Genomic DNA, 144,179 nt, shown 5'->3' on the forward strand with positions numbered 1-144,179 from the left:
AGGTCATAGAAAAATAAAAGCACGTTCAAAAAACGATGCAAACATAAAAGTAGACATATGGGAAATGTTAACTAGTAACTATTTTGTGTGGTATTACTATCTGTTTTACAAGTAGATACATTTAAAATTTAGAAAAATGCTAATTTTTGCAAATTTTCTCCAAATCTTGGTGTTTTTTACAAATAAATATTGAATTTATCAACCAAATTTTTTCACTAACATAAAGTACAATATGTCACGAGAACACAATCTCAGAATCACTAGGATAGGTAAAAGCATTCCGGAGTTATTACCACATAAAGTGACATGTCAGATTTGAAAAATCTGCTTCGTCCTGAAGGCTAAAACAGGCTCAGTCCTGAAGGGGTTAAAGGTTGCAAAGAGAACTAAAATGGTAATGTGTTGAATTTGCAGCATCAGGAGGTCATAGTTACAGAAATCAAAAGCTCTTTCAATAAAAAAAAAACGTAACAGGCCAAGTTACATGTTAACATAGGACCCCTTCTTTGATATCACCTTCACAATTCTTGCATCCATTGAATTTGTGAGTATTTGGACAGTTTCTGCTTGAATATCTTGGCAGGATGTCAGAATAACCTCCCAGAGCTTCTGTTTTGATGTGAACTGTCTCCCACCCTCATAGATATTTTGCTTGAGGATGCGCCAAAGGTTCTCAATAGGGTTAAGGTCAGGGGAACATGGGGGCCACACCATGAGTTTCTCTCCTTTTATGCCCATAGCAGCCAATGACACAGAGGTATTCTTTGCAGCATGAGATGGTGCATTGTCATGCATTAAGATAATTTTGCTACGGAAGGCAAGGTTCTTCTTTTTGTACCACGGAAGAGAGTGGCGAGTCAAACTCTACGTACTTTGCAGAGGTCATTTTCACACCGTCAGTGACCCTAAAGGGGCCTACCAGCTCTCTCCCCATGATACCGGCCCAAAACATCACTCCGTCACCTCCTTGCGGACGTCGCAGCCTTGTTGGGACATGGTGGCCATTCACTACTCCATCCATCTTGACTATCCAGGGTTGCACGGCACTCATCAGTAAACAACACGGTTTGAAAATTAGTCTTCATGTATTTCTGAGCCCACTGCAACAGTTTCTGCTTGTGAGCATTGTTTAGGGGTGGCCGAATAATAGCTTTATGCACACTTGCAAACCTCTGGAGGATCCTACACCTTGAGGTTCGCAGGAATCCAGAGGCACCAGCGGCTTCAAATACCTGTTTGCGGTTTTGCAATGGCATTTTAGCAGCTGCTCTCCTAACCCTTTTAATTTGTCTGGCAGAAACCTTCCTTATTATGCCTTTATCTGAACGAACCCGTCTGTGCTCTGAATCAGCCACAAATCTTTTCACAGTACGATGATCACGCTTAAGTTTTCTTGAAATATCCAATGTTTTCATACCTCGTCCAAGGTATTGCATTATTTCTCGCTTTTCGGCAGAGAGATCCTTTTTGTTTCACATATTGCTTGAAACCTGTGGCCTGCTTAATAATGTGGAACGTCCTTAAGTAGTTTTCCTTTGATTGGGCACACCTGGCAAACTAATTATCACAGGTGTCTGAGATTGATTACAATGATTCAAAGAGCCCTAAGACACAATACCATCCATGAGTTTAATTGAAAAACTAATAATTAAATGTTTATGACACTTAAATCCAATGTGCATAATAATTTGTAACACGGTGTATTTGGTATCGTCGCGTCCGTAACTGCCTGAAGTATAAATTTAATTTTTTATCCCGCGTGGTGACCGCCATAAAAAAAAAAACAAAACCTAAAAAAACAAACAATGCCAGAATTGCGTTTTTTTGGTCACATTGCCTTCAAAGAATTGGAATAAAAAGCGATAAAAAGAAAATATATAATAAAAAAAAATAAATAAAAAAAAAACGTATCCAAAAATGGTACCTATTAAAACTATAGCGCATCTCGCAAAAAAACAAGCCACCCTACAGCTCAATGAAAAAATGTAAATGTTATTGTCCTCACAACATTTTACAAAAGTTTTATGGTGCAAAAAAAGTTATAAAACCTAATATAGCGCTATAAATTTGGTATCGCCTGAATCTTACTGACCCACATAAGTTAACATGTAATTTCTAAAGCATGGTGAACGCTGCATAAAAAATAAATAAATCTTCAAATCAAAAACTATGCCAGAATTTCTTGCTTTTGGTCACCTTGCCTCCCAAAAATACGATTAAAAAAAAAAACAAAAAAAAAACAGCCCTCATACCACCAAGTCTATGAAAAAATTAAATAAAGTTAAGTCAGGAAAGAACAAATATGCAGTTGTGCCGGCCCGAGGGGAACATTTCTTCTGTTTCAAGAGGCAACTTATCAAGAACCTAAAATTAGGGAACCAGGAAGGGGAGGGCCCAAACATATCTGCTGGAAGAGAGGGTGCCCGTATTACACCAGGACAACGCTTTTCCAGCAAAATTGCCCAAACTGCAAAGGTGCGGAGTGTGGAACAAAAGGGGGATAAGAAAGGACACCATTTATCAGTGCGACACGGTCATGTGCAGAAGGGATTGCTTCACAACGTACCACACATCTATGGATTATTTTTTATTTATTTTTTTACCCCATTATTATTACTACCCGATTATGCCCGGATATACTTTGCCCAGCTTACCTATGCCCGTTGACGCAATCCTGTGCAAAATCAAAATGTATATAGAAGGTTTTAGATGGGTGTGTCAATTGACACCCTTCAGTTACTTGCCCAGATCCATTAGTTATATCAATATATTGGAGAGAAGTAAGAGAGACACACAGACATGCCTTGTATACCCCAAAAAACTTCTCTGGTTTATTGTAAGGGTATGTTCACACAACCTATTTTCAGCAGTTTTTCGGGCCTAAACATCCCGAAAAACAGCTAAAGATGCGGGGGCTGAATGCCTACAAACATTGGCCCATTGATTTAAAAAAAGAAAAACGGTGTTCCGTTCCCACGGGGAGTTTTTTTTACGCGGCCGTTTTTAAAAGATGCGGTGTAAAAAAAAAAAACTCGTAAAAAGTGCATGCGACTTCTTGAGCCGTTTTACATTGACTATAGAAAAGCAGCTCCAAAGATAGCCGTAAAAAACGCAGCAAAAATGCTAGTCGCTTAAAAAACGTCTGAAAATCAGGAGCGGTTTTCCTTTGAAAACAGCTCCGTATTTACAGCAGTTTTTTGTTAGGGTATGAGCACACACAAACTCAAAAACTTCTGAAAATAAGTTTAAGCCACTCACAATTTTCACTGTGTTTTTGGAGCGGTTTTCTATAGTCTATGAAAAACGGCTCCAAAAACAGCTGAAGTAGTGCCAGTCACTTCTTTTTCACGGCCGTTTTTTTTTTTACGCAGCCATTTTTCATAACGGCCACGTAAAAAAACAGCCAATCTGAACATAACGCAGATGTTTGGAGGCGTTCTGCTCTCGATTTTTCAGCCGTTTACGGCCCGATAAACGGCTGAAAATAAGCCGTGTAAACATACCCTTAAGGCCTTATTTACACGAGCGTATTTAACGTCTGTGATACGCGCGTGGACCTATGTTAGGCAATGGGGACGTTCAGACTGTCCGTGATTTTCACTCAGCGTGTCCGCTGCGTAAAACTCACAAAATGTCCTATACTTGGCCGTTTTTCGCACATCATGCACCCATTGAAGTCAATGGGTGCGTGAAAATTACGCGCAGAACACGTAAGCACTTCCGTCTGTCGCGCGTGTTTCGCGCTACAGTTGTAAAATAAATGAATGAAAACATAAAAGCACCTCCTGCTTTTAGGTTTGTAAACATAAAAACAGAGTGTCATAACGATGCCATATGCGCGAAAATCACGATGCCACACGGAACTGCTAAGCGCGCAAAACGCAGCGTTTTTTTGTGCGCGCAAAACGCACACTCTCGTGTGAATCCCGCCTAAGCGTGTGAACATACAATTGTAACTGCATACTAAGGGTATCTCACAAATGGGGAGTTGGCTCGAGCTCAGCCAATCACGTACAATCTGGTCACTTCTCAGGGGTTTCTTTTATTATATCACATCAGAGCTTCTGCAATTGTGGACCAATGCTTTTTAAATCGCCAAATTACGCCTCAATTGCGCATGGTACTCTCCCTCCTGAGCCATTGCATGACCAAGCAAAAGATCAGGGCCACATGTAGAGTGTTTCTAAAACCGGGAAACACAGCATAATTGACACAATATTGACTCATAGTGACACAAGCTGGGCACCGCATATTGGACACGGAAATAGCATATATATATATATATATATATGGAAAAATTTGCATTCTCACTCTGCAACATCGAGTGCACACTAATTTCTGGAAAACACCTGTGGGGTTAAACATGCTCGCTACACTCCTAGATGCATTGGGAAATTTTTTGTGGGGGTGGAATAGGAAAAAAACTGCGATTCCCGAATCTTGAGAGGGATTTCGTTTGTACGGCTTTCACCGTACGGTAAAAATGGCATGTTAACATTATTCTACCAGTCAATACGATTACGGCGATACCTCATTTATATAGTTTTTTTTTATGTTTTACTACTTTTACAAGGAAGAAACTAATCGTTAAAAATAATTAGCGTTTTGTCGAATATATTCTGAGAGCCATAACTTTTTTTATTTTTTCATCAATTGAGAAGTATGAGGGCTTATTTTTTTTTTTGCTGGGCGAGCTGTAGTTTCTATTGGTACCATTTTGGGCCACGAGACTCTGATCACTTTTTTTGGTGGGATATGAAGTGACCAAATAAAAAACCCCCAAAAAAAAACTGCGATTCTGGGGTTTTAATTTTTTACGTGGTTTACCGTGCAGGTTAAATAAGGCTATATTGTAATATTTTCTGACTTTTACGGATGTGGCAAAACCAATTTTGATTATTTTTTACATTACTTTAAATAAAAAATAAATACGTTTACCCATTTTTCCTCTAAACACTACTAAAACTTTTTTTTTACACAGTTTATTAGTCCTCCTAGGGGACTTAAACCAGCAAACATTAGATCACTGGCACAATACACTACAATACTATTGTATTGCAGTATATTGTAATTTTTAGAGGCTCCTGTTAAGCCAGAGGCAGAGTTTAACAGGAGATTAATAAAGGCAGTCCTGGGGGCCTTCATTAGGCCCCTGGGCTGCCATAACAACCATCTGCACCCCACGATCGCGTCACGAAAGGGGCCGATGAGATGTTGGAGGTGGGCACCCTCTCTTTCCAACGTCTTAGATGCTGCGATCGTAACATTTAAGCAGTTAAACGGCCAAGAACAGTGCGATCGCGGTTCCTGGCCATTAGTCCCGGGTGCCACTTGTGACACAGAGCTGACACCCGCAGCATACGGAGCGGGCTTAGCGGGTGAGCCTGCTCCTTACATCACCCACACCACGGCGTGCTATTATGTCGTGGTGCAGGAACAGGTTAAGGAAGATTGCTTTGCAGCAGAGCTTCTTCTTTGGACCATGTGCCCTGAACCGTGTGAAGGCCGAACACCATCTTTCCCAACACCCACAAGCAGTAGCAGACGGAAGAGAGCGTTTCAGTGAAAGAAAGCCATCCAGGCTTAGAAAGCAGTGATCTTGTCAAATGGGAGGAGAACCCTGGGATGGAAAATCATTCTCAGAATTCTATGCGCTGGGCTGGCACCAGAGACTACTTTTCTCTGTTGATGATCTATCCAAATCTTTGGAATGTGTCCAGGGTGATCCGGTGACAGGATAGTGTCCCATCTCTGGAACGAGCCTTCACCAAGAAGTCATCAAGGTAAGTGATAATGGCATCTCGCCTGGCACGGAGAAGCGCCATGGGTGTTGCAAGGACCTTGAAGACCCAGGAGCAGTAGCGAGCCCGAACAGGTGGGCAAACTGTAAATGTTGGGAACAGACAGCAAAGGAAACGCTGATGGGCCCTTGCGATAGGTATGTGGAGGTAGGCTTTGTGGATGTCAATGGCAACTATGCAACCACAGGGATTCCATCTGGAACCTTCAAGCTCGTACGAACATTCAAATTCTTCAGGTCCAAGATGGGCCTGACTGGCCCATTCTTCTCAGGGACCGTGAAGTGGTTTCAACGGAATCCTTGGAAAGGTTATGTCTGTGAAACGGTAAACTACCACTTCCTGAAGGAGAAGAGAGCAAATCACAGCATAGAAAAAAGTAGACTTGCACTCGGAGGTGCGCTTGACAGAAAGAACCGAACTAGAGGAAGGGTCAGGAACTACGATCTTATATCCTGTTGACACCAACCTCTTCAACCCAGGTATCGTTGACAGTAATATAGCCAGATAGGAAAAAGAAAAAAAAGTAGGTTGCCCCACAGGAAGAGAAGACTCAAGTGGGGAGACACATTGTGGCGGTAGATAATTTCTAAGTAAAGCGCTTCTGGGGCAGCCATGCACTGAGGCTTGAAGGATGGACAACCTTATTCTGCAGGCTGGTTAGTCCTCTTCTCTAAGAGAAGTTATGAAAGGACTGAAACCTCTAAGAACATTGGGAAAGGAGTCGACGTCGAAGGCGGTTCGGCAGTAAAAGGGAACTCGTGGCCTCAGAGAGAAGTTCATCCAGATGTTTAACAAAGTCTCCTCCCAGCAAATAGGCCAGTGAGAGTCTTCTTAAAAGAAGGATCTGCCGTCCAGGATTTAAGCCAAACTGAGCAGCATATCGCCAACAAAACTAGCTTTCGCTCTGGCAGCAAAAATGGTCGACACAAGAGAGGCTTTGTATAAGGACTCGGCGGCATGGATAAGCGGAGAAGGAAGATCGGTCAGGTCTTTTTGCGAAGCCACGTCTGAAATACCCTGGTGGAGCTAGTTAGCCTAGATGGAGCAGGCTTTGCTAACCCAGGAAGAGGCAAATGCTGGACGCAGGGGAGATCCTGCATCCACAAAGCGATTTCTCTTGAGAACAATTTGGTTAAATCTGCCTAAGAGACGACATATCGGACAGTAGTAGGGTGGTGCTTTTTGACAGTTGGGACACAAGTGGATTCACCAAAGAGACAGCCCATTTGGAGACCAAATCCTCATAAAAAGGAGAAGAGCATATTCGTCCTCTTGGAGGTGGCCAAGCAACGGTCAGGCTGCATCTATTCCTCAGAGAACAGTTCCTCAAAGTCGCTGTAGTTTGGGAAAATTAGGGGCTGGCACCGTTGACGGCGGAGAGACACCTGTCCCTGGGACGGGGAGTCATCCTTCACATGTAAGATATCCCTGCATTGAAGCTGCCAATTTAGTGTCTTGTTCTGAGTCTGAATCAGAGTATTCCCGAGGAGACGGACGGATCCTGCAGAAAGGCAGCTCCTCAAGTGCTGGTCCTAACTGTGGACGCTTGCGACAAACCCAAGAAGTGGGATCTGTCCCTGTCACTTCTTGGCCTCTTATGTGGCCTACCACTATAGAAGGGTAACCTGCCCCTAAGGAAGATGCTAGTGGAAGAGTATTGATCTGGGCCACTATTTGGAATGGCAGGTATTCCAGAGATTCAGCTGTGGTCTGGGAGCCTGAAAAAGTCCTCTGGGCATTGTTCTCCGAAGCTACAGTCAGGCAGGTCTACATTCTGTGAGGGTGCATTGTTCTAGGTGGGTGGGGGAATTTCTAGCAGTGAACCCTACATACTCACCCTCCAACGTAGTCGGGTGTGCGCTCACCTCTCACATACAGAAGGGTTACCGGTATCCAGTGTGTGGAAGCAGATAAGGTTAGGTGGCCAGAGGACTGCATAGTTTTCTGGCCCATCGACCACCATGAAGCTACTGAAAACAAATCAAGCTAAAATAAAAAAAAAAAAAAAAAAAAGGAGGGCAACAGGGTTGAGAAACTAGGCTAAAACTGATTAGCTCCGAGTCAGAGCTTCTTTCAACCATACTATGTAACTATATGTACACCAAGATAATATTTTCCTCTACTACTAGATAATTGCGTGCATGCAGAGACTTTTTGAAAATATTCCTTGTGATTTAGATACCAGGATTTGAGAAAACAAAAAAAACTTCACTGATTATTTCCCTTCTGATCTGCTAATGGAATGCTAAATCTAGAAATTAATAATAAAATAGATCATTTTTAAGTTAGCAGGATCTTCTGAATGTTTCCAAAACAGTCTTGCAGAAATCCTGCAGAGAACAGGGGTTAATATTCTGCTGATCGGTTAAATTTTTGGCTGCTGGGCGGGGCTTAAGAATCTGGATATAGATTCGACTGGGTAGAAGCTCCAAGTCCCACCTATACTGGCTTTCTATTTCTTCTTCCTCACGGAATGTTCTCATTCACCTAAAAATATGACATGAGCTAATGTTTGCTTAAAAGTTTATCTATTTGTACCACTATATAACAAAGACAAAAACATATACAATACAAATAAGCCATTTTATTTTTTGACCAAATAATTATTTTAAAAAAAAACAAAAAACAAAACAAAAACGCATTACAAAATAATTGAAACCCATCAGACCTAAATTGGTATTATTTTGGGGAAACATTTATACTGTTCTTATTCAAGGTGATCCCAGTAGCCAACAGATAAAGGTTAACAATACAAACTCAACCTCAGATTGTTGCATTTCATACTTCACACCATACTACATCCCTATAAACTATATATTTATTTTTTACTTAACGAGGGGGGAGGGGAGGCAAAACTGCAAAGTCCTATACAACTACTTGGAAATTAACAAAAATTATAGTCGACTATGCCAACACTAAACAAGGCCATTTTGCTCACCACCCTCTTAAACCTCAACAGCGATAAGATGAAAAGCATATTATTCAGACAGGGGCTTAAGGGGTTCCCCTGATTTTTAACTTTTTTTTGTTTGTTACTTAGCCCTCTTGTTCCTGGGCTTTAAAATGTGTGATATAAAACAAATTCGATATCCCTTCCCTCACTACAGCACCCACTTAGCTCAATGCCGCTACGGGGGAAAGCCTCTCTGTACAGTGTCACTGTTGCAGTGGAGAACACCTCGGCTGCAACAAGAAGCATCTCTATGCAAACTACTGGACACCTGTACGTTACATAGAGTGGTAGAGAGTCCTACGTAGGGAGTTCAGCACCGTAGCAATGATCACATGCAGCGCTCAGTTCAGTGGGCACCGCAGGGAACCTTTAGGTCCCCTGCGCACATAGGTTTCTTGCACATTTTCTATCCAGATTTACAGGCGGAAAACCTACATCAGGAGACGGTTGCAGGCAATTGGATAAGATTTAAAAAGCTCATCCACATGCTGCTGAACATTTTCTGCACAATCATCCGTGCATTTTCAAATCCGCAGCATGCTCATTCGGTTGTGGATTTCACCCTCTTCAATGTAGAAAAAGCGACATGTGCAGATATTGCTGCAGAAAATCCGCTACATGTGTGGGTACCCATAGCCTGGAGTCACATGGTAAGGAAATGCTGCAGATGTTCTGTGTGGAAATTCCAAGCGGAAAATGTGCAGTGGATTACAGTCCCAGCCACGTGAGTGTGATTTAAACAAATCTCATCCTTATGCTGAACATTTTTTGAATGGAAAGTCAGGACATTTCACAGAATTCTCATTTTGTTCTGGATGTTCAGTGTTCAATATAGAAAAGGTGAAATTCACAGCAAAATCCGCAACAAACAGAATTTCTGTCCCGTGTGAATCCTTTTCCTCCTATTACCTGAGGTAGTTATTGCTACCCATAGTCAAATGTGAGGTCTTCCTCAATACATATACAGTTTAATGCAGTACCCTTTTTGAAAACCGAACAGCAGCCAATTCGAAAACACGCGCACACACACGCGCACACACACACACACACACACACACACACACACACACAGACACACACAGACACACACAGACACACACAGACACACACACACAACCAGATGGCATACCATCATAGTAACCTCCAAAATCCTGCAGTACCATGGTGGATGCCTCTTGATTTTGAAGTCTTTATTTCAGTGTAAGAGAGTATGTTTAATATTCATTCCATATGTACACAGATTGCACAAGCCATCTACGTGTATCAGTATTTACATATTCTACAGTTCCAACCCCCCAACAGATCATACTCAGATACTTAAGATGTTTGTGGAGGAGAAATCTCTACACCGCACACTAGGGGGAGAAAAAAATAAAATAAAGAAGTACAAAATCCAAGTTTAAAATAGTGAAAGAGCACCAACCATAGATTAGGCATTAGCATTGCCTTGCAAAAGTATTCACCCACCGTCACCTCATTCATGGCAGCCAGGGTGCCTGGCTGCTTATCTCCGCTTGGGGAAGCTACGTCACTTGAGCTTCCTTGGGGTAGCCCCAGTAAAGTAACTGTACGTTCATGGACAGTAACATCACTGGAACTACCTCAGGGAAGCTCCAGTGATGTAGCTTCCCTGGACAAAGATAAGCAGCCAGGGACACCATCTGCTCTGAAGGTCTTGCGGTCACAGGAGATAGTTGGGCCACCGTGCGGGGTGGGCATGTGTGGGAATCTTTGCAAAGGGGCTCTAGTAAAAATATCCCATTTGCACTCTGCATATAGTTACATCACTGGAGCTTCCCGACATATACATTTAACTAAGGCAAGTGACGGATTCCATGCAGTGGTATCCGTCACCCATAGGATATTATGGCATCCGTTAAACGTATACTTTTTTTTTTTTTTACTGGATGCCTTTGGATAGAATAGTGAAGTCAACTATACTACTTTATCTAGAAGAAAAAAATAAAATAAAAAAGTATAATTTTAGGGCCTGTCCAAACTGCGTTTCACTTATATGTTTGACGTTTGCGTCAGGAAAGTCGCGGGTGCATTTGTCAAACGTACCCATAGGCTCTCATTATACCAGTGGAGGTCAAGAGTGTCCTTTTGACCTCAGTCAGGTGGTATATGTTGGGTATACCTTTTTATGGCTATCATGGAAAACGCTATGTAAGACGCAAACTCAAAATTCCCCATCACCCTAAGGATACCTTTCCCACAGTGAAGCTTGGTGGTGGCAGCATTATCATATTGTACTTTTCATCGGCAAGAACTGGAAAACCGGTCAATATTGAGGGACAGATGGATAAATTGAAACAGGTTTTCCTCAAGAATTGCCCTGTATTTCCATCTGCCAGAGATTTGAGACTGGGACGGAGGTTCACCTTCCAGAAGGACAACGACCGTAAACGTACTGCTAAAGCTACAATGGAGTGGTTTAAAGGGAAAACATTTAAAATATCTTGGAATGGCCTAGTCAAAGCCGGGACCTCAATCCAATTGAGAATCTGTGGTATGACTTGACCAATGCAACCCATTGAACTTGGAGTCTGAACACTTTTCCCTGGAAAAATCGGTAAAAATCCCAATGTCTAGAGGTGTAAGCTAATAGAGACATACCCCAGAGATCTGCATCTGTAATTGCAGCAATAAGTGGCTTCACAAAGTATTGACGTTCAGGGGGTGAATACTTATGCACATTAAAGTTTTCTGTTTTTTGTCTTAATTATGGTTTGAAGGTGCAAAATATTTTTTCCCACTGTTACACAAAGTGGTAGGAATGTTGTGTACATAAAGAGTAGCCGATTCAGGATACGGTCACCCAGTCAATCAGCAGAGTACAAATGGGAAGAGTCAGTAAAAGATCTGTACAAGAAGTCAGACGAAATTCAAATCTTTACGTAAAGCTGAGCTTTTACCTGTGAAGGGAAAAGGAGAGAGTTGTATAAAATACTGCCACCAAAAAATAGTCTAAGCCTAACTTCACTCAAAACATTAAAAGAAAATGCAGTCAAAATTCCTCTTCCATCAAGTTCACATAGGTCTAGAAAACCGAGATATGTTAGCATCGTTCGATGGTACCCTCACAAAAGTAGAGCTATTGAAGCCATCCTTGCCTTTGACATTAAAAGAGATGGGAAAAAATAAAAAAAAATTTAAAAATAAAAAGGGGGGGGGGGGGGGGTGTTCGTTTTGAACCACTATATGGTTAGTCAGGCAAACAAAGTCACTGGTGACCAATCTGTACCCTTCATGTCAGTCGACAGCACAAGTCTGAGTGACTGCATCACAGAAGAAAAATAACAAATCCTTTATCTTAGTTATATGGACACGTGTGTGTATGAATTGGACAGAACCAGTTAAAGGGGTTTACCATCAGGGAAATTTATAGCATAACCACAGGATTTGCCATAAATGTTAGACAGATGCAGGTCCCACCTCTGGGACCCTCACCTATCTCTAGAATGGGGCCCCATAGACTCTGTTCTACCTCTATGTGTTCCCGCTGACTCTTGTGATTCCCGACCATGTAAGAAGAAAATAACGTAGCTCGCGTGCTACGCTGCTTCCGTAACTGCCATTCACTTCTTTGGGAGTTACGGAAACAGCGTAGCTCAGCAAGCTACGCTGTTTTCTGATTACATGGTCGGAAATTGCAAGTCACAGCAGGAACAGAGAAAAGGTAGAACGGGGTTTAAAGGGCCCCGTTCTATAGATAGATGCAGGTCCCAGAGGTGGGACCTGCATCTATCGAACATTTATGACGTACCCTGTGGCTATGCCATAAATGTCAGAGATTGGGAAACCCCTTTAACGTAAAAACACATACATCTATTCCAAATGGTCAAACAACAAAATACGCCAGACACACTCACATAGTTTGTAGGTTGAAGAGGTGTAAAAGCTCAAAGCACTGTGGGGAGATGGATTCCGTTTCCAAGTTGAGAGCTGGGTTGAATGCTTCAAAGAGATAAAACATTACTTATTTTAACACGCAGGATTTATAAACAAGCTTGAAGAATATGTATAGTGGTATTTTACCTGAAAGGACAGGGTCCAGAGCAGTGCCTGGAATGGCTTCATTTAGTTGAAGAGCAGGCGGTGCAGCAAAAGGCATTTGCATACCCGGGTCTGATGAAAACAGAAAAATCATCACATTTTTCGGGAGCCGGATAATATTAGCTGCTAGCAGACAGCCAGTGCTGTGACTGCCGACAAGAAATATTAATAACCTTTCAACAGAAAAGAGAGCTACATCCCATTACTAAAAGAATGTGGTTTTAACCCCTTCAGGACTGAGCCTGTTTTGGCCTTCAGGACGAAGCAGATTTTTCAAATCTGACATGTGTCACTTTATGTGGTAATAACTCCGGAATGCTTTTACCTATCCAAGCGATTCTCAGATTGTTTTCTCGTGACACATTGCACTTTATGCTAGTGAAAAAATTTGGTCGATAAATCCAATATTCATTTGTGAAAAACACCTAAATTGAGAAAATGTGCAAAAATTACCATTTTTCAAAATTTAAATCTATCTGCTAGGAAGACAGATAGTTATACCACACAAAATACTTACTAGTTTATATTTCACATATATGTCTACTAGAAAAATAAAAGAATGTTCCAAAAACGATGCAAATATAAAAAGGACGTTACAAGGCTTAGAACTTTAGCAGCAATTTCTCATATTTTCAAGAAAATTTCAAAAGGCTATTTTTTCAGGGACCAGTTCAGTTCTGAAGTTAGTTTAGGGGCCTTATATATTAGAAAGTCCACATAAATCACCCCATTTTGAAAACTGCACCCCTCAGAGTATTCAAAACAGCATTCACAAAGTGTTTTACCTTTCACTCTTTCAGAGGAATTAAAGCAAACTACAGGTGAAATTTACAAATTTCATTTTTTTTGCCAAAATTCATATGTAATCCATTTTTTTTCTGTAACACAGAAGTTTTTTCCCAAGAAATGCAACGGATTTATTGCCCAGATTCTGCAGTTTTTAGAAATATCCCACATGTGGCCGTAGTGTGCCAACGGACTGAAGCACCGGCCTCAGAAGCAACGGAACACCTAGGGGATTTTGGGGCCTCCTTTTTTTAGAATATATTTTAGACACCATGTTAGGTTTGAAGAGTTCTTGTGCTGCCGATACAGTAAAAACAGAGGAAAAGTGACCCTATTTTGGAAACTGCACCCCTCAAGGAAACTTTCTAGGGGCATAGTTAGCATTTTGACCCCACAGTTGTTTTGCAAAATTTATTTGAATTAGTGTGTGAATATGAAAATCTACTTTTTTTCTGGAAAAAGATAGAAATTAAATTTTTACAAGGAATAAAGGAGAAAAAGCACCACTACATTTGTAAAGCAATTTCTCCTGATTACGGCAATACCACATATGTGGTAATCCACTGCTGTTTGGACACACAGCAGGGCTCAGAAGAGAAGGAGCGTCATTTGGATTTTGGAGCACGGATTTTGCTGGAATAGCTTTCAGTGCCATGTCGCTTTTGCCCCCCAAAGTGAACCCATTTTGGAAACTGGACTCCTCAAGGAATTTTTTTCTAGGGGTGTGATGAATTTTTTAACCCCATATTTTTTTTTTGCAGAATCTGTTGGATATCTGGCGTGAAAAAGAACATTTAAATTTTTTTCACAACTGCTTCATTCATAGGACAGATTTTTCAGACACACGGCATGCCAGTGAAGAAAAGCACCTTAACATTTATTGGCCCATTTGTACAGCGTTCAGAGATACCACCAAAGTGGTCCAAATATGTTGTGTGGACACAAGGCAGTGCATGGAAGTGAAGCAGAAACCTTAGTTTTTCAGGACTCAAGTTTTGCATGAGACTCTGAGCCCCTATGATGGGAAACCCCCAGAAATGGCCCCATTTTGATGACTGCACCCCTCTAAGAATTTTTCTCGGTGTGCGATCACATTTTTGACCACACTTTTTTTGCAGAATCTTGTTGAAATCTGGCGTGAAAAAAATTATTTTCAATTTATTCAACAATGTTTCATTTATAGGACAGATTGTTCAGAGCATGCAAGTGAAGAAAAACAGCAACATTTATTGGCTCATTTGTATCGAGTTCAGAGATACCCCCAAAATGGTCCAAATATGTTGCGTGGACACATGGCAGTGCCTGGAAGTGAAGGAGCAGCCTTAGATTTTCAGGGCCCAAGTTTTCCATGATTGGTTCTACGGCTCCATTTGATCTTTGAAGAGACTCTGAGCCCACATAATGATGGAAAACACACAGAAATTACCCCATTTCGAATACTACACCCCTCAAGGAATTTATCTAGGGGTGTCATCACTTTTTTGACCGCACAGTTTTTTTGCAGAATCTTGTGGAAATGTGGCGTGAAAAAGAACATTTTCAATTTTTTTCACAAATGCTTAATTTATAGGACAGATTTTTCAGACACAGAGCATGTAATGAAAAAAAGCACCTCAATATTTATCAGGCTATTTCGAGTTTAGAAATACCCCCAAACTTGGCCCTAATCTGCTGTTGCTGGACATATGGCAGGGCCAGAAAGTATTGGACCACCACAAGGATTTTGACACCTTATTTTACTTGGATGATTTTTGGGCACATGTTATGTTTGCATAGGCCTAAAAAATTGTGCAGATACTACACGGTATTACAAATCCTAGGTATTCATCTAGGGGTATAATGGGTATTTTTAGTTTTGTTATGAAGGGGATGTTCAATTTTTAAATGGTGAAATGGTTATGGTAAAGCGCTGTAATTGTAAATGAAAGGGACGATAATTATAATTGAAAGGGGCAGATACAAATTTAATTTAGAACTCCAGAGAGGTGTGATTATTTGGAAGAATTCCTTTATGCATAGTCCAGGGTGGGTGGGACAGGTGTTACACTGGTATGTCGTGTCTCTTATTATGCCTCTTTTGGGGGCGCTTTTTTTTTTTCTGTGGACGGCACTTCACCAGGAAAGTGCTGTCCCGGAACTATCCTGGGGACATCCGTACTTGCAGAGGCAGAACTTTCTACCTCTGCCACATTCCCAAAGAGAAGGGATTTGATCACCTTCTCCTGGTACTCCAGGTATGTCCCCTCCTGACCAGTGCTCCTGTATATTATAAAGGAGTTGTACAATGTCATTTGGACAAAGTGCACCGCCAATTTTTTGATTTCTGCATGGCATTGTACGGCTTGAGCATCTGGTCAGAAAGGTCCACTCCCCCATGAACTTATAGGCCTGGATGCAGACAGGCCGTGACGTGGTGGTAGGTGTTGCACCACGCACAGGGACAAGAGAGAAGGTGGTGTCATGAATGGATGTCAGCATTAGGACATCCTTCTTGTCCCTACGCTGCAGGGGTTGACTGAGAAGGGTTTTTGGGAGCCGTCTGTTTTTTGCGGACCGTCCCACACGCCACTGTTTTTTGCGCCGCCAGGCATTTGAACAGGGGTACACTTGTGTACCAGTTGTCTATATACAAGTGGTACCCCTGATTAAACAGTGGGTACAGGAGGTCCCAGACAATCTTCCCAGTTGTCAGGACAGGTGGACAGTTTGGGGGCTCAATCGGACTGTCCCTTCTCTCATATATTCTAAAAGTATGTGTGTAGCCAGACTCAGACTCACACAACTTATAGATCTTGATGCCATACCTGGCACGTTTGTTGGGCAAATACTGCCTGAACTTCACCCTTCCCTTGAAATGCACCAGGGACTCTTCAATGGCAATTTCTCTTTCTGGGGTATAGGACGATGCAAATGTTTGGGCCAAATGGGAAATAAGGGGTCTAATTTTATAGAGTTGATCGAAATTTGGGTCATTCTGGGGGGGGGGGCACTGGGAATTATCATTGAAATGTAAGAATTTTTGGATTGCCTCAAAACGAGCCCTGGGCATTGTGGTGCGGTATAAGGGGCAGTGGTACAAAATACCCGTGGACCAAGAGGCCCTCACCGATGGCTTCTTCGTTAGGCCCATATTCAGTACCAATCCCCAGTACTGCAGCATTTCTGCTTTGTCGGTGGGATGCCACCTGTATGGCCGGGCATAAAAACTACCAGGGTTGACAGCAATAAATTGTTGAGCACGGAGATTAGTTTGCTCAACAATATTTTCCACAAGGCTGTCCGAAAAAAAGAGCTGGAAAAACTATTTCGTACAGTCCTGATGTCTGGACTTGGACCCCTGCAGCAGCAGTAAAGTCCGGTACTTGGGGGTGTAGGAGGTTGGGGGCAACCAATTGGGTTCAGTTGCAGGTGTAACCTGAACACTAACCCTCCTGCGACTGCGAGGAGGTTCTTCGGTGTCGCTTGAGGAGGACAGAACAAAAGCGGACCCAGCATCACTCGCAGAATCGGTTTCCGATGCCAGCATCTCATACACCTCCTCTGCAGTAAAGGTTTTGCGGGCCATTTTTACAAACTGTATATGTGGACTTGTATACTAAAGTGCTGTATACAACAAATGTATAATATAACTTATTTTTTTTACATAAAACACTAAATACACTAATATGTTTTTTTTATCTTCTGACACAGAAAAAGACTGACTGACGCGCTAAATTTACACTGACTAACACTGATTAAAGTACACTGACAAAAAGACGACGTCTGACGCTGACTGACAATCACACACTGACTGATGCTAACTGACGCTGATTGGCTGATGCACTGATCTAACACGAACGTACGCTAATTTTTTTTTATTTTCCGACACTAAAACTGGCTAACGGTGACTAAACTACACTGAAAAAAAGACGATCACTGACGCTGATTGATTGACAAACAGACGGTCTGACACTGACTAACTCACTAAACTGTTGTTTTTTTTTTTAGAGTTTTATGATTTTTTTTTTTTTTTAAAAAAGAACAGAAAAAATCTCCCTTATAGACTGGGATCGAAAGGGAGGGGGTGATCACAGTTAAAGGCTGTGATGAAGGGGTTAATGGGTGTTTTTTTTTTCACTGCTTCTTCTCTCGACGTCCACAGGCTCCGATCTCCTTAACTTCCTGACTCCAACCGGAAATCGGAGCCTGTGACGTTTTTCTTCTGAGGTACGAAGCTCTGATTGGAAAGTCTGAACAGACTAACCAATCAGAGCGATCTCCAGCAAGGGACCCTTGTAGTCTGCCCGGACATCAGGGCAGACTGTAAAGTTAACCGCCGCTGCGGTGTTGCGCCGCGCGGCGGTTAACTTATAAAGTGCAGACGTTACTGCACGTCAAGGTGCGCGAACGTACTGCACACATTGACGTGCATTAACGTCAAGGTGCGGGAAGGAGTTAAAGGGTGCTAAACAATGGCTTTGAGGATAGGCACAATACAAACAGCGGAAACTTATGCAAGACCACATAGATCGCAGCATACGTGTGCTAATCACTATTCACCTACCGTCTGCTAATTTAGACGTAACGATTTGGGGACAACTGGACGATTGCAGCTTAAGACGTTGCTCAAGGTCATCCTTATTAGGGACATCAGTTCTGCCGTCCACTTTGTCTGTCAAATGACCAACCTTCATGGGTCGACCAGCCAGTTCAAATCCATTCAACTGATCCAGAGCCCAACGAGCGCACTCTGCATCTGCAAACTGGAGGAGAAACAAAATCAGTTTTCCTTTTATCCTTCTGTTGCAGCTAGATCATGTGTGGTTCAGTTTAAATTTAAGCTCAAAGAGGGAAAAAATAAAATAAATAAAAACTACGTTAGGCGACAGATATATTCCTAGGCTTGTATAAATTTTGCCCTCGTATTGCTTTTTCTAATGGGCAGAATTAAATATGTGAGATTCAATTTACACCAGCACCCAAAAAACGTTAGCTTTGTTTTGTGATGCTTTTTTTAGCTGGTCACAAATGCAATAATATTCGTCATCGATCCTACTCATCTTGTGATTGGCTGAAATTACAACATTTAACAAGTACTGAACTTCCTCGGATGTGGTCTGAATTAAGGCCAGCATCACACAGTTTTGATGCAGTTTTTGGCTCAGTTTTTTGAACCGAAGCCAAAAGGTGGGTCCAAAAGAAAGTAAAGGTATAAAGAAAAGACTTGACACATCTCCTTTATTTGGTGTCCACTCATGTGTTTGGCAAAACAAAAAAACTGAGCCAAAACTTTGAGTGTGATCCTGGCCTTAAAGGGAACCCGTTACCAGCATTTCACCTATTGAACTTTACTTATCCCTCACTGGCCGCTGCTTTCAAAAGTTCATTGCCGTTATCCCCTCTCCTAAACTCCTCCTCCAACTTTTATCGTAATAATCCGGTATCCTTTTGTGCGCACACACCAGAAGAGGACATCAATGCACAAGCGCAGGATTTTGTGTGCGGGGGGAAGGCGAGGAGCTGTCAATCAAAAGTAAGGAGGCGGGGCTAACTTGGAAAGACTTGAGGAATGAAGTTATGACTCTTTTCAAATGAAGATTTGACTCTTTTCTGCTCATTTGCATACGGTGTGGGAACACTAAAAAGCTAAATACTAAAGCTACAGAGCCGACTAAGAAGACAATTATAGGTTATATAGAAATGACTTTTCACCCACTACCACCTGATATTGCTGGTTTAATAGGTGAAATGCTGGTGACAGATTCCCTTTAAGGGAATGTTTCACCTATGTTTATTTAACTAATTAAAACCAGATAAAGAAATATATATATATTTTTCCCAGTCTATTATTTTATTGTAGATTTCTTTATTTTAATTTTCTATACATGATTAGAAGTGCAGACATTTTGCCTGAGCTGCTGTTAACAGCATTTTGCGATTAGCTTTAGGGTATGTTCACACGGCATATTTTCGGCCGTTTTTCGGGCCGTAAAATCGGAAGCAGAACGCCTATGAACATCTGCCCATTGATTTCAATGGGAAAAACGGGTTTCTGTTCCGATGGGCCGTTTTTTAGGCGGCCGTTTTAAAAAATGGCCGCGTAAAAAAATGGCCGCGAAGAAGTGCAGGACACGTCTTGGGATGTTTTAGGAGCGTTTTCTAATTGACTATTGAAAAAAGCCACAAAAACGGCCGTAAAAAAAAAACGCAGAGAAAAATCGTAAGTGGCTTAAAGAACATCTGAAAATCAGGGAGCTGTTTTCCCTTGAAAACAGCTCCGTATTTTCAGACGTTTTTGAGTTTGTGTGTGAACATACCCTTACAGCAGCCACATGGACAATAGGTAGACTGGAGATGTTCACGGCCTTATTGGAGAGTTTTCTGGGCATGAAAGGATAGGAGGGGAGTTGTGTCCATCATCTATTGTCAATGGTGGATCCTGTGTTATCTTTATAGAGGTGTTACCTTTCATTGTCATCCTGCCTGTGATGATAATGAGATGACTGCTGATCAGTGATCTCTACAGAACAGGAAGTGTCAGTCTATTGTGGGGCTCACAGGCCAGAGTAAAAACTGCAAGTTTTTTTTTTTCAAATATAGGATAGTGACATGGAAAATTTATAAAAAATAAATAAATATTCTTAAAAAAGATATGTTTAACAAAAACTTGATTTAACCCCTTAATGACCGCCTATACATGTTTTCCAAGCGGCCATTAAGGGTACTTCTGTCAGAGCACCGCCTTTTCACGGCGGCGCTTTGGCATAAGATAGCTACGGAGGTAGCGGAGGCCTCGGAGCACAGACCGAGGACCGTTTTGTATGGTCACGTGATTGCCATTATTCACGAATAACGGTGCTCACTGTAAAAACAGCGGCGGTTAGTTCGCTCTCTTCTCTCACAGAAATATATATATATATATATTATATAAAAAAATATAAAAAAACATTGTCAGAATTGATTGTTTTTGGTCACCTTACTTGCCCAAAAAAATGAATAAAAAGTGCTAAAAAAAAACACATGTACCCCAAAATGGTACCAATGAAAACTACAGATTGTCCCGCTACAAATAAGCCCACACAGCTCCGGTGGAGAAAAAATAAAAAAGTTCTGGCTCTCAGAATATGGTGATGCAAAATGTGCAATGTGTTGCAAAAGTGTTTAGATCGGGCACCATTTATCAGTGTGATACTGTCCACATATCTGTGGATTATTATTATTATTATACCCACATGTTCTCCGCACAGATTACATATGCCCCCACATTCTAAACTGAAATACCAGCAAACCGCCAAACAGAACTATTACCAAGCAAAATCTGCACTCCAAAAACCAGATGCCGCTCACTACCTTCGGAGTCCTACAGCGTGCCCAAACAGCAGTTTACGTCCACAGATATGGCATCTCCATAGCCGGGAGAACCCAGTTACTATTTTATGAGGTATTGGCACAAACTGGGCATAACATATAGCGCACTAAAATGGCATATCAGTGGAAAATTGCAATTTTCACTCTGCACCATCCGCTGTGCATTAACCCCTTCGCACACCACGACCTAATAGCATGTCGTGGTCTGGGAGGTGATGTATGGAGCGGGCTCACGCACTGAGCCCGCGCCATACGCTGCGGGTGTTAGCTGTGTATTACAGCTGACACCCGGGACTAACGGACAGGTACAGCGATCGCGCTGTTACAGGAGCCTGTAAAAATTACAATATACTGCAATAAATTAGTATTGCAGTGTATTGTACCAGCTATCTACTGATTGCTGGTTCAAGTCTCCTATGGGTACTAATAAAATGTGTAAGAACAAAAGTAAATAGTTATTAATGAAAATAATGTAATATTTAAAAGTAAAAAAAAAAACAAAAAAACAGTTATACATTATTTCTCTAAAGTATTGTAAAAAAAAAAAATAGTCCAAACTATTACAATATACCATTATTTAACCCGCATAGTGAACGCTGTGAAAAATAAAGAATTTAAAAATGTCAAAAATCCCTGTTTATTCGTCAACTTGGCTCTACCAAAAAAAAATAAAAAATTAATAAAAAGAGTGCTCAGAAGGTTGTATGTACTAAAAACCGGTCCAATTAAAACGACAGCTCGTTCCGCAAAAAATAAGCCCTCACACCACTCTATTGACAGAAAAATAAAGAAGTTATGGCTCTTGGAAAGCAGGGAGGAAGAGAGAAAAAAAAATTGATCAGTCCGGAAAGGGTTAATTACTTGCTAATGAAAAAACATTTATGACCACATGTGGGATATTGCCGTACTCGGTAGAAAATGTTGGGGTGCTTTTTGCTCCTTTATGAAATTGAAAAAAATTCAACTTTTTAGTGGAAATAATGTTGATATTCACTTTCACGGCCAAATTCTAATAAATTCTGCAAAAGACCTGTGGGGTCTAAATGCTCACTATACCCCTTGATCGATTCCTTAAGTGGTGTAGTTTCCCAAATGGAGTCACTTGTGTGTGGTTTCCACTGTTTTGGCCTCTCAGGGGCTTTGCAAATGCCAAAAAACATTTCAGCTAAAAAAGCCAAATAGCGCTCCTTCCCTTCTACGCCCCGCTGTGGGTCCATACAGCAGTTTATTACCACATTTGGCATATTTACGTAATGGGGAGAAATTGTTTTACAAATGTTGGGGTGCTTTTTCTCCTTTATTCCTTGTAAAAACTTCTAAGTTTTTTCAGGAAAAAAAAAAAGTAGATTTTTACCTTTACAGACTAATTCCAATGAATTCAGTAAAACAACTGTGGGGTCAAAATGCTAACTTTACCCCTAAAAAAATTCCTTGAGGGGTGTAGTTTTTAAAATGGGGTCACTTTTGGGGGGTCTTTACTGTTTTGGCACAAGACCTCTTCAAACCGGGCATGGTGCCTAAAATATATTCTGAAAAAAATAAAAGGAGGCCCCAAAATCCCCTAGGTGGTACTTTGCTTCTGAGGCCTGTGTTTCAGTCCATTGGCACGCTAGGGCCACATGTGGGATATTTCTAAAAACTGCCGAATCTGGGCAATATATATTGTAAAACGTAAACATTGCTATGTTTTTTTTTTCAGAAAAAAAAATTCATTTTCACTATCTAATTCCACTAAATTCAGCAAAAAACCTGTGGGGTCAAAATGCTAATTATACCCCTAGAGAAATTCCTTGGAGTGTAGTTTCCAAAATGGGGTCACTTTTGGGGGGTTTCCACTGTTTTGGTCCCTCCAGGGCGTTGCAAACGCGACATAGCACTGAAAACCAATCCAGCAAAACCTGCGCTCCAAAATCGAAATGGCGCTCCTTCCCTTCTGAGCCAAGCCATGGGTCCAAACAGCAGTTTATTAACACATATGGGGTATTGCCGTAATCGGCAGAAATAGATTAACAGGTTTTGGGGTGCTTTTTATTCTTCACTCCTTCTAAAAATTAACAATTTCTATATTTTTTCAGACTAACTACAATAAATTTAGCGAAAGACCTGTGGGGTCAAGATGCTAACTATACCTTAGATAAACTCCTTGAGGTGTGTAGCTTCCAAAACAGTGTCACTTTTGGAGAGTTTCCACTATTTTGGCACCACTAGACCTCTTCAAACCTGACATGGTGCCTAAAAAAATAGGAGGCCCCAAAATCCTCTGGGTGCTCCTTTTGCTTCTGAGGCCTTTGTTTCAGTCCATTAGCACACTAGGTCTACATGTCGCATATTTCTAAAAACTGCAGAATCTGGGCAGTAAATATTAAGTTGTATTTCTCTGGTAAAACCTTCTGCGGTACAGAAAAAAAAAATGTATTGCAAATAAATTTTGGAAAAAATAAAATAAAAATGAAATTTATGAATTTCACCTCTACTTTGCTTTAGGTAGGTAGTGCAATGTATTAGAATAAAAAAAATCTGACCGTTGGACCTTCAAGTCCCCTAGCGGGACTTGAGAAAAAAAAAGTATAAAAAAAAAAGTTTAAAAAGTGCAAAAAATAAAAGTTTGAAAACAATAAAAGTTTCAAGAAATTGCTTTACAAATGTTGGGTTCTTTTTTTCCTTTATTTGTTGAGAAAATAAAAAAATTTGAGCTAAAGCTACGTCTTATTGAAGAAAAAGGATTGTTTTTATTTTCACTGCCCAATTTGAATAAATTCTATGAAACATCCGTGGGGTCAAAACGCTCACTACACCCCTAGATGAATTCCTCAAGAGGTGAAGTTTCCTAAATGGAGTCACTTTTTGGGTGTTTTCATTGTTTTGTCCCCTCAGGGGCTTTGCAAATGTGACCTGGCCTCCGCAAACCGTTCCTGCTAAATGTGATCTCCAAAAGCCAAATGGCGCTCTTTCCCTTCTAAGCCCCGCCGTGTGTTCAAACAGCCGATTACCACCACATGTGGGGTAATGTTTTAGTCGGGAGAAATTGCTTTGCAAATTTTACGGTGCTTTTTCTCCTTCAGTCCTTGTGGAAATGAGAAAAAATTAGCTAAACCTACATTTTCTTTGAAAAAATTTAGATTGTCATTTTCAGGGCCTACTTGCAATAATTTATGCAAAAAACCTGTGTGGTCAAAACACTCACTATACCTCTAGAGAATTTCCCCAATGGGTGTAGTTTCCAAAATGGGGTCACTTGTGGGGGGGGGGGGGGTTTCCACTCTTTTGTTACATCAGGGGCTTTGTAAATGTGACATGGCCTCCGAAAACCATTCCTGCTAGATTTGAGCTCCAAAAGCCAAATAGCGCTCTTTCCCTTCCAAGCCCTGCCGTGTGTCCAAACAGCCGTTTAGGACCACACGTGGGGTATTGTTTTACTCGGGAGAAATTGCTTTACAAATTTTGCGGTTTCCTTGTGGAAATGAGAAAAAAAAAACAAAAAAAAAAAACGCTAAACCTACATTTTCTTTGAAAAATGTAGATATTAATTTTCAGGGCCTACTTCCAATAATTTCTGGTAAAACCTGTGCGGTCAAAATGCTCACTATACCCCTAGATAATTTCCTTGAGGTGTGTAGTTTCCCAGATGGGGTCACTTTTGGGGGATTTTCAGAGTTTTGGCACCGCAAGAGCCCTTCAAACCTGACATGGTGCCTAAAATATATTCTAACAAAAATAAGGCCCCAAAATCCACTAGGTACTCCTTTGCTTCTGTAGCCTGTGCTTCAGTCCAGTAGCAGGCTAGGGCCACATGTGGGATATTTCCTAAAACTGCAGAAACTGGGCAACAAATATTGGGTTGCATTTCTCTGGTAAAACCTTCTGTGTTATAAAAAAAAAATTTTATTAAATTTATTTCTGCAAAAAAATATGAAATTTGTAAATTTCAACTCTACTTTGCTTTAATTCCTGTGAAATGTGTAAAGGGTTAAGACATTTTCTAAATGCTGTTTTGAATACTTTGAGGGGTGAAGTTTTTAAAATGGGGTGACTTTTTGTGGGTTTCTAATATATAAGGCCCTCAAAGCCACTTCACAACTGAACTGGCCCCTGTAAAAATAGCCTTTTGAAATTTTCTTGAAAATGTGAGAAATTGCTGCTAAAGTTCTAAGCCTTGTGAGGTCATAGAAAAATAAAAGGATGTTCAAAAAACGATGCCAATCTAAAGTAGACACATGGGGGATGTTAATTAGCAACAATTTTGTGTGGTATAACTGCCTGTCTTACAAGCAGATACATTTAAATTGAGAAAAATGCTACTTTCTCCAATTTTTCGCTAAATTTTGGTGTTTTTCACAATTAAATAGTGAACATATCGAGCAAATTTTGGCAGTAACTTAAAGTGCAATGTGTCACGAGAAAACACTCTCAGAATCGCTTGGATAGGTGAAAGCATTCCAGAGTTATTACCACATAAAGTGACACATGTCAGATTTGAAAAATGAGGCTCTGTCAGGAAGGTTAAAAGTGGCTAAAGCGGGAAGGGGTTAATAGACAACTGTGCCTGTTTTTACTTTTTTACCAACTAGGCGTTGTACAGAGGAGTGTATGACGCTGACCAATCAGCGTCAAACACTTCTCATTGTTCCAGCCCATTGTTACAGTGTGATTGTGCAGTGAAAGAAGCTGGGCTGGAACAATGAGAAGTGTTTGACGCTGATTGGTCACTGATTGGTCAGCGTCATACACTCCTCTGTACAACGCCCCCTACACTCCTCTGTACAACGCCCAGTTGGTAAAAAGTAAAACACACACCCAGTTGTCTATTAAGAAACTAATTAGCACAAGTCTAAAATGGTTTATAACTTGCTCAAAAATGATCGTTTTTTTTTTTTTTAAAAAGCCACTGTTATCTGCATTATAGCGCCGATCACATTATGTAGGAGATAGGGCACTTATAATCTGGTGACGGAGCCGCTTTAAAGTAGTAAAACATAAAAAAAAAAATACATATTAATTTGGTATCACGGTAATCGTATTGACCCGCAGAATAAAGTTAACATGCCGTTTTTACTGCACGCTGAACGTCGTAGAAACAAAACCACCCAAAAGATTGAGAAAAATTGCTGTTTTTTTCCTATTCCCCCCCACAAATATTTTCTTACCAGTTCCCCACTACATTATATGGTACAATAAACGGTTCTATAAAAATCTGTAACTCGTCCTGCAAAAAAACAAGCCCTCATATGGCAATATTGATGGAAAAATAAAAATATAGTCACAGCTTTTGGAAGGTGGGGAGAAAAAAAACTAAAAATGGCTGCGATGGGAAGGGGTTAATGACCAAGCAATTTTTGTGTTTTTCCATTGTCGCAGCTATAGCTTTTTTTTTTTTCCCCCATCGACATAGCTGTATAAGGACTTGTATTTTTAATAGCACAATTGCAGTGCACATAATTTATTTATTAAGGCCTCTTGCACACGAACGTAAAAACGGCCATAATTACGGGCCCATAGACTTCTATGGGAAGGTGCCCGTGCCGTTGAAAAATATGGAACATGTCCTATTTCAGGCCGTGATTACGGCACGGGCAGGCCCATAGAAGTCTATGGGGCTCCCGTAATTACGGGTGGCTACGTGTGTGCACCCGTAATTACGGGAGCGTTGCTAGGCAATGTCAAGGGATAGTCACTGTCCAGGGTGCTGAAAGAGTTAACTGATCGGCAGTAACTCTTTCAGCACCCGGGAGAGTGACTTCCGGTGGAGTTAATAGTATTAAAAGTTAACTTACCCAGAACTCCCTGCTTCTTCCTCCAGTCCGGTCTCCCGGGATGACGTTTCATCCCATGTGACCGCTGCAGCGGTCACATAGACTGCCGCATCATCCAGGGAGGTCGGACTGGATGTCAAAAGAGGGACTAGGGATGTCACGATACCAGAATTTGGACTTCGATACCGATACTTCGTTTAGTATTGCGATTTCGATACCAATTCTATACTTTGCCAACAGTAAAAAAAAAAAAAAAAGTTCTACCATTTTCTGATGAGGCGCGAGGTGTGATGATGAATTTAACCTCCACGTGCCTCACATTAATAGTAATTAACCCCATCATGTTTCTCAGTCATAATGGGCTAATGTGTAAGGTACATGATGGGGTTAATTACTATTAAGGTGAGGCACATGGAGGTTAAATTCATCACACCTCGTGCCCCACAATAAGGGATAGAAAGCAGTTTTTATTTTATTCTTTTACAGAGTACACATCATAAATGATGCAAAAAAGTTGTGCAGGTTATTACGGCCGCGCCAATACCAAGTGTGTATATTTTATGTATTGAGACTTATTTTAATGTTTATTGCAAAAAAGGTGTGTGTTTTGTTTTTGTTTTGAAATTTTTTTTTTATTTTTTTTTTTAATTCTTTATTTTCGTGGCAACAGCCACATATTTACATAATACACGATACAGCGAGTACATGTGGGAAAATATAACAACTTACAGAAATAAAGATGTATGTATTTGAACTTCACACTGTTAGGCCCCATGCACACGACCGTGCCCGCAATCACGGCCCGCGATTGCGGGCACGGCCGGCCGCTGACTGACAGCCGCATTTTCGGGCCGTGCTCCCATACGAAGTATGGGAGCACGACCCGCAAAATGCGAAAGAACGGACATGTTCCATAATTCCCGGAACATTTCCACGGCACTGACACCCTTCCGTAGTGCTACGGAAAGGTGTCAGTGTTCAATGAAAGTGAATGGCTCAGTTTTTTACGGTCGTGTGCATGGGGCCTAAAACCTTCCACGAGGTAACATTATATGTCATCTTTAAAGTATAAACATGAACTTCCCCACTATGCATAAGAAAGACATATTTAGGCAAAAGTACAGAAGGAAGTAAAAGAGCAAGAAGGGGAGGAAGGAATAGTCACTCCCACCGAGGAGCCCCCCGCCACTCCCGAACAGGGCCCCACGAGTTATCCATCAGTGTCCACACTTCCAAGAATGTCAGTGTAGAAGTCAGGAGTCCTGAAACACAATCCACGGGGCCCACGTGCGGCAGAACCTAGCGTGTGCGTCGTGAATGGAGGAGGTCAGGTCCTCCATATGCATAAGGTCATTGACCTTCGAGACCCAGAGGGACAATGTCGGCGGAGAGGATTTCTTCCAGCGTAAGGGGATACAATGTCGTGCAGCCATCACTAAAAAGTGAAGCAGAGAGCGTTTGTATGTGTGTTAGCCGGAATGTCATAGTGATGGAGGAGGAAGAAGGCCGCGTCCATGTTACAGGTAGTATCAGTTACTTTGAAGATCACCCTCTTGACTCAGTCCCAAAATCCTGTAGTAGTTGGCAAGACCAGAAAGTGTGGAGAAGGGTACCATTGTCCAAACCGCATCTCCAACAAAGAGGTGAGACGGTCGGGAAGATGCGATGAAGACGGACCAGGGTCCTATACCATCGTGAGAGCAATTTAAAGCTAGCCTCCTGATATCGTGAGCTAATTGATGTTTTATGGGCTAGGGTAAGAATTCGGGAACATTGACTTGTGGTAAATGTGATTCCCAGATCAACCTCCTATTCAGAAATGTACCCAGGCGTCGGTAGGTCCGGCGGGTTTAGTAGAAGACGGTAAATCGTGGACAGAGTATGGTGCGCCGGTCCATCCTCGGCACATACCGCTTCCAGCTGAGATCTAGGGGCGTGGAATAGGGCCGAAGAAGGCAATGAAGCGTAGAAGTGGCGGAGTTGGAATAAACGCCAGTAACCCAATGGGGGAGGTCAGGCATCAGTGTCAACTCCGCGAGAGAAAGCCACTCTGAATTCTTCAAGAAGTGCTCTGCCCTAAATACCCCTGCCGACGACCAGGACTTGAACACCGGATCAGTCAATCCAGAGGGAAAGGAAGGGTTTCCCAGAATCGGAGTCATGGGAGAGCAGAGAGGGAGGACTCGATCGAACCATAGGAAGAGCAAAGCAACGGAGTGTGGGGCCAATCGTGGGATGGCGGCGAAGGGACTTGAGAAGTCCCTGTTTCAACCATGGAATCGTCTCTAAAGGAATTTCTGAGAAACCTTGCTCAAGGCCTATCCAGGCCTTAAAGGGGGCATGCCTACACCAATTCACCACTCGCGACAGGTGTGCTGAAATGTAGTACGAGCGAATGTCAGGAAGTGCCAGTCCCCCCGTCTCCCGGGAGCGGCATAGGAGCGCACGATGGAGACGTGGATGTTTGCCATTCCACACAAAGGACTTTTGAATGGTGTTAATCGCTTTGAAGAATGAAGGGGGGACAGCCCTAGGAAGGGCTTGGAAGAGGTATAGTAGACGGGGTAGTATATTCATCTTAAAGATCGTGCAGCGTCCCATCCACGTAAATGTGCCCCCCGTCCATCTGGCACAATCTGCTTTCACTTCCGCGAGAAACCCTGGAAAGTTTAAATTGTAGAGCTCCTTAAGGTCCGCTGGAATGCGCACGCCCAGGTACTTAAGGGCCACCGGGTTCCATTTGAAACTAAAAGATTGCTCTAGTGAAGACAGCAGGGAGGGGGATAGGGAGACATTCATGGCCTCGGATTTGGAATAATTTATTTTAAAGTTAGAGAGGTTGGAAAATCGACTAAACTCCTGCATCAGATTCGGGAGGGAGACGGAGGGGTTAGTAAGAAAGAATAACAGGTCGTCTGCGTACGCTGCCACTTTAGTGACCCGGGATCCCTCTCCTATTCCCTAGATGTCCTGATTTGCACGAACATGTCTTAGGAATGGTTCCAGGGTAAGGATAAAGCTCAAAGGGGACAAGGGGCAGCCCTGTCGTGTCCCATTATGGATTGTAAAATCATCCGAGAGAATACCGTTCACCCTAACACTGGCAGATGGGCAGGAGTACAATGACATTATCCAACCCATCATTTGAGGACCTAGACGGAGAAGTGTTTCCTCCATGTACATCCAATTGACTCTGTCAAATGCTTTTTCAGCATCAATGGACAGGAGCATCAGTGGTACACGGGACAATTGGGACTTGTGTATGAGGTTGATCGCCTTTGTAGTGTTGTCTCGGGCCTCTCGCCCCAGCATGAACCCCGCCTGATCAAGATGGATTACCCCACCAAGCAGGGTTGGCCAGAAGCATTGCCAATATCTTGGCGAAGAGTTTAATGTCTGCGTTAAGCAGTGAGATTGTTCTGTAGCTGGCGCACTGAGAGGGGTCTTGTCCCGATTTGGGAATCACCGCTATATGGGCCCTGAGCGTGTCTGGTGGAACACGTGAAGAGGAGGATAGAGAATTCAGGGATGACAGCAGGTGCGGCCCAAGGCGGGAGAGAAATTTCTTATAGTAGGGTAACGTGAAACCGTCAGGCCCCGGGGCCTTACCAGCAGCGGAGTTTTTGAGTGCATCAGTTAGTTCGGTCGTGGTAATTGGTTCTTCAAAGGCAGTGAGTACCTCCTCTGCCAGGGGCGGCAATCCCGAGTCCGCAATATAGGATTGGATATGTGCACGAAAGTAGTTTGACATCGTGGCCGGGTTGGTGGAGTTGGTGTTGTAAAGAGCAGCGTAAAAGTCGCGGAACTGTGCAGCTATGTCCAGCGGCATGTTGGCTCGTGTGTTGGGGGAGGATGTAATAAAGGGGACATAAGTGCGCGTTTGTTGGATTCGCAGAGCTCTAGCAAGCGATCTGCTGCATTTATTACCATACTCGTAAAAATGGCGCTTACATTTAGAGAGGGTGGCTTTAGCTTTGGATAATAATATGGTACGTAATTCTTCCCGTTTCTGAATTAACGCAGTTCGACATTCTACTTCATGGGTACGCTTGTGTGTAACTTCTAGGGCCTTGATCTCCGACAGTAGCCGAACGATATTCACGGCGCGCTCTTTTTTCAATCGTGCTCCGTGTTTGATGAGAGTGCCGCGAACGCAGCATTTATGTGCCTCCCATAGCAACCTCGGGTTCGTGTCGGCGGATGTGTTTGTGATGAAATAGTCATCAAGCGTACGTTGTACATCCGATGAGATGAGGGGTTCATTAAGAAGCGAGGGATTAAAGAGGCTCTGTCACCAGATTGTGCAACCCCTATCTGCTATTGCAGCAGATAGGCGCTGCAATGTAGATTACAGTAACGTTTTTATTTTTAAAAAACGAGCATTTTTGGCCAAGTTATGACCATTTTCGTATTTATGCAAATGAGGCTTGCAAAAGTCCAAGTGGGCGTGTTTAAAGTAAAAGTCCAACTGGGCGTGTATTATGTGCGTACATCGGGGCGTTTTTACTACTATTACTAGCTGGGCGTTGTGTATAGAAGTGTCATCCACTTCTCTTCACAACGCCCAGCTTCTGGCAATGCAGATCTGTGAGGTCCTGCATCGTGTCGGCACCAGAGGCTACAGATGATTCGGCAGCAGCATCGGCGTTTGCAGGTAAGTCTATGTAGCTACTTACCTGCAAACGCGGATGCTGCTGCAGAATCATCTGTAGCCTCTGGTGCCGACATCATGCAGGACCTGTGAGTGACGTCACAGATCTGCACTGCCAGAAGCTGGGCGTTCTGAAGAGAAGTGGATGATACTTCTCTTCAGAAAGCCCAGCTAGTAAACGTAGTAAACACGCCCCGATGTACGCACATAATACACGCCCAGTTGTACTTTTACTTTTCAACACGCCCAGTTGTACTTTTGCAAGCCTCATTTGCATAAATACGAAAATGGTCATAACTTGGCCAAAAATGCTCGTTTTTTAAAAATAAAAAAGTTACTGTAATCTACATTGCAGCGCCTATCTGCTGCAATAGCAGATAGGGGTTACACAATCTGGTGACAGAGCCTCTTTAAGCTTCCACTGGGATTGGAACATTAACGGAGATTGCAATGACATAGACATCGTGACAAGGGCATGGTCTGAGAAAGAGATCGAGTCAATGTCGGCCGCCTGTAGCGTTGGTAGAGCGCGATGCTTGATAAATATCAGATCAAGACTGGAATAAATGTCGTGTACGGAGGAGTAAAAGGAAAAGTCCCTGTCTGCTGGATGTAAAAGACGCCACGTATCTACATAGTTATGATCATGGAGGGCTCGTTTAATGCAACGTAATTGGGAGTGGGGGATTGACGATTAACCCGATGAAACATCCATGGTTGGTTCCAATGCTACATTGAAGTCACCCCCTAGGACAATGGTACCCTCTCCAAACTCCTCCAATGTATCTAAAAAAACAATCAGTGCTGTACCCTGACCCATATTAGGCAAATAGAAGGAAGCGAAGGTATAGATCTGTGAGTCGATGCTACCCTTGACAAAAAGCATTCGCCCCATCCCATCACTGCGAGAGTCCAAATATTCCCATGGAATAGAGCGGGAAAGAAGGATACTTGTCCCTCTGGATTTCGGGTCGGGAGAAAAACTATGATATGCATGTGGAAACCATAAGTTGGATAACTTAAAGGGTTTCTGTTCACTCAAGTGCGTTTCCTGCAGGAAAGCTACGTGTAGTTGTCTGCCTTTCAGCATGTTAAGCAGGATGGACCGCTTCCCAGGACTATGTAAGCCCTTAACATTCAATGAGCCTATCCGTAGGTCTATCTGGGAGTGACGGGCCATGTTCCCGGCGGGAGTGGGTAGAAGGTAGGGAAGGAAGGACGAGAAAGGTAGAAGTGGAAAATCAGGCAGAAGGAAGGAAAAGAAAATATACAGAAAAGGTGGCCCAGTCAGCAGCATATTAAATGAACAATACAACTTTCGTCCAATGCCCACCAAGAGGTGAGCAAGGGAGGCCGGAACACCTTATATAACCAGGCCTAACCACCAAGGCCCATCAAACAATACCCTCCCTTTTCCTGAGAGACTTAAGAGCGAGATACAGAGGGACACCAGGGCAGGGTTATTGGCCGACTACGAGCTCAAGTTATCATCCAAATAATTTTAGAAGGCCAATAAACCAGCAGGCCTCGCCCGGCACCACATGGCCTAACGTAGCTTCCTGCCAACCGGTACAACAACCCTGCCCGGATGCTCTGCAATGTGCAACTACCCGCCACGTCACCTGTAGTAAATAAAAGGAGGGGAGGGGAGAGAAAAGGGATGGAAGGGAAGAAGAGGAGTGTGGGAGGCAGGTATAAGGGGAGAGCAGACAGATATATCCGATATATCCTGCCAAAAGGTGAGCCAGAAGATGAGCAGGGGATACCGCAGTACATATAACCGTTACAATCACCAGAAGCCCCCTCCTTAAGAACATTAAGATATGCATATGAAGTATGTAGAGAAGGCTAAGACATGTGGTATCAGCCCGGACAGCTAAACAACCGCTAGATGGATATGCAACACGATAGCCCGCATAAAACACTACAATAAATGGGAGTAGCCCATTAACGAATGTTACACTGCTCATATAACATGTAATATAATAGGACCCTAGGCAAAAATACTGTCTCATTAGCATAGTAATACACACTACCCCCTGGTTGTCTGCATGAACATGACCGGCAACGGGCTCTAAAAGATGAGGTGGGAGGGGGGGGGGGGCAAGTTGGGCACAAAGGATGGGAGAAATATAAAGGACAGGGTATATCTACTGTTCTGTGAGTAGCAAAGGATCGGACGTATCGACCCTCTTCTAGGAAAGTCCCGTCGATCATGGGAAAAGAATAAACGTAGCGGGGTTGCTCCAGAGGACCCGTGAGTGAGGAAACTCTTCAGGAGGGCGTAGGAAGAACCTGTAGGCAAAAAAATAAAAAACAAGCAGGAAGGACCGCTAGGCACTTTAGGAAGCCCGATAGCCGTATGAAGCCCTCGATATGTCATCGGGATAACAAATCATAGATCCGGAGACCGGTTCAGGCCTCAGGCGGCAGACGTAGCGAGAGATCTGGCTGAGATCCTATTGGCTGAGAGGGTCTGCTGAAAGGTTGGCTCGGGCGCCGATTACGCCGACGTTGAGGCAGTTCAGTCCGATCCAGTGTCAGCCAGTCCAGGACCGGGAACGGATCGATTTGCAAGAAACAAAATAAGGCCTCTAAATCCGAGGAATGGCACAGGATAAAGGAGGCAGCATCTCTTCTGACGACCACGTGAAATGGATGCCCCCATCTATAAGTGGCTCCAGCCGCTTTGATCTTTTCTAGCAGCGGGTGCAGTAGACGTCTCATGTAAAGTGTCCGTGGCGAGACATCCGGATAGACCGCGACCCTGCCTCCATCAACCGATATCGGACCATGTGACCAAGCTCCTCTGATTATCAAATCCTTGTCTGAGTAGTAGTGCAACCGACACAGGACATCACGCGGGTTTGAAGGGTCGATCGGACCAGGTCTCGAAACTCTGTGCACGCGGTCCAGTAGGAATGTAGCTTCCAGGGGTCTGTCGGTAACTTTATTAAAGATGGCGGTAATTCTATTAGGGAGGTAGTCTCTGGGACCTAAATCCGGGAGGCCCTTCAGTCGAATATTATTTCTGCGGCCTCTGTTTTCTTGATCATCCAGTTGAAGTGCAAGGGATTGCATATGTGTTCTATTAGCAATGGCCGCCTGCTCCAATACATGCACTCTGCTGTCAATGGCGGCGACCGCACCGTCAGTGGAAGTAATCCTGGTGTCCACCCTGTCTACCTCGCGTCTCAGGTCCGCGATATCTTGCTGGTGGGATAGTTCAATTCTGGTCACCAGGGAGTCTAAGTCCTGTCTAGTAGGGAGAGCTTGTATTAGTTCCCCGAGTATGTGTAAGTCTGCATGCAGGGCAGGTTGAAGGGGGATGCCCTCAGAGCTACCAGGCCTGGGGACTGTGTCGATGGCAGGGCAGACAGGGGGATGATAGGGGATACTGGCGGTACCTCATTACTGCTAGTCCCTAGGAGTGAAGCAGGCATCGGTGGGTTGTCCAGCTGCCCCTGCATGCCAGGCGCCATAGCCACAGCCGCGCTCATGCGATCCTCTGCTCTCCACGTGTCTGTTAGCTGTGCTGCGGGCGCCATGACACCCAGGACTCCGGGAGCGGCTTGAGGCGCTGAGAGGAAGCGTTCCATGCTTGCACTCCGTGTCTGAGATCGGGGTAAGGAGCGGGAGGGTGTAGCGCTTTGTCCCCTACGCTTTCCGGGCATTTCCCGGTACTCAGGCTGAATTCTGCGGCTCTACTGCACGGAGCTCCCCCGAAACGCGTGCTCACTCCGCCATGGCTAAGCCCCGCCCCAAAATTAACATTACTTTGTTTTTTTAAACTTTCATGTACTGGCATATATCTATATACTGATAGTACACATGCATATATCTATATCCCAGTACACTAGCCTGTGTACTGATAGTACACAGGCAGTTGTTAGGACATACCTAAGTATGCCCTAGCAACAGGAAATATGGTAAGACAGCCCTGGCGGTCCTTCAATGGACCCGGAGCTGTCTGCCCATATATGGTATGTCCCTTAATCGCGTCACTGGAACTCCCAGTGACGCGATCCAAGGGGCACCCCCCCCTTCTCATTTTCTCCTGAATGCTGCAGTCCGCTATGATCGCAGCATTCACGGGAATAACGCCGGAGATGAGGTTTCTCTGATCTCCGCCGTTATAGAGCGGGGCTGCGGCTGTGTAATACAGTCATTGCCCCGCTCCTGACAGGAAGTGCGTGCGCCGTCAGCCTGAGGTGATGCGGCCGGCGCTGCAGTAATGAGCGGCGGTTCAGCCACTGAAGACAGAACATGGGGGTGTTTTGCAGAGCGCCCGCCATGTTCTGTTTTCAGTGCCGGCAATCATTTGTGCAGCGCCGGCCGCATCGCATCATCCTGACCCTGCTCACTTGTTATCAGGACTCAGGAGCGCGGCAATGACTGTATCACACAGCCGCAGCCCCGCTTTCATACATTCATGTGTTACAATACTGAGCTGTGCGGCTGCACAGCTAAGTATCGAAATACATGAAATAATGGTATCGAACCGTTTGGGGATGCATCCCTAAGAGGGACGCGTCACCAAGACAACGGCCAGGGTACGTATCAACTTCTTTTACTTACAATCGCTGTGGAAACTCTGCCCGAAATGACTGCCCCTCTATAGAGGGATAGAGAGATAGAGAGAAGGGGCTGCCGATTAGTGCAATGCAATTTTGCAGAGAAAACGGGTCCATAAATACTGGTGGAATACGTGACAAAGTACCCGTATTTACGGGAGGAAAAAAATATGTTAGTGTGCATGAGGCCTAAGGCCCAATGAACACGACCGTATTTTTTCCCTCCCGTCAATACGGGTCCTGAAAGGAGGTCACCCCTTAAAAAAGGTTCACATGATCGCTCAGACACCATTTGCTCAGCTTCTCTGTTCAAAAATTTAAATCCCCTGACATAGACTAGCAACGCTCCCGTAATTATGGGTATACACACACGTAACCACCCATAATTACGGGAGCCCCATAGACTTCTATGGGCCTGCCCATGCCGTAATAACGGCCTGAAATAGGACATGACCTATATTTTTGAACAGCCCAGGCACCTTCCCATAGAAGTCTATGGGCCCGTAATTACGGCTGTTTATACGTTCGTGTGCATGAGGCCTTAATAAATTAATTATGCGCACTGCAATTGTGCTATTAAAAAATACAAGTCCTTATACAGCTATGTCGATGAAAAAAAAAGCTATAGCTGCGACAATGGAAAAACACCAAAAATTGCAAATTGGAGCCCATGTATCTTCTCTGTCCGACGCCAAGGTTGAAGGACCTGTGGGTGACGTCACGCTGTGTGTCTGCTGTGAAAGGAGCTGGGTGGGAATGATGAGAAGTGTATGATGCCGATTTCTCAGCGTCATACACTTCTATTCACAACGCCCAGTTGGTAAAACGAGAAAACACGCCCAGTTGTCCATTGAAAAGCTTATTTGCATAAATATAAAATTGCTTATAACTTGGGCAAAAATGATTGTTTTTATAAAAAACAAAACTTTACTGTTCTCTATATTGCAGCGCCGATCACATGCAATAGGAGTTAGGGATTTGATAATCTGGTGACAGAGCCTCTTTAAGCCAATATGAATTAAAAAAAAGGCAATTCTTGCATTGTTTTTTTTATGGCTTTTACGGTGCGGGTTAAATAATGTAATAGTTTTGTCGCTGGGGTCATTACAGACGCGGCGATACCAGAGATGTAAAAAAAATTTTTTTCATAAATCGAAAAGGGGAAAAAAGTGTATTTTTCATAAATTTATTTTTTTTTACTATTTTTATTATAATCTTTAATACACTTTTTTTTAAAAGGTTTTATTTTAGTCCTATGCGCAGTCTACTATGTTTACTATGCGATCATTTGATCGCTTTTATTATACCAGTATAGTGTATTATTACCTGTCATTGTAAGGCGGAGTTCACACGGGGCGGATACGTGGGGGCTGTGTAAAAGCACGAACCGTATCCGCCCTGTGCGCCGCAGGCAATACCGGGAGAAAAAAAAACTGCAAACTGTGTGCAGTTTGTCGCCCGGAATGTCCGCTGCGGGAAAACTCCAGCAGTTAGCATGGGATGAAGAGTCATCCCAGGAGGCTGGCCCTCTGGCGTCATCCAGACCGACCTCTTGGGATAATGTTTCACCCCATATGACAGCATGTGATTGCCTGCTGCGGTCACATGGGATGAGACGTCATGGTGGAAGAAAAACTCCTGGGTAAGAATTTTGTTTTTTCCTCAGAGTTGCATTTTTGCAGCGGAATCGCTGTGAACCCGCAACAAAAAAAAATGCAACAACTGATATTTGTTGCGGGTGTTACCTTCCCAATGAATTCAATGGGGGAAAACCCACAACAAATAAGCAGCGTTTATGCAAATACAATTGCAGCCGAATAAAATTCTGCACCGCAGGTCATTTTCTGAGCGTTTGCGTTTTTTTTCGCTTATCATTTATGCAGTGCGTGGAGGAGATTCGTTCAAATCTCATCCACTCTGCTGCTACAGTATCGTGCTACAGATTTAGTTGCAGAAAAATCTGCAGTATTTACGCTTCGTGTGAACCCGGCCTAATGGAGTCTCCTAAATATAGAATTCTTGCATGAAGAATGATTCTCCGCTCAGTATTTACGCAGCGCGTGGATGAGATTTGTTTTATCTCATCCACTTTGCTGCTACAGTATTTGCTGCAGATAATCCGCAACTAGTTCCGTTGCGAAAAATCCAGTATTTACGCAATGTGTGAACTGACCCTAAAACGGACAGGCATCTCACGGGTTAAAACGGGCGGGATCTATACAGATTCCACTTCCGCCCGCTCGAGCAGGTCCGCCCAAGCCCTCAGCTACTGGAGCAGGGAGCTTTTTCTGCTGCCAGCGGCGCTGCTTCATTACGATGCAGTGCCGTAAAAACGCTAATGCATCAAAATAAAGTCTGTTAGTGACCGCCGTAAAAAATCCTATGGGCAGTCACTAATGGGTTAAAACCCTTTTTAGAAAAAAATATATTTGTTTTTACATCGACGTATTTAAAGAACCGTAGCAATTTTACTTTTCTTCCACATACAACAAGCACACATATGGCTAATGTGTGTACTTGTTTTTTTGCGGGACAAGGTGCCGTTTTCATTGGTACTATTTTGGGGTACATGGTTCATTAAAATAAATTTTATATGCTATGGTGGGGAAAATGGAAAGAAAACAAAAAAGAAGGAATTTTGCCTTTTTAGTATGCCGTTCACCCGGCAGATTATTGTGTTAAGTTCATTGTTCGAGTCGTTACGATCGCGGTGATACAATATGTGTAATCTTTTATTTTCTTACACTCTTACTAAATAAAACCACTTTTTGCCTACTGCTATTACATTATTTAAAGGGTAACTAAACGTTCAAACTTCTGACATGTCATAGTGACATGTCAGAAGTTTTGATTGATGGGGGTCCGAGCACTGAGTCCCCACCAATCGCTAGAACGAAGCGGCAGAAGCCCTTACTATGACATGTCAGAAGTTTGTTGAACGTTTAGTTACCCTTTAACAAGACAGAGCGCTGAATTGTTGGTGCTTTTTAATATTTTTTAATTGTACTACTATTCTCTACTGTTGAGGGAAATGGTAATTGGAGGAAAGGATTGGGTGAGTGGTTTAGGATTTTTTTTTAATGTAATTTTAATGTATTTGTAATGTGTGGTTTCTGTTCTTATGGAGCCTGCGTAGACTGTTAATTTCCCTTTAAGATCAATAAAGTTTAATCTTTTTATTGGAAAAAGCTTTTTTTATTTGCATTTTTTAGTCCAACTAGCAGACTTCACAATGAGATCTTCTAAACGTACACATAATGCCTTGGTATAAATTAGTATACTCAAGCATTATTGCCTGTCAGTGTAAAACAGACAGGTAATCTATTAGGCCGTCATTTCTACTTTCCTCTGGTGATTCTGTACGGAATAGCATATATGCAAAAATATAATGAATATATCAAAAGCAGTCAATTCATATTAGTAAACATCAAAGGCCTTAACAGATTCACATTGGCAGCAGGAAAGATTTTTGGGGGCCATATCTCCCCTTTACAGCTGCTGATAAATCCTTGCATGGTCTAGAGGTCCTGCATACCTCACTGCTTAATTTATAGGAAGAAACCAGGGTAACCGGTCCTCTTTAACCCCTTCCCGCTCCTGGATGTACTATTAGGTCATGGCAGCTGTATCGTTCGCGCTCCATGACCTAATAGTACGTCTCGGGAGTAACGGCCGTCCTCCCAACACATACAGGAGCTGTGACAGCTGCCGTCTCGTACAGCAGCTGTCACAGCTCCTACAGCGGGGACCGATCGCTGTGTCCCCGCTGATTAACCCCTTAAAAGCCGCGTTCTATAGAGATCGCGGCTTTTTAGGGGTTAAGGTGCCATCGCCGGCCTGCTACACAATAGCGGCCGGCGATGGTGACTATGGCAACCGGACACCAAACAATGGCGTCCGGCTATGCCATAGACGGAAGCCTAGTGGGTCCTGACAACGTCAGGACCCACTATGCTTGCTGTCAGTGAGTAGCTGACAGTTCTAATACACTGCACTACGCATGTAGTGCAGTGTATTAGAATAGCGATCAGGGCCTCCTGCCCTCAAGTCCCCTAGTGGGACAAAGTAATAAAGTAAAAAAAAGATGTGTAAAAATAAGAAAATAAAAGTTTTAAAAGCATTAAAAGTAAAAATCCCCCTTTTCCCTTATCAGTCCTTTATTATTAATAAAAATATATAAACAAACAAACTATACATAATTGGTATCGCCGCGTCCGTAACGGCCTGAACTACAAAATTATTTCGTTATTTATCCCGCACGGTGAACGCCGTAAAATAAAATAATAAACCGTACCACAATCACAATTGTTGGGTTACTTCACCTCCCAAAAAATGGAATAAAAAGGGATCAAAAAGTCGCATGTACCGAGAAATGGTAATCATTGAAACTACAGTTCGTTACGCAAAAAATAAGTCCTCGCACGGCTTTATTGATTGAAAAATAAAAAAGTTCTGGCTCTTAGAATAAGGTAACACAAAAAGTGAATGATTGTTTACAAAACGTATTTTATTGTGCAAACGCCATAAGACATAAAAAAAAACTATAAACATCTGGTATCGCCGTAATCGTATTGCCCCGCAGAATAAAGTGAATATGTCATTTATAGCGCACGGTGAACGCTGTAAAAAAAATAGAATAAAAAAACAATAGTAGAATTGCTGTTTTTTAGTCACCACGCCACCTAAAAATAGAATAAAAACTGATCAAAAAGCCGCATGCACCCCAAGAAAACTACAATGGATTCCTCAAGGGGTCTAGTTTCCAAATTGGGGTCACTTTTGGGGGGTTTCCACTGTTTTGGCACCACAAGACCTCTTCAAACCGGACATGGTGCCTAATAAAAATAAAAAATAAAAAGAGGCCTCAAAATCCACTAGGTGCTCCTTTGCTTCGGAGGCCGGTGCTTCAGTCCATTACCGCCCGAGGGCCACATGTGGGATATTTCTCTAAACTGCAGAATCTGGGCAATACATATTGAGTTGCGTTTCTCTGATAAATCCTTTTGGGTTATAAAAAAAATGGTATAAAGAGGATTTTCTGACAAAAAAAAATAATTTAAATTTCACCTCTACTTTGCTCTAAATTTCTGTGAAACACCTAAAGGGTTCATAAACTTTCTAAATGCTGTTGTGAATACTTTGAGGGGTCTAGTTTCTAAAATGGGGTATTTGATAGGGGTTTCTAATATATGGGCCCCTCAAAGCAACTTCAGAACTGAACTGTAACCTAAAAAAATAAATAGAGGCAATACTTTGCTTCTTACATTATACTGATAATGAGCCGTGCCCACCCCGAGATGACCCCAGTTTTGACCGTTTGTATAAACGGAGACCCCTATTAGACCGTTTCAGTGCCCGGTTTTCCCAAGCATTCACCCCCGAGAAGTGTATTTCTATTGAGGAGTCCCTGGTACATTTTAAAAGGGAGGGTTCAATTCCGCGAGTACCTGCCGGGTAAGAGGGCAAGGTATGGCGTGAAGATGTATAAGCTGCGAGAGTGCATCAGGGTATATCTACAGGTTTAGGATAGATGAAGGAAAGGCCACCCCCAAACCAGACTGCATCCTGGACTACAATAGGTACATGGGAGGGATGGACTTGTCAGATCAAATCCTGAAGCCCTAGAGCGCCATGCGGTGTGGTATAAGAAGCTGGCCGGGCACATCATACAGATGGCATTGTACAATGCGTACGTGCTACGTCGATGTGCAGGCCAGACGGGAACTTTCCTGGAATTTCAAGACGTGATTATCAAGAACCTATTCTTTAGGGACCAAGAAGGGGGGGGCACCCAGTACTTCTGGAAGCGGGGCCACACGCATCGTACCAGGGCAACACTTTCCAGGAGAAGTTCCCCAAACTGGCAAGAAGGGAAAAAGTCAAAAGAGGTGCAAAGTCTGCTATAAGAGGGCGATAAGGGATGACACAATATATCAATGTGACACGTGTCCCGAATAACCAGAGCTCTGTATGAAAGAGTGTTTTAAAATTTATCATCCATCACTTGGTTTATAATTTACCCCAATTTTACTTACCCTGATGCACTCCGCACAGCTTATCCCCCCTCGTCTTTCCCCTCTGAGCCCTGCTGTGTGCCCAGGCAGCTGATAACAGCCACATGTAGGGTATTGCCATAGCCGGGAGAACCCACATTACAGTTTATGGGGTGTAGGTCTCCGGTCAAAATGCTCACTACACCTCTAGATGAATGCCTTAAGGGGTGTAGTTTTTAAAACGGGGTCACTTCTTGCGGGTTTCAACTGTACTGGTACCTCAGGGGCTTCTGCATACATGACTTCGCACCAGAAAATCCCCAGTAGGCCAAATGGTGGTCCTTTCCTTCTGAGCCCTCCCATGGGCCCAAACGGCAGTTTATCACCACAAATGGGGTATTGCGGCACTCAGAACAAATTGCGCAACAGAATGGGGTATTTTGTTTCTTGTGAAAATAAGAAATTTTCAGCCAAAACAACATATTATTTCAAAAAAATAAATTTTGTTTTCATTCCCAGCCCAATTCAAATAAGTTCTGTGAAAAAACTATGGGGTCAAAATGGTCACAACACCCATAAATGAATTCCTTGAGGGGTGTAGTTTCCAAAATGGGGTCACTATTGGGGGATTCCTACTGTTTTGGCACCTCAACACCTCTTCAAACCTGGCATGCTGCCTAAAATATATTCTAATAAAAAAGAGGCCTCAAAATGCACTAGGTGCTTCTTTGCTTCTAGGGCTTGTGTTTTAGTCCACGAGTGCACTAGAGCCACATGTGGGACGTTTCTAAAAACTGAAGAATCTGGACAATACATATTTAGTAGTGTTTCTCTGGTAAAACCTTCTGTGTTACAGAAAAAAAATTGAATAAAATTGAAATTCAGCAAGAAAAATGAAATTTGCAAATTTCACCTCTACTTTGCTTTAATTCCTGTGAAATGCCTGAAGGGTTAAAAAAAAAAACTTTCTAAATGCTGTTTTGAATATTTTGAGGGGTCTAGTTTTTAAAATGGGGTGTTTTATCAGGGTTTCTAATACATAGGCCCCTCAAAGCCACTTCAGAACTGAACAGGTAACTTAAAAAAAAGGCTTTTGAAATTTTCTTAAAAATATGAGAAATTGCTGTTTAGGTTCTAAGCCTTGTAACGTCCAAGAAAAATAAAAGAATGTTCAAAAAACGATGCCAATCTAAAGTAGACATGTGGGAAATATGAACTAGTAACTATTTTGGGTGGTATAACCGTCTGTTTTACAAGCAGATGCATTTCAATTCTGAAAAATTCTATTTTTTCAAAATTTTCTCTACATTTTGCAATTTTTCACCAATAAACACTGAATATATCGATCAAATTTTACCACGAACATGAAGCCCAATGTGTCACGAGAAAACAATCTCAGAATCGCTTGGGTAGGTTTAAGCATTCTGACGTTATTACCACATAAAGTGAAATATGTCAGATTTGAAAAATGGGCTCTGAGCCTTAAAGGAAAGGTGTCACGAAAAAAAAATTTTTTATATAAATTTGCATTTAGTGTTTTATTATAAAATCTTTTATTTATGTGTGTGTTTGTTTTTTAAATTTTTGTAACTTTTACTTCACTATAGGGGCTGCCATTTTGTTTTTCATCTCTGTATGTGTCGATTAACGACACATACAGAGATGGAATACGGCAGCTACAGTGCATAGGAGTCAATGAACGGGAGCCGTTCCATTGACTTTGCTCTATGGCTCTGTCCTGCGCAGACGCAGGTCAGAGTCACACAAAGCAGAGCAGCTGTTTGCAGGGAGAGAGCAGGCGCCATCTTGAAGACCAGCTGCACTGCATGTCCCACTCTCTACCTCACAGACCCCCGCTCTCATGACCCCCGACGGGCCCCCCCCACCCGACGCCCCCCTCCCTTGTGTGAAGGACACACAATGAAACTGTACTGGGAAAGCCCTGAACGGTAAATCTCTCTAGTTGTGCTGAGACTGTTTGGGGATGTGACTAATGAACCTCTCAGTCTCAGCACAATTAGAGAGATTGATCGTTCAGGGGTCTGGGAAAGCTGGGTGACCACCATTACCCCTCCTACTGGAGTGTGAGAGGTTCATTAGTCACATCCCCAAACACACTCCACTAGGAGGAGTAATGGTGGTCACCCAGCTTTCCCAGACCCCTGAATGATAAATCTCTCTAGTTGTGCTGAGACTGAGAGGTTCATTAGTCACATTCACAGTCTCAGCACAACTAGAGAAATTTACCGTTCAGGGGTCTGGGAAAGCTGGGTGACCACCATTACCCCTCCCACTGGAGTGTGAGAGGTTCATTAGTCACATCCCTAAACACTCCAGTATGAGGGGGTAATGGTGGTCACCCAGCTTTCTCAGACGCAGATATAACCAGGAAAGGGCTGGATGGACGGGCTGAGGGTGCACAGGGTTTTTGGTGACCCCCTCTGTCATGTGATCGGACCTAGGTTACCGGTTCATCAGACGGGGTTCATGTGACTATAACTCTGTCCATAACAAGAGACAGTGCACTCAGGACAAGCCCTGCCCTCATGCCGTAGTTGTGGTTTTGTCTGTGGTGATGGCGGTGGGTGGCTCTGACACCCGCCTCCCCCGTCGGGTCATCTCAGGACAGAAGGGGTGTCCGGATTGGAGACACTGCGCCGCACCTGTCCTCAGGTTGTGTCTGGTATTGCAGTTCACCTCCATTGAAGTGAATAGGACAGAGCTGTAATACCACACACGACCTGAGGACAGGTGCGGCGCCATGTTTTCCTGGACGACCCCTTTAAGACTTTTCCTGTGTGTGTGTGTGGCAGAGCGGAGTGTGCACGGGCGCCGCTGATACTTCATAGCCGCTTATCAGCTGTTTTGAAGAATCAGCGGCGAGCACGCACGCGCAAAATCAAGTGTTTTTTATGTGTTTTTTTGCACGTAAAATGTGCAAAAAAAAAAAAACATGTCAAATACACGGCGTGTGTACCGGTCAACTGAAAAGTCATTCACTTCACTTTCATCATTCTAAGGCTGGGTTCACACGACCTATTTTCAGGCGTAAACAAGGCGTTTTACGCCTGAAAAGATGGCTCCAATACGTCGGCAAACAACTGCCCATTCATTTGAATGGGTTTGCCGACGTACTGTGCCGACGACCTGTAATTTTACGCGTCACTGTCAAAAGACGGCGCGTAAAATAACAGCCTCGGCAAAGAAGTGCAGGACACTTCTTGGGACGTAATTTGAGCCGTTTTTCATTGAATTCAATGAAGAACAGCTCCAAATTACGGCCGTAATTGACACCTCGCAAAACGCGAGTACGAGCAATTACGTCTGAAATGACGGAGCTGTTTTCTCCTGAAAACAGCTCCGTCATTTCAGACGTAAATGCAGTTAGTGTGTGCACATACCCTAGAGGTATGTTCACACACAATGTTTTCAGCTGAAAAATCGGAAGCAGAACGCCTACAAGCATCTGCCCATTGGTTTCAATGGGAAATACGGAGTTCTGTTCCGACAGGGCATTTTTTACGTGGTAGTTTTCCAAAAACGGCACGTAAAAAGACACCCGACCAAAATGAAGTGCACATCACTTCTTGGGACGTTTTTGGAGCAGTTTTTCATTGACTTTATAGAAAAACAGCTCCAAAAACGGCCGTTAAAAAACGCGAGTTTGATTAAAAAATGGCTGAAAATCAGGAGCGGTTTTCCCTTTGTTTAGTAAGCGTGTGAACATACACTTAGCCTTTTGGTGTGTCCTAGAACTTCTTCCAGCTGCAGAATCACACCCAATATGGCTGCCGGACACTGCTTAGCAATTTGAAGACACCTTTACCTGGCTTGTGAGAGGGGGGTGAGGTTCCCTCCCACATTTACAGCAGCTGTGAGTCAGGTTGCTTTGCCTTATTCACCTTGCTGTAATTCTGGGAAGTGCTCCCCCTGGTGGCCAACATTGGAAAACATGTCAAATTATTATTTAATTTTTAATACTTTCCACCATACGGAAAAAAAAAAAAAAACACAGCAAAAAACGTAAAAAATATAATAGAAATAAGTAACGACACTTAAAAAAAAGGTTTAATTTGCGACACATTCCCTTTAAAGGCCAAAACTAGGCTGCGTCCTTAAGGGGTTAAAGCACCTCTGCAAAGAGAAAGAAGCAATTTAACCTTTTTATGGGCATCTTGAAAGACCGTGTTCACACAGCGTGTATTAGACGCGTTTTTTTACGAACGTTTAAAAACGCGTCGCATAAAAAAAAAGCAGCGTCAGGTTAATTCCTGGCAGGTAAAACACACCGAAAACTCACCTAATTCCCATAGTCAATGGGGAGTCCTAATTATTCGCTAAAAAATGCTAGCGTTTGACACGTTTACACGTCGTTTTGAACGCTGTGTGAACAAGACCAAACAATTATTTTTTAATTGTCTTAATACATCTAAAATGAAACACAAAGCAACTTTGTAATAGATTAAACATTTATAGTTTCTCTTTCAGATACATGTCATTAAAAAAAATATGGTTTAGAAGGTGGACATAACGTTCTAAAAACTTTTGTTAAAAAACAGAAGTATTAAGGAGTGATTCCTTTATTGGCCAACTAGAAAAATTATAATTGCAAATTTTCGGCGCAAAGAGGCCCATTCATAAGGCAAGTTGACAAATGAATAAAAAGAGAATAGAGCACAAAATGTAAAAGATGCATCACAAATACATCATACATGGGGTAATATGTCATCAAGAGAAGCCAAAGTGATTCTGAAGAGGTTCAAGTGGTTGTTAAAAGCAATCACAGCTCCCAAAAGCAAAATTTGTAGTGCTGTAATACAAGGCCAGGCATCCAGGTGAAAATGATCTTGAGAGAGTATTGTGAGCCCCTGTATGTCCGTCAGCTGCTCTCCGCAGAATGCTCAAGTTTGCGCCTCACTAACCTTCTACCAGGCCCTAGATCCTGTATTTTGAATTACACATGACTAAAGATCACAAGTATCAAAACATATCAATACAGTATAATCTTCAGAAACTTACAGTTATAAAACCATAGCCCTTGGACCGTCCAGTATCGGGTTCTCTCAAGAGTTGAATACTGTCAATCTGTTAGAAAATCACAACCAGAACATATAAAATTACCAGTTAAAATAGCACCTCTTGTTTAGTAGCCAAAGCAGATGTGTAAACTTACCTTTCCAAAAGGCTCAAAAATGCCCCTCAGCATATCCTCTGTAATGTTGAAGTGTAAAGACCCTACATAGACACACATGTCTCTCGTATTCTCCCTTTGCAGACTGGCAATGGCAGCCAGGCGGTTTTTCTCAGCCTAAAAAAAAATATATATTTTAATAAAAGGCATGATAAGAAGTAGTTTAGCACAGGAACACAGTTATAAGGCTAACATCACTGTGATATCTTGAGGTTACGCGAACATCTAACCCACTACTTTGCGTTTGTCAATTTTGTACACCAAGGTAAATTACCGTTCTAGCAGTTTTGTCTTCAGGAGTATAAATATGCCCGTCCTCACGATCTGTGGGGAAGTATCCTAGCAGTGGGGGCCCCCAGCGATCAGACAATTATCACCTTTACTTTGGATAGGTGAGAATTGTTCATTCTCGGAGAATCCCTTTAACTTCAGGTAATCTGGTAAACACACGAAAATTGCCCTTCATGCTAATAAGAGGATCCCACTTTAGTATGGAAACAGTCAAAGGGAAGGCTCGATTGGTATAAAAACGGTACATACGCTGATTCTTTTCTTAAGGAATATGTTACATTAGCTTGCTTGTTATTTTTATTATAGAGAAAATGGTAAAAGGCAGACATTTCTTGGTAGATATTTTTCCAAGAGGTTATTATGGTTATAACGATACCAAATAGGTGTTTGTTATTTATCGTGACGTTGTCAAAAACTTGTTCTGCTTTTGGTTTTCTTTTTTTATTACCACTTTGACTTATTTAGGTCTTTATATTTTTTCATATTTCTCCATAAGGAATTTAAAAATATTCTAGGACTATAGAGGTCTGCTATGCCTTAACCACATCCCGACATTTGTCGTATGGATAGATCATGGAAAGCCAGTGCTTCCCGCATTTTGGTACCTATTTGACAAATGGATGGCACCGGCTTAGAAGCTGGGTAAGTGCCATCATCCCCGGATGTCAGCTGCATCTTACAGCTGACATCCGGCTGTAATGGCGGGTACAAAAATTAGCTTCAATCCCCGCCATTAACCCCTTAAATGCAGCGGTCAAAAGCGATCACTGCATTTAACGAGTTTGCAGCTCACCGGCAACCCAGCAATGAAATCGCCTGGGTTCCGGTGGCTGCATTGGCAACCAGAGGCCGTTCAGGCCACGTCCAGAGGCGGGGCCTGAAAAGGCTTCCTTAGCCAACGGAAAGATAGCGCCGGCTCAGGAGCTGAGGTGGATGTCAGCTGTATTTTTTAGCTGACATCCACCTGCAACGGTAGGAACCGGAGCTAGCTCAGATCCCTGCCATTAACCCCTTAGATGCAGCGATCGAAAGCGATCGCTGCATCTTACAGGTTGCTAGCAGATCGGCAGCTTTGCCCTGCAATCGCAGGGATGCCGACTGCTGCTATGGTAACAGGAAGCCTAACAACGGCCCCGAAAGGCCCCGTAATATTTTTTCTTTTTTACAAACATATAATAAATTTCAAGTAATAAAACAAAATACAATCTCCCTTTTCCCTTATCAAGTCCTTTATTATTGAAATTAATAAATAAACCATACAAATTTGTTATCGCCGCGACCGCAACGGCATGAACTATAAAAATATTGTTATTTATTCCACACAGTGATCAGCGTAAAACATTTTTAAAACTGTACCATAATTTGTTTTTTTGGTCACTTTGCACTACAAATATTGAAATAAAAAGCGATTAAAGAGTCAATTGTATCCAAAAATGGTACCTATAAAAAAACTATAGCTCGTCGCACAAAAAACAAGCACTCATACAGCTCCGTCAACGAAAAAAACATTTAAAAAAAAACAAAAAAAAACACACATGCCAGAATTGCAGTTTTTTTTTTTGTCACCTGTCCTCCCCAAAAAAAATAGGATAAAAAGTGATCAAAAAGTGGCATGTATCCCAAAATGGTACCAATAATAAACTACAGCTCGTCCCGCAAAAAAACAGCCCTCATACCACTACGTCTATGAAAAAATAAAGTTAGTTAAGGCTCCAATAAGTCAGGAAATAAAAAATATGCAGTTGTGCAGATCAGAGGGGAACATTTCTTCGGTTTCAGGAGGTGAATTATCAAGGCCCTAAAATTAGGGAACCAGGAAGGGGAGAGCCCAAACATATCCGCTGGAAGCGACGGTGCCCGTATTATACCAGGACAACACTTCCCAGCAAAATTCCCCAAACCGCAAAGGTGCGGAGTGTGGACCAAAAGGGGGATAAGAAACGACACCATATATCAGTGCGACACTGACCTGTGCAGAAAGGATTGCTTCACAGCGTAACACACATCGAACTATGCCCCTGATGTACTCCGCTCGGCTTACATGTACTCCCACAATATAAACTGAAATACCAGTAAGACTCCAACAAAACTACTACCAAGCAAAATCCGCGCTCCAAAAGCCAAATGGCGCTCCCTTCCCTCTGAACCCTACAGCGTTCCCAAACAGCAGTTTACTTCCACGTATATGGCATCACCATACCCAGGAGAACCCTTTTAACAACTTTTGGGGTGTGTCCCCAGTGGCACAACATATTTGCCACTGAAATAGCATAGCTAGTGAAAAGTTTCAATTTTTACTTTGTACCATCCGCAGCGCAATCATTTATGGAAAAGGCCTGTGGGGTGAAAATGCTCACTACACCCCTTAAAAAATGCCATTTCTCAGGGGTTTCTTTTATTACTTCACATCAGAGCCCTGCAATTGTGAACCAATACTGTGTAAATTGCCAAATTAGGCCTCAATTTCACATGGAACTCTTTCACTCCTGAGCCCTGTCAAATGTCCAGGCAAAAGATTAGGGTAACATGTAGGGTGATTCTAAAACCGGGAAACACAGCATAATAATTAGAGAGCGGTCTTATGGTGGCACAAGCTGGACACCACATATTGGCATATCTTTCAATTTCTCAACAAATAATTATTCTAATAAAATCTATGAAACACCTGTGGGGTCAAAACGCTCACTATACCTCTAGATAAATTCCTCAATGGGTATAGTTTCCAGAACGGGGTCACTTGTTGGGGTTTTCCACTGTTTTGACCCCTCAGGGGCTTTGCAAATGTGACATGGCCTCCGCAAACCATTCCTGCTAAATTTGAGCACCAAAAGCCAAAATGGCACTCTTTCCCTTTTAAGCCCTGCCGTGTGTCCAAACAGCCATTTATGACCACACGTGGGGTATTGTTTTATTTATTTAAGTTACTTATATAGCGCCAACATATTACGCAGCGCTGTACAGAGGTCCTCTTTTTCTTTTTTTTTTTTTTTTTTAACTCGGGAGAAATTGCTTTACAAATGTTGCGGTGCTTTTTCTCCTTCAGTCCTTGTGGAAATGAAAAAAAATAAATAATTACCTAAACCTACATTTTCTTTGAAAAAAAAAAAAAAATGTAGATTTTAATTTTCACGGCCTACTTCCAATAACTTCTGCAATAAACCTATGGGGTCAAAATGCTCACTATACCACTCAATTTCTTTGAGGGGTGTAGTTTCCCAAATGGGGTCACTTTTGGGGGATTTCCACTCTTTTGGCACCGCTAGAGCTCTTCAAACCGGACATGGTGCCTAAAATATATGCTAATAAAAAGGAGGCCCCAAAATCCACTAGGTCCTCCTTTGCTTCTGAGGCCGGTGCTTCAGTCCATTAGCACTCTAGGGTCACATGTCGGTTATTTCCTAAAACTGCAGAACCTGGGCAATAAATATGGAGTACGTTTCTCTGGTAAAAACTGTGTGTTACAAAAGAAAGAAAAAAAAAAATGGGATTCAAAACGAGTTTCTGCACAAAAAAAAAATAATTTTTTTTTTGTAAATTTCACCTCTACTTTGAGGGTTAAGAAACTTTCTAAATGCGGTTTTGTACTTTGAGGGGTGCCGTTTTTAAAATGGGGTGACTTATTGTGGGTTTCTAATATATAAGGCCCTCAAAGCCGCTTCACAACTGAACTGGCCCCTGTAAAAATAGCCTTTTGACATTTTCTTGAAAATGTGAGAAATTGCTGCTAAAGTTCTAAGCCTTGTGAGGTCATAGAAAAATATAAGGAGGTTCAAAAAATGATGCCAATCTAAAGTAGACATATGGGTGATATTAATTAGCAAATTTAGTGTGGTTATAACTGCCTGTCTTACAAGCAGATACATTTAAATTTAGAAAAATGTTAATTTCTGCAATTTACAAAATGTTGGTGTTTTTTACAATTAAAAACTAAACCACGAAATCGAGAACATTTTGCCAGTAACAAAGTTCAATGTGTCACGAGAAAAACTCAGAATCGCTTGGATAGGTAAAAGCATTCCAAAGTTATTACTACAAAGTGAAAACGTCACATTTGAAAAATGAGGCTGTCAGGAAGGTCAAAATGTGGCCAAAGAGGGAAGGGGTTAATATTACATGGTCATGTGAACCATTAAGCATTTTTTAGAAATTGCCCTCTTACCTGTGAAGGCTGTACAATGATCGGTACACCCAGTAACCTTTGACCAGTTAGCCCTATGGCTAGTTGCGCAGTTTGGATTTCAACAAATTCAACATACGCTATGCCCCTCGTCCTGCGTGAGTTTTTGTCAGAAATTATCTTTACATCTCGTACCTTAAAAACAATTAAAAAAGTTCAGCCAAAATGAAAATATACACGAGTAGTTCTTGAAATTATTTTCAAGAGGTGACTAACTTTGCCAACAGGTGAAAAGAAGTCTACCAAGTCTCGTGGACGAATCCGTGCAGCCAGCTGCATACACAACACGGTCCGCACATCCCGTTCCTCTGCAGTCAAGTATGATTTAGGTGGCCTTTATAAAAATAAAGATGTTAAGTTTCAACATTTAGTAATAATATTCTTAATAAATATATATATATATATATATATATATATATATATATATATATATATCTCATTTGCTGTAATGAACACAATTTTACTAAAAGAAAAAAAATTGTCAGGTAGAAGCCCCATCTCAAAAAAAGATGACATTCAAGTACTCCAAGGTTATGAACATACACTGTACTGCACACCTCAGTGCAAGAACCCTTCCCTTTAGGTATGCAAGTTCGTTCTCCTCCAAGAGGAGGAAAAGAATCTCTCTAGTGACACCTATTGGAGCTTCCATGTTAGTCAATGTTTGACCTGTAGAAGAGCCTGGAAACAGAAATAGGGATTTTAGCCAAGCCAAAGTCTCCGCCATCCCCCAAGTACCCCTTAGAGACATGGTACATGCACCACAGGTTAGGGCCTGGAAGCTAGAAGGTAACAATTAAAACAAAACAAAAAAAAACAAACGACCAAACAGAACACTAAAAAGGTAGTCTTTCCATTAGCCAGCATCTAGCACCAACAGGACTAGAAGATGTTTAGATTGACTACATTAGTATTCTAAAAATTAAAAAAACGCATGTGACTTTTTCCCCATAGGAAAACATTGATCAAGTCTCTTGCAAACATCACAATAAAATCCTCACATACAGTTAGAATATTCTATGAAGATTTGACACAAACTAAAAGACAGACCTGGATTTTACCAACAAGGGTGAAACTACATGTTTATGGGAAGTAATCGTAACTTAAAGCGTACCCAATTTTCAGAATTAGTTGTTAGATGTGTGTACATGAGGAATTGCACAATTTCTGGCCAATATAGGACATGTATGCTGCATTTTTTAGCAGTTTTCACTGCTGCAGGCTATCGCGGATTCTCAGACCCTGCCAACTAGCTCACAGACATCTAATAGCGATCATATCTTCTATACACAGCACACATAGAAGAGGAGAATCCTGCTCTCCTATCTTTAGGTGTCATACGACTGTCACATTATTATGACTACCTCCTACTTTCGACATCGGCAGCACATTGCCTATGATGGAAGGGATGTGTGGTGGGCTGGCTTGGTGGGTATATAAGGCTGTCTGAACACATCACTTATTGTTGCCATGGGTAAAAGGGGCAATTTATCAGAGCTCCAAAAAAAGGGATGATTATTGGCTTTCGGACCAAGGGTAGCAGTATTTCTCAAATAGCGCAGATTGTGAACGGTTTGCACACTGCTGTGGTGAAAGTGTATCGTGCGTGTAGGTCTCTGCGTCCCTGCTTCCTCCTCCCCTCTTCCCAGACTTCTATGGGCAGTCTGTGAAGAGACACACCCCTACTTACTGTAGTCCGGATTTTGCTTAACAGCAGATTACAGGAAGGGAGACACCTAGTGCAAGTAACTTGACACAGAATTTGAATGAATAAAACAACTACATTTTAACGTTGATATATATCTGGTATACTCTTAGATTAGCATAAATTGTTTGAAAAACTGTTCATTTAACACCAGACTTGCAAATACCTGTATGGGCTTTTTTCTTTGTGTCGAGGACTGCGACTCCTGTTACGTGCGTAGTGCCGCCTGTTAAGGAAAGCACAGTTAATAAATATATTTCTCATAAAAAATATATTTAGGGTGGGTGCTGGTCATCGGTTGTTCTTATTCCCAGTTAAACAAATCGATATTAAAATATACTGTCCCAAACTGAAAACATGGTTACAGTATAGGAGAGTATTCCTGTCGAGTAGTAGAAACTCCTAGTATCAGATAACTAAAAACAGAGTTCACACGTTACCAATGATTTCTTGTGGACAGCACACAAAGTCCACAAGAATTACAGTACAATGCATGTGATTTGAGTTTCCAAAACCCCATCCACATACAGTGGAAAGACAGTCAGCACGGTATTGAGAGCAGCATGTCAACTCTGCTGAGGATTTCACCCTTTGCAATGCGATAGGGTAAAATCTGTGGCATATACGCAACCAAATCAGCATTTTACACACGCAGATTCGTGAAAAAACAACAGCTAAAGCCGTGGTGGAAAATCTCATCACATGTGAACCCAGCTCACAGGATTTTAGAGATCTTTCTAACATACTTGATAAGACTATGGTTCTCGCTGTCTTTAGTCATATTTCCATTGCTTTAGCTCACCCAGGACTGCGACGTCTAAAACGTTCTTCATGGCGGCAACTACGATCACGGCTCCTAGAGCTGTACCTCCTGCCTCTGCTACGGCTTCTGTGCCTGCGTTCACGACTTCTGTGCCCATCTCTACTGCTCCTTCTTCTGCGATGGTCTCGGCTTAGACTACGGTTAAGGAAAGTCTCTGATTAATTTAAGAATAAACTAACATTTATTTTTAATAGCGATATATAAAGTTTACAGTTACCTTCTACGTTGATCACGGCTCCGCGTTGGACTCCTCTTTTTGCTAGTAAGGAAGGACAGAAGTGAATACATGGCAATTACAAATTCAATCCATGGTAGGTCAGCCAACTCTGAAGGCAATTTTTCAACATTTTATGATGGCCTGAAGCTGTTGGGGATTATAGGCTTCACAGGTCTTTCTAAGGTTGCCACCAATCTCTGATTTAACAACATAAGGCCGGGTTCACATCTGTGTTGGAGGCTCTGTTAGGGGCCTCTGTGGTAGATCCGGCTAACATCAAACAATAGCGCAGCATTCTGGGCCATTGCTTCTGGTAAAACCACGGACACCTTGACGGAACCTATTGAAGTCAATGGATTCCGCGTTACATTGGAAGCGGCGATTCCGGTATTTTCATTGTTCCGTTCCTCTGACGGAAAAACCAACGCAGATGTGAATGAGGCCTGACTCCTTTTATGCTTACTTACTGTGATGTTCCCCCAAATATTATCGCTGGGGTCATTGGACAGCTAAAATTATGGGCTTTAAATTGATACCAAAAGCGAAGCTCTGGCCCATATATTCTAGTCACGGCAATAATTCAATGCAAATTGGCACCGCACACTAAGTGTAATAGGTGATCTACGGAAGGATACACACATATTTGGGACATATATCCTCAGCAGTGAAAGGGTTCATGTTAAAACGCAGAAAACCCTTTTAAGTGAATCTAGTCCGTGTGGGTTGAAATAAAGCACAGCAGACGGCCCTATTGATTTCAATGGGGCTATTCACACATGCGAGTTTTCACGCGAGTCCGTTGCAGCAAGCTCACTGCATGTCCTATATTGGTGCGTACCTAGCCGCCTATTCAAGTCAATGGGTGCGTGAAAACCACGGAGAGCACATGCATGCACATCTGTGTGCAGTTCGTGTTTTCCGCATCAAGTACATTAAAAAACAAAGAAGTGATTGCGAGTGCATGAAAAACGCATGTCACTCGCAATGCACACTGATGCATAACAACGCACACGGACAGATTTAGGTGCGTTTATCGGTCACGCTCGTGTGAATGTAGCCTTAAGGGGGTTTTTACACAGGACGATTATCGGCAAACGGGCATTAATTTAACACTCGTTGCGGATAATTGCACTGTAAACAGGGGAACGATCAGCAGACGACCAAACAAACGCTCAAACATCTGCTGGTCGTATTGTTTTACAAAAGTAAAAAAGATTAGCGTTGTCGGCAGCACATCTCCCTGTGTAAATATGGAGACGCGCTGCCGACATGATAGAAATTTATGGGGACGAGTGATCGGAATAATGACTGCTGGTCCCCATCCATAGCTCCGTGTGTCCGGAGCAGACAAGCACTGTTCAACGATATCTTGTTGATCTGATCGGCGCTCACTGCACCGGCCAAGTGTAAAAAGGGCCTTCAGACAAATTTATAGCTACAAGCAATATGAATTATTGGTTTACCTGCTGCTACTTTGGCTGCCATTGTTTCCAGAATGGCTGCTGCTTTCTTGCTCCTTTATCTCTTTATTTTGAATTTCTTCCTGTTCAGCCCAACAACAAAAAACGCCACACCAACACAAGACGATCAGGCAGGTCCGACGACAGAAAAATATGCAAGACGGGAAATGCAAAAGACAAAAAAAACAAAAAAAAAAAAAAGAAACTTATTGGCCAAAACTATATTTCGGGAAAGGGATTTGAGAAATTATTAAAATATTTGCTGATCCTCTTGCTCATCCTTCATTAAGGCCAAATGCACACGATGCGCATTACGTGCGTCAAATCCGCAGCGTAATACAGTACTAGCAAAGTAAATGACAATTCAAGAAATCTCATCTACACATTGTGATTTTTTACTGCACGTAAATTGACCTGCGGTGCAGATTTTAAAATCTGCAGAATGTCAACTTATCTTAAGTTTCTGCTTGCGATTTATAGCCAACTAGTTTTAAAACAAAAACGCACCAAAATCTGCATCAAAATGTAAAAACCGCACATAAAACGGGGAAAAAAAAAAAGCACGATTAGGTGCAGAATTTCCTGCGGTTTTGATGCAGATTTTCTGCACCAAATGCTGCAACGTGTGCATTTAGCCTAAAGGTCACATTTAAGAAGAGTGTACCTAACATCTATACCTTACCGGATACATAAATGAGTTACAATTGTTTATCTCCCCACTGCATCTTGATACACACTGATAGCAAAGTAACGAGGAATTCTGACAGCTACACATGCAGAATGACTTGTCAGAAGCTTCAGACACAATTCTGCAGACAGATTTAGGAACACAAACCAGAATAGCTGGAATTTCAACACACTTGATACGTTTTAAATCTTAAGTGCATTTACTATATATTGAAAACGGTACAAAGAACTGCTTATGATGCTCAAATCAATGTTTTTTTTTTTAGTAGAAGTTAGGGCCAGTTCACATCAGCGTTGGGTTTCCGTTCAAGGATTCCGTAGGTGATTTCCGTCGTGGAACCCATCAATGGAATGTCAAACGGAAACCTTAGCTTCCGTTTGAATCACCATTGATATCAATGGTGACGGAAACATTGCTAATGGTTTCCGTTCCGGCAGTTGTCCATTTTTTTTAGACGGAATCAATAGCGCAGTCGACGGTCGAAACGGAAGCTAAGGTTTCCGTTTCACTTTCCGTTGAGGTGTTCCACTACGGAAACCTGAGACGGAACCCCTGAACGGAAAGCCAACGCGGATGTGAACAGGCCCTTCTATATCCTTTATGTAAACCTATTTTTAATGCATAAGTGTCCAGAACTTTTTAAAGTGTTCACGAGCGTTAGATTTTTTTAATTTTTTGATATTTATGCTTCCACTCCAAAATAACAAAATATAAATAACAGGAGGAACTAAACCTCAAAACCCAAAAAGAAACAGCTTTGCTTTGATCCTGTTGGTTGTCTTGCCGTCACAAACTTTTCAAGCCCCTTCCCCAGTTGAGCAGGGCAGGGAGGACTAGGTTCTATGAAAAGAAAGGGAGCGTGTTATAGAGTACCGTAAGTGACCAAATGTATTTAAAGGATCATCCTAAACACACAAGTGAGCTTTCCTCACAGCTGGGCTCCAAGAAGACATCCCTATTGAGGAAACACTACTGTCTTCACACTAAACGCACAATGGATAGCACACATAAGTCATGTATCCACATGCAGCAGAGTGGCGCTGGGCCTTAAAGGGGTTATCCTGGGAGTTAAACAAAAAAAAAACCAACTTTCTCAACCACGTGTATATATCTTTATACAACAACTTTCCATTAAAAAAAAATATATTTATGCGTTACTTCCTGATCCCCATTTGTATCGCTGCAGCTGAGGTCACACTTCTGGTTATTAGTCGGGACTTGTGGTTTCTGTGCGCTTATTAAACTACAAGTCCCATCGTGCACTGTTTTCCTCCTCTTGCCATGTGTCCCTACCCCCTCCAGCTTCCACCCAAGCACACCCTACTGATTACATAGTGTCAGGGCCGACATTAGACATTTCTGGGCCCCGTATAGCCAAGAAGTCTGGGCCTCCCTCCATTACCAAGGGTTGGGCAATGGAAACTGGTGCGTTCACGTTTGTACGTTATGCGCGTTAATGGATTTTGGTACGGATGTCAATTACAGTGAACGAAACCACGGGTCAGGCACATGACTGGTTAATGCCCTGGTTTTAATAACAGTTAATGCACCCGTTTAGTTCAATTCAGCCAAAACGTACCCCACTGTATAGCATACGGTAGGATCCGTCGCCCGGGAAATGGTCCCATAAATGAACAGTGACGTTAGTAGCTTTCCAGGGCTGGAGTCCCCAGAGCTTCTACTAGAGCTCTGCCCAGAGACTCCGGCACTGATCCGGATGCCCATATATGGACAGTGATGTCAGGAGCTTTCCCAGGGACAAAGTCCAAAGGCAGAGAAATTGCAATGCTCCGACTGGGGACTGGGGACTCCGGCATTGGGAAGCTCCTGACATTACTGTCCACATAGTGTTGTCAGGAGCAGTATACATTTTTTTTTTTGCGGGATCTCTTAGGATGGAATAGCACAGTCTACTACACGATTCCATCCTTCAAAAAAAAAAAAAAAAAAAAAAAGGTAAACCTGGTTCACTTAAGTTATATTGTGATTTGTAGTGAAGTTTTAGTCATGTGCCAATTTAAAAGCAGATTGTTCTTCTATTGCTCTTCCAACCTACATGTATTAGGTCTTGTTTTTCTCAGCACATGTTGGGCTTCCATATTGTGTAAAAAAAATAATTATATTTTTAAAAAAAATGTAAAAGGAAAAGGAATATGTAATTTTAGGTGTTTTTTTTTTATTTTTTACATCTGGTGCATGCCACTGGGTAAACACCTGAATACATATTTGGCAACTTCTGCCGTCTTCAATGATACCAAATATGTCCACATTTCTTGCACGCTGGGCACAAGGCAGAGCTTACAATGAATGGCGCGCAAAGTGGGTTTTAGAGAGCAAATATTCCATAGCGATCTCTGAGCATGTGACCAGTGTCGTGGCCAAAGTCGCAGTCAAGCCCCAGCATAAGATTGATCAATACATCTGATATGAAAGATATAGCGAGAAATAATAATAATCTTTATTTGTATAACACAAATAAAATGTAAAAATATATATCTAAATTGCGATTTATTTAAAGATATTATAATCACCTATCTATCCATCCATCTCATATTGATATATTAGAGTTGGGACACTAAACTGTCCTCATTGAACAGTTATTGTTCATAGTTAAATTCATATATGTATATGGTTTCACTTTACATGGTTGTTTTTGCATCCTATTTAATTTATAATTTTTTTTTGGGGTGGGGGTGGTATTTAACCCCTTAATGACCAGCCTACTTTAGACCTTCATGACTAAGCTATTTTTTATGTTTTTCCATAGTCTAATTCAAAGAGCTAACTTTTTTTATTTTTGCGTTGACATAGCTGTATTAGGTCTTGTTTTTTGCAGGACAAGTTGTAATTTTTAATAGCACCATTTTGGGTTCCATAGAATTTATTGATTAGTTTTTATTAACTTTTTTTTTGGGTGGGGGGGGGGGGGGGGGGGGGGAATAGAAAAAAAAACCTGCAATTTCGCCACACTTTTTTGCGTCCTAAATTTACGCCGTTTACCGTGTGGTATAAATAACAGAATAACTTTATTCAGTGGGTTGTTGCGAATGCAACGATACCAAATTTATATAGGTTTTGTATGTTTTAGTACTTTTACACAGTGAAAACATGTTCTTTTCAAAATTATTTGTTTTTGGTGTCTCCATATTTGAAGAGCCATAACTTTATTTTTTCGCCAGTGCAGTTGTATAGGGGCTTTTTTTTGTGCGGGACGACTTGTTTTTATCGGTACCATTTTGATCACTTTTTTTTTTAAAGGCAGGATTCAAAGAAAACCACAATTTTTGCATTGTTTTTTTATTACATTTTTTACAATGCTCACCGTGCGGGTTAAATTCTGTAATAACTTTATAGTTGGGGTCGTTACGGACGCGGCGATACCAAATGTGTAATTAACTTGATTTTGTTTTTTAATAATAAAAGTAGTTTGTAAGGGGAAAAACTGGGTTTTTCATTTTTTCTTAAACTTTTTTTTTTTTTTTACTAGTCCCACTACGGGACTTCACTATGCGATCCTACGATCGCATTTATAATACACTGTAATACTTCTGTATTGCAGTGTATTATGCCTGTCCGTGTAAAGCAGACAGGCATCTGCTAGGCCATGTCTCTGGCATGACCTAGCAGGCATACACTACAGGTAGACCTGGGGGCCTTTATTAGGCCCCCAGCTGCCATGGGAGACACAGACACTCGGCGATCTTATCACCGGGTGTCGGTGGGATGAGAGGGAGCTCCCTCCCTCTCTCCTAAACAACTCAGATGCAGCGCTCTCTATTGAGCGCCGCATCTGATGGGTTAAACGGGTGAGATCGATACTGACTCACCCGTTCGAGCAGGGATGCCCCAAGCCCTCAGCTACCTCTGGTAGCTCAGAGCAGGGAGATTTAACGGCTCCCTGCTCTGTTTATTTATTCAGATGCAGCGCCATAAAAAGGCTAATGCATCGGAATAAAGCTCGTTAGTGGCCGCCGTAAAAACACTATGGGGCGGTCACTAACAGGTTAAAGAAGAGATATATGCATCTATCATGGTGGCATTGCGCATGCTCTCTATTGCCACTCTTTGAAGCCTGTTTTGACCACTTCCGGTACCGGAAGAGAGACCTGGGCACAAAACTTTTGTGACGTGATCTGGGTTGCCTCTGAATTTGACTCCTTATCAGGGGAGACAACTCATTTGCGCATACTACATTGCTTTTTTTACTAGGGCTTGCGCATACCTTGTCGTTATTTGATGTGGAAACAGGAAGCGGGGCAGTGTGCACGTGCCCCCCCAAACAGGAAGTGGGGCAGTGTGCACACCAACCCTGAAACAGTTAGTGGGGCAGTGTGCGCCATGTGACGGTCTAACTTCCTGGTTCCTGTTTAGATTTGGCACCTAAACTGCTTGTGGGATGGAGTTTTTTTTTAAACCAGGAATGGAGTCCTTTGGGCTGAGGAGAGTTTTGTCCATATATATCACAGCCACCACTAGTTCCATTCCTTTGCCACTGCTATGTATCCATTGATTATATTGTATCATTAGGGATATAAAATAAGGCATCTTGTCCAAAAAGAGTTACCCCTGATTAAGCCTTACCAACGCCGATGCGTGTGGGGTCCCAGCCCCACTCTTGCCTTCACAGGACGTGGCCTTTAATTCCACCAGCATTGTGTATTAATCACATATTTTCCTATCTTGCACACCATCTTCTTTCATTTGCATGGTCTTTGCATTCTATATTTGACATTGCATTTTTAGTCATTCAAATGCAGATTTTTCTGTGTGTTCTTCCTTTTAAGTGACATTTTTCCGGTTTAAATTCTTATAGGGCAAAAGTAGGGGTCCTTTTGGTAATCATTTAGGACACGTGCTTTCTTTTTTTCTTCAATTTTAATTGTTTTTAGATGTTTTTTCCCTTTTGAGTACTGCAGTGCTCATGGTTTGTACTTTCATGTATAGTGTCAAAGTAATTTTAATTGTTTTGGATGTGCGACTAATAGCATTTGACTTTACTCTTTTTGTTTAGATGTGGGGCTACACGACTACTTTGGCCACGACACAGATCCCATGGCCAAAAATAGTTTTGTCTAGTAACCTACATTGCAAGTAAAATGACTGCGACCACATTCACTGTCATTATTCGCCATGTAGGCTACGGAATATAGTGATCTTTGGCCGCGTGACGATAGATAAGATAGATACAGGGGCGGACATAACATTGGTGCAACTGCACAGGGGCCCAGCAGGTAAGGGGGCCCAACATCACCTTAAAGTACCCTTCTTCTGTCTAATAAATTGAATGTAAATGCCTGAGCTAATGAATTTTATGGCTGTCAATCACTGATCGATTGTAATATAGACAGAAGGGGGTGACTTTTGATGAGATATTGGAGAAAGGGGCCCACATACTGTTCTTGCACAGGGGTCCTCAGCTGTGCGTCCGCTGCTAGATAGGAGATAGATATTTAAATGGAAAAAAAAATAATTACGATTACTGTTCTCCCTCTCCTGACAGCCTGCCAGGAGAGGGAGAAGTTACAGTAGGGTGGCAAAGGGGGAGGGGGGCAAGTCCGGCAGGCAGCTTTTTTTCAGCCATGTGGCTGGGACCCTGACGGCATTACTGCCCACATAGCGGCCCTGCATAGTGTAATCCCTGTGCTCTCCCGCTGGGTCTCCAGTCCCCAATCCCCTTTCAGCTCTTGTACACCACACATCATTATGGCAATGTACATGCCCCGGGATTAGATGCTGTTGAAGAGGACTAGCTTACTACTGCCGGTACGTCATAGCACAAGCCCCCTAGTGGTCACATGATGCGCTGACGACACTGGAGGGAGAGCTCAAGTAACCGAATGACACACTGACCCTGCTACAGTTAGCGGTCATGTGACTTCATGATGCTCCGAAACCACTAAAAGGGGAGAATGCTATCAATCACGTGGTCATGCGTCGGCAAGTCATCATTATGACACGAACTACAGAACTTATGGAGTCAGTGGTAGCTTATGAAAATTAATTAAACTGAGCTAGACTCGCTACACAAGTATACAGGCAAGTAGGATCAATTTCTAATTTTAATCAAATAGGCAATTATTTTTTTTGTGCCCGGATAACCCCTTCTTTAAATCATTCTGGGATATGGCTCAGTTCACATCCAAGCTACGATTTCCATTACTCTAATCCATAAAATGAACAAGATAACGGGAAAACCGGAAGCTTCGGATCCGTCGAATGACAAACAAACTAAACCAATTGACTTTAATGGTTTCGATCAGGTTCCCGTCATTTTGCCAGACAAAATAGCGTCGCATGCTGCGTTATTTTGTCGAGCAAAAAAAAAATCCTAATCAGCGACAGTTGCTCCTAATAGAGTCTCCGATGCAGATATGAACAGGGCCTTAGTGTTACCTGTGTAGAGCATCTCCCAGTAAAACAGCACTAAAGAAACAGGATACATTTGTGGTAAAGCAAGCGTTCCATTCTTTTTTTGGAACGTTTACGGTCTGTTTAAAGAGGCTGTCACCAGATTCTTAAATCCCTATCGCCTATTGCATGTGATCGGCGCTGCAATGTAGATAACAGTAACGTTTGTTTTTTTTAAAAACGTTCATTTTTGGCCAAGTTATGAGCAATTATATATATATATATATATATATATATATGCAAATGAGCTTTGAAATGGACAACTGCCGTGTTTTTTTTTCGTATGTCCAACTGGGCGTGTATTGTGTTTTTAACTGGGCGTATTTACTTGTTTTACTAACTGGGAGTTGTGAATAGAAGTGTATGATGCTGACGAATCAGTGACCAATCAGCATCATGCACTCCTCTCCATTCATTTACACAGCACATAGTGTTCTTACTAGAACGATGTGCAGCCACATACACAAGTGTCCTGATAATAAATACACATGACCTCCAGCCTGGACGTCATGTGTATTCAGAATCCTGACACTTCTGAATCTTTTCTGTGAGATTCCAGCAAGCCACGCGTAATCTCGCGAGATTACGAGGTAAACAAGATTTTGTTTCCCTTGCTGGAAATCTCACAGAAAAGATTCAGAAGCGTCAGGATTCTGAATACACATGACGGGATATCCATGTCAGGATTCTGAATACACATGACGCCCAGGCTGGACTCCTTGTTCCAGCCCAGCTTCTTTCACTGCACTATCACACTGTAACAATGGGCTGGAACAATGAGAAGTGTATGACGCTGATTGGTCACTGATTGGTCAGTCATACACAGATCTTGTAGGAGATAGGGCACTAATAATCTGGTGACAGAGCCTATCTCCTACATAAGGAGATGGGCGCTGTAATATAGGTGACAGTAATGCTTTTTATTTAAAAAAAACGATCTATTTTCACAACGTTAGGAGCGATTTTGGTTTATGCTAATGAGCTTTCTTAATGCCCAAGTGGGCGTATTTTTACTTTCGACCAAGTGGGCGTTGTACAGAGGAGTGCATGACGCTGACCAATCAGCATCATGCACTCCTCTCCATTCATTTACACTGCACTAGCGATATAGTTATATCACTATGTGCAGCTACATACACAAGCCCTAACATTACTACAGTGTCCTGATAATGAATACACATGAAATCCAGCCTGGACGTCATGTGTACTCAGAATCCTAACACTTCTGAATCTTTTTTTGTGAGATTCCGGCAAGTGAAACCAAATCTCGTTTAGCTCCGTAATCTCGCGAGATTTGGTTTCACTTGCCGGAATCTCACAAAAAAAGATTCAGAAGTGTCAGGATTCTTGTGTATGTAGCTGCACATAGTGATATAACTATAACTATAACTTATAATGTGGTGACAGAGCCTCTTTAAGCTTCGTTCACATGTGCGTCGAGGTTCCGTCAGACCTTTGTCAGGGGAACCCACGAAACGGAAACCATAGCTTTCCATTTGCATTACTATTGATTTCAATGGTAATGCTTCCGTTGCAAATGGTTTCCATTTGTCTCCGTTCCGTAAGGTTTCCTGAGCATTACCATGGTTTCAGTTTGCCTTTCCGTTAATAGGTTCCTCGACGGGTCTAATGGAACCCAACAACAGAAACCGAACACGAATGTGAACACCCTTAACCCGTTAGTGACCGCCCTTTAGTGTTTTTACGGCTTTATTCTGATGCAATAGCCTTTTTACGGCGCTGAATCCTAATAAATAAACAGCAGGGAGCCATTAAATCTCCCTGTTCTCAGCTACGAGAGGTAGCGGAGAGCAAGGAGCAGCCCTGATCGAACGGGAAACAGTAATATCAGTATTGCTCTCACCCCTTTAACCCGTCAGATGCGGCGCTCAATAGCGAGCGTCGCATCCGAGTGGTTTTGGAGAGATGGAGGGAGCTCCCTCTCTCACCCCACCGGCACCCGGCGTGTTATCGCACGGTGAACGCCGTAAAACAAACAAAAAAAAAAAACCGCAATAATTGCAGTTTTCTGCAAATATTGCCTTAAAAAAAAAAAAAAATGTGATGAAAAGTGATCAAAAAGTCGCATCTACACAAAACAGCACCAATAAAAAGACTAGAAGTCGTCCCGCAAAAAAAAAAACCTCATACAACTGCATCGGCGGAAAAAATAAAAAAAGCCATGGCAATTGAAATATGGAGACAAAAACAAGTAATTTTGAAAAAAAAAATGTAAAAACGTTTTTACTGTGTAAAAGTAGTAAAACATACAAAGTCTATATAAATTTGGTATCGTTGCAATCAAACAACCTGCTGAATAAAGTTATTGTATTATTTATAACACACGGTAAACTGCGTAAAATTAAGACGCAAAAAAATTGTGGCGAAATTGCTGGATTTTTTTCCTATCCCCCCCCAAAAAAAAGTAGACGCAAAAATAAAAAAAGTTACAGTTCTTTGAAGGAGACGATGGAAAAATGTAAAAAATTGCTGTGTCATGAAGGCCTAAAATAGGCTTGTCACTAAAGGGTTAAACATTTCAAGGCCAACAAAGAGTTACATATGCAGAGAAACTAGACCATACAATTCTGTAACAAGAAAATGAATGCTCTTAGGCCAAACGGCTCAATGCAAACTCATCAATATAAGGCCTCGTTCACATCTGCGTTGGAGGAACTGTAAGGGACCTCCAATGCAGATCCGGCCGAGACTACCGAAACAATGCAGCATGCTGCGCTATGGTTTCCATTAAAACCACGGACACCCCCAGGCGGAAGCCGACGGAACCCATCAAAACCAAATGGGTTCAGTCGGCCGTGCCTGTTGTGCAACAGAACCGTCGCTTTCCGGTTTTCCCTTGTTCTGCTCCTTTGACGGAGAAGAATACCAGAAAGCCATGATGCAGGTGTGAACATAGCCTAAGACCCTTAAAGATTCTTACATGAGGTATCTAGAAAGCCCCTAATTACTATGATAGCAATAGCTATGGTGGGAATATTTATTGATGCATTTTCCAGAATAACCTGTTTAGAATACTATATTCTGAAGGCCTGTCGACCGTTATTTACATGACATTTGTTTGGTTATACAATGCTTGTGAACACCAGATACAATTTTGCATTGTTTAGTTTAGTATGCACTATATTGCCCAACTTGGTAAGCTGGCCATACCGAACACATTACCATCAACCAACCGACCCCAGCGTGCATGTTTACGGGAGGGAGCGGGGCTTCTAGGGACAGCTGTCGGCCAATAAGCCATCTTATATTTATGAACAGAGCAGTACACCAGCATTAATACATCTCTCCCAGCATGCTCTTCCATTCTAGAACTGAAAATGACTGGTCTGCACATACCCTGCTTGGACCAGTTGTAAATTACATGCTCGCATAGTATAAAGCTGGCCTTGTTCGGGTATATTCAACATTAGCCAAATCTTTAAACATCCTATTACTTTTACACAATGTTTTCTTCTAGATGAACAGTAGCACATTTAATCACACCCTGCGTATTTAAAAACTCGGTGACTAAGAAGTTTATCGGCATTTGCGGGCGCTTCAGTTTCAGGCATAAGTGGCATGTATAAACGCTGCACATCTTTAACATATATTTTTAGGAGGAGTTGTGCGTCTAAGGCTCCCCTGGGGTCAGACTTTTACCCACAAACATGAATTTATATGCATTTTTTTTTTTTTTACATAAAATTATACTTTAATGCAAAATTGAACGAAGGCATCCAGGAGTAAAAAGTGGCATTTTAACAATTGGCCAGGGTTTAATTTCAGGAAATAGAAGGGCATTGAGGCATAAGATGTTTTTCATTTTATAATACAGATTTGGCAGTGAAAGGGTTAAATTGTATAGACGTATTATTATGCTAAAAGGTTTCAAACATGAAACTACCGTTAGTATAAGTTTACCTCTTTTCTGTCAGAGGATCGAAAGATTAAATGGAAAAGAGGGGTTCCGTTATAATTACCATGGATTTCAATGGTAATTCTTTTGTTTCCGTTGCTTTCCGTTTGTCTCCGTTCACTAGGTTTCTGTGGTTTTTTTCACAGAAGCAAAAGTGCAGTCTGCAGAACTTTTGATTCCATTAAAAAAAAAAAACGGAAACCTAGCGAACGGAGTCAAACGGAAACAAAAGAATTACCATTGAAATCAATTGTAATCCTAACGGAACCGTTGCTTCCCGTTTAATCTTTCGATCCTCTCTTCCTCTGACGGAAGAGAGGGAAACGTATAGTAACGCTAGTGTGAAAGAAGCCTTAAGGAAAGACTAAGGCCTCATGCACACGACCGTAGCCGTGTGCACGGCCGTGATTTTTGGGTCGGCCGGCTGCGGACTGTCAGCGGACTAGCAGCCGCAGGCCGCCCGCACATGCACATGTTTTCAATGAGCCCGGACTGCAGAACCGGGCCGTAATAAGACATGCCCGTTCTTTCTGCGGTCCGGGCTCCCGGGCCGTGCACGGACCGCAAAAACTACGGTCGTGTGCACGGCCCCATAGAAAAGAATGGGGCCGCAATTCTCCCGTGGATTTTCGGGGGAATTGCGGCCGCAAAAACACGGTCGTGTGCATGAGGCCTAAAAGCAAGTGAAAATCTACATGAAAGTTTATACCTTTTGCATTGCATAGGGTAAAAACCCACGGGACATCCCCAACATAAAGGGAATGCTGCGGATTTCAAAGTCTACAGTGGAAAAATACACTACGTGTGCAAAAGTTTTAAAAAACCCACATTCACATTTAGGCCCAGTTCAGTTTTTTTTTTTAACACCGATTTTGACACAAAGCGCAATGGAATTAGCGGCAAAAAACAAAATTTGTCTCCAATTGATTTCAATGGTTGGCGGTGGCGTTTTTTCCACGGCGGTATTTACCCACTTGCCGCAGTTCCGCCTCCGACCTCCCATGAGAGGCAGACGTAGCGTTTTTCACTGAAAAATCGCAGAAAGAATTTGCAAACTGGTCAAAGTCTGTCTCAAAATTCCCGCAGAAATTTGGAGGCAGATTTTTCTGCCTGCAAAAAACCTCAGTGTGAACAGAGCTAGTCTCCCAAGGAAACAAAAGTACAAATCAGATTTTTCTTTTCCTGATGGCAGGTCAGTTGGACATATATATATTTTTTTAATAGTTCTGAACAACAACAACAGTACAAGAAAATATTTCTACTTGCCTCTTTCTCTTGGCCTTTACAGGGAGCCTCCAGCGTTGCTTCAATCACAATATCAAAGTCATTGGAAGCCATGTCTGTTCCCAAGTGGGTTTCAGTTCTGCACAAAAGCAGGGTTGTATCCAGTAAATACTACATGTCAAGCACATACATAACAAAAAAATAAACAACTTCAAGTGTATGCAAGAAAAGCATGATCCAATGAGAAGTACAGATTGAATTTAACCCATTAAACTTGCCAATCAAGAGGTTGCAAAAGAACATGTGCTGAATATTACCGGCGGAAGTTCAATCAGTACTGCAGAATAAAGTTTTTCTTTTTTTTTTTTAAATCTCGTCATATCTCCCAAAAACACGTAGCCCAAAACCCAGATTGTGTTTATGCATATATATATATATGTTGTATATATGAATTCCACGTGTCTGGAGGTTACTGTAGATAAGCTACTGTCTAGGTAAGGCCTAGTTCACATAGCCTTTTTGCCTTCTGTCAGAGGCATTCGTCAGAAGGACTCCCAACAAGTACATCCAACAGAAGGGGACACATGCATACAGTGGGATACATCACCAGAACGCCCCAGGCAGAGCACTACCTGGAGCCCCGTGACCGGGAAAACTCCTGGCATCAGAATGCATTGATGTCAGGAGCTACAATGCATACAAGTCTCCAGCATCTGATTAACTGTGACCGGGGACTATAGCCCTGGGGAAGCTCCTGACATCACTGTACATGTATGGACAGTGATGTCAAGGGGTTCCCCAAATAGGGGCTAAATTTTGTAGCTTTTTATTAGGATTATTATTATTATTATTATTATTATGAAATGTATGTATTTATGCACATTTTTTAAATGGACATCAAAAATGTTATTTACTTTTTGCGCTACAGCTCCTATATATGCATTACACATAACTGTATAGCGCCGTTTTAAGCCAAATCCATCAGTCAGCTGGAAACTGCAACGTTTAATAAATGTAATTTTTAAAAATGTTAATAAAACACAATACATACATGTATGCTGTGTGTAAGATTCACACACACAGAACTATTAATCTTTGAAAGGTGTTTGGTGAACACTTGAGATCGGTCAGCTGGGTGCTTGTTTAGCCAAAAGCTATATAAAAAAATGTGTACAGCAAAACTAACATACAGTTCTCCTACACTGTAGATGAGAAACATGAACAACCTAACCCCTTAACGACCGCACATAATCCTTTTAACGGCGGTCATAAAGGAAACTTATGGCACAGCTCCACCTATTCACGGCACTGTGTCTAAAGCTCGGCATGGAAGAACAGGTGTCGAGCTGTCTAAAAGGCAGTCGGGCTACTACTCTAATGGCTGGAATTTGAGTAAACGCCGATCCCGGCCATTTAATCCCTTAGGTGTTACGGTCAATAGCAATCACGGCACCCAAGTGGTTTCAGAGAGAGTGGGTTTCCCCCTTTCAACTCTCGGCACCCCTACAACGCGATTGCAGGGTGCTAATGGGTTTCGAGCCAACCAGGAGCCTAACAAAGGCCCTCAGGTCTGCCTTTAGTGTATGCCAGAGGCAGGGCCTTAACCAGTTAGTGACCGGCCCATAGTGTTTTTATGTAGGTCACTAACGGGCCTTATTCCGCTGCATCGGAAGAAGTAAACAGAGCAGGGAGCGGTCAAATCTCCCTGCTCTCAGCTGCCAGATATTAGTATCGATCTCACCCGTTTAACCACACAGATGCGGCGCTCAATAGCGTGCGCCTCATCGGAGTGGTTTTGGAGAGATGGAGGGAACTCCTTCTCATCCCACTGACACCCGGCGATAAGATCGCCGAGTGTCTGTCTCATAAAGGCCCCCAGGTCTGCCTGTAGTGAATGCCTCTGGCATGACCTAGCAGATGCCTGTCCGTTTTACATGAACCGGCACAATACACTGCAATACAGAAGTATTGCAGTGTATTATAAATGCGATCGGATAATCGCATAGTGAAGTCCCCTAGTGCGACAAAGTAAAAAAAAAAAAAAAAAGAGTTTAATAAAAAAAAGTGGAAAAAAAAAAAACACTTTTCCCCCTTACAAACTGCTTTATTATTAACAAACAAAATAAAGTAAAAAAAGTTACACATATTTGGCATTGCCGCGTCCGTAACGACCCCAACTATAAACTTATTACATCATTTAACCCGTACGGTAAGCGTCGTAAAAAAATTAAATAAAAAAACATACAAAAATTGCTGATTTCTTTGAATCCAGCCTTAAAAAAATAAATAAAAAAAAAGTGATAAAAAGTGATGAAAAAGTCTCATCTACTCCAAAATGGTACCAATAAAAACTACAAGTCACCCCGCAAAAAAAAGCCCTCCTACAATTGCATCGGCGAAAAAATAAAAACGTTATGGCTCTTCAAATATGGAGACACAAAAACAAATAACTTAGAAAATAAAAAAATAAAAAAAAAAGTGTTTCCACTGTAGTAAAATATACAAAATCTATACAAATTTGGTATCGTTGCAATCATAACAACCTGCTGAATAACGTTAGTGTTATTTATACCACATGGTAAAACGGCGTAAATTTAGGACGCAAAAAAAAGTGTGGTGAAATTGCTGTTTTTTTTTCTATCCCCCCCCCCCCAAAAAAAGTTAATCAAACTCTATGTACCCCAAAATGGTGCTATTAAAAATTACAACTTGTCCCGCAAAAAACAAAACCTTATACAGCTATGTCGACGATAAAAATAAAAAAAGCATATAGCTCTTTGAATAAGACAATGGAAAAACGTAAAAAATGGCTTGGTCAGTAAGGTCTAAAATAGGCTGGTCATTAAGGGGTTAACCCCTTAGGCTGGGTTCACACGACCTATTTTTAGATGTAAACGAGGCGTATTATGCCTCGTTTTACGTCTGAAAATAGGGCTACGTCGGCAAATATCTGCCCATTCATTTGAATGGGTTTGCCGACGTACTGTGTAGACAACTTGTCATTTACGCGTCGTCGTTTGACAGCTGTCAAACGGCGACGCGTAAAAATACAGCCTCGTCAAAAGAAGTGCAGGACACTTATATACATTATATGCAGGACACTTCTTTCAGACGTAATTTGAGCCGTTCTTCATTGAACTCAATGAAGAGCAGCTCAAAATTTACGGCTGTCAGAGAAGCCTCGCAAAATGCGAGGAGGAGCATTTACGTCTGAAACGAGGCAGCTGTTTTCTCCTGAAAACAGTCTGTCATTTCAGCCGTAAAGGCCTCTCATCGTGTGCACATACCCTGAAAGCCGCAGCCTTGTTTTGGCCTCAAGACTCGGAGCCAATATTTCAAATCTGACATTTCACTTTATGTGGTAATAACTTCGGAATGCTTAAACCTATCCAAGCGATTTTGAGACGGTTTTCTCGTGATACATTGGGCTTTAGGTTAGTGGTAAAATTTGGTCGATATATTCAGTGTTAATTTGTGAAAAATATTTTGCGAAAATTTGTAACAAACAAAACAAAAAGCATTTTTTCAGAATTTAAACGCATCTGCTTGTAAGACAGATGGTTATACCAGTCAAAAAGTTACTAGTTCACATTTCCCATATGAGTACTATGTTGGCATCATTTTTTAAACATTCTTTTTTTTTTTTATAGGATGTTACACGGCTTAGAACATAAGCATCAATTTCTCATATTTTGAATAAAATTTCAAAGGCCCCTTTTTTAGCTACCAGTTTATTTATGAAGTTGCTTTGAGGGGCTTATATATTGGAAATCCCCATAAAACACCCCATTTTAGAAACTAAACCTCTCAAAGTATTCAAAAGTTTATTAACCCTGTAGGTCTTTCACAGGAATTTAAAGCAAAAGTAGAGGTGACATTTACAAAATGTAATTTTTTTTGTCATAAAGTTCTTTTTATTCAATTTTTTTCTGTAAAACAGAAGGTTTTACCAGAGAAACGCAACTCATTACTTATTGCCCAGATTCTGCAGTTTTTAGAAATATCCCACATGCGGCCCTAGTGCGGTAATGGACTGAAGCACCGGCCTCAGAAGCAAAAAGGAGCACCTAGAGGATTTTGAGGCCTCCTTTTTATTAGGCACCATGTCCGATTTGAAGAGGTCTTGTTGTGCCAAAACAGTGGAAACCCCCCAAAAGTGACCCATTTGGCAAACTACACCCCTCAAGGAACTTACCGAGGGGGACTAGTGGGCATTTAGATCCCACAGGTTTTTTGCTGCATTTTGTGGAATTCGGCTGTGCAATTGAAAATCGAATTTTTCCGATAAAAGGTAAGCATTTTTAATTTTCACAAGGAGTAAAAGGAGCAAAAGCACCCCAACATTTGTAAAACAATTTCTCAGATTATGGCAATACCCGACATGTGGTAATAAACTGCTGGTTGGACAAACGGCAAAGCTCAGAAAGGCAGGAGTGATACTTGACATGTAGATTCTGCTGGACTGGTTTCTGGGCGCCATGTCGCATTTGCAGAGCTTCTGATACACCAGTACAGGGGAAACCCGTTAAAAGTGACCCCATTTTGGAAACTAATCCCCTTAAGGTGACTAAATAACAGCAATTCTACTATTGGTTTTTATTCCTTTTTTTTCACAGCGTTCACCGTGCGCTATAAATAACACTAACTTTATTCTGCGGGGCGATAAGATTATGGCGATACCATATGTTTATATTTTTTTTTTTTATGTCTTATAAACATAAGCACAAAAACATACTATATAACAAAAACATACTATATAAAAAAATCATTTACTTTTTGTTTTGCCTTATTCTAAGGGCGGATTTACACGAACCTGATATACATCCGTGCGACCCGCGTGGTTTTCACACGGGTCGCAGGGACCTATGCAAGTCTATGGGACAGTGCAGACAGTCCGTGAGTTTTGCGCAGCGTGAGTCCGCTGCTTAAAACACGCGACATGTTCTATATTTCTGTGTTTTTCGCGCATCACGCACCCATTGAAGTCAATGGCTGCATGAAAATCAAGCGCACCACACGGAAGCACTTCCGTGGGACACGCGTTATTCGCGCAACAGCAGGAAAAGAGTGAATGTAAACAGAAAAGCACCACGTGCTTTTCGGTTTACAAACATCCAAACGGAGTGTCATAATGATGGCGGCTGCGCGAAAAGCACGCAGCCGCGCATCCACATGAACATGACACACGGAGCTGTCACGCACCTGCCACGCGCGCAAAACGCAGTTTTTTGCGCGCGGAAAACGCACACGTTCGTGTAAATCCGCCCTAAGAGCCAGAACTTTATTTTTTCACCAAGAAAGCAGTGTGAGGACTTTTTTTGCATAACGAACTGTAATTTCGATCAGTACCATTTTTATATGTGACTTTTTGATCTCTTTTTATTCCATTTTTTCGAAGGGGAAGTGGGCAAAAAAAAAATTGTCATTCTGGTATGGGTTTATTATTTTCTTTTAGGGTGTTCACCGTGCGGGATAAATAACAAAATACTTTTGTAGTTCAGGCCGTTACGGACTTGGCAATACTAATTATGTATAGTTTGTTTATTTTTTAATTTTTATTAAAAAGGACTGATCAGGGGGAAAAAAAAAAAAAGGGGGGGGATTACTACATTTATTAGTTTTAAAACTTTTTATTTTTACACAACTTTTTTACTTTGTCCCACTAGGGGACTTGAGGGCAGGAGGCCGTGATCGCAATTCGCGAAGGCAGTGCAGCGTATTAGAGCTGTCAGCTACACGCTGACTTTGTCAGGACCCACTAGGCTTCCGGAGAGGACCTAGCCGGACGCCATTATTAGGCCTCCGGTTGCCATAGCAACCATCGCCGCCCGCTATTGTGTAACGGGCCGTCGATGGTAGTTTAACCCCTAAGAAGCCGCGATCGCTATTGAACGCGGCTTCTAAGGGGTTAATCAGCAGGGACACAGTGATCGATCCCCGCTGTAGGAGCTGCGGCAGCTGCTGTACGAGACAGAAGCTGTCACAGCTCCTGTATGTGTCGGGAGGATGGCTGTTCCTCCCGTGACGTACTATTAGGTCATGGAGCGCGAACACTACAGCTACCATGAACTAATAGTACGTCCAGGAGCGGGAAGGGGTTAAGGTATTTCCGTAAAGGTGTGACATTTAAATCAATGGACCGAGTATTTTCCCTGGTAATACAAATCCCCAAATATTTGAAGTCAGGGGTGACTTTCAAACCACAGAATTCTGAATTCCAACTACATTCATCCCTTCATCCCCTCCCAAAATATAGAATTAAAAAAAAAAGTGATCAAGAAGTCGCATGTACCCCAAAATAGTACAAATAAAAACTACATCCCATCCCGCAAAAAACAAGCCCTTACACAGCTTGAACTGAGAAAAAAAAAAAAAAAAAAGTATGGCTCTCAGAATATGGCGACACAAAAAATAAATAATTTTATAAAATAAAATGATTTTATTGCGCAAATGCTGCAAAACATAGGGAATAAAAAAAAAAACAGTCAGAATTGATGGTGTTTAGTCACCTTGCTTGCCCAAAAAAAATTGAAGAAAAAAAATTAAAGAAAAATTCTCCATTCTGAGCCCTATAGCGTGCCCAAACATTCGTTTACGTCCACAGATATGCCATCGCCATACCTGGCAGAACCCGATTAATATTTTATGAGGTATTGGTCTTCAGTGGCACAAACTGGTCACAACATACTGTGCACTAAAATGACATAGCAGTGAAAAATTTCAATTTTCACTACGCCCAATCCACTGCGCATTAACCCCTTTGCGCACAACTTAATAGCATGTAGTGGGGTCACGCGCGGCATGGGTGTCAGCTGTGTATTCCAGCTGACACCCGAGACTAACGGACAGGAACAGATATCGTGGGGTTACAGGAGCCTGTAAAAATTACAACATACTGCAATACATTAGTATTGCAGTGTATTGTACCAGTAATCTAATGATCACTGGTTCAAGTCCCCTAGGGGGACGACGACGAATAATTAAAAAAAAAAAAAAAAAAAAAAAAAGAAGATTATTGAGAAAAATAAAAAAAAAATAAAGTAAATAACTAAATAATATTTCAAGTCCCAAAAAAAAAAATATACCTTTTCCCATTTCTCTAAAGTAAAGAAAAAAAACACAAAATTAGTATCGCTGTGTCCGTAAAAGCCTGAACCATTATAATATACCATTATTTAACTCGCACGGTGAACACCGTAAAAAACAGAGAATTTAAAACGCAAAAAAAAAACCCACACATTAAAAAGTGCCCAGAAACTTGTATGTACCAAAAGAATGGTACCAATAAAAACGACAGCTCGTTCCACAAACATAAGCCCTCACACCTCTCCAATCGAACATAAAAAAAAAGACTGATTACTTACCAGTAGTCGGTTTTTCATAAACCTATGACCGCGTCATGTCCGTGGCCATCAGCGCTACTCTCCCCATGACAACGCCAGCACTCGCTTCCACTCACCTCAGCCGGATCCCGTAGGGTGCGTGCGCACTCTCGTGCCCGCTTTTAAAGGCACCGGACTTTGATGAAGCATAAGGCCGTGAGTAACCTGGACTATAAGAGGGGTCCAGCCCCTGCTTCAACGCCTGAGCGTTGTTGTTGTTGTTGTTGTTGTTTCCCTAGTTTGTCTATGCAATGGTCTCCTAGTGTGTCCCTGTTCCCTGCATTCCGTACTATCCTGGTCAAGTACTATGGTGAGCCAGTCGTGACGTGCTGTATACCACGCCTGACGTCTACCTGATGCATAGTCCCAGCCGAGCCTGCTTTACTACTGTCCGAGCTGCCACAGGTACCCTATACGAACTATAGACATTGACCTGCGCCCTGTTGGCCAGCTGCCATACCGCCAAGGTGGTACGGCCCAGGGGTTCACAGACCCTACGTGACAGACAGCACCCCTGGAGAGACATCCCATTTGCTGGACAGGAAGCCTGAGGATATAAAAAAAGGACACACCTCTACACACACACACAGTCTTAGGAAGAACTCAGGATAAGAATATATATATATAAATATTTTATTTATTTTTTGTACCACAAGTGGAATTACCTCAGACCTTCGTATATACAGTATTTACAAGGGATCCCTTTTCAAGTCGGCACTCAACTTTATGAGGACTATATACGCTACAAGAATTAGGGAGCGTAACAGAGGGGTGCCGTCATAGGTTCATGAAAAGCAGATTACCGGTAAGTAATCAATATTTTACCCCTTCACCTATGACAGTGCCCCTGGTGATGTACAATAGACGTCAAACTTTAGGATGGGACCACAGTTTGTAATACCTTTCTACCAAAGGCCAAGTCAGAGGCTGTATGTAGTTGTAAATCGGTAATCTTGAGGAAGGTGTGAGGAGAGCTCCATATCTGATCTAAGGAAGCCTCTGCTCTCTCAGCCCAGGAAGTGGACACAGCCCTGGTGGAGTGGGATCGGAAGAACTCTGGAGGCTGGAGATTCTGACTTACACAGGCTAAATGTATAGCCTGTTTAATCCATCTCGCTACAGTGGATCTACCGACTGCCGAACGCTTGTTGGGACCCTGGAACTGGACAGATTTTCTGAGGTTCTTAAATCTTTAGTGATTTCTAGGTATTGGACTATGCACCTCCTTACGTCCAGGCAGTTAAACTGCTGTTCACTCTGATTTTTCGGGGAATTACAAAAAGAGGGAAGAACAATTTCTTGGTCTATATGAAACGGGGAGACTACTTCAGGAAGAAATCCCGGTAAGGTTTTTAAGATGACCCTGTCATCTAATAGTAGAGTATATGGAGGAAAAGCACAAAACACCTGAATCGAAAAAAACCACAGGAGAAATGTGGCTCCATTCATTCCTATAGGGCCATGCACAGGACCGTGGTTTTCACCCGGCGCATTGATTTGCGGGCGGTTCGCGGCCGACACTCCGTGGCTAGCCGACCCGAAAATCACGGCCGTGCACATGGCTACAGTCGTGTGCATGAGGCCTTACTCTACGGGCCGATGTAATGGCCAACAAGAAAGTCATTATATCAGAAGTCTGAGGCTCTTAACATCTCGTTGCCACAGACCCTTGTCGCTGACCTGTCCGAGTCCTTTCCCTTTAAATGGGCGAGGGACGCGCTTAAATATTTGGGGGTCCGGCTTCCCAGTGATCTGTCTCGCCTTTACGCGGTGAACTTTCCTTAACTTCTTCAATGTGTAAAGAGCGACTTGGATTCTTGGACGTCGGGTACCTTTACCTGGTTTGGTAGGTGCGCCATATTTAAAATGAATATTTTACCGCGGATTCTAGATCTTTTAGGCCCTCCCGATACATGTTCCACGCCCGTTCTTTCAATCTCTGCTGTCTCTTCTACACAAGTTCATATGGGCGGGGAAACCTGCGCGTATTACCCGTTCCATGCGAAGTGTGAGGGGGGTGTTGGTCTTCCGGACTTTGTTTCCTACCACCATGCCTCCCACTTGACACAAATTTTAGACTCGTTCAGGCCCAGCAAGATTAAAGGAACAGTGTCATCACAAATAAAATTTTTATATGTTAAAGATGTTAGTGCTTTAATAAAAACGTTTATATTCATTTGTGTGTTTGTGTTTTACTGTTTCTTATTTTTACACTTTTTCTTCCCTATGGGGGCTGCCATTTTTTGTTCCATTTCTGTGTGTGTCGATTAACGACACATACAGACATGGAATACGGCAGCCACAGTCCCATAGGGACTGCGAACGGCTCCCGTCCCATTGACTGCAGTGTACGGCGTCTGTGTGGGAACTGCGCATGCGCCGCTCCCACACAGTCCTATTCGAAATTGGCGCCGTCCGGCGCCATTTTCCTGTGGACCGGAAGTCGCGGCCGGACAGTAATATTACTACTTCCGGTCGCGGCTTCCGGATTTCTGCACTTGCACCAGCGGCAGCAAACGGAGCGGACGGGCCGGAGGGAGCCGCGGCGGCAGGAGCAGGTAAGAGATTTCAATGTATGTTCGTGTGTGTTTACTATTGTATGTAAACCTACTACACTGTGGGTTACCTTAAAAAATGGCGACACACAGTGTAGGAGGTTACACCGTTCAAACCCCTCGTTTATCCCGGCACTAGCCAGGATAAAGGAGGGGGGGATGCTGAGAGCTCACTAGAGCGAGGGCTTTTAACCCAATGTTGCAATGCTGCAATTTTGGGAACAGCTCCATCTAGTGACCAAAAATGGGTAGTATTATAAATTAGAAATAATTTATAATATTTCCTGGACTCGTGCAAAAAAAAAAAAAAAAAAATTTGAACAATGTTTAACCACCCACACACTAAATGTTTAATTTTTAAAAAAAAAACATGTTTTTCTGGCAACACATTCCCTTTAAAAAAAAAAAAAGTAAGAAGATGGATTTTATTTTTTTTAAACGGCCATGAAAAACGGACAGACGGACTGAAAACGTATGAGAATTTGGAGACACTGATGCAAATTATTATTATTTTTTTTAAACGGTCGTGTGACTGTAGCCTAAATGACTACGATGCCAGGAGTCCCATTCACACGTACCGTGATCAGGCTGGGAAATCAGGCTGACACACGGACCCTTTTTCACAGTCCAATCACAGTCGTGTGAATCCGACCTTAAAGAGGCTCTGTCACCACATTATAAGTGGCCTATATTGTACAGGATGTGATCGGCGCTGTAATGTAGATTACAGCAGTGTTTTTTATTTAGAAAAACGATCATTTTTGATCGTTTTAGCTTTATGCTAATCAGTTTCTCAATGGACAACTGGGCGTGTTTTACTATATGACCAAGTGGGCGTTGTACAGAGGAGTGTATGACGCTGACCAATCAGTGTCATACACTTCTCCCCATTCATTTACTCTGCAGATAGCGATATAGCTATATCGCTATGTGCAGCCACATAAACACACTATAACGCTACTCATGTGTCATGACAATGAATATACATCACTACCAGCCTGGACATGATGTGTATTCATTCTCCTGACCACTTCTCTGCACAACTCTGTGATTTACAGCACAGCACAGCGAGATCTCGCTGTAAATGACAGTTTACAGCGTAATCTCACGAGACTACGCCTGCTATGCTGTAAATCACAGAGAAATGCAGAGAAGTGGTCAGGAGAATGAATACAAATCAGCGCCTGGATGGAGGTGATGTATATTCATTGTGATGACACATGAATAGCGTTATAGTGTGTTTATACCTGCATTGTAAACGAATGGAGAGAAGTGTATGACGCTGATTGGTCAGCGTCATACACTTTTCTCCACAACGCCCACTTGGTCTAAAGTAAAACACGCCCAGTTGTCCATTAAGAAAGTCATTAGCATAAAGCGAATATAGGTCATAACTCCGTCAAAAATGATCGTTTTTCTAAATAAAAAACACTGCTGTAATCTACATTACAGCACCGATCACATCATGTACAACATAGGCCACTTATAATGTGGTGACAGAGCCCCTTTAATGTTATTTATTAAAACCCCATGGTGGGGCCGGTACTGCACAGGGTCCTGCTCACACTTCAGACACTATAATGCAAGCTCTCCCCAGAGCGCCCGCTCAGCGCTAGGAAGAAAAAAAAATAAAAAATAAGGAAAATAGAGATTCAAATCAAAAATTGCCTAAAGAGTTTATAAAAAAAAAATAAAAAAAATCTAGATTTTATTTTTTGCCAAAATCGCCCAGCCCTACTGTGGTGTTACATAGAACTGCATGTAAAATCTACATTATCTGTACTGTGCGCAGGGGCGTAACTAGGAAAGACTGGGCCCCATAGCAAACTTTTGACTGGGGCACCCCCCCCTGGGTGTCACACAACCCCCCCCCCCCTTGTAGATAGTGCCTTTTTTACAAACCCCCCCCCTTTTACATAGTACATAGTATATCTACGGGGGGACTGTATGGCGTTCCCTACAAGGGGGGGGGGGGGGGGGACGACTGTATGGCGTTCCCTACAGGGGGGGACGGGGGGGACGGTATGTCGTCCCCTACAGGGGGGGGGGACGGCATGTCGTCCCCCCTGTAGGGAACGCCGTACAGCATGTCGTCCCCCCTGTAGGGAACGCCGTACAGCATGTCGTCCCCCCTGTAGGGAACGCCGTACAGCATGTCGTCCCCCCTGTAGGGAACGCCGTACAGCATGTCGTCCCCCCTGTAGGGAACGCCGTACAGCATGTCGTCCCCCCTGTAGGGAACGCCGTACAGCATGTCGTCCCCCCTGTAGGGAACGCCGTACAGCATGTCGTCCCCCCTGTAGGGAACGCCATACAGCATGTCGTCCCCCCTGTAGGGAACGCCATACAGCATGTCGTCCCCCCTGTAGGGAACGCCATACAGCATGTCGTCCCCCCTGTAGGGAACGCCATACAGCATGTCGTCCCCCCTGTAGGGAACGCCATACAGCATGTCGTCCCCCCTGTAGGGAACGCCATACAGCATGTCGTCCCCCCTGTAGGGAACGCCATACAGCATGTCGTCCCCCCTGTAGGGAACGCCATACAGCATGTCGTCCCCCCTGTAGGGAACGCCATACAGCATGTCGTCCCCCCTGTAGGGAACGCCATACAGCATGTCGTCCCCCCTGTAGGGAACGCCATACAGCATGTCGTCCCCCCTGTAGGGAACGCCATACAGCATGTCGTCCCCCCTGTAGGGAACGCCATACAGCATGTCGTCCCCCCTGTAGGGAACGCCATACAGCGTCGTCCCCCCTGTAGGGAACGCCATACAGCGTCGTCCCCCCTGTAGGGAACGCCATACAGCGTCGTCCCCCCTCCCAAAAAAATGCGACCTATAGTGTGTCCTAATAAAATACATGTATCCCCTATCCACAGGACAGGGGATACATGTGTGATCGCTGGCAGCGATAAGGAGAACAGGGGACTGAAAGTCCCCTGAAGTTCTCCATGACTAACCTCTGACTTCCGGAGTCTGCGCTGCTCACTAAAAATGAAAGGAGCGCTGGTCACGCATGCGCACAAGCGGGACCGGCGCTCCATTCATTTCTCCGGAGCTGCCGACACAGACCCCGGAAGTCCGAGGTTTGTGATGGAGAACATTGGGGGGGGACTTTCAGTCCCCCGTTCTCCTTATCGCTGCCAGCGATCACACATGTATCCCCTGTCCTGTGGATAGGGGATACATGTCTTTTGTTTAATGGCAGAGCGGGGAGATACCTCCCTGCTCTGCCGTAGTGTTAAGAGGCGTCGCGCTGTAGCAGCCATAGCGGCTGCTAGCGGAGCCTCCAGCCGTGGTGGGGGCCCATGCCGGCGGGCGACACGGGCCCCCTCATGCCGCAGGCCCCGTAGCAGCCGCTACTGCTGCTACGGCGGTAGTTACGCCACTGACTGTGCGTATATATGTGCCTGTGTGGGTATATACGGGTCCATTTTTGAATTTGCCTTTGTATATAATCCTGTCTGTATAGTTATCTGCGTGCGTGTCGATATATTTACATGTATATTCCATAATGTGTGTATGTGCTGTATATATTTTCCAGTATGTTAATTTTTGGTTTGTGTAGGGGGCGGCAACAGAGCGTTGTGCACAGAGCACCATCCAACCGAAGGCCAGCGCATAGATTAGGTGTGTGTATATATATATATATATACACACACACACACACACACACACTCTCTCTCTCTCTCTCTCAACAATTCCACCCTACAAGACATTTCAGTCAGTACACCACCAGCTACACATTACTACATAACGTACATCACAGCCTCCAACTTCGATGCGCTACTCGACGCAGTGGTGACCCCATACAATAACACGGATGTATTATTGACACCAGTTGATATACGGTACACGTAAACAAAACACACAAAAAAACACTCGCAAAAAGAGCCATTACGCTATCGTAGAGTTCCCATGCCGCAACCTCCTGTCACTGTCACTAAAAGATTTTTAAACAAAAAACACTCACCCGCTCTCGTCTGCACTCCGTCAGCACTATAATTACCAATATGGCGCCTGGGCCTGTTCGCTTCCAGAAGCTTCTGTCAAAGTAATGAACATATCCAACCAATAACACTCCCTGACGTCAGAGAAGTAGGCGGGCGAAAGAGTAACCACCAATGGAAACTCGGCGGAAGCCGTATGTGGACAAATCACCGCAAAGAATCAAAATGAGGATTGAACCTCCTAATGGTAACAGTGAAAACAAAAGGAATTGTGTGAGGTGCGGTTATCAAAGGGTTGCGTGTAGAATAGCGTTGTTCCTGGTAGGACTTCTCTACAGCAACTCCATTCTGGACCGTTCACCGGGGAGGTGACTAGATTGGAGTTGCTGGCGGCAGAATTTGCTCGGAACAACTCCAATCTACGCAGGTCAATACAGAAATGACTAGAATAGATTTGGCGACAGGAGCTCCCCGTAGAAACTCTATTGTAGTAGACGTACAGCAGCGGCTAGAGTGGAGCTGCTGCAGGCAGGACCCTCAGTCACATTATAGAAAGTGCTGCAGAACATGTCACCTATTTATTTGACACTAATATCTGTAGACAATTTCTGCTGCCATTATATCAATGTTTAGGGTTGGTTTGTTTGTTGTTCATAAACTTTTTTAAGGCCTCATTCACACGACAGGGTCTGAGTGTCGGCCGGGAAAATCGGCCGATTTTCCCATCCGGTTTGCATCCATTCCGGGCCGAGTTGCATCCGTTTTTTTCCCTGTCCGTTTTAAAATCGGATGAATTTCATTTAAATTTGTTGCCACACACAGCCCTTTGTAGATAATGCCACAGCCCCCCTGGTAGGTAATGCCACCCAGCCCCCTGTAGGTGATGCCACACAGCCCCCTGTAGGTGATGCCACTCAGCCCCCTGTAGGCGATGCCACACAGCCCCCTGCAGGGGATGCCACCCTGCCCCTGTAGGCGATGCCACCCTGCCCCCTGCAGGCGATGCCACCCTGCCCCCTGCAGGTGATGCCACCCTGCCCCCTGTAGGTGATGCCACCCAGCCCCCTGTAGGTGATGCCACCCAGCACCCTGTAGGTGATGCCACACATCCCCCTGTAGATGATGCCACACAGCCCCCTGTAGGTGATGCCACACAGCCCCCTGTAGGTGAAGCCACACAGCCCCCTGTAGGTGATGCCACACAGCCCCCTGCAGGCGATGCCACCCTGCCGCTGTAGGCGATGCCACCCTGCCCCCTGCAGGTGATGCCACCCAGCCCCCTGCAGGCGATGCCACCCAGCCCCCTGCAGGCGATGCCACCCTGCAGGCGATGCCACCCTGCCCCCTGTAGGTGATGCCACCCAGCCCCCTGTAGGAATACCACCCTGTCCCCTGTAGGTAATGCCACCCAGCTCCCTGTAGGTAATGCCACCCAGCTCCCTGTAGGTAATGCCACCCAGCCCCCTGTAGGTAATGCCACCCAGCCCCCTGTAGGTGATGCCACCAAGCCCCCTGTAGGCGATGCCACACAGCCCCCTGTAGGCGATGCCACACAGCCCCCTGTAGGCGATGCCACACAGCCACCTGTAGGCGATGCCACCCTGCCCCCTGCAGGCGATGCCACACAGCCCCCTGCAGGCGATGCCACCCTGCCCCCTGCAGGCGATGCCACCCTGCAGGCGATGCCACCCTGCCCCCTGTAGGTGATGCCACCCAGCCCCCTGTAGGTGATGCCACCAAGCACCCTGTAGGTGATGCCACACAGCCCCCTGTAGGTGATGCCACACAGCCCCCTGCAGGCGATGCCACACAGCCCCCTGTAGGCAATGCCACCCGGCCCCCTGTAGGCTGATGCCACCCAGCCCCCTGTAGGAATACCACCCTGTCCCCTGTAGGTAATGCCACCCAGCCCCCTGTAGGTAATGCCACCCAGCTGCCTGTAGGTGATGCCACCCAGCCCCCTGTAGGCGATGCCACCCAGCCCCTTGTAGGCGATGCCACCCAGCCCCCTGTAGGAATACCACCCTGTCCCCTGTAGGTAATGCCACCCAGCTCCCTGTAGGTAATGCCACCCAGCCCCCTGTAGGTGATGCCACCCAGCCCCCTGTAGGTGATGCCACCCAGCCCCCTGTAGGTGATGCCACCCAGCCCCCTGTAGGTGATGCCACCAAGCCCCCTGTAGGCGATGCCACACAGCCACCTGTAGGCGATGCCACACAGCCACCTGTAGGCGATGCCACACAGCCACCTGTAGGCGATGCCACACAGCCACCTGTAGGCGATGCCACACAGCCCCCTGCAGGCGATGCCACACAGCCCCCTGCAGGCGATGCCACCCTGCCCCCTGTAGGCGATGCCACCCAGCCCCCTGTAGGCGATGCCACCCAGCCCCCTGTAGGCGATGCCACCCAGCCCCCTGTAGGTGATGCCACCCAGCCACCTGTAGGTGATGCCACCCAGCCCCATGTAGGCGATGCCACCCAGCCCCCTGTAGGAATACCACCCTGTCCCCTGTAGGTAATGCCACCCAGCTCCCTGTAGGTAATGCCACCCAGCTCCCTGTAGGTAATGCCACCCAGCCCCCTGTAGGTGATGCCACCAAGCCCCCTGTAGGTGATGCCACCAAGCCCCCTGTAGGTGATGCCACCAAGCCCCCTGTAGGCGATGCCACCAAGCCCCCTGTAGGCGATGCCACACAGCCACCTGTAGGCGATGCCACACAGCCACCTGTAGGCGATGCCACCCTGCCCCCTGCAGGCGATGCCACACAGCCCCCTGCAGGCGATGCCACCCTGCCCCCTGCAGGCGATGCCACCCAGCCCCCTGTAGGCGATGCCACCCAGCCCCCTGTAGGCGATGCCACCCAGCCCCCTGCAGGCGATGCCACCCAGCCCCCTGTAGGCGATGCCACCAAGTCCCCTGTAGGCGATGCCACCAAGTCCCCTGAAGGTGATGCCACACAGCCCATTCCCCCCCCCCCTTCCAGGAGAAATCACTGACTTCAATGTCCATATATGGACAGTGTAGTCACTGACTTCTCCTGGAGAGGAATTCCCTGCCACAGGTCGGGAATTCCGCTTCAGAAGTGAGTGACTTCGCTGTGTCCATATATGGACAGTGTAGTCACGCACTTCTCCTGTAGCGGCATCCCCGGCCATAGAGTCGGGGATTCCGCTGCAGAAGTGAGTGACTTCGCTGTGTCCATATATGGACAGTGTAGTCACTCACTTCTCCTGTAGCGGAATCCCCGGCCATAGAGTCGGGGATTCCGCTGCAGAAGTGAGTGACGTCGCTGTGTCCATATATGGACAGTGTAGTCACGCACTTCTCCTGTAGCGGCATCCCCGGCCATAGAGTCGGGGATTCCGCTGCAGAAGTGAGTGACGTAGCGGTGTCCATACATGGACAGTGTAGTCACGCACTTCTCCTGTAGCGGAATCCCCGGCCATAGAGTCAGGGATTCCGCTGCAGAAGTGAGTGACGTCGCTGTGTCCATATATGGACAGTGTAGTCACGCACTTCTCCTGTAGCGGCATCCCCGGCCATAGAGTCGGGGATTCCGCTGCAGAAGTGAGTGACTTCGCTGTGCCCATATATGGACAGTGTAGTCACTCACTTCTCCTGTAGCGGAATCCCCGGCCATAGCGTTGGGGATTCCGCTGCAGATGTGAGTGACTTCGCTGTGTCCATACATGGACAGTGTAGTCACGCACTTCTCCTGTAGCGGCATCCCCGGCCATAGAGTCGGGGATTCCACTGCAGAAGTGAGTGACATCGCTGTGTCCATATATGGACAGTGTAGTCACTCACTTCTCCTGTAGAGGAATCCCCGGCCATAGCGTTGGGGATTCCGCTGCAGAAGTGAGTGACTTCGCTGTGTCCATATATGGACAGTGTAGTCACGCACTTCTCCTGTAGCGGAATCCCCAATCCCCGGCCGGGGATTGGGGATTCCGACTCCTACAGCGAGCAATAAAAGACCCTCCTCCTCCTCCTCACATGCACTCTGCACTGTGAGGAGGAGGAGAGAGAGAGTGTGCGAGCGACGGTAGACCCGGCTATCACTCGGGACACATTCCGGTGATGGCCGTGTATTACCCGGCCCCATAGACTTCTATGGGAGCCGGGCGGCCGGGCACCCGGCCGAAAACAGGGCATGTCCCATTTTTTGATGCCCGGTTTTCCCGGCCGTCAAAAAATCGGTCGTGTGAATAGCCCCATTAGGGGTCTATTATTCCTAATGCAGCCGGGTGCCGGCCGATTTATGAACAGCCGGCACCCGGCCGGGAAACCCTGTCGTGTGAATCCCGCCTAATTATGGCTCAATAGCGTCAACACCGCAAAATAACATATAGAATTATAAGGTGCGATGTCTCCATTGCAAAACAAAAGTTACATTTTCTTTTTTTGATAGCAAAAATTGCATGTTATTTTTTTTATCCCTAAGGCCGGGTTCTCACGTAGCATGAACGCTGCGGAATTTCTGAAACAGAATTCTTGGCGGAAATTCTGCAGCATTTACAGTAGCAGCTAAGTGGATGAGATCTAGTAGAAATCTCATGCCCACGCTGCAGAAAAAAAAACGCAGCGAAAACGTTGAGGGCTAGTTCACACTGAGTTTCTTTGCAGTTTTTTTGACGCGGAAACCGTGTCAAAACATATACGAAATCAACTCCCATTGATTTCAATGGGAGGCGGAGGTGTTTTGGTTTTTTTTTCCGCGAGAATAAAAGCGTCGTGCTCTTTCTTCCCGCATTTCTGTCTCTGACTCTCCCCCCTATTGATTTCAATGGGAGGCAAAGAAAGTGGTTTTCGTTGTGTTTTTTGCCGGTCGCGCTCAATGGCCGTGGCCAAAAAACGCTGCAAAAAATACGTTCAAGAAACGGCAGGCAGGTCAAATTTTGAGGCAGATTTTGTCCTACCGGCAGAACACTTGCCGCGTTTTTCGGCCACGGCCATTGAGCACCACAGGCAAAAACTGCCGCAAAAAAACACTTTCTCTGCCGCCCATTGATGTCAATGGGAAGTCAGAGACAGAAAAGCCTGAAGAAAGGCTTTTTTTTCTCGCAAGCACTTTTTTCCGCTTCGAACTTTTTTTGGCACAGTTTCTGCGTCAAAAACCTCAGTGTGTACTCGCACTAATAAATTGACCTGCGGTGCACAATTTAATTCTGCTGCATGTCAATTTATGGGGCGTTTTTGTTGATTTTCTGTTGCGGTTTTCCCCATTGAATTGAGTGGGGATGCAAAACCTGCAACAGAAAGCCAAATGTTACGACATTTGCACTGGATTCGGATCGAATACACCGCAAAAAATGCAACTATGGAAAAGGGAAAAAAATCATACTACCCAGAACACTCTCCTTCTTCCTGCAGTCCGGCCTCCTGGGATGACGTTTCATCTCATGTGACCGCTTCAGCCAATCACAGGTTGCAGCGTCACATGACCTGCAATGTCATCGCAGAGGGAGGGGGTAAGTATCAGTGGTTTTTTTCGCAGCGTAAATTCTGTTCGAAAAAACACTCCATGATGTGGTGTGTTTTTTTGGACAGAAGGTGCTGCGGGTTCCAGGTCGGATGCCCTGTGCAGTTTTTATGCAGTGTATCAGACTGATGGGAACCCGGCCTTAGGATAACATTGCAGGATGTTGCAATGCAGTTTTTCCCCGCACTGCAGAAGTTGGAGCGCAGGTTTCACACTACGCTTTTATTATTATCGATTAGATGATCAGAACAACATACATTAAAACCCCCATAAAGTTTTCAGTTTGTATCTGGGATCATAGACACCAATGTTAAAATAAAAACAGAATGCCAATTCTATCTGGTTTCCCTTCAGTTTTTATTTTAACATTGGTGTCAATAATCACAGATACAAACGGAAAATGTTATGGTGGTTTTAATGTCCGTTGTTCTGATCATCTCATGGATAATATAATCGTAGTGCAAAAGTAACCTACGGGTATGTTCACACAGCAACGAAAACCGCTTTCTCTGCCTCCCATTGATGTCAACAGGAGGTCAGAGACGGAAATGCCTGAAGAAAGAGAATGACGCTTCTTTTTCCCGCAAGTATTTTGTTACGCTCACGGCAAAAAATCGCCTCTACCTCCCATTGAAATCAATGAGAGGCGATTTCGGCAGTTTTTTGGCGCGGTTTCCGTGTCAAAAACAGCACCAAGAAACTCTGTGTGAACTAGGTGTAAGAGGGAAAAATACTTCCAGAAAATTACTTAAAGGAACAGTGTCATCACAAATTATTTTTTTATATGTTAAAGATGTTAGTGCTTTATTAAAAACGTTTATATTCATTTGTGTGTTTGTGTTTTACTTTTTCTTATTTTTACACTTTTTCTTCCCTATGGGGGCTGCCATTTTTTGTTCCATTTCTGTCTGTGTCGATTAACGACACATACAGACATGGAATACGGCAGCCACAGTCCCATAGGGACTGCGAACGGCTCCCGTCCCATTGACTTCCGTGTACGGCGTCTGTGTGGGAACTGCGCATGCGCCGCTCCCACACAGTCCAATTCGAAATTGGCGCCGTCCGGCGCCATTTTCCTGTGGACCGGAAGTCGCGACCGGACAGTAATATTACTACTTCCGGTCGCGGCTTCCGGATTTGTGCACTTGGACCAGCGGCAGCAAACGGAGCGGACGGGCCGGAGGGAGCCGCGGCGGCAGGAGCAGGTAAGAGATTTCAATGTATGTTCGTGTTTGTGTGTGTTTACTACTGTATGTAAACCTACTACGCTGTGTGTTAGCTCAAAAAATGGCGACACACAGTGTAGGAGGTTACACCGTTCAAACCCCTCGTTTATCCCGGCACTAGCCAGGATAAAGGAGGGGGGGATGCTGAGAGCTCACTAGAGCGAAGGCTTTTAACCCAATGTTGCAATGCTGCAATTTTGGGAAATAGCTCCATCTAGTGACCAAAAATGGGTAGTATTATAAATTAGAAATAATTTATAATATTTCCTGACTCGTGAAAAAAATAAAAAAAATTTGAACAATGTTTAATCACCCACACACTAAATGTTTAATTTAAAAAAAAACAACATGTTTTTCTGGCAACACAATGCCTTTAACCCCTTCCCTCCGCAGCCATTTTTCGGATTTTCACTTTTGTTTCTTCCTTCCCACCTTCCAAAAGCCATAACTCTTTTATTTTTCCATCAATATTGCCGTATGAGGGCTTGTTTTTTGCGGGACGAGTTGTAGATTTTCACAGCACCATTTTTTGGACCATATAATGTAGCGGGAAACGAGAAAAAAAATATATGTGGGGTGGAATAGGAAAAAAAAACTGCGATTCCTCAACATTTTGGGTGGTTTTGTTTTTACGGCATGTTAACATTATTTTGCGGGTCAATACAATTACAGCGATACCAAATTTATCTAGTTTTCTTTATATTTTACTACTTTTGCAAGGAAAAAACTGATAGTTAAAAATAAAATGTGAGTTTTGTCGCCACATTCTGAGAGCCATAAAGTTTTTATTTTTCTGTCGATTTAGCCGTGTGAGGGCTTATTTTCTGCAGGGCGAGCCACAGTTTATATTCGTACCATTTTGGGGTACGTGAGACTTTTTGATCACTTTTTATTTGTATTTTTTGTGGGAGAAGAAGGGATCAAAAAACAGCAATTCTGATGTTTTAAATTTTTTCTTTTTTACGGCGTTCACCGTGCGAACTAAATAATGATATATCGTAATAGTTCAGACTTTTACGGACGCGTCGATACCAGTTATGTTAGCTTTTTATTTACTTTTTTATATAAATTAGCTTTTAGTATGTTATAAAATAACATTTGACTTATTTGTGTTTTTGTGTTGTACTTTTTTTTTTATTACTTTTACTTCTCTATGGGGGCTGCCATTTTTTTTTTCATCTCTGTATGTGTCGATTAACGACACATACAGAGATGGAATATGGCACATACATCCCCATAGAGAATGCGAACGGGAGCCGTTCCATTCACTATGGTGTACGCCGTCTGTGTGGGAACGGCGCATGCGCCGCTCCCACACAGTCCAAAAGGAAGGTCTTCGGCTGAGCGACACCCGGCGCCATTTTCTTGTGGACCGGAAGCCGCGGACGGATAGTAAGATGACTACTTCCGGTCGCGGTTTCCGGATGTATGTTCCAGGCAGCGAAGACGCGAGGAGTAGGATCGGAGGCAGCAGCGGCGGCAGGAGCAGGTAAGTTATGTTTGTGTATGTAGTGTGTGTATTATGTTCGTGTTATACTGTCTGATTACCACTGTATCTAATCCTCATACACTGTGTGCCGCCATTTTCTGAGCCATTAGAAGAGTAGCGATCGGGGCATCGGGCCGTCAAGTGCCCTAGTGGGACAAGTAAAAAAAAGTTAATAAAGATGGCGTAAATCAATAAAAACACACAAGTTTCAAGTAAAAAAAAAAAAGCCAAACTGCCTTTTTTCCCATAAGTCTTTTATTATAGGAAAAACTGTAAAAAACTATACATAATTGGTATCACGGCATCCGTAACGACCCAAACTATAAAACTATTATGTAATTACATCTCCCAAAAAATGTTATAAAAAGTGATCAAAAAGTCACATTTACTCCAAAATAGTACCAATAAAAACGACAATCCGCCCCGCAAAAAATAATCCCTGACACAGCTTTGTCCACGCAAAAATAAAAAACTTATGGGTCTTATAATATGGCGACACAGAACACAAACGATTTTATAAAAAAAGTGATTTTATTGTGCAAAAGCTGCAATACATAAAAAAACTATATAAATTTGGTATCGCCGTAATTGTATCGACCCGCAGAATAAAGTTAACATGTAATTTATGCCGCACTGTGGATGCCGGAAAAAAACCCAATAAAACACTATTCCAGAATTGCTTGTTTTTGGTAATTTCCTATACCAAAAAATGAAATAAAAAGTGATCAAAAAGTCGTATGTGAATTCCCACCTAGATCCGGTGTGTAAGGTCAGCTCCCCCCTCCCCCCCTTTTTTTTTTCTCTCCCTCTCACTGTCTCTGCTTTTATTTCCTCCTTTTAATATTCTCATGCTCGCTTCTGGAATACCATGCACGACTGCGGGTTCAGGGTGCATATCGGAGATTCCTTAAACATTTGTCTCCAGCGACATGGTACTCTCAGGTGACCCCATGCACTTATGTGATGCTGATAACTGACCTGTAACCTGTTGAATGTTTTGCACTGCCATTTTCGAACTATGTTGTGTATACTTTGAACGTTTTGTGATACAAAATAACAAAATGAAAATAAAAGAATTTATTAAAAAAAAAAGTCGTATGTATTCCAAAATGGTACCAATAAAATCTACAGTCCGTCTCGCAAAAAATTAGCTTGCAAACAGCTCCATTAACCAAAAATTAAAAAGGTTATGGCACTAGTAATGCAGCGATGAAAAAACATTTCAATGCGCAGGCCGGAGGGGAACATTCCTTCAGTTTCAGGGCCATAGTATTTAGGAACTAGGAAGGGAAGGGACATAGCACTTTTGCTGGAAGCGAGGGCGCCCGTATTATACCAGCGCAAAACTTTCCCAGCAAAATTTCCCAAACTACAAAGGAGAAAAAGCCCCAAAAGTTGCAGTGTTACAAAAGGGGGATAAGAAAGAAAACCGTTTATCAGTGTGACACCGGCCTGTGCATAACGGATCGCTTCACAGCGTACCACACATCTATGGATAATTGTATTATTTACCCCATTATTACCCCATTATTATACCCTCTTATTATGCCCTGATGTACTCCGCACAGATTACATATACCCCCACATTATAAACTGAAATACCAGTAAAACTCAAACAAAACTACCAAGCAAAATCCATGCTCAAAATGGCGGTCTTACCCTTCTTACCCCTACGGTGTGCCCAAACAGCAGTTTACATCCACAAGTAAGGCATTACCATACCCGGGAGAACCCGCTTAACAATTTATGGGGTAATATTCTCCAGTGGCACAAGCTGGCCACAACATATTGTGCGGTGAATAGGCATATCAGTGGAAAAATTGCAATTTTCACTTTGCACCATCCACTGAGTATTAATTTCTGAAAAACACCGGTAGAGTCCAAACTCTCACTACACCCCTTGATAAATGCCTTTAGGGGTGTCGTTTCGAAAACGGGATCACTTTTGTTTGGTACATCAGGGGTTTTGCAAATTCAACATGGCGTTCGCAAACCATTATAGCAAAATCTACGCTCCAAAAGTTAAATACCACTCCTTTTCTTCTGAATGCTCCCATATATGTAAACAGCCGTTTATAACGACATATGGGGTGTTACTGTACTCGGGAGAAATTGCTTTACAAATTTTGGGGTGCATTTTCTTCTTCCTTGTGAAAATGAAAAATGTTGATCTAAAACTACATTTTATTTAATTCTAATTAATTCAGTAAAAAACCTTTGGGATCAAAATTCTCACTATACCCCTAGATGATTCCTCAGGGGGTGCAGTTTCCAAAATGGAGTCACTTTTGGGGTGTTTCCACTATACTAGTACTACAGGGGCTCAGCAAATGTGGCATGGCGCCCGGAAACCATTCCAAAATCCAAATGGTGCTCCATCCCTTCTGAGCCCTACCGTGTGTCCAAACAGAAATTTATGACCACATATGGGGTATTGTTTTACTCGGGAGAAATTGCTTTACAAAAGCAGTGCTTTTTCTCCTTTAGTCCTTGTGGAAATGAGAAAATTTTTCTCCTTGGTAATGGGAAAATAAAACAGTCTGTCCTTTTTAGGCTTATGCTCAACCTCCTTCCCCGTCTCCAATGTATCCTTCACCGCTCTGAGGAGATCATGGAGCTTATCCTTACTCAGGATGTAACATTCCTTGGGGTCGTCAGTCTGGGGAGTCGGAGACCACCTCTGAATCTGAACCTCCTGCAGAGGAGGAATCCTCCTGGTATTGAGGAGGTGGAAAGGGAGAGCGCCTGGCCCTCTTAGCATGGTGTGATGATTATACATCCTCAAAAACTACAGACAGCTGTTTAAACCATTGCATAAATCCCCTAGAATCTTCCCTGGGAGAGGAAGAGACTGGGGTGGAGCATGAGATACACAGATCTGACACAATGTCATCAGGCAGAGGCTGGAGGTATTCCCTGCAAAGCCTGTGCCTGGATTTGTGGGTCCTTTTCCTACCTTCTCTTCTGGCAGACATCTAGAGAAGAGGCAGAATACACGCATGGTAGGAAAATGTGCATAGCCATCAGCATCAAGACACATCAGGACCCATCAATGTAAACAGCCTTACTAACCTTAGCAAGCAGAGGGCTGTCCAGAGGCAGAGCGCGCCAGGTTTCAAACAGGACGCCAGCATTATGAGCCTGCTGCATCCGAGCGTCACATCCGGGGGCAGGGCCAACGATGACATCACTTCCGCCCCAATCCATGCCTCTAACGCCGAGCAGCACTTCCGGGTAACGGAGCGCGCGGGCGGTCGGTCCAGGATCCACTTCGGACCCAGACGAACGTGGGATGCTCCAACAGGGGGTTCTCCTCCCCTGCTACCATTATCAGGATCAGGTAAGGTGCCCCGTCACCGTGTACCAAGACGTTGAACGCCATCTTGGTACACCTTCGTGGCTGAGGGACAGAGGCATAGCCCTGTATGCAACCCGGAATAATCTTTTCCTCTGTTAGAAGGATATGGTACTGTCTCCGTACTGACCTGAGAAAGAAAAAATATGCTGGGGCCCGGTTTCCGGTACATACTTATAGGGGAAGTCCTTAATTGTTTAATGCTTATTGCTAATTAACCTGTCTCTGCTTGATTGTACCTAGGGGACTAAAACCCATATGTGTTGTGCTACCAAGGACGATCAGGAAATTAAAAATTCCATTTGTCCTTCTAGTTCACAGCGGCAGAGATACCCCATTATTCTCCTGCTGCAGGATTTTAAAAAGTCGCTTAAAACATTGAATTAGTAGAAGAAAAAAATTGGATTCAAAAAGCTTTTAATCTCCCCAATGTGTTACATGTTCTTCCTCCCATCTGCTGTCTATTCATTGTAATGCATCTAGTGGAGTGTCTCCTGCACATTTTCTTTACCAGAGAAGAATGCTCGCACCACAAATGAACTACTGCTGCTTCTCATACCTTTTATTCTCTGATCTTACCTACCTTTTATACTGTGTAAAAACATAAAAACCTTTCAAATAACTTTTTTTTTTTACTAAAACTGGTAATACGCAAGTTTTAGCGTAGGATTTTTAACTTGAAATTTTTTTTCAAAATCTGTGACTGATTTGAGTACAAGGGACATAACTTTTGCTAACAATTGCCATGAGTGTCTATTGACAGGTTGCAGTCATAATGCATTTTTTTGCAAAACAGATTTTTTGCAGCGAGATTTCCCAATTGTTACTGTTTAGCGTCAGTCCAGTGGAATAGTGGGTTGCATGCAACTCCTTGCACTTACCTGGACTGCAGTAGAAACTGGAAAAGCAGGGTATATTTGAGTACTCATGGTGTAAAAAAAAAAAAAAATGTTCCCCAGTTTATTGGGGGACACCGACCATGGGTTATATATACTGTTGCCACTAGGAGACTTGACAAGAATTCAAAACGGTTTAGAAATGACGTGTTCGGGAAGCACGTAGGAAGCAGATGAGTGCCCCTCACCTGCTACGACGTATGCTATCACGCTACATTGAGTTCTTCCTGTGGCGTCCAGCTGCTCTGTGTTTTTGCTGGGCTGGGCTGCGAAGTGAAGTGAATCCATCTGAGCTGCTCAGCTGGAAAATCTCCTGCTACATTCGGACATTGCAGCTCTAAGTAGGGCGAGCCGGGCGATAATGGACACCAGAAGGGAAAATACCAGACATTGATAGCGTGTCAGCTGGCATGCTGGTCTCTAGGGTCCAAACTACAGTCCGGGTTGTTGGGTTTTGATCCGGAGCGCTGCCTGGATATAGTGCAAAACGAAAAGATTCCACAGCACTGGACTGCAAGTGGGTGCACGCCTCAATGAGACCTGGTCCGCGGTCCTGGATATCAAGCAGACAAAGAATGGACAGAGGCAGCACTTCCAAAAAGAGCAAGAGCTATTTATTCACCCATGCGACGTTTCAGTCCAACTGGACTTTTTTCAAGCATAAAAACACACATCAAGTCATAAGTATATAAAGGCTTGCAAAGCCCAATTGAAATTAAACAGTGATTAAGACAAAATCCAATATAAAATTGATGATACAAAAACAAAATACAGTATTGAAGATAAATATGAATGCCAGTGTACATGTGAATATACAAAGTGATAAATAAGGGACTAGTTCAGAAAAACGACAGTCCTAGGTACATTAAAGTGTTAATGACATAATGACTCACCCAGATGTATATAATAAAAACATTCAAAGTTGTCAATAGCAGAAAACCGAAACAAGGGCTCGTTCCTCTAGGTCTCAGCTGTCCAGTGTGTGTTCAAATGTATTGCACACCTGTGTAATGAGACTATCATTACTGCTTGCAATGCATAGCGAGATCCCGCATTCGATAGCACGGTGGCCATCTTGGCCAGAATTTGCAATCTTAATTTCGCGCATGCGCAGTATGAATTCCAGTACGCGGCGGCCATTTTACAACCTGGAAGAACATATCACGTCCAGGAACGTAACTAGAATGGAACAACAGGTCAGAAAATGTTTCAAACAGAGGATTTTATCAGCAATAAACATTTAGTATGGGAGTAATAATATGGCCATGTATTGTTAGTTATATATATTTAATAGATATGCATCCGGATAAATAGTCCAAAAATGTTAGAATAGGGGAGATAATCAGCAGCAACACACATTGTATAAAATAAGTGCTTATACTGTATAATGTTATATATATGCAATAAATATGTATCAATCTAAATGTATAAGTATTAGAGGCATAACGCCTCAAAATATGAAATAAACAATGTAATAATGTCACAATGTGTGTACACATGTAGATACTCCCCTAAATATACTATAAGCCCACTACCGTAGTAGCTATCCCTGGAAGGATGTCAAAAAATTTCATATTATACTGCCCCCTTTGTTGAAACAAAAAAACGGACCAAGTTGACCAGATGTAAATGGCCGCATATAGATGATGAAAACAGTTCTATAAGGACTCCAGAACCCAGAGGAAAGAATCCAGCCCAATGTCGGAATCTGAAAAAATGACAAAAATTTAGAAAATGTATAGATATATTAATAAAAACAAAATTTATTATTTTATATTGCAATGACAATGTCGTCATATTGAATGTGTTCACAGATACATATATAGTAGTAGACGACAGTGAAAGACCATGCATGGCACAACAGAGAGAAAACACAATCACTGTACCCATTTAGTTGAGAACCACCCCAACTTTAAAATCAACATTCAACCCCCTTGGATGTAAAGAATCTAATCTATGAATCCACTCCAGTTCTTTACGTTTTAATTTGGCAATTCTATCGCCGCCCCTCCTATGTAGGGGCACATGGTCAACGATCCAAAATCTCAGATCGCTGACCCTGTGTCCCGCTGAAGAAAAGTGTGCTGGGACTGGAAGATCCAGTTTGTTGGTTTTAATAGTGGATCTATGCTTATTAATACGTAAGCGGCATTCCTGTGTGGTTTCACCCACGTATAGCAACTTACATGGACACTGCAGTACATATACAACAAATGTTGATGCACAAGTTAGAAATTGTTTAATATGGAATATTTTCCCATTCGTCGGGTGTCTAAATATATTGCCCTTCACCATGATGTTGCAATTCACGCAATTCAAACATGGGAAGCATCCCAGTTTTTTGGGGGCCAAAGTTAATTGGCGACTCAATTGCGAAGACCCCACATCCGCGTGTACCAGTTGATCCCTAAGATTTTTTTGACGCCTAAAAGCCATCATAGGGGGATTGCTAAATTCGGGAACCTCACCCGATAAATTACCGAGGATATGCCATTCCTTATGTATAATATTAGAGATCTAATGTCACAAAAAGTTGAGACAAATGCTACTCTGTTTGGTGTATTTTTACTTGGTGATGTCAATAACTGATCCCTAGCGACAGATTCAACCCTATCTCTCTGTTTGCGTAGGAGTGTTCGGGGATATTTACGTTGGGCGAATTTCTCACCCATGTCATCCAAACGTGATGTAAGATGTTGGGGTTCTGTCACAATACGTTTGACCCTCAACATCTGACTGAAAGGTAAAGATTCTATCATCCGTCGGGGATGCTGACTATCAAATCGCAACAAACTGTTGCGATCTGTGGTTTTATGATATAGATCAGTGACTAGTTTATCATCAACCCTATATACCATGGTATCCAAAAAATTCAAATGTCTGGTAGAGAACTCCATTGTGAATTTAATGTCCTCATCAATAGAGTTGAGGAACTCAAAAAATTCCTCTAGCTGTGACCCAGTGCCGGTCCAAATAACAAACACATCATCTATGTATCGCCACCACCTCAGTACATGCCTGAAGTGGTGGGACACATAGACGTGACGCTCTTCAAGGGCCGCCATGAACATGTTGGCGTAAGTGGGAGCCACATTCGAGCCCATGGCTGTTCCTTTTTTTTTGAATGTAGAAGGAATCAACGTACAGAAAATAATTCTCTGTAAGTATTAATTCCAACAGATCCATGAGGAATAATGTACCAGCTTCAGAGTATTCAGACGTGTCCAAGGTTTCCCTCACTACATTAAGTCCTCTATCGTGATTGATGGACGTATAAAGACTACAAACGTCAAAAGACGCTAAAATAATGTCTCCAGTCAAAGTTACTTGTGTTAATTTGACCAGAAAATCTGTGGTGTCTTGAATGTAAGATGTTGCAGAAATGGCAAAATCTCTCAGTGTTTTATCAAGAAATACTGCTATATGATTAAAAATAGAATCCCTCCCAGACACAATAGGGCATCCCGGCGGTCTATGTAAACATTTATGTATCTTGGGGAGGCAGTATATCACGGGGGTAACTGGATGTGTGACAACAAGAAAATCAAACAAATCTTTATCAATGATACCCCCAGCTAACGCATTCTGAAGAATACAAGTAATCTTGCGCTGGATTCTAAATTTGGGATCCCCAGACACTTTGGCATAAACATTAGTATCGTTGACTTGACTACTAATTTCCTCAAGATATAGCGATGTATCCATGACGACCAAGGCTCCCCCTTTGTCGGCTGGCTTGATCGTCAGGGACACATCACCAGCTAATTCTTTTAGGGCAACCAACTCCCCACTGGTCAAATTGGGATGTAATAGAGATGTATCCCCAATTTCTTCTCTTAACCGACATACTTTTTCTTTGACAATGCTAATAAAAGCCTCTATAATTGGATCACTAATATGCGGCTGCCACCCTGATTTTTTGAATAGACCTACTTTGCTAAGAGCAAATTCACAGGACCCTCTATTATCTTGACCCACAATGTGATCGCAAAAAAACTTTTTTAATTTTATCCTGCGAAAAAAGGAATGTAGGTCTAATTCTAGTTGGAACCAGTCGACTTTAGAGGCCGGACAGAATGAAAGTTCCTTATTCAGTAATTTCAATTGAGTGTCAGATAAAGGACGTGAGGATATATTTACCGCCAATTGCTCTAGTTGTTTTTCCTCTCTTTGCTTTGTGTTGCTTGCCAATGTCGTCTGGTTTTCTCCGGTCTTGGGTTTAAACCGCCTTCTGTGCTTGCGGCCTCCACGCCTAGGGCGTCGAAAGTCCCCCCTAAAAAAGCGGGATCAGAGAGATCTGTGGGCACATTCACTGTAGATTGCAGACGTCTCCTGTTGTTCACTGCACCCTTGCCATGTGCAACTCCTTTCGCAATATGGGATTCTTTTTGCCAATTGTAAATGCGGCCATCCATGTAATCCTCGACATCACGTACCCATTTTTGACGTTTGGTATTCTCCAGCAATATCCTGAATTTATCAAAGGACTCCTTGGCACTTTCCTTGTATTTCTGTAACTCATCAACAGGTAACAAAGCCATAAGTGATCCCTCAAGATCCTGTATGCGAGCGTTCACACTCTGCAATTCAACCTGTAGGAATTCCACATTCAACAGAATGATGTCACGAGCGTACCTGTTTGAAATTTGACAGAAGCGTTGACAGAATTCGGAGTTGTTTGGAAACAAGTTAGGCGTTAGACTTGATCTCATACCACGTGGGATACGGTCCACCTTGAAGTATTCCCCCAAGGTGACTAGGTGTAAATATACGGTGATGGCTCGCTTGGATTCCATCTCCCATTTCCTTTTGACGTGGTCAACAGATTGAACGCTGAGAAAAGATGCATCTCCAGAAATGCCATGCATGATCCGTTCAATGTCGTCATCTGTATACATGAAAACTGCAGGCACTGGGTCACAGCTAGAGGAATTTTTTGAGTTCCTCAACTCTATTGATGAGGACATTAAATTCACAATGGAGTTCTCTACCACACATTTGAATTTTTTGGATACCATGGTATATAGGGTTGATGATAAACTAGTCACTGATCTATATCATAAAACCACAGATCGCAACAGTTTGTTGCGATTTGATAGTCAGCATCCCCGACGGATGATAGAATCTTCTACATTCAAAAAAGAGGAACAGCCATGGGCTCGAATGTGGCTCCCACTTACGCCAACATGTTCATGTTTGACTGGAGACATTATTTTAGCGTCTTTTGACGTTTGTAGTCTTTATACGTCCATCAATCACGATAGAGGACTTAATGTAGTGAGGGAAGCCTTGGACACGTCTGAATACTCTGAAGCTGGTACATTATTCCTCATGGATCTGTTGGAATTAATACTTACAGAGAATTATTTTCTGTACGTTGATTCCTTCTACATTCAAAAAAGAGGAACAGCCATGGGCTCGAATGTGGCTCCCACTTACGCCAACATGTTCATGGCGGCCCTTGAAGAGCGTCACGTCTATGTGTCCCACCACTTCAGGCATGTACTGAGGTGGTGGCGATACATAGATGATGTGTTTGTTATTTGGACCGGCACTGGGTCACAGCTAGAGGAATTTTTTGAGTTCCTCAACTCTATTGATGAGGACATTAAATTCACAATGGAGTTCTCTACCACACATTTGAATTTTTTGGATACCATGGTATATAGGGTTGATGATAAACTAGTCACTGATCTATATCATAAAACCACAGATCTCAACAGTTTGTTGCGATTTGATAGTCAGCATCCCCGACGGATGATAGAATCTTTACCTTTCAGTCAGATGTTGAGGGTCAAACGTATTGTGACAGAACCCCAACATCTTACATCACGTTTGGATGACATGGGTGAGAAATTCGCCCAACGTAAATATCCCCGAACACTCCTACGCAAACAGAGAGATAGGGTTGAATCTGTCGCTAGGGATCAGTTATTGACATCACCAAGTAAAAATACACCAAACAGAGTAGCATTTGTCTCAACTTTTTGTGACATTAGATATAGGATCTCTAATATTATACATAAGGAATGGCATATCCTCGGTAATTTATCGGGTGAGGTTCCCGAATTTAGCAATCCCCCTATGATGGCTTTTAGGCGTCAAAAAAATCTTAGGGATCAGCTGGTACACGCGGATGTGGGGTCTTCGCAATTGAGTCGCCAATTAACTTTGGCCCCCAAAAAATTGGGATGCTTCCCATGTTTGAATTGCGTGAATTGCAACATCATGGTGAAGGGCAATATATTTAGACACCCGACGAATGGGAAAATATTCCATATTAAACAATTTCTAACTTGTGCATCAACATTTGTTGTATATGTACTGCAGTGTCCATGTAAGTTGCTATACGTGGGTGAAACCACACAGGAATGCCGCTTACGTATTAATAAGCATAGATCCACTATTAAAACCAACAAACTGGATCTTCCAGTCCCAGCACACTTTTCTTCAGCGGGACACAGGGTCAGCGATCTGAGATTTTGGATCGTTGACCATGTGCCCCTACATAGAAGGGGCGGCAATAGAATTGCCAAATTAAAACGTAAAGAACTGGAGTGGATTCATAGATTAGATTCTTTACATCCAAGGGGGTTGAATGTTGATTTTAAAGTTGGGGTGGTTCTCAACTAAATGGGTACAGTGATTGTGTTTTCTCTCTGTTGTGCCATGCATGGTCTTTCACTGTCGTCTACTACTATATATGTATCTGTGAACACATTCAATATGACGACATTGTCATTGCAATATAAAATAATAAATTTTGTTTTTATTAATATATCTATACATTTTCTAAATTTTTGTCATTTTTTCAGATTCCGACATTGGGCTGGATTCTTTCCTCTGGGTTCTGGAGTCCTTATAGAACTGTTTTCATCATCTATATGCGGCCATTTACATCTGGTCAACTTGGTCCGTTTTTTTGTTTCAACAAAGGGGGCAGTATAATATGAAATTTTTTGACATCCTTCCAGGGATAGCTACTACGGTAGTGGGCTTATAGTATATTTAGGGGAGTATCTACATGTGTACACACATTGTGACATTATTACATTGTTTATTTCATATTTTGAGGCGTTATGCCTCTAATACTTATACATTTAGATTGATACATATTTATTGCATATATATAATATTATACAGTATAAGCACTTATTTTATACAATGTGTGTTGCTGCTGATTATCTCCCCTATTCTAACATTTTTGGACTATTTATCCGGATGCATATCTATTAAATATATATAACTAACAATACATGGCCATATTATTACTCCCATACTAAATGTTTATTGCTGATAAAATCCTCTGTTTGAAACATTTTCTGACCTGTTGTTCCATTCTAGTTACGTTCCTGGACGTGATATGTTCTTCCAGGTTGTAAAATGGCCGCCGCGTACTGGAATTCATACTGCGCATGCGCGAAATTAAGATAGCAAATTCTGGCCAAGATGGCCGCCGTGCTATCGAATGCGCATGCGCGGGAATAGCCACCCGCGATCTCGCGGGATCTCGCTATGCATTGCAAGCAGTAATGATAGTCTCATTACACAGGTGTGCAATACATTTGAACACACACTGGACAGCTGAGACCTAGAGGAACGAGCCCTTGTTTCGGTTTTCTGCTATTGACAACTTTGAATGTTTTTATTATATACATCTGGGTGAGTCATTATGTCATTAACACTTTAATGTACCTAGGACTGTCGTTTTTCTGAACTAGTCCCTTATTTATCACTTTGTATATTCACATGTACACTGGCATTCATATTTATCTTCAATACTGTATTTTGTTTTTGTATCATCAATTTTATATTGGATTTTGTCTTAATCACTGTTTAATTTCAATTGGGCTTTGCAAGCCTTTATATACTTATGACTTGATGTGTGTTTTTATGCTTGAAAAAAGTCCAGTTGGACTGAAACGTCGCATGGGTGAATAAATAGCTCTTGCTCTTTTTGGAAGTGCTGCCTCTGTCCATTCTTTGTCTGCCTGGATATAGTGGACACAGTGAATCTATTGGATACTGGGGGCTGATATCGGATGGACTTCCTGCCCATACCTCTTTGGCTCCCATGTAGGGGCCCCTAGGTAAACCCCCTCAATCACCGAATGGAATAGACAATTGAACTCCTTAATTGTAAACGGAAGAGATAACTCATCAGGGTTCAATTAATAAAAAACATAACACATTGGGGTACTAGATAGAACACACAGTAAATTAAACCTTTACACAGAAGTTGTTCCTACCTTCTTATATATGTAGGTAATGTCCCAGACCGGGTCGAGGATGGGGTATCGGAATAAAACTAGTTTTATGTAATTTGTATGCATCACTGTATTTGGAAAAAATTTATAATTTAAAACTGTAGCCCATCCTACGGGATATACACAACCTACTGAGACGGAGGTAATTCAGTGTGTTCGCAAGCAGTAGGAGAAGCAGAAACAAGGTACGTAAAGGTAAGTCAAAACAATAGAGCAGAATCCCTCCAACAGACAACTATGAGAACCTTGAACAAACAAATGGGTGGGAGCTGTGTTCCCCAATGAGCTGGTCATGAAAAGGATTTTATGGTGAGTACTTGCCAAATGAGAGAGAACAGGCAAGAAAGATCACGCCCCCTAATCACCACTATTTGCAGCCGGTGGTCATGTGTAGTCAGTTGGAGGATAAAGGCCGATCCCCAGGAGGGGATAGTGAGAAGCACGCTGTAGTACTATTGGCTTAGCAGAGGGCCCGTCAGCTCACATGAGTTACACTAACTGCCGCAAGATGATGCTGCCAGCTCTATCAGATAGAAAATCGCGCACCCTATAGCAAAACGTTAAAAATGGTGCCCCCAGTTACAGGCAGACTGTAAATTACATCTATTAAAGCATTAAGGACTTGCAGGGCCCAAAAAAAGAAGCTGCCAATTGACAGTCCAGCAGACCCCATGTAGTGTGTCTTATACAAAGCTACATACAAGCCGAGGCCGGGGGATTGGTTGTTACTCACCCTCCAGGTCTTCATCCTCCATCTCCCAGATGTGCAACCAGTAGGAGCATCACCTCAGCAATTCACCCTTTGGTAAGGTGAAAAACTGGTGGGAAAGAGTAAGAGGTGCTCCTTATACTGGTGGGTGACAGAGGAGACTCTTGTCCCACTTGTCTTCATAAGCAGGGGGACAATGTCGCATTTGTAAGATTACCCCATGCGCCCGCCCTGGAGGTGATAAAGGAGACTTATGTCAACCTGGTTTGCCCAGCTAAAATAGGGGAAAGAAAAAGGGATGGTAAAAACTGCCGCAGTAGCAGGAGTGCCTGCCTGCTACAGAAACTGCTAAGCGAAGACTGAATTAGCTCAGTGTCTGTCGGTGAGGTGTATCCTGTAGGAGTGGGCCACAATTTTGAATTCTGAGTGCCAAGCCTAGTCCCCCCAATGTAACGAACGGAAAATGTAAAACTACAAAAGACCCAGACCACAAAATGTGCCGCAATTAAAGCATTATGTTATCATGGTAGCTCACGAGGACTATAGCAGGCTATTTGAGTCAATAAGGCTGCATACAATTTGCTTGTCTCCATGCGATTTTGGATCACAAAGAATCTGACAATGTGCAGTTAGGTTTGCTTCTTTTGCCTCGTCCACAATTTCAGGCATGGACACACAATAAATAGGAACATAGCATCGAATGGGTCCCAAGTAGAAAATATATATTCGAATAAAAGCGGCCTTGTTGCAATTAATAGTCTAAGTATAAGATTTGTCGATTGTTTTGAAATATGCACTTGCAATGAAGTCTCATCACTTCACATTCAAATCCTAGTATCTACTGTATGCAAAGATTTGCACTAGATTCTCCATTTGTTTTTTCATAAATTCTTTTATTTATCAATTTTTACAAACAAACATATCACGTTAAATGCCAAAAGAATATGCAACCATATAGTACTTCGGCACGCAGGCCGGCATATGTGGTCATCCTGTATGGTAGATGTACAAACAGAGTATAGTCAAGCAATAAATGGGGCTAATCCCCTGCATCCTAAACCTGCAGACATGCATTAAGGCCCACAGCGAAACATAACTTAGAAGGAAGTATGAAAAAGGAAATGAGAAAAGAGGAACGACAGAGGAGGGAAAGGAAGGGACGAGTTCCGTTGTTAAGTGTCATGTATGAAGTGCAAATTAAGAGGCTACGATATTCCTGTATTCCAAAGATGATTGAAACCTGACCCAATGATACCAAGTCTTGATGAACTTGGCGCGAGTACCGGTCATAGAAGCCGTGAGATCCTCCATCCTCATGATCTCCTGTATCTTATCGAACCACATGCTGAGCGACGGCGCAGCCGATTGTCTCCACAGCGCTGGTATGCAGGCCCTGTCAGTATTCACCAGATGGCGGACCACAGAGCGACGATATGAGAACAACGGGACCTCGCACAGATGGAGCAAGAAGAAGGCCGGTGTGCACGGGAGCGGGAAGTCTGTGAATTTGGAGGCGATACGCCACACTTCTGACCAAAAGGCAGTCAGCCGCGGGCACTCCCAAAAGACATGTAGTATCGTTCCCACCTGATCACCACATCTCCAGACCGCCGGAATCATAGCATGTAATCTGGAAGGCACCCTATACCAGCGCGTTAACATTTTAAAACCCGCTTCCTGATACCTGCTGGTCATGGACGATTTATGTGTCGTGTATATCCTATCTATTTGTTCCGCCGAGAGCGTGGATAGTGTGTGACGCATTGAGCCAGTGCCCACGCAGAGGAGTTCAAACGGACTTTTAACCCGAGCATGTTCCGCAGGGTTAGGCAAGGACACCAGGAAGTGTCTCAGCTGAATGACCTGCCTGGGAGTGAGGGGGGGGGAGGGTCTGTCAAAGACATCAGTTGCGGGCCAGTCATCCATGACTCCCCGTGCAGGTAATGAGAGGCGGGGCCCCTACCTGCCTGCAACCAGCTCCGAAATGGACCCCCCTCCCGCCCTGGAGGGAACACCGGGTTGCCCAGGACTGGAAACTTGGGGTCGGGGAAGGGGAGATCTCTGTCCGAGGGAAGACCTTCGACGCAACTGCCAGTGAGGGCCCTATCGTCGGGTGTGTCCTTGCTGGTAGAGGGGTATCCCTGCCCAGCCAAGGTAGGGCCTGCACGGGGACAGCCATAGAAGACTGTTCCATCGACACCCATTGTCTGACCTCCGTGTGGCGGAACCAATCCAGGATGCGCGCCAAGTGCGAGGCCTGATGGTAAGAAACGAAGTCAGGGAGCCCCACGCCCGCTTCACTCTTAGAGTGAAAAAGCGTGGAGCGGGCTATACGGGCCGGTTTCCCCAAATGAAGCGGTGGAGTAAGGACAACAGAGCTCGGAAAAGCAAGTGCGGGGAATGTGGAGCGGTAGGGCTTGGAAGAAGTACAGTATCCGTGGGAGAATGTTCATTTTGAAGATTGCACATCTCCCGAACCACGTGAAGGTACCCTTCGTCCAGGAATCCAAATCGCCTTTTACACGTTGAAGGAGAGGAGGATAGTTAACTGCATAAAGGCGAGAGAGATCCCTGGAGAGCTGGACCCCCAAGTATTGAAGCGAGTCTCTGGCCCACTTAAAGGAGAAGGACCCCGACAGGTCATCCACTAAGGACTGCGGCAGTGATATGTTGAGAGCCTTGGACTTCTGATAGTTAATTTTGAAATTTGACAGTATCTACTCATCTCCGCCATGAGGTTGGGCAAGGAGATCCTGGGCGCAGTGATAAAGAACAGAAGGTCGTCCGCATATGCAGCCACTTTATGGGATCTTCCACCCACTGATACACCCGCTATGTCTGGGTTTGAGCGAACCCGACAAAGGAAGGGCTCCAGGCACAAAATAAAAATCAAGGGCAACAGGGGGCATCCCTGCCGCGTACCGTTGGAGATAGAGAGCGGAGAAGATAAGGTACCATTAACCTTAACCCTGGCTGAAGGAGATAAGTAGAGGCTCGAAATCCATTGCATCATGTGGGAACCCAGCCCGATGTGCCGCAAAGTGGTCGACATGAAGTCCCAGTCTACCCTGTCAAAGGCCTTCTCCGCGTCCGTGGACAGCAGTAGCGTGGGCAGAGACGAGGCAGCCGCGTGATAAATCAGATTAATTGCCCTAGTGGTGTTAGCCCACCTGGTCGTAGTGGATCACACTGTGGAGGAGGTGTGTGAGCCTATGGGCCAAGATTTTTGCAAACAGCTTGAGGTCTACATTAAGAAGTGAAATGGGGCGGTAGTTTTGGCAGCTGGTGGGGTCCTTTCCTTCTTTGGGTATAACCGTAATGTACGCCCGCAGGGCATCCTGAGGGAGAGAGCACCCGTCTGTGAGAGAGTTATAGGCCTGCAGGAAATGAGGCGCGAGAAGATCTGAACAGACCTTGTAGTACTGAATAGGGAGCCCAACCGGGCCCGGCACCTTCCCCACCGGAGAATACTTCAGGGCACAGGACCACTCCTCTGGCGAAATCGGCTCTTCCAGAGCCGCTAGAGCTTCCTGCGGGATACTTTTCATCCCGGAGGAGCGGAGATATGCCTCCATCTGCTCCCGTCTAGTTCCCCCATCCGCGGTGGGAGAGGTCCGCGGGAGATTGTAGAGTGAGTGGTAGTACGCCCGGAAGGCTTCCGAGATGTCCTGGGGATGGTGCAAACTAAACCCCCAGCTCCAGGGACCTGTACCTGGGGGACATAGGTACGTGACCTAGTTTTCCGCAATGCCCGTGCCTGGTTTGTTACTGAATTCGTAGAAATTTCGTCTACACTTTACTAGGGAGGCCCTAGCCTTAGCAAAACAAAGAGAACAGACCTGAACACGCAACTGCCCCAACTCCGCCCCTAACACCCGGTCTAAGGAAGCCTTGTGGGACTGCTCGAGGAGGTGTATACGAGATAACAGTTCACTCAGGTGATCCGTCCGCTCCCTTTTAAGTTTAGATCCGATCCGGATAAGGGAACCCCGGATCACGCACTTATGTGCCTCCCAAACACTGAGCGGACTGACATCTGGTGATACATTCGTAGCAAAATACTCCCGTAGGTCCCTGTGTATTTCTGAAATTACCGTCGGGTCCTGCAGGAGTGAATCATTTAACCGCCACTGCCAGGAGCGAGGGTGGGCTGCAGGGAGACAGAGAGAGAGTGTAATGAGGGCGTGGTCCGAGAAGGTTATGTTATCTATTGAGACTGAGGAGAGGTTGGAGAGATGGGAGTGGCGCAGGAAGAAGTAGTCTAGTCTGGTGTATGTGTTGTGGGGGGCCGAAAAGAAGGTGTAGTCTCTTGTCGTCGGGTGCATAAGCCGCCACGCGTCTATCAATTGGTGTTCATGTAACAACCGACGCACTCGGCGGTGTGCCGACCTGTGTAACGACGAGTGTCCTCGTGAGGAGTCTATAGTCGGGTCTAATGTAAGGTTTAGGTCCCCCCCTAGTATGAGAGTGCCTTCCAAAAAACCGTCCAACTCCGTCAAGATTCCTTCAAGAAAGGCGACCTAACCGGTGTTGGGGAGATAGCATGTGACCAATGTGAACAGTGTGTTAGCCAACCTACCGTTCACGAAGATATACCGTCCCGCTCCATCTGTGCGAGTCTCCACGTGCTCCCACGGAAGAGAACGAGAGATCAAGATAGAGACCCCCTTGGTCTTGGAGTCCGGTGAGGTACTGTGAAACCCCTCAGTGTAGTGAGAGTCCGTCAACCGTGGAACGCTGTCCGCCCGGAAGTGAGTTTCCTGGAGGAACGCCACACGCGCTTTCTTTTTCCATAGAAGACGGAGGATGGAGGATCTCTTCTATGGAACGTTCAGGCCCTGTGCATTCAGGGAAACAACCGTAATGTTAGACATGTGGAGCCACAGTAGGAAAACAGAAAGGGGGAGAAAGGCGGGGAAAGAGACGGATACCCCTGTAGAGAGGGGGAACGGCCAAGAAAAGGGACACTAGCGTCCCACTAACAACGGAGTACAAAACCCCTAAACAATACTTCGCGTGTTATATTGGGCCCGGGAGAAAACAACCCCTGAACACGACACGACAGCGCGGAAACCTAGTGGGGAACGTAGAAGGACAGCGGCGTGAAGAGGTGATCTCCCTGAGACTCGCCACTAATTGGGACTAAGATTGTATAAGCCCAAATAAGAACAGGCCGGAACCCCGGACTCGGCCGGATTACTGTAACGGGTGTATGTAGGTTCCTGACCTCCCACCGCAGCGCAGTATGATGGGGAAAAAGGTTCCCTGAGACAATCCCCCAGACCTCACAGACTAGACCCCCTGGCCCACCTAAATTCCCCTTTGGCCTGGCAACACTCCCTCCCGCAAAAACCTGAGAGGAAACCGGAGGAAAAAAGGAAGGGGGGGTTAGACACTCATAACAAACAGCCCCCCAATGATATCCTCATGGGTACAGTGATACATTAGCCTTCTGGCCGCTGGCCGACCAATTTCTAAGGGGCGAGCGCCGTCCAGATGCCCGTTGCTCACGAGGACCGTCTCTAGGAGGAAGCAGAGAAGGGTGCACAGAGTCCGTGTACAGGCCCCCCCTGGGGAAGAGCGACGGCAGCGGCTCCGTCCAGTCTGGGAGGCACACTGGTGAGATTTCGAGGAAACGGAAGGCTGCTTCCAAGTCGTCCGGAGAGCGGACAGCAAAGGATTGCCCCTGTCGGCGGAGGATGACGTGGAAAGGATGGCCCCATATGTAGGAAGCGCCTGCTTCTTTAGTTGCCTCCAGCAGAGGGCGTATCACCCTGCGCATATGTAGGGTCAGCCTTGAGAAATCCGGCAAAATGGTCACCTCCGCACCCTGGAAAGGAATGGCCCCCCGCTCCAAAGCTCGCCGTGCGACGATTACTTTCCCTGTTCCGCGGGCCCGCCAAGCGATGTACCCTATCCATTTGAATGGCCAAATCGCGTGGTCTGTCCATGAGCTTGTTGAAGATATGGGTGACGACCTCGTATAGCTCCTCAGGCGGTACAGATTCTGAAATGCCCCTCAGCTTTAAAGAGGCTCTGTCACCAGATTTTGCAACCCCTATCTGCTATTGCAGCAGATAGGCGCTGCAATGTAGATTACAGTAACGTTTTTATTTTTAAAAAACGAGCATTTTTGGCCAAGTTATGACCATTTTTGTAGTTATGTAAATGAGGCTTGCAAAAGTCCAAGTGGGTGTGTATTATGTGCGTACATCGGGGCGTTTTTAATACTTTTACTAGCTGGGCGCTCTGACGAGAAGTATCATCCACTTCTCTTCAGAACGCCCAGCTTCTGCCAGATCACGCTGTGACGTCACTCACAGGTCCTGCATCGTGTCAGACGAGCGAGGACACATCGGCACCAGAGGCTTCAGTTGATTCTGCAGCAGCATCGGCGTTAGCAGGTAAGTCGATGTAGCTACTTACCTGCAAACGCTGATGCTGCTGCAGAATCAACTGTAGCCTCTGGTGCCGATGTGTCCTCGCTCGTCTGACACGATGCAGGACCTGTGAGTGACGTCACAGCGTGATCTGGCAGAAGCTGGGCGTTCTGAAGAGAAGTGGATGATACTTCTCGTCAGAACGCCCAGCTAGTAAAAGTATTAAAAACGCCCCGATGTACGCACATAATACACGCCCACTTGGACTTTTACTTTTAAACACACCCACTTGGACTTTTGCAAGCCTCATTTGCATAACTACAAAAATGGTTATAACTTGGCCAAAAATGCTCGTTTTTTAAAAATAAAAACGTTACTGTAATCTACATTGCAGCGCCTATCTGCTGCAATAGCAGATAGGGGTTGCAAAATCTGGTGACAGAGCCTCTTTAAGTTGTTCCGTCTCCCCGTTCTCCACGTCGTCCAGGTGCAGGGAGAAGTCCCTCATTTGAGTCGATTGGGTGTCCATAGACAGAGAGGACCGAAATGTCCGTTGTGTGAACAGAGTTCTGGCGCTCCAATGCGTCTACCCGTGCGGTTAAAGATCGTAAGTCCTGGGTCACAACCCCTATGGCCTGGTCATGTTTCTCTTCCAGTCGGGCTAGGCGAGCATCCAAATCTGATTTCGTGGGCAGTGCCCTCACCATCTCCCATAACTCTGCCAGGGTCCGTTCCATAGGAGGGGATCACCCCGGTCAGCGGAGGAGGTGAGCAGGCCCCTTAGTATAGCTGGTGTGCCCTGGCTCAATGATGACATGTTCTCTGTGTAGTAACGCAGGGGGACAGCGGAGGAGAGTGGCGCCTTATCTACCGCACCATTTTTTCCACTGCGGTCATGTTCGCGTCCGGTCTCAGGTGGATGCTGCTGGGGGAGGGGAGCGGCAGCTCTCCCCGGAGGCACAGACCCTGCCACGATCCCTGCATCTGGACCTACCTCTGGGGACGGAGCATCAGAGGAGCGGTCCTGCAGTCCTCTGGAGGATCCAGCCGGGACTGCGGTGCCTGTGGGCGGGGAGTCCCCACGCGACGTCAGTGATCGGCTGCGGCCTACTGCTGGGATGGAAGAGGGCCGCGGTGAAGACCCGTCGCGGCCGGATCGAAGGTAACGATGCATTGAGGAGGGACCTGGGGTGACCGACTGAGACATGCGGTGTCTCCCCTTGGTCATCCCGGCGCTGGAGCAGGTAAGTAGTGCCCGTGGTAGTGTGCAGAGAGTGATGCGGGTCCAGAGCTCTGAGCACACGCGTCCTCACACCGCCATCGTCAAGCCACACCCCAGATTCTCCATTTGTTAATTTGAAATGAAAATATACTCCCGATACCAGCTTTGTACGTGAACTATCCCTTAGGATTTTTTATTCCAATTTGCTAGGCTTCATAACTATTCAACTTGACCATGCTGAACTTTTTACTCCAACCTTCTGACCCTACCACAACGTTTCCAGAGACTTCGCCCCCTTACTCGTGTATTTATTGATGTAATGATGTAGCCTGGCCTGTGGTACAAGACTCTTTTCACATCTACCACATTTTTTTTCTCTGTCGTATTGTGAAGGTTGCATAATCTGCTTTATTGTATTTATACATGCTTGTATACTTTAGCTTGGTTATTTAATAAAATTTATATTTTTAACTGCATGCTAAAAGGTCGTGTTTTGTCTTTTTATACAACACAGCAACAAAGAATGGATATAGGGACACGTTAAGGCCCTGTTCACACAGTTTTGAGACGTTTTTAACGCGGAAACAGCGCCAAAAGACGTCCAAAAATGCCTCAATGGGAAGCAGGAGTTTTTTCCCGCAAGCATAAAAAAAAAAAACTTGCGGGAAAAAGAAGCGACATGCCCTATCTTCGGGCGTTTACGTCTCTGACCTCCCATTGACATCAAAGGAAGGCAGAGAAAGCGTATTTCGCAGCCTTTTTGCCAGTGGCGCTCAATGGGCGCGAGCGGCAAACGGCGCGCAGGCAGATCAAAATCTGCCTCAAAATTCTAAACGGAATTGAGGCAGAATTTTCTGCCTGCAAGAAACTCTGTGTGAACAGATCCTTAGAAAGCTAATCCCCTACAGTATAAGGCCTCATGTACACGGATGTGCCCGTAATTACGGCCGCCGATTGCGAGCACAGCCGCGTTTTCGTGCCGTGCTCCTGTACAAAGTATGGGAGCACAGCCCGTAAAAAAAAACAAAAACACAAAAAGTAGGACATGCTCCATAATTCCTGGCTCGGTCGTGTGCATGGGGCCTAAGGCAGTGGTTGTGTGAAGTTTAAAATGTCCACAGGTTCCCTTTAAAAAGAATATCTGCCAGGAGTTCTGGGGCCTCAAAACTGCTGATAGATCAATATAGGGGAGGGGGAAGGGCATTGCAAACTTACCCTTTGTCTTGGTCATGCAATTTAGAAAACAATGTTTAATTCCCCCGGCGTAGTGATCACAAGTGCCACTTTGTTGGGCACTTTATATGCACGCTGCCAGCTCCGCCTCTGTTTTGAGTAACTACTCTAGCGGTCTCCTTATTGGCCGCTAGAGCCATGACTCAGCAGAGTGGCACTTGCAACCACGCCTGGTGAATCAAATATCGTTTTCTCGGTCTTGCAACTTGAATGATCAAGACCAAAAGGTATGTTTACATTGCCCCCCCCCCCCTCCCCCATATCACTGTCAGCAGTTTTGAAGCATCAAAACTGCTGAGATTCCCTTTAAATGATCACTTTCGTTTCAATAAACTTGTTCCCACATTATGGGTGATGTAACTACAGACAAAAATGCTAAATACTTTGACCGAAAATGAGGTCTTCCTATTGTTAAAGTCCCGGCCACTAAACATCTCCCCCCCCCCCCCCTGTATAACTTGCCGTCCACTGCCTGTTGTCAAGATAAATCCGGCTCTAGCAGCAGAGGCGCCAGGATGGGGACGTGTCCTTGTAGACATGCAGCAATAACAGAGAGGAGGGGTTTTACAGCTGGAGTGACATCTTTGGACAACGCATGAGCATGCTCCCCAAGTGAGACGCTATGCATCCTGGGAAGTAAGGGAAAGGAAGTTTCAGCACATACAGTGCTAGCTGAGGGGAAGTACATGCCCCCTAAAAGGAGAGCAACAAACATCAGTGCATTTTATGGCTTTACAGGACAGTTCGGAGATACAAAACTAGTTAAAACAGTTATCCCCTTGTTCTGCTCCTCTGACAGAACAGAATGTCACAACGCAGATGTGAAAGAAGCCTTACACTAAAACACATACAAAACTGCCACTATGAAAACATCCACGAGTAAAAGAAGGTAAACATTCAACAGTTTGATATTTATTGTTTCTATTTTCACATAGTATAAAAAGAACTAAGAGGGAACCATGTAAGTTTAACTGAACTTTTCTGGTAGGTTCTATGCTCCACCATCCCTGCAGTACACAAGTTTAGAGCATCAGTCTATCCATGACAATGTCTGTATAAGACAATCTGCTACCAGTAGGCTTGATCAACTATAGAAGTCCTGCATTATGGTCACAGTCCAATAGTGTAGGAGCGACCAGTGGGATTGTGAATTGCAGAGCAGATCGGAGATGTCACAGCCCACTCGTACCATACTTTCTTGCCATTGTTACAACGCCAGAACCGTACACATACTGTATCCCCCTCCCGCAAAGGAATGGGTTGCTGCACAAAAGAAAAACAAACAGTTAGTACAAAGCTAAAAACTTCGTTATCAAAGTGTAGTAATACAAGCCAATCTGGCACATATGGGCTAGAACACCAATCATATTTAGGTCACTAGAATGCTTTATAAAGAATAACCTTTGGTCTGCAGTCATCCATAACATTGGAACATACATGACCAGGGCCCAGATTATAGCATGGTATATAAGGCAACTGCAGTAGCAGCATGTTGCAAAAGCATTTTACTAGCTATAGTATCACTTAGCCAAGTATTCCGTATTGCTCTGTTTAGCAAAGTGGTCACTGACTTAATGGGGGGTTCTGGGTACGGAGGCTCCCAGTGTCGCTGAAGAGATGGTGCAGGAGCAGTCAAGCGGAGCACCCTGTATATTCGGCTGTGATCGGCGCTCATTGTTAGGCTAAAGATGGCTCGCTGAGAACGTCTATGCGAGCAGTTTTCATCCTAATGAGGAGCGCAGGTCACGGCAGAAGGTGTAGGGCGCTCAGCTGAGTGCTTCAGCGACGATGGGAGTCTCAACACCCAGACACCCCCAATCAAGACTTCTGACATGTCTCTGAAATAGCAAAAGTTTTTTGAAAGTATATTAACTTCAAAATAAGAATTTGTTTTGGGTTGCCATATTTTTTTATTTTTCCCATCGATGGAGCGGTGTGAGGATTTATCTTTTTTTGCGGGGCAAGCTGTAGTTTTTATTGGTAAGACGGATTACTTTATTCCAATCCTTTTTTGGGAGGTTAAGTGACCAAAAATCAGCAATTTTGCGGGTTGTTTTTTTTTTTTTACAGCGGTCACCCTGAGGGTTAAATAAACTTATGTTAAAATAGTTGGGACTTATTGACGAGCAATACCAAATTGTTGATTGTTTACATTAATTCATGGAAAAAAAAAAAAAAAGGAAAAAAAGGCTTTCATTTTTTAACTTTACATTTTTTTGTAAAATACTAAAAAGCAAAAGTAAATTATTTTTTATTAGTCCCTCTGGGGGACTTGAAAAAGCGATGTCTTGATCGATGATACAATACACTGCAATACCTGTGTGTTTTGTACCTTTTATCAGCACCTATTAAAGCAAATTTAGGCCATCAATATTTGATCAGTTGGAGTCCGACTCTCAGCTCCCCATCCATTAAAGGGATTTTCCCACAATTGGACAACTGATGACCTATCCACAAGATAGGTCATCAGTATACGATAGGTGTGGGTCAGACACCCAAGACCCCGCACCGATCAGCTGCCTCCGGGCACCGGACATCCATGCCAGGAGCAGATGGCACCGGTCACTGAATAGCGTCCTAGCTGCAGTACTGCTCCTATTGGAGTGAATGAACGGAAACTATGCAGTGGTCAAAGCCATCTGCTTCCGGCTCCAACTACTGCACACCTGTCAAAACAGCCTACGCCCAGAGCACAGAGCAGCTGATCGGTGCGGAGTCCAGGTGTCAGACCTACACCGATCATATACTGATGTCCTATCGTGTGGATAGGTAATCAGTTGTCCGATTGAGGAAAACACCATTAAGCTGTTTTGAAGAGGATGCACTCTCATATTTCACTATAGGACTACAGTAACCTCTAGCCGTAATATCTATGGTTGTGTTCAGATAGCACAGGTTTCCTTGGGTGCTCGAGGTAGGGTCCCAACCCGGATGAAGGTCAAGAATTTGTAGTCGGCACACCTTGCTTGCGTTTCAGAAATTATATTTATTGAATTCTCAAGATGGATGCCAGAGGCTACATGTGCACATTGTGTAAATCCAGCCTAATGGATATCACTAGTGCCAACAAGCCATTAGAGAATAGGAAAACCCAGCTGGCTGGAACAGCCCTGAAAGTGGAAAAACCCACGCTCACTGCAAGTAGGTAAAACTTTCAAGAATTAAGAGTGATGCATCTCCTTTCTGATCCTGCTCCCCCCTCCCCTCTCAATAGACTTATATTGCAGGCAGGGAAGAGACAAATGCCCACATTCTGCAGACAATCTGTAACTAGGGATGAATTTTGCTTAACAGTTGTGGACAGCAGTTTATAGGAAGGGAGACACCAAGTGGCAGTAACTTCACACAGAATTTGCATGGATAAAACAACTAAATTTTAACCATAAAGTAAATTACAAAGTTGATCTATATCAGACATTCTATTAGATTAGCATAAGTTATTTAAATAGACACGAACTTTTAGAAGTTTAGTTTTTCAGAAACTTGCTATTAATATGGGCTCTTCAGGTAGAAAAGTAAGAGATCACATTGATAGTATTGAATTCACCTTGATTGGAAAGAGAATAGGAAACCAAGAAAACATTCCTGGAGAATGCGTCTGAGGGCAAATACCTGTAGTGAATAGAAAATATGTAAAATTAAAAAGGGAATAGGTCATAGATTTTAAATCATTAATAAGATGCAAGTCTGTAAAAGAGAAATTGTGTGTGTTCGTTCCATTTTTCAAATGTCACAGCTAACTTTTAAAACATTGGCCATACTGGAGACAAACACTTCCTTTCTATATTGTCTATATATGCTTTTTGACTGCTAAAAGGAATGGGTGTCAAAATAGACAAATAAACCCTCATAGATTACATCCTCCAGACAGCGATGGAATACAGCCCCCTGCCCCAGAGAGTGACCGGGGAGATTCATAAGAAGCCTTATCGGTAGAGTGTGGTACTAACTTGCATTAACTAAACCTCTAACTATACAATATAGCTGTTAATGCACACCCTCTAATGCTACCGAGAAGACTGCTCATGCTGTCCCAGTCTATACAGAAAAGCTGACCGGTGAGCTACAGAAAACAGGAAGTGTCAGCCAGTTGTGACTGCTCTAGTGGCCTGTGGAATACTACAAGATTAAATATTTTAAGACTATTTTTTATGCGGACAGTAAGAGGAAAAAAAATTACATATATTTAATAAAAAAATTGATTTAAAGAGAATCTACCACTATGTTAAACACCCCAAAACTAATGCAATAGCCAGATAGGTGTAAAGCCGCTGTTTTAGATTAGGTAATTGTTCCCTGGGTACTCACTAGCATTGCCCTGCTGTAATCCCAAAATTGGTCCGTGCGCTGTAGCACTTATAAGCCCCTTTTATTATTTTTACTGACCTCAGAAGTCTGGTACGTATGCAAATAGCCCAAGCCAATCCCCACCCATCCTCTTTGGCAAGCGGATTGGTGTGTGGCGCACGGGCAAAAGGAATAAACTATGAATATTCAACAAGCGAGGCAGAGAAAAGTGGGCGGGGATTGCAGTCTTTGCATAAAGCGCAGAGACCATTTGCAGGATTATTGCAGGGGAAAAACGCGTCAAACCACATGCTTTAGCAGCACATTGACAAACGAAAAAACGCACTGTTCGTGCATAGAATGTTTTTTTTTACACATGCGTTTAAAATCTCGTTGCATAAAAAAACAGAACCAAAAAAAAAACAAAAAACAGCATCAGGTTAATTATTTCCGTGTAAAACACGCCCAATTCCAATAGTTAATGGGAGTCCTAATTACGCGGCAAAAAAAACGTGCCGAAAGTGTGCCAAACACACCTGTAGTGGTTTTACACTTCTTTTTTTCTTATAGCGCTGTATAAACAAGGTTTAGTCATTTTCGGATTATACATTCCCTTTGAGTTTGTTCAGACCAAAGAATATTAGAGAGGCTCTGTCACCACATTATAAGGGCCCTATCTCCTACATAAGGAGATCAGCGCTGTAATGTAGAGAAGTGTTTTTTATTTAGAAAAACAATCTATTTTCACCAAGTTATGAGCGATTTTAGCTTTATGCTAATGACTTTCTTAATGCCCAACTGGGCGTGTTTTTACTTTTGACCATGTGGGCGTTTTACAGAGGAGTGTATGACGCTGACCAAATCAGTGACCAATCAGCCTCATACACTTCTCTCCATTCATTTACTAAGCACAAAGTGATCCTGCTAGATCAGTATGTGCAGTCAATTACTTACACATTTACGTTACTGAAGTGTCTTGACAGTGAATAGACATCGCTTCCAGCCAGAACGGCATGTCTATTCCCAATCCCAACACTTCGGTAATGTTTTTTGTGGGATTTACAGCACAGCAAGCGTAATCTCGTTGTAAACTGTAATTTACAGCGTGATCTCGCGAGATTACGCTTGCTGTACTGTAAGTACCACATAAACGTTACCAAAGTGTTAGGATTGTGAATGGACATCGCGTCCTGGCTGGAAGCGATGTCTATTCACTGTCAAGACACTTCAGTAACGTTAATGTGTGAGTAAGTGACAGCATAGTGAACAATGCAGGATCATTATGCGCGGATTAATTGAATGGAGAGAAGTGCATGACGCTGATTGGTCAGCGTCATACGCTCCTCTGTACAACACCCACATGGTCAAAAGTAAAAAACACGCCCAGTTGGGCATTAAGAAAGTAATTCGCATAAAGCTAAAATCCCTCAAAGTGGTGAAAACAGATCGATTTTCTAAAGAAGAACTGCGGTCACCTACATTATAGCGCCGATCTCCTTATGTAGGAGATACGGCACTTATAATGAGGTGACAGTCTCTTTAAGGGCCCATTCATAAGAACAATGTCCGTGCGCTGCGTATGGAAATCAATGTGGGGCCGGTCACACATACGTGAGTTTCCATGCAGCGAGAGTCCACTCACTGCATGTGCTATATTGATGCGTTTAAGCACCTACGCGCCCATTGAAGTCAACGGGTGTGTGATTTGCGCATAAATTCTATTGAAAAAAAACAAAAGTGCTTTGCGAGTGTGTGAATAACGCATAACACTACACAAACGGACCAGATTCATGAGCGTTTTTCACGCGCGTGAATCCAATACGCTCGTGTGAATATAGCCTTAGAAGTATTGGATTATGCCGTAAAGATTAAACACTAACTTAGAGTGACATCCTTATAGAGCACCGTCTGGAAGTATCCGGAAAATCCATGCAGTACAGTATTAAGCTTTATGTCGTATTTCAGGCAGCAGTAACGATTGTTGTCAATCACGGGATCTAGAAAGAGAACATAAAACACAAATCTATAATAATCTGACAGCAGAACCTGTCAAACCTGAACAAAAGCTATTGCAGCATTTCATTCAGACAGGGGACAAATGGCACCAGCTTATCTTTCTACTGGGAAGACAAATACTAAAGGGAAATAAACTCAGAATACATACAAACATCTTTCTGACTGGACATGAACCTGCCCTGACATATACAGCAAAGGTCACAAAATTCATCTAGAACGGGGACACATCGGGTCTCGTTTATCAAAACAGTAAATCTAAATCTGTCCTAAATCTGCACTTATTGATGACCTTTAGTCACAAAGTCTAAGGTTAAATATGCGCAACCTTAAAGTTTAAGATTTACAACCAGTTACTAGTGAGAACAAATTAACCAATTTATATGTGGGGAAAAAAATGCTGTGGCAAAGTCTGGTTTTTACAGACCCGACGGTCACACAATGATCCTGATCTAACTACCTAGTGATCGCTTTTTACTGGGGTCGACTGACAGACGCAATTCTGATCCAAGAGGTGACTTTACAATAACGCTTACCCTTATTTGGATGTTGAAAAACGAAACACGGTAACGGATCTGAGAGTTGGTGGAAGTTGTGGAGTCTCACAACATACGGCATCTCAAACTGGGCCTGTAACATGGGGGATAACAACATTCTGCTGTGACTGACAGAAAGGCAGACTTTATAGTAAGAAATACAGACTGATAAGATAATTATATACACACCCAAGTAAAGGTTACGTGTACGGAATAGGAATGAAAGACCTGGTAAACGGCAAGTTAGCAGACAAGTTTTACATCACATATTTAAAGTGATCTCCAACTTATGTCACTCCAGCTGTTGAAAAGCTACAATTCCCAGCATGCACTGGTTCTTATTCGCAACAGCTGGGGTGCCATAGGTTGAAGACCACTGATCCAAATTTAGATCTCTATACTGCCATCTGCCCGGCTTATAAAACATACACATTTGTACATGGCCTTAAAAGGGTTTTCCAACCAAGGACATTTATGACATATCCACAGGATGTGTTATCGGTGTCAGATGCGGGTGCCACCTCTAATTCTTGTGTCACTACATGCTAGGTTTCAAAATGGACCTCACTAGCCACGGATGGTCCTCTGCGTTTAGTAGAATAGCTGTTGGATGAACAACCGTTACCTTGCCACAGCAGCCAACTGGTTAAAATGTAAAAGTAGGCGGCTTCCTACCCCACGTTCTAGCTCATTCGGTCGTTTATAGATTAACAAAGAATGAATAAAAATTAAACATTACATTTCCAACTCACCTCTGGATCTCTGTCCTTTTCTCTGCATGCTCTCACCTCATTGTAAAGTTTGGAGGAAGAGATTGGGGCTAAATAAGAGGTGTACTCTCCAGGAATACTAACACCACCCTCTGCCAAAATAAACGTGTGTGAACAGGGGTAAGAAGTAATAAGAACGGAGGAGGAAATAGAAAAGAAAAAACACAAGACTACAGTTTGGCCGGGTTCACACAGTTTTTTGCAGGAGGAAAATCTGCCTCAAAATTCGGTTTGGAATTTCAAGGCAGATTTTCCTCTGCCTGCACGCTGATTTTCACGGCCACTGAGCGCCGCAGGCATAAAACGCAGCTAAATACACTTTCTCTGCCTCCCATTGATGTCAATGGGAGGTCAGAGGCGTAAACACCCAAAGTTAGGGCATGTCCCTTTTTCCTGCGAGCCAGTTTCTCCGCTCGCGGGAAAAAAAAACGCCTCCGCCTCCCATTGAAATCAATGGGAGGCATTTCGGCCGTTTTTTGGCGCGTTTTGCAGCACTGTCTCCGCGTCAAAATACTCAGTGTGAACTCCCCCTTTAACTGGTTTCCGACAGGACAAGAATACTCGTCCTGAGCGGCGAGTGCTTAGCGCATTAAGACGAGTATTCTCGTCCTGTATGACAGCCAGTGTCCGCACGCCATGATGAGCGAGACAATGGCTTTAACAGCCGCAGTCACACTATAACAGCGGAGAGTAGAGAAACCTCTTCTCTCCGCCGTTAACCCAGATTCTACTGCGGCATTCAAAGCAATAGTGAGAAGGGGGGGGGGGGTCGTCTCCCCATTGATCACGTCACAGGAAGTCCCTGGGATGCGATCAATGGCCAAACCTAGTACGGGCAGAAAGCAGAGGGTCCATTGAAGGACACACACAGATACACATTTTTTACAATAATTAAACCTTTCAAAATATAAGCCCCAAAACATGAACTGTGTGCATATTTGGTATCGCCAAGTCCATATCAACCTGTACATTAAATGTGTACAATTATTTGATGATGATCGGTGTATGGTATAGTTAAAAAACGAAACACTGCAGCAAACTGCTTTTTTTCTACATTTTTGCCAAAATAGAAATTCATATAAATTAAAGGATAATGTAAACGTACCAAAAATACGGTACGTACATAAAATACAACTCGTCCCACAAAAAACAAATACAGCTATGTCGGACAAAAAATGAAAAGGCTTTGAGCGCCTGGATGCAAAGAGGGAAATATAAAAAAAAATAAAAATTGTTCTGTCCTCAAGGCCAAAAGTGGCCCATCCTTAAGGGGTTAAAATGCATGAAGGTCAAGAAAACCCGTGTTCATACATGTGCCTTACTCTTACATTGCTTTCTGATGCTCTGAAGAAGTTTACACCTAAAGGCAGTTCTCAAAACAAGTACCAATGCGTGTAAAGGAAATATGCAGAATAAAACCTTTAAGAAAGTGCTGGGCGCCATCCAGACATTCAGGGGACAGCTCATTGTCTCCAAAAGATCCCAAGAGCTCACTAACAATAATATCGGCTTTCTCGGGAGGATTCCATTCTCTCATATCACTGGACACCACGGTCACCTGACTACCCCATTCTTCATAGCGCCACCCTTCCAACCTAAGGGGAGATCAAAATAATAAATATAACAGTGTCCAGGCTCAAGACTTACATTTTATTTACACTTAATTACAATTATTATTAGTCACTCACGTTATCACAGCATTAGGATTTTTCTCCACGGCATATACTTTAATCATACGCTCTGCTTGCTTTGCAGCTCGAATTGATGCATTCACCAGAGGACCTCGACCTGCTCCAAGAACCATCAAAATCCTAAAGGTGTCATACAAAAATATAAGCTGGCTGATCGATTTGACAGACGCTCGAGACAGGACAGATCTGTATTGTTATATCAGAGGTATTACCAGGAAAAATTAATTGAACCAGCCCACATTACGGACATGGACAAGCTACACATCTCCAAAAACACAGTAAAGCGGTTACCCTAAGAAGGTACAACCAAACCATAACGGAGCACAAATAACATTGCACCTACTGTGTGTTCGTGTCTTTTTCTTCCTCCGGAACTCTGTCCAGCAAGCATTTATATACCGCCTGAAATAGAAGTATTTAGCTTTAGCTACATAGCATCAATATATGCAATGTCAACAATTTTACACGGTTATGGACCAGGGGTACTCAACTGTCGGACCCTGGTCCGAATCTTGACCACGGACATCAGTTGTCCAGACCCTGCTGACATAGCAGTAAAGAGGAACGTCCCTCATCTGCTGCAGAACAGGAGGGACTTTTCTCCCCAACATGCAGGGGTGGGACCCAGCCAGTTCCCCCTACACTCAATTGTATCTGCGTCCTTAGGAGATACAATTGAGCAGCCTCACTTAACACTGGCAGGTGCAAGGAAACCATCCATTTGGTGCTTTCCTGTGGTGCAGGTGGCACAATGATATCACGCTACCTGTGTCGTTCTGCTTTAGCGGGCCAGGGCAGAATATGCCCACATGGGAATAGGGAAGGGTGAGTATGTTTATTTGTTTTAGCTGGCACTATCTACAAGGGACAGACAAGCCTCAGATTCCTGCCATGGATCTATTGGTTGGATTTACCTATGGCATAAACCCCCAACCCCACTATATAAATGAAACAGCCTACAGCACACAAATAACTTTACCTGTTGGTATTGTGAATATTTAACTGGATCCTTCTCAAAAACTTCATAGGTTTGAGATTCTAAGTTATCCATCAAGGGCTGTAAAAGAAAAACCAGACAATCATAAAAAGTGTCAAAATCGGTGTTACCTTTACAATTTCCTAACATAATATACAAAAAAACCTAAGCCACGTAGTCTATCATAGCCAAATCAATCACAAGATTTGGCATAATGCAAACAAGTAGAGGCCTACTTTAATATGTAAATAGCATTGCGTTTCTAGTGGGTTTTTTTTTTTACGCGTTCTGGGGGAATATTTATTTTGTACGTGTCTTTCGTGACCTTTTTGTCCTTTAACCCCTTCTTGACATTTGCCGTATGGATACCCCATGGAAGGCTTGTGCTTCCTGCATTTTGCCGTATCCATACGCCAAATGCATGGCACCGGCCGGGTGACAGCTGACTTCCGGCTGTAATGGCGGGGACCGAAATTAGCTTCGAACCCCGCCATTAACCCCTTAAATGCAGCGCTCAAACGCGCTCTCTGCATTTAAGGTGTTTGCAGTTCATCGGAACCAGGGTTCCGGTGGCTGCAATGGCAACCTGAGGCCTAATACTGGCTTCCCAGTCTGCCTAGCGCGGAAGCCATTCAGGACCCGCCCCGGAGCCTGAACGGCTTCTGTAGCCGCCGGCAAGATGGTGCCAGCTCAGGAGCCGAGCCGGCATCATCAGCAGTGGATGTCAGCTGTATGTTACAGCTGACATCCACCTATAACGACAGGAACCGGAGCTAGCTCTGATCCCTGCCATTAACCCCTCGATGCAGCGATCGCTGCATCTTAGCGGTTGCTAGCAGATCTCCAGCCCTGACAGGCAATCAGGACTGGCGACTGCTGCTATGGCAACAGGAGACCCAATGGCCGCCTGGTCTGCCATTACGGAAGCTGATTAGGCCACCCTGGGAGGCGAAGCCTAATCGGCTTGCTGTCAGTGAACTGACAGATCTAATACATTGCACTACGTAGGAATGTATTAGAAAAAAATCCCAAAAAAATCAGTTGGACCTTCAAATGCCCTAGTGGGACTTGGGAGTGTCAAAAAAGTATACAAAAAAAGTGTTTGAAAACACAAGTTTCAAGTAAAAAAAACAAAAAAAAACAATCCACAATCGCCCTGTTCCTTATGAAGTCCTTTATTATTGAAAAAAAATAAACCATACGTATTTGGTATCGCTGCGACCGTAACGGCCTGTGCTATAAAAACATATTTATTGCACGCGGTGAACGGCGTAAAAAAAAAAAAAAAACAAACTAAAAAAACAGAATGTGTTTTTTGGTCACTTTGCCCTACAAATATTGGAATAAAAAGTGATCAAAAAGTCGCACGTATCCAAAAATGGTACCTATAAAAACTATAGCTCGTCTCGCAAAAAACAAGCCATCAAACAGCTCCGTTGACGAAAAAGTTAAGTTATGGTTCTCACAACTTGGCGACAGAAAAAATAAAATTACTTTTGTAAAAAGAATGCATTATGCAAAAAGATGTAACACATAAAAAAGTGCTATAAATTTGGTATCAGCGGAATCGTACTGACCCGCAGAATAAAGTTAACATGCAGTTTATAACACATGGTGAACGCTGTATAAAAAAAACAAAACTATGCCAGAATTGCTGGGTTTTTTATCACATTGCCTCCCAAAAAAATAGGATAAAAAGTGATCAAAAAGTTGCATGTACCCCAAAATGGTACCAATAATAACTACAGCTCGTCATGCAAAAAAACAGCCCTCATACCACTACGTCTATGAAAAAATAAAATTAGTTAAGGCTCCAATAAGTCAGGAATGAAAAATATGCAGTCGTGCCGGTCCGAGGAGAACATTTCTTCTGTTTCAAGAGGCGATTTATCAAGAACCTAAAATTAGGGAACCAGGAAGGAGAGGGCCCAAACATATCTGCTGGAAGCGAGGGCGCCCGTATTATACCAGGACAACTCTTCCCAGCAAAATTCCCCAAACTGCAAAAGGTGCGGAGTGTGGACCAAAAAGGGGATAAGAAAAGACACCATTTAACAGTGCGACACCGGCCTGTGCAGAAAGGATTGCTTCACAGAACACACATCTATGATTTAGTTTTTTTACCCCATTATTATACCACCTGACTATGCCCCTGATATACTCTGCTCAGCTTACATGTACCCCCACATTATAAATGGAAACACCAGCAATACTCAAACAAAACTACTACCAAGCAAAATCCGCCCTCCAAAAGCCAAATGGCACTCCCTCCCCTCTGAACCCTACAGCGTGCCCAAACAGCAGTTTACTTCCACATATATGGCATCGCCATATCCGGGAGAACCCTTTTAACAATTTTTGAGGTGGGTATCTCCAGTGGCACAAGCTGGGCAGAACATATTTGCCACCGAATTGGCATATCTAGGGAAAAATATTAAATTTTTACTTTGCACCATCCGCAGCGCATTCATTTATGGAAAAGACCTGTGGGGTGAAAATGCTCACTACACCCCTTAATAAATGCCTTGAGGGGTGCAGTTTCCAAAATGGGGTCACTTCTCAGGGGTTTCTTTTTATTATTTCACATCTGAGCCTCTGCAATTGTGAACCAATACTTTGTAAATTGCCAAATTAGGCCTCAATTACGCATGGTACTCTTTCATTCCCGAGCCTGGTCGAATGTCCAGGTAAAAGATTAGGGCCACATGTAGGGCAATTCTAAAACCGGGAAACACTGCATAATAATTCGAGAGCCGTCTTGTTATGGTGGCACAAGCTGGACACCACATATTGGCATATCTATGGAAAAAATCCCATTTTCACTTCGCAACATCAAGTGCACACTAATTTCTACTAAACACCTGCGGGGTTAACATGCTCACTACACCCCTAGGTGAATGCATTGAGGGGTGTAGTTTCCAAAATGTGGTCACTTCTGCAGGGTTTCCACTGTTTTGGTCCCGCAGGCACCCAGAAACCAATCCAGCAAAATCTGCACTCCAAAAGCCAAATGCCGCTCCTTCCCTTCTGAGCCCTGCCGTGTGCCTAAACCGCAGTTTATGACCACATATGGGGTATTGCCGTACTCTGGAGAAATTGCTTTACAAATTGTTTTTTTTTTTTTCCTTTATTTGTTGAGAAAATGAAACATTTTGAGCTAAAGCTACGTCTTACTGAATAAAAAGGGTTGTTTTTATTTTCACTGCCCAATTCTAATTAATTCTATGAGACACCTGTGGGGTCAAAATGCTCACTACACCCCTAGATGAATTCCTCAAGGGGTGTAGTTTCCTAAATGGAGTCACTTTTTGGGCGTTTTCATTGTTTTGTCCCCTCAGGGGCTTTGTAAATGTGACATTGCCTCCGCAAACCATTCCTGCTAAATTTGAGCTCCAAAAGCCAAATAGCGCTCTTTACATTCTAAGCCCTGCCGTGTGTCCAAACAGCCGTTTATGACCACATGTGGGGTATTGTTTTACTCGGGAGAAATTGCTTTACAAAGGTTGCAGTGCTTTTTCTCCTTTAGTCTTTGTGGAAATGAGAAAATTAGCTAAACCTACATTTTCTTTGAAAAAAATGTAGATTTGAATTTTCACGGCCTACTTCCAATAATTTCTGTAAAAAAAAACCTCTATACCCCTAGATAATTTCCTTGGTGTTTAGTTTCCCAAATGTGGTCACTTTTGGCCCTGCAAGACATCTTCAAACCGGACATGGTGCCTAAAATATATTCTAAAAAAAAAAAAATAAGGCTCCAGGGTATTGGGTCTTCCGGACTGTCAATCCTATTACTTTGCGGTGGGGAGTGCTAGAATATGGAGGAAGCAGCTCAGCCCCATATTATGTAATCTAGGAATGTGAGTTTGATTTGGCAGGAGTGGAAAGTGTTCTGTGCATCTGAAGAATACTTGTCGTATGCGTGAGTCTCATTTGGGGGGAGGGGACTGAGGGTACCTTGGAATCTGGGTAATGCTTCCATCAGATGGAGATAGTTGGCGAGCATGCCTTACACTGATAGGGACAAGGAACTGTTCTGGATGGCTACGATGCAAGTTCCGTTAGAGTTCTCTGGGTTGTCTTGTTTTGCTTCCCTTTAGTATCGTCTCTCTGATAAAGGGTAAGTGTCTTATTGAACTACAATCTTGAGCAGTTTTGGTCCTGGTCGCCGTGGTGCCTACATTCTTGCCAACTTTGTTATTATTGATCTTATGGTGATATGTATATGCTTTATAATATCCATGTTTTCTTACTCTGCTGTGTCAGAGGATTGCTATACATAGTGTATTGGAAAATTGTATGCATAATAATATTGTTTTGTATTACTGTCTTAACGCTTTATGTGAATAATTTTTATTTTGCTGTATTTTTACTATGATGAAAAGAAAAAAAAAAGAAAAAAAAAATACTTAAAAAAATAAAATAAGGATTAAAAATCCTCTAGGTGCTCCTTTGCTTCTGAGGCTGGTGCTTCAGTCCATGACCACACTAGAGCCACATGCGGGATATTTCCTAAAACTGCAGAACCTGGGCAATAAATGTTTAGTTGAATTTCTCTGGTAAAACCTTCTGTGTTACAAAAAAAATAAATGAATTTGTACCCAAAAAAATATGAAATTTGTAAATTTCACCTCTACTTTGCTTTAATTCCTGTGAAACGCCTAAAGGGTTAACAAACTTTCTAAATGCGGTTTTGAATACTTTGAGGGGTGCAGTTTTTAAAATGGGGTGACTTTTTGGGGGTTTCTAATATATAAGGCCCTCAAAGACACTTTACAACTGAACTGGCCCCTGTAAAAATAGCCTTTTGAAATTTTCTTGAAAAATGTGAGAAATTGCTGCTAAAGTTCTAAACCTCGTAGCGTCCTAGAAAAATAAAAAGGATGTTCAAAAAAAACGATGCCAATCTAAAGTAGACATATAGGGGATGTTAATTAGCAACAATTTTGTGTGGTATAATTGCCTGTCTTACAAGCAGATACATTTAATTTGAGAAAAATGCTAATTTTTGAAACTTTTTGCTCAATTTTGTTGTTTTCACAATTAAATACTGAAGGTATCGAGCAAATTTTGCCAATAATATAAAGTTCAATGTGTCATGAGAAAACAATCTCAGAATCGCTTGGATAGGTAAAAGCATTCCGCAGTTATTACCACATAAAGTGAAACACGGCAGATTAGAAAAATGAGGCTCTGTCAGGAAGGTCAAAAGTGGCCAAAGAGGGAAGGGGTTAAAGAAACCTATGGAAGTAACCTTATACCGAGAGAATGCTGCGTTTTGGGGTGGGGACACCATATCAAAACGCTGTATATGTCGACTCACTCATATTTTGCTATAGACTTTAAAGTAATATTTGGCTAATAAATTTTTGGGCCAAGAAAAATACACCACCGAAAAAGGCGAGTAAATGCGAGCAGTCCGTTAACTTACCTGAAGTGGTGATTGTAAATAATCCTCATATCCTTTTGCAAACATCTCATAAGCATTTGGAGAAGGGCGATTCTGACTTAAATACTCTAGATATTGTAAGTATGAAGAGAAATCTTTCTCAGAGTGATGATGCGACCCAGAAATCACAAACTGCACCTCCAGCTATGGAAGAAATGAAATAAAATAAGTCAATATACGGCCTAGCTTGCATCAGAGGAGCAGAACAAGGGAATAATAAAGCGCCGAATCCGTTGCACAACAGACATCGCTATCGCAACACTTTAATGGGTTTCGTCGGGGTGTCCGTTATTTTGGGTTTCCTAAGGGAACCTCCAACGCATATGTTAACTTGGCTTAACATAACTGGACCTCCCAAAAATTTATAAAACCGGCAAGCGTTACCTTAAACAAACGAAAGATGAGATGCTGGTGCACTTTGGATAGGACAGGGAATCCTTTCTTGTTGGTGAGGAAAATGCTAGTTGGAAGTATAGCTGCCTTGATGGGTTCACCCAGCCAGCGGTCTATCACATTTCTACCTGGCATATCAGCAGCCACTTCAATAGCTGACAGGAGGTAATTTGGGAATAAAGGTTACAAGCCAAATACTAATAAGATCAGAACTAAATAATCTATAGCTACAGCATCTCACCCAAAGCTATTTTCTTGTTGTAATCACAGAGTGTCCTGAAATTATGCCACCTAGAGGTAATGATTAAAGAAAAATAAGGAAATTCAGAGCCATTCAATTGGGATGCCCAATCCATTGCCATTCCCCTCTTCTCACCAAATCCAAGTCCTTTCTTCTCCGATATCATCTTCTCCATCACTATTCTGTGCTGGTTCATTTTCTATGAGGTCTTCTCGCAGATCATCGGAAGCCATTAGTGGTACTCTCATCCAGAACTAAGAGCAGAACGAAAAAGAATTTCAGCTCTAGTATGGATACGCTAGTGACAAGTCAATGAACAGCGTAACCTTACCATTGTGGAATGGTGGCCAGTGTGAATGTGATTTAGAAGAAGCCGAGCCAAGTTTCCATTTTCCTCTTGTGTAATTGGAATCAGAAAAGCAGGAAGGCCGAGATAAGCAGAGAAATTTAACTCCTGCAGCAAAGCCTGCAATATTAATATACATATTTGATGACCACTGAATGATTTACAGATGGGGGAATTAAACGGCTTGTACAGTATTAGAAGGCTGTTTACTTCCAAAAACAGCGCCAAACATGTCCATAGGTTGCGGCTACTACTGTAGCTCAGCTTCATTGAAGTAAATGGGGTTTAGCTGCAATAACACACACAGCCTGTGGTCAGGTGTGGTGCTGTTGGTTGTTTTTTTATGAGCTTATATGCAAATTGTATTCTATAATTTGGTGCTTTATTTAAAATAGACATTCTTTGCGGGATAACCCCTTTAACATCAGTAAAACAGTTCAAACCAATGGAAAATTGATCCATTGGTCTAAATTTACACACAGACGTACAAAATCATAAATAAAATATATACACACCTACCTCACTGGGATTGTAAAGTTGAATCAGACATTTCCAGAGAAACGTCACGTGCAGCAACGCATTGAAAATGGTTTTCCGTATGAAAGGAAACCATCCAATTGGACTATATTGTACATAGATCTACACCACAATATAGCGTTAATAGCTGCAGTCAGAATTATTATTTGCCCTTACCGCTTCTGAAGTCTTGCGGGTTGATGGTATATCTGAATCTGCTTTTATCCATTCGGAGAGCTTCCCCACAATAAGCGTGTTCCAGTCTAACAAAAAAAAGTTTTCCCTTTTAAAACCAATGATCACATCAATTTAGATAGAGAGCCTCAATTTCAACATTGGAGGGGCTTCAAAATGACATCAAATCCTGATGTAGCTTGCTTTAGCGTCTAACTTCAGGCGAAAACTGAAAAAAACTGCCTAGTTCCTTAGCGTCATATTGTGAAGTATGTTATATCTCTGCAAGTAACGGAGGTGAAGGAAATACTGAGGGTCAGTCAATAACTTGCCTCTTCCAGAAAGAAGTAGATCTGAGCGAGTCTGTGGTCCAGATCGAGACTTAGCGGGCTCCCGGTGGAATTCTCTCTTGAAGCGGGGGTGGAATATTGGCATACACAGGAAGTCAAAGCTAAGGAACAGAAACAAAACCAGAAAGCTCCAGGATCAGATCACTCCATGTTTACTTTGTCTGTATAATGGATATATGACGGGTCAGGCGATTCAGTCTTCCTCCAATGCAGCATATATTAAGGTGCTTCCCAAACAAGATAAGAATCTGGAATTAGCCTCTTAATATCATCCAATTTCGTTAATAAATCTAGATCTTAAATGAAGGTCTAAAATGATGGCTGATAGACTTGCTTGTATCCTTCCTAGAATAATCTCCCCGAACCAAGTGGGTTTTACTAAGGGACGTTCGGCGATTTCAAATATCCGTAAAATCCTCACTGTTTTGGATGACAAGTCTTCGTCCTTCTGCCCATCCATCTCCAGCAATCCTCACGATAGATGCCGAAAAGGCTTTCGCTATGGTTGACTGGGGATGGTTGGGTAAAATCTTAGATTGTATGCAAATTGTTGGCATGTTTCGGATGTATCTGAAATCTCTATATACAGACCCCACTGCATGAGTTTATACTCCTGGGTTTCTTTAGTCACCCATCACTTTGTTTAAAAGGTACTCGCCAGGGTTGTCCACTCTCCCGTCTTGTTTAATATTGCTCTAGAGCCATTTATTCGCTCATTGGAGGCGGATGGAAACATAAGTGGCACAGCGGTGGGTACAGAAGTTATTAAAGCTACGTATTTTGCAGATGATGTATTAGTGTTTTTATCTGATCCATTTGGGGATCTACCCAGGGTATTTGATATGTTAAAGCTATCTGAGGCACATTCCGGCTTCAAGGTAAGTGCGAATTATTGGATCTGTCAAGACACCCCCGTCCGAGTGATTGGTCCACTCTAGATGTACCTGTAGTTGTTTCTAAGAGTTCGATAAAATATTTGGGAATTTATATTGGTCGCACCCCCGACTATATATACTCTGAATTATCCACCCTTAATGACTAAAATTGCTAAGGAACTGACCCGTTGGCAGCACTTACCACTCTCCTTTCTGGGAAGGTGTCACTTTCTTAAAATGGTGTGTTTTCCCTAAGTTACTTTACCCAATGCAAACCATCCCCCTTCTTAAGCATAGGGATGTCCTAAAATTAAATTCGGCCTTTACCTAGTTTATTTGGTCACGAAAACGTCCGAGAATAGCTTTGAGGAAACTTATGGTTCCTGATATTCGTTGCTATAATTTGGCATGTCTTGCCCGTAATGGGCTGGATTGGCTACAAGGTTCTAACTTTTATTCAAATTATACCCTTGAAGCGGGGATAGTGGTCCCCTGGCACTTATCTTCCCTTCAGCATACGGCATTTGGGTTACTTCCAATTATGGTGAGGCGCCGGGTATTGTTCCGAGATACTATTCTTGCTTAGAAAACCATCAGGACCCCTTTTAAACGTACACAGCGTGTGTATCTAAACATATGAACTTGTGGGGTCATCCAGCCTTTCCACAGGGGAGGGAAAATCCACATTTCAGAGAGTGGCGCGCCTTGGGCATAATACAACTCAAACACATTTTACACCCATCTGAAGGTCAGTATATGACCTTTCAAGAATTGGTGGATTCCAAACATGTCCCAGCCCATCATTTCTTTGCATATGGCCAATTGAGATCTTTAACAGCGCAACTTAGGGACATCTCTAACATATGTCTTGCCAGCCCCCCTGACCTTCTGGTCGCCTCTCCCCCGATCAAATCCTCCTTGTCTCTATTATATGGTAAATTGAGGGAACAGCAGGCCAAATCTACAACAGCTAAAATGTTTAACCTGGAACAAAGAGTTTCCAGAGGTTGATCTAATGCAGAAGTTACTTGGAGGTTGGTCGAGGGTGAGGAAAGCGGTTGTCAATGAATGGTGGCGAGAAACACATTTTAAATTTATTCATAAAGCCATATATGGTTTTAACATTCCCCCTCATCCTAATGTCCCTGATAGATTGGTGGCTTGTCCAAGGTGCGATACTCTTTTCCATGGATTGTGGGCATGTCCAAAATGGACTTCATATTGGCAGGAGGCACGGCAATTTAATCGCAGACACATGGGAGGTGACTCTAGACAGAGCTCCTCTACCGATAGAATATATATAAGACGTTATCCGGGACCCTGCAGTAGAGACTATATATAAGACGTTATCCGGGACCCTGCAGTAGAGAATATATATAAGACGTTATCCGGGACACTGCAGTAGAGACTATATATAAGACGTTATCCGGGACCCTGCAGTAGAGACTATATATAAGACGTTATCCGGGACCCTGCAGTAGAGAATATATATAAGACGTTATCCGGGACCCTGCAGTAGAGACTATATATAAGACGTTATCCGGGACCCTGCAGTAGAGACTATATATAAGACGTTATCCGGGACTCTGCAGTAGAGACTATATATAAGACGTTATCCGGGACCCTGCAGTAGAGAATATATATAAGACGTTACCCGGGACTCTGCAGTAGAGACTATATATAAGACGTTATCCGGGACCCTGCCGTAGAGACTATATATAAGACGTTATCCGGGACCCTGCAGTAGAGACTATATATAAGACGTTATCCGGGACCCTGCAGTAGAGACTATATATAAGACGTTATCCGGGACCCTGCAGTAGAGACTATATATAAGACGTTATCCGGGACCCTGCAGTAGAGACTATATATAAGACGTTATCCGGGACCCTGCAGTAGAGAATATATATAAGACGTTATCCGGGACACTGCAGTAGAGACTATATATAAGACGTTATCCGGGACTCTGCAGTAGAGACTATATATAAGACGTTATCCGGGACCCTGCAGTAGAGACTATATATAAGACGTTACCCGGGACTCTGCAGTAGAGACTATATATAAGACGTTACCCGGGACTCTGCAGTAGAGACTATATATAAGACGTTATCCGGGACCCTGCAGTAGAGAATATATATATATATAAGACGTTACCCGGGACTCTGCAGTAGAGACTATATATAAGACGTTATCCGGGACCCTGCAGTAGAGACTATATATAAGACGTTATCCGGGACCCTGCAGTAGAGAATATATATAAGACGTTACCCGGGACCCTGCAGTAGAGACTATATAAAAGACGTTACCCAGGACCCTGCAGTAGAGAATATATATAAGACGTTATCCGGGACACTGCAGTAGAGACTATATATAAGACGTTACCCGGGACCCTGCAGTAGAGACTATATATAAGACGTTACCCAGGACTCTGCAGTAGAGACTATATATAAGACGTTATCCGGGACCCTGCAGTAGAGACTATATATAAGACGTTATCCGGGACCCTGCAGTAGAGAATATATATAAGACGTTATCCGGGACCCTGCAGTAGAGAATATATATAAGACGTTACCCGGGACCCTGCAGTAGAGACTATATATAAGACGTTATCCGGGACCCTGCAGTAGAGACTATATATAAGACGTTATCCGGGACCCTGCAGTAGAGAATATATATAAGACGTTATCCGGGACACTGCAGTAGAGACTATATATAAGACGTTATCCGGGACCCTGCAGTAGAGACTATATATAAGACGTTATCCGGGACCCTGCAGTAGAGACTATATATAAGACGTTATCCGGGACCCTGCAGTAGAGACTATATATAAGACGTTACCCGGGACCCTGCAGTAGAGACTATATATAAGACGTTACCCGGGACTCTGCAGTAGAGACTATATATAAGACGTTACCCGGGACTCTGCAGTAGAGACTATATATAAGACGTTATCCGGGACCCTGCAGTAGAGAATATATATAAGACGTTATCCGGGACCCTGCAGTAGAGACTATATATAAGACGTTATCCGGGACCCTGCAGTAGAGAATATATATAAGACGTTATCCGGGACACTGCAGTAGAGACTATATATAAGACGTTATCCGGGACCCTGCAGTAGAGACTATATATAAGACGTTATCCGGGACCCTGCAGTAGAGAATATATATAAGACGTTATCCGGGACCCTGCAGTAGAGACTATATATAAGACGTTACCCGGGACTCTGCAGTAGAGACTATATATAAGACGTTATCCGGGACCCTGCAGTAGAGAATATATATATATATAAGACGTTACCCGGGACTCTGCAGTAGAGACTATATATAAGACGTTATCCGGGACCCTGCAGTAGAGACTATATATAAGACGTTATCCGGGACCCTGCAGTAGAGAATATATATAAGACGTTACCCGGGACCCTGCAGTAGAGAATATATATAAGACGTTATCCGGGACACTGCAGTAGAGACTATATATAAGACGTTACCCGGGACCCTGCAGTAGAGACTATATATAAGACGTTACCCAGGACTCTGCAGTAGAGACTATATATAAGACGTTATCCGGGACCCTGCAGTAGAGACTATATATAAGACGTTATCCGGGACCCTGCAGTAGAGAATATATATAAGACGTTATCCGGGACCCTGCAGTAGAGAATATATATAAGACGTTACCCGGGACCCTGCAGTAGAGACTATATATAAGACGTTATCCGGGACCCTGCAGTAGAGACTATATATAAGACGTTATCCGGGACCCTGCAGTAGAGAATATATATAAGACGTTATCCGGGACACTGCAGTAGAGACTATATATAAGACGTTATCCGGGACCCTGCAGTAGAGACTATATATAAGACGTTATCCGGGACCCTGCAGTAGAGACTATATATAAGACGTTATCCGGGACCCTGCAGTAGAGACTATATATAAGACGTTATCCGGGACCCTGCAGTAGAGACTATATATAAGACGTTACCCGGGACCCTGCAGTAGAGACTATATATAAGACGTTACCCGGGACTCTGCAGTAGAGACTATATATAAGACGTTATCCGGGACCCTGCAGTAGAGAATATATATAAGACGTTATCCGGGACCCTGCAGTAGAGACTATATATAAGACGTTATCCGGGACCCTGCAGTAGAGAATATATATAAGACGTTATCCGGGACACTGCAGTAGAGACTATATATAAGACGTTATCCGGGACCCTGCAGTAGAGACTATATATAAGACGTTATCCGGGACCCTGCAGTAGAGAATATATATAAGACGTTATCCGGGACCCTGCAGTAGAGACTATATATAAGACGTTATCCGGGACCCTGCAGTAGAGACTATATATAAGACGTTATCCGGGACCCTGCAGTAGAGACTATATATAAGACGTTACCCGGGACCCTGCAGTAGAGAATATATATAAGACGTTACCCGGGACTCTGCAGTAGAGACTATATATAAGACGTTATCCGGGACCCTGCAGTAGAGACTATACATAAGACGTTATCCGGGACCCTGCAGTAGAGACTATATATAAGACGTTATCCGGGACCCTGCAGTAGAGAATATATATAAGACGTTACCCGGGACTCTGCAGTAGAGACTATATATAAGACGTTATCCGGGACCCTGCAGTAGAGACTATATATAAGACGTTATCCGGGACCCTGCAGTAGAGAATATATATATAAGACGTTATCCGGGACTCTGCAGTAGAGACTATATATAAGACATTATCCGGGACCCTGCAGTAGAGAATATATATAAGACGTTATCCGGGACCCTGCAGTAGAGACTATATATAAGACGTTATCCGGGACCCTGCAGTAGAGACTATATATAAGACGTTATCCGGGACCCTGCAGTAGAGACTATATATAAGACGTTACCCGGGACTCTGCAGTAGAGACTATATATAAGACGTTATCCGGGACCCTGCAGTAGAGAATATATATAAGACGTTACCCGGGACTCTGCAGTAGAGACTATATATAAGACGTTATCCGGGACCCTGCAGTAGAGAATATATATAAGACGTTATCCGGGACCCTGCAGTAGAGAATATATATAAGACGTTATCCGGGACCCTGCAGCACAAGGCTGCGAGTTGGTCCCAATATTTTGAAGGGAACACATTGCATCAGTGATGTTCATAAAAACTGCATGTTGCATGCTCCAGCGAGGACGCACGTGACCCCTTTACACTAGTACTAACCGCCACCACTTAACCCTTATCACCGCTGCAGCACGGCCCTTGGTCTCACCCCTGTTTAGCAACAGCCCCAAGGGTATCCGCCACCTCAGGGACACAGTTTAGATCCCGTCCGCTAGACACCCGGCCTCCACCGCTGCCAGTTGACGCCATCTTGGACAGAAAATCGCTCCACGCGCGCTGAGAAAGTTACGCCCACCCTTGTGACAACTGTCATCATTATCCAATAGGAAGGAAGAATGGGCGGTAAGTAACGAACCAATCCCGTCCGTTCTACCTACATTTTTCGTGACCATAATGAGGTCACGGCATGCTAAAAGAAGATGCAGCCTATCAAAATAGAGGTATGCAAACGAGGGGCGTTCCTTTTAGGAAGCCGGCTTATTCTTCGCGTCGAAACACGCCTTTGAACAACCATAGCAACAGTCAAAGCAAGCCAGTTACAGCTCGAACGTACCGCCTTCATTAGGTGTGATTGATTCCCTGGTACAAGTCAGTGGGCCAGTGGCGCAATGGATAACGCGTCTGACTACGGATCAGAAGATTCTAGGTTCGACTCCTGGCTGGCTCGGTATGACATTTTATCTGCTGCCGTTATTTTTATTCTTTTTCTTATGTTGTCATGCCCTAGATGTGTTTTGTAGTTTTACTTATCGATTTTAAGACCAACACAATAATAATTTTTCAGCTTTATATATACAAGCTCTCAATTGCATTTGTCCATGCTTTTCATTTTCTGATTTTTTATTATTTCTATATTTCTATATATGATCTTATATACGCTATCTGTAATTACGGATGAAATTGCAGACCCATTTCTATTGGCCACAGACACCTTTTCGTATATTTACGGATTTTACCCTTACGGTCGTGTGCATGAGGCCTTATTCCTAGACATTTAAAACATGTCCACGGGATATGCCATAAATATCTTATAGATAAGGGTCCCAGCTCTGGGACCTTCATCCATCTCCAGAATGGGGGTCACCAGACCAGTCCTGCCTGGGGAGGCGGCGGTGAATGAATGGAGAGGTGGCTGCGCATGTGCGCTGCTCTCTTCATTCTGTTCTGTGGGTGTTACGGAAAATGCAGAGCAAGTTGTTTCTGTAACTCTCGTATAAGTGAATGGAGAAAGACACGCACATGTGTGGCCACCACTCCATTTATTTTCCGCCTAAGATGGCAATAACCCTTTAAAGGTATTCTAAGAGATAATATAAATATGTCTACAAAAACAACCGTGAGGAATGTGCACTCATTCTGGCCCTATTCACACTGATTTCATGGATTGGGTTTTCATAGGATCCACAAAGAATATGATGGTTCCAATTTGACAGATCTGTTAGTATTTGCACCCCTATTGACTTATAATGGGTCTTTCAGGTTCCTGTGCTTTTATACTGAATAGAATAGAACAGAAGTCTACACTATTCTGTATATAAAAGAGAGACATAAACCTAAAAAAGAAATAAAACAGTATTGCGAATTAACCATGTTAAAATAAGGTCCCTGAGAGCTACATGGGTCGGAGTGGATTGTTGGGTTATGTGGCGCCTGTCACTGTCCACTATGTACATAAAGGACTGGTGTATCAAAACTGTCTCAGAGAAGAAATGCTGCTATGTTGAACATAGTAACCAAGGTTCATTTTTCCCCATGCAGTTCAGCCAATGAATGGTGAAATTTTTTTACAGCAAAACTTTTTAGCCGAGGCATTTATGATACATATTTCCCAATCGCCCCGGATTCAGCAGGATAGTCCCGGGTAGCCGGGGGTATGTCCCGCAGATAGAGTTGAAGCCAATTCTGAAGTAGGGAACAATCACCTCCCTGCTTCAGAATTAGTTCAGAGTGGAGGAGCAAAGGGAGCTCCTCCGCTTGCCGAAGACTCCCCGGGCACAGCGCTACTATAAGCGCTGTGCTCCGGGAGCCCTTGACGTTACTGTCCATATATGGACAGTGACTACTCCTTGAGCAGAATCCCCGTTGCCGATTCCTGCTTAGATAATTTCCTAGAACAAAAAAATCCTATGTGTAGAAATTTTTTACTTCCCCATTCCCATCCCATAGTTGAACTTGATGGACATGTGTCTTTTTTCAACCGTACAAACTACACCGTGTTCCAAATTATTATGCACATTGGATTTAAGTGTGATAAACATTTAATTATTAGTTTTTCAATTAAACTCATGGATGGTATTGTGTCTTAGGGCTCTTTGGATCATTGTAATCAATCTCAGACACCGTGTGCCCCTACCTATGCCAACCTCTACCTGGGCTGGTGGGAGAAAGAATTAGTGTTCTGTGAGAAAATGGAGAAGTACACTTCTTCCATTTTAATGTGGCTAAGATTCATTGATGATGTTTTCATCTTGTGGTCAGGCACAGCAATTGAATTCAAGGAATTTGTATCTATCTTGAACATCAATGACCTGGGTCTCTACTTTACTTTTGAAATCAAGGATAAAGTGATAAAATTCCATGACATTAAAATAGAGAAAACGGACCAGGGCCACATTCAGACAGAAATGTTTAGGAAGAGCACTGCCACTAATAGCCTATTAAATTGGGATAGTTGGCACACTAAACCCCTGAAAATGGGCATACCGAAGGGCCAATACATCAGAGCCAGGCGAAACTGCACTACAAAGTCAAACTTCAAGACATCAGCCAGAGGTCTGACAGAGAGGTTTGAACGTAGGGGATACCCAAGTGGTGTTTTAAAATCAGCATATCAACATGCCCTGGTGGCGGATAGGGATTCTCTACTAAATCCTAAGATACGTCCAGAGAAGGACAACAACATCAGAGTAATAGGGACATATGATGCTGCACACCATGAAGTTAGGAAAATTCTTACCTCTTATTGGGATATTCTTAAAGCAGACCCGGATGTAGGAAATTTGGTCAGAGATCGGCCCCAAATTACCTTCAGAAGAGGCCGAAATATTAAGGACCGACTGGTACACAGTCATCTGGAGGTTGGGAACACTACTACCTGGTTATCATCCAATATTTCAGGATCATATCAATGTGGTAGATGTAAAGCCTGCATGTCCATTTGGAAAAGTAAAACTTTCAAGAGTAACGTAACCGGAGATCTTTTCCATAATAGATCTTTCATCAATTGCATCACCAAAGGGGTGGTGTATCTGATTACTTGTGTTTGCAAGACACAATATGTTGGTAAAACGAAGAGAGAGTTTAGACGTAGTATCAGGGACCATATATGCGACATTACTAGGAAAGTGGATACAACTGTCTCTAGGCATGTTTGGGAGTGCCATTCTGGGGACCCATCGGTCATCAAATTCCAGGGGATGGAACATGTCAAACCACCAGTGAGGGGAGGTGATTGGGATAGGTGGATTCTGCAGAAGGAGGCCCAGAGGCTTTTCAGGATGTAAACCATCAAACCACTGGGCCTTAATGAATCAATGTCCTACCTTCCCTTCCTCTAATAACTCGATGTAATAGACTCTATTCCATTATGTTTAATTGCAAGCAGTGCCTTTATTCTAGGTATTACGGGTCCCTTAGTAATCTACACATTGTTCTCGGTTTTAGGGATAATCAAATCTCTCTTTAATATCAGCATATTTGAGGTCTGTACCTTAGTGACCAATCTCCCCAAACTTTATCTTCATACTTACAGCATTCATGACAGTGTTGATCAAGCGTTGTATGTTCGGCCGCCTGGAGCTCACCCTGGTAACCATTGATGCTGTATGCATCTATCGAATTGGTTGCGTCGTCACCATGGGGCCGTCTCTTTCGGCGGACGTCAGCTTTGACGTATTACTTACCGATTGGCTCGGCCCTTTATGACGCAATCATTGAAGGTGGGGCCTTTGCCGTATAAGGCTCTAGGATTTTCCCGGCGCGCGCTAGACCAACATCAGTGTCTAGTGCACGCCGTAAAATCAAATAAACAGCATAATATGTGCTGACCGGCATTTTAGTTAATCAGGCAATTTATACCCCTGAGGACGCTCCCCTATGTTTTAGGGGCGCAGAAACGCGTTGGGAATTTTGTCTACCTTTGGCAATCAGACCTACTAATATTTGTTAGCACGTGTATTAGTTAGGCGATGTGCTATACTAGGCACTTGTTACTTGGTGCACTTTGACTGTGCAAATAGCCTATGCTTCACCGTGTGTCCATGATCTGTGTTGCCTATGCCTGTACCCAGATCTTTGCCATTTAGTGCCCTACTATTGTTAAAGTTTTGTCAATAAAATTATTTTAAACATTTTACTGTATGGTGGCAGCTATGGGGGCATTATACTGTATGGTGGCAGCTATAGGGGAATTATACTGTATGGTGGCAGCTATAGGGGAATTCTACTGTGTGGGGGCAGCTATTTGTTATTATACTGTGCGGGAGGCACTATGGGAGCATGATTCTGTGCGGACTGAACCGGGTGTGTATGGACGGGGATTGGGTGGGATTAGAGGCGTGGTTTAAAAGAAAAAAAAATGCCGCAACGTGCTGGGGGCACCGCATCGTTTGTCCCTCTTTGTGATACTTCATAGTTGGGAGGTATGCTAATACTTGAGGCCCAATTTAAACATAGGATAATCATAGAACAGCCTGCACTTATATGTGTCCCCTAGCTCAGATCTCAGAAAACACATGGTTTATTCGAGGATGTTTTTATTATGTCATATTATTGATTTATACAATCCCTAGGTTTGTAGGATTTCTGTCTAGACTTCACTTTATCACTGTGCTATTAAAGCGACCCTCCAGTGCCCACAAAAAAAAACAACTTACGATAGCAGAATGAATTTTAACTTACCTGGTGTCCATTCTGTTGGTTCTTCTCTCTCCGTTACCTCGTTCTCGGTACCGGTTGTCTTCCATTATCATGGCCGCCACTATCTCAGACTTGCATAGGGAGCGTAGTCTGCATGTCTGAGACACGCCCCCTCCTCCTTAACTGCCCTCTGAAGTGTCAGTCGCGATGGATCAGCGCTGACGTCATCAGCACTGGTCCATTAGAGGGCAGTGAATGAGGAGGAGGGGGTGTGTCTCAGACATCAAGACCAACCTTTTTTCAATTAGATTAACCAAAAGAAATATCTAAAAAAATACTACACAATAAACTCAAAATAGTATAATTTTATTAGTCCACTTATGGACAGAAAATAACCCCCCTTACAAATACAAACAGTGTATAAAAAACATTTATTTAAAAACAGCCAGGTGTAAAGCCATCGAAGTCATAATCATATGGTTGTCCACAGATATCAGTAATTCCACCGTGGGATCAGTTATCAAGAATCAGACCCCACATGTGAAAGCTCAATCATATGCTGTACAACACTATTGAATCAAGTCTGTACCAAATACATTTAAATCAATTTACCTGTGGAGGACATGATGGTAGTTGGATCATACACCTGGAGATAACACCTCAATTAAAGCTGACCTGGCAACTGTTAGTGGTCCCCTGCTCTGGCTAAAAGAGGGGTCCAGAGCAGGGGACCACCCACCGCTTATGACATCCATTTGTCCTAATAGGGCATATTGTAAGGGGTTGTCCTTGCGAGACAAACCCTTTAAACAGAATACTTTGATTATAATTTACCCTAGTCAAGCCGAGAAATTATTAGTGCCAGGATTAGTGTCCATAATGAGGGAGAAACAAATGCAGAAGATTTACTTTAGGTGAAGGTGGCACGATTTAGCAATAGACTGAATGTGAGGAAACACAGAATCCATACTAATCAAAGGTTGAACATTTACTTCAGTAGTCAAAGTGAGGGAATAGACATGTGGAAGAAAGGACAGATCGGAATCAAATAAAACTGTGACACATATTGGGTCTGGCACAATTTTAGGTGAGGAAGAAGATGGTGGAAAAAGTAGCTGTTATGTTATAAAAAGATTAAATGGGTATTTATAGCTAATGTTATGATTGGTGGGGTCCAAACTATGGGACACCCAGCGTTCCCGGCCAACCGCTGTGTAGGGATTTGCAACACTGCTCCAGTCAAGTGAGTGGGACTGTGCTGAAATTCTCTTCGCAGCGGGAGGCTGGGAATGGGCACAGAAAATATGTGAAGGAGCTGTTGTACTTAAATCGGTGGTCCAATTTAGAAAATGTATTTCCATAAACCCTTTTAGAGCAAATAGAGGAGTGAAGAGCTTTGGATGACCCTTCCTGTCCTGAATTATAGTGATAGTACATTAATATGAATGAGCACTGTGTAATTCTTCGTTTTCCCTGTGGTGGTGCTGCAAGGAAATGTAATACTTTGCCAGGTTTTCTCATAGATTACAGCTGATCGCTGGGGGTTCTAGCAGGTAGAGATATTGTGATCAGCTTATTATTAATGTGTCATGATCTGTGTGTATGTGGACACACTGGGCCGTACCGCCGTAGCGGGATAGCAGCTGGCCAAACAGTGTACCAAGTCAATGTCTATATAGTCCAAGCACAAGGGTACCTGTAGCAGTTCAGACAGTAGTTACGGCTAGTCTCAGATGGGACCTTGGCAGCAGACACTAGGCATGGTGTAACACAGCAGTCGTGAACGATGGCACAACACGACTCTAACTTTCTAAGGCACAGGAACAACGGTAGCACGAGATACAGGATACAGGTAGCAGGTACGGGAACACTGGGAACTGGATAACACTAAGGGACCATTTGCAAGACTAACACGGGTAAACACAACAATGGTCAGGCAATGAGTAAAAGGGCAGAGCCCTTTTTATAGTCCAGGATGATCATGGGTTAATTGATTATTTTCATGTGTGCACGCTGGCCCTCTACGGGAAACAGCAGAACGGAGCGGAAGTGAGCGCTGGCGTCTCCTGGGGATGAGATGCGGGCCAGCACTCACAGCTCAATGGCTGTGGCCGTCGGGGGGTGAGTAATCCTGACGGTCCGTGGCCATGGATGCTACAATATCCCCCCTCTTACGCCCCCTCTTCTTGAAACCAGAGCGAGAGAGGAACTTTTTAATGAGGGCAGGAGCATTGAGATTCTCTGCTGGCTCCCAGGACCTCTCCTCTGGACCAAACCCCTTCCAATCCACCAAATAAAACGTTCTTCCTCCTAATTTTTTGAAGTACAGGATCTCCTTAACCTCGAATACATCGGAAGAACCACTGGGAGCAACTGCAGGGCTGGGCATTTTTGTGTAGTGGTTCAGGACCACAGGCTTCAGGAGCGACACATGAAAGGAGTTGGAGATCCTGAGGGTAGGAGGCAGCCGAAGCTCGTAAAAGACAGGGTTGATTTGCTGTAGGATCTCAAAGGGTCCGAGGAATCCATAGAGTCCTCACTAGTTACCATACTGCAAGGTTAGTGGGGTCTGAGCGTCTGACTGACTGATGAGGGCTCTAAGGGGAATCCGCCCCCTTAGAGCCCTTAGCAGTCCGTTAGACGCCCAGACCCCCACCTTGCAGTATAGTAATTAGTGAGGGCTCTATGCGGGAGGGATTATTGAGCCCCATTAGAGCCCTTGACTGTCAGTAAGGTGCTCAGACAACCCCCCCATCACTTAAATTAGTGGGGGCAGGAAGCTGAGAACAGTATAGCTCCCCCCACAGCAGTCAGTCAGTATCCCCCTTGAGGTATAACCCCCCCCCCCCATAGCGCCCTAAGTAATTATTATACTGCAAGGGGGAGGGGTTTTAGTGTGATTGGTGCAACTTTCTAATTACTTTTTATTAAAAATAATTTTTACTTTTTGAGATACAGCTGCTGTATAAAGCGCTGAATCCTGTATCTGTAAGGTCAGCGGGTCCTGCAGGATCGAGCCGTTACCGATCACATCTAAGTTTATAACTTAGATGTGATCGATAAAAGGCGACCTAATGGATTCAGGTCTCAGTGCTAGATACAGCTGCTCTGTATACAGGATACAAAGCAGCTGTATCTCAAAAAGTAACAATCATTTTCAATAAAAAGTCATTAAAACTTGCACCAATCACATTGATAGATATCTTTTTATATATATATATATATATATATATATATATATATATACACACATATATACATACACACTACCGTTCAAAAGTTTAGGGTCACTTAGAAATTTCCTTATTTTTTAAAGAAAAGCACAGTTTTTTTCAATGAAGATAACATTAAATGAATCAGAAATACACTCTATACATTGTTAATGTGCTAAATGACTATTCTAGCTGCAAACGTCT

The 144,179-nt window shown here is 43.4% G+C and overlaps 2 protein-coding genes across 3 annotated transcripts; both read right to left on the reverse strand.

Moving 5' to 3' along the window:
- Positions 1-9,929: 9,929 nt before the first annotated feature.
- On the reverse strand, positions 9,930-82,269 carry RBM23 (RNA binding motif protein 23). Of its 2 annotated transcripts, XM_075828927.1 has the most exons (14): positions 81,926-82,269; positions 68,057-68,153; positions 55,782-55,861; positions 54,319-54,360; positions 54,081-54,236; positions 53,445-53,504; positions 51,790-51,907; positions 51,556-51,708; positions 47,088-47,222; positions 46,934-46,999; positions 18,143-18,341; positions 12,796-12,885; positions 12,630-12,714; positions 9,930-11,672 (listed from the first exon to the last, which is right to left on the reverse strand). In XM_075828927.1, the coding sequence occupies exons 2-14, from the start codon at positions 68,126-68,128 to the stop codon at positions 11,669-11,671; spliced, it is 1,260 nt and encodes a 419-aa protein (XP_075685042.1). In that variant the 5' UTR covers positions 68,129-68,153; positions 81,926-82,269; the 3' UTR covers positions 9,930-11,668. The 2 variants fall into 2 exon arrangements, with proteins under 2 accessions (XP_075685042.1, XP_075685044.1); XM_075828929.1 differs by lacking the exon at positions 46,934-46,999 and having other exon boundaries at positions 81,926-82,267.
- Positions 82,270-113,262: 30,993 nt separating this feature from the next.
- On the reverse strand, positions 113,263-136,220 carry PRMT5 (protein arginine methyltransferase 5). Its single transcript, XM_075828930.1, has 17 exons — positions 136,055-136,220; positions 129,889-130,007; positions 129,560-129,645; positions 128,852-128,986; positions 128,656-128,774; positions 128,521-128,570; positions 128,271-128,434; positions 127,869-128,030; positions 122,444-122,521; positions 121,808-121,866; positions 121,462-121,584; positions 121,193-121,368; positions 119,756-119,865; positions 119,004-119,097; positions 118,335-118,451; positions 115,715-115,779; positions 113,263-113,430 (listed from the first exon to the last, which is right to left on the reverse strand). The coding sequence occupies exons 1-17, from the start codon at positions 136,153-136,155 to the stop codon at positions 113,278-113,280; spliced, it is 1,911 nt and encodes a 636-aa protein (XP_075685045.1). The 5' UTR covers positions 136,156-136,220; the 3' UTR covers positions 113,263-113,277.
- Positions 136,221-144,179: the final 7,959 nt, after the last annotated feature.

Source organism: Rhinoderma darwinii, chromosome 1 (genome assembly GCF_050947455.1).
Source record: "Rhinoderma darwinii isolate aRhiDar2 chromosome 1, aRhiDar2.hap1, whole genome shotgun sequence".
Lineage (NCBI taxonomy): Eukaryota > Metazoa > Chordata > Amphibia > Anura > Rhinodermatidae > Rhinoderma > Rhinoderma darwinii.

Bases quoted from the DNA above. Each gene is read 5' to 3' on its own strand.
- PRMT5 (XM_075828930.1), bottom strand. From the start codon at position 136,155: ATGGCGTCAACTGGCAGCGGTGGAGGCCGGGTGTCTAGCGGACGGGAT. The intron at 128,435-128,520 runs GTGAGATGCTGT...ACCTCCTGTCAG, and splicing joins CAACAAGAAAATAGCTTTGG to CTATTGAAGTGGCTGCTGAT. The intron at 128,031-128,270 runs GTAACGCTTGCC...TTTCTTCCATAG, and splicing joins TCATCTTTCGTTTGTTTAAG to CTGGAGGTGCAGTTTGTGAT.
- RBM23 (XM_075828927.1), bottom strand. From the start codon at position 68,128: ATGGCTTCCAATGACTTTGATATTGTGATTGAAGCAACGCTGGAGGCT. The intron at 53,505-54,080 runs GTGAGCTAAAGC...TTTCCTTAACAG, and splicing joins TTTAGACGTCGCAGTCCTGG to GCGGCACTACGCACGTAACA. The intron at 51,709-51,789 runs GTTAGTCACCTC...ATTGTTTTTAAG, and splicing joins TCTTTTCACCTGTTGGCAAA to GTACGAGATGTAAAGATAAT.